General features: G+C 43.5%; 1 protein-coding gene across 1 annotated transcript; it reads left to right on the top strand.

The window, feature by feature from the left end:
* The first annotated feature begins 29,482 nt into the window (after nt 1-29,482).
* On the top strand, nt 29,483-97,656 carry LOC119456072 (glutamate-gated chloride channel-like). Its single transcript, XM_037717672.2, has 9 exons — nt 29,483-29,771; nt 70,313-70,401; nt 70,691-70,758; nt 80,740-80,963; nt 88,380-88,462; nt 88,563-88,697; nt 93,190-93,533; nt 96,214-96,261; nt 97,479-97,656. Exons 1-9 carry the CDS (start codon nt 29,686-29,688, stop codon nt 97,653-97,655), a joined length of 1,254 nt encoding a protein of 417 aa, XP_037573600.1. The 5' UTR covers nt 29,483-29,685; the 3' UTR covers nt 97,656.
* The last annotated feature ends 46,523 nt before the right edge of the window (nt 97,657-144,179 follow it).

Below are 144,179 nucleotides of genomic sequence, written 5' to 3'. Positions count from 1 at the left end.
GGAATGATAAGCATGCTGTTGCCTTAAAAAAAAACGCTACAACAGAAAAAAAGTATTCTAAGCTAGATGAAAACACCGAAAAGACAAAAACACAAAGAAGGAGACGCTGGATTGAACCACAAAAAAGATAACGCAAAACCAGCCGCCATTTCATACCTTCACACGCGCCCGCTACTCGCGAGGCCCAGTGTTCAAGCAGGCGAGGAAACAGAACGACATGCCAGTGTTTCCTTAGATTCACAGATTATTCCAACAAATACGTAATCATTGTAAATAAAATGTGGTTTTCTTGTTATCTTTATCTACGTCAAGTATAACTAGATGTTAATTATTTTGTATATTCCTCCTACTGTTTCCTTGCTAACACTGCAAAGTTATACGTTTGGTGCAGTGCTGTTAGGCAGTGCAAATCAAAGACGCGGTCCAGTCACCCAGCCTTCATACTTATGTCGCTGGCCACTGTCATTGCACCGAAAATGTGCGACACACTCAAGAGTCATGTGAATCAGCCTTGGTTCTGCCTTCGTAAATGACGTCATGTAAGACGACCAGTACCCTTCCCATGCTGCTCAACCATAATGTAAACAACAGGTTTCTAAACAGCATATGTGCGGTACATTCATGTTTTTTTATATTTACATTATACTGCTAGCCGTCTTTCGGCAGCGAAAGCTTGGAGGGGTCACGAAACATTGATACACCAAAAAAGAAAGAACAAGCAACTGGCCATGCACGTGAATAAGAAAACAAAAACGAATACATATTTTGGTTCATTATTCACAAGTCAATAAAACGCCTAAACATATATAGGATGGGTCACAAAACGCTAATACAAAACAAGAGAAGTCGGAACGACGCAACTGTCAATGCTAGTAAAAAAAATGAGTGCATAATGTGGTTCATTATAAACATCTAAAATGTATATATGTATGCATAAGGTATATGTACTATCGACCGAAAAAGTTTACAGACCAAGGGATCTGACAAAAAGCTGAATATCTCCGCAGCCTCCAAACGCAGCCTGGTATTACCATTTCCAGCCTCTACTGGTACATATATATATATATATATATATATATATATATATATATATATGTACCATATGCGAACAAGATTGTGATGTAGGGTTCTACTGGCTAATTTTAAAGGCTGCTCGGATATTGAGCGTTTTCTGAGATCCCGTGGTCCGTAAACATTTTTGGTCGATAGTACATATGTATATGCAAAAGCTTAACCGTCCTGTAAATTCCCCATAATCAGGAAATTAAGTTATTTATCCACAATTTTTTTTTCTGTTTATGATTTTGTTTTACGAAATGGAACTTGCAACATCACAGAGAGAGCAACCAACTGGCAAGGAGGATAGTTGAGATAAAGGTTCGAAGAGTAGTATTGGTTGGAAATTAAACCTCGGACCTTGCAGAAGAAGACGTCAGAGATGGGGCAGCATAATTGCCGGCAGATGACAGACTAGTTCATTGGGAAAATCTGGAGGGGGGGGGGGAATTAAAATGCTATCACGTAAATTTACCTTACAAGATCAGCTAGATGTGTAACATATTTTAGCACATGGAATTGAGGAATTCCCTTAGCGTCTACACGCACTTGGCGTCTCACAAAAACCTGCGACCTTCACTAGCACCTGTGACATAGTGTTCAGCAGGATGACGTAAGCATTATGGTATGTAGTGTGTCTGATACGACAATGAGTTCATAATTTCTCAATGGCAGAGGCATAAGTTGATGCGGTGATATACGAGGCTAGGCCTGGATTATATATACTCTTGTTATATATACTTCAAACTGCGACTTTGGCACAATAATAGAAGGTACACAACATCGGAGCGAGGATGAATTCTATGCAATAACTCACCAGCAGGTGAGAAAGGTCTGGTTATGCCAAGTGAAATTGTGCCCCATAGCACACGACTGACCAGCACTGAGGCACATTTTCACATGGCATGTGTTTCACACGTCACGTGAAAGCTTCCGAGGTCCACACTGCCACCATTGCCAGTGCAACTTTGCGATACCTTCAGGGCGGCTAATTGTACGCGTTCGAAAAGCCGGCGTTCGGTTTCGCCTCACGCGATTGGCCTAGGTTGACCTCGGCCGCTATATCGGCACGGCCTGGGCAATGGCGTGAGACGAAACTGCATGTCGGCTTTTCGAACGTGTACATGATAGCGGACCACGTTTATAGTTTTTTTTAATGAGCCTAAGTGTATGTCGACTGATTCATATAGTAGTCATTTAGCGTTAATTTTTTTATGACGGGTTATATATACGAATAGTATAAATAAAGCACAAGTACACAGGGACGAAGGAAAAGCAATGTAACGTTGAATATATTAACCGTTTATCGCTTTCCCTTTGTTCCTGTGTACTCGTTATTTATTCATACCTTTGGAAATACTAACATACGATAATACTCTTAGCCTTAGGCTAGATAAAAAATAAAAGAAACTTCAAATCTCTCTCTCTACTATTTCCACCTGTTTTCGCTACAAATACCTATTGTCGACTATGATGAAGTACTTAAGGTGGAAAGTGGCAGCAATGCTCACCAATACATATCATGTATCTACGCCTCCTAGCTAAAGTATTACGTACGTCCCTTCATACCCGAGTGTGATAACTTGCTCCTTGTTGAATGCCTGTCTGGATTTAGTATTTCACGACTCCTAGGAATGCAGATAGAATAACATGAGGAAAGTAGAACAGTACGACTGCAGCGAAGGGCGTCTGATGATTAGCAAGAAAATACCGAATGGGCAACAGCGTTGCTGGAAACTTCTTGCGTTCAATTTGCGAGAAGCTCAGGTGGCGCAAGGCACAACGGAAACTTCCAGCCGACACAGCTATGCATAAAATAGAATAAACATCAGCGAAAAGAGGCTTGTTTACGTCGTACATTATTACACTATAAGAAACAGCGCTTTCGTAAAGGCAGGCATTTCTAATCCATCTCTATCACCGAGGATTACGGCCTGCTCGCTCTGCTCCTGTACTACTCAATCAACAACGGGTAGCCTGCGGATACAACAGGACGCGCAGCCCACGAGGATGGATTAGCACCCGACGCAACAGAGCATGGCACTTGCATCTTCCGTTCTCACCTGTCGCTTTTACTTTGCGGGTTGATGAAGTTGGCGATGGCATAAGATAGTGCGGAGAGTGTTGTGTTGATTTGTAAATTGTTGCTGCTTAGAATAATATTTCCCGGTATGCTGCAGCGAAGACATCACGGAACCCGTTACCCGGCCTAAACTCGTAATAAGCTCTCCTAAATGGTTTTTGCGCAAAAGCTTCAGCTGGATGATCATTTTGCCCGTGATGCTCATTCTGCACAACTCGAGGTTAAGGGTTTCTAGCCACGTGTGTTATGTTGAGCACCAGCAGTTGCAGAGTAAACGCATTAGACGTGGCTATAGTCTAATGATGTCAGTATTGTGTATCACGGTGTGAGGCAAAGCATACGTTAGGGTAGTACGGCTTTGTTCATACTGCAGCGAAAGGACTTGATTATACTTTTAACTGTTTCCGTTGCTACGGACTAGTGCCACCAATATTTTTTCCCGGCACACACAATCACCCTTCTCATATTTAGAATCGTTTTATGCAGTTCTTGCTGTTTTCTTCTTACTAATGAGTCTGGCTTCCTAGTTCTCCATATCAAACTATCAACCATGCTACAATAACTCGCTTCCTCGTTAAAAACATTGTTTGCTTTCTGATAAAAAAGGACAGCTTACAAGATTTACTTGTGCAAGCTAAACATCAATTTTACCTATTTCTTCCTCCTGTTGGAAATATGAAGGTTATACGCACGATCTTTCTATCAAAAGGTGATTTGAACGCTGCTCCTCACTATTAATCAGTGCCTAACGCAATAGAACCGTTCAATAGAAATACGTCTCCTCTTCAGACAATGGAAAAAGTAAGGCTCATTGTCCTGCGCCCTCGGGCCTCTGTCAAAACTCTTCTCTCCGAACTCTCGGCCTCGTCGTCTCAACGACCATATAGAACCTGAGCTCGTAATCAGATGCCGCTTTCGGCCTCAATGCCTGCCTTTGCAGAACATCCCTGTTTCTTTAGCCAAAATTTATAGAAGAAACGATATCCCGCTGCTTTTCTCAGAGTAACAATGCAATGCCTGCGCTGAAAGAAGCGTCTAAATCTGAGCGCACTTCCTTTCCTTCGTCAAGCTTCATTGTCACAGGTAGTTTGACGTCACACATCGGCAATTTATAAAGACAGCTCGAAAACGAGCGAATTTGATATGAGAGCAGTGATCACTCAGGAATCTGATACTCTAAAACATATCTTTTTTTGTTAATTTTTGTATTATGACGCGCGTTTACGCTTGTGCCATTTCTGAGACGCGAAAGGTGAATGCACTAGTCTCTGTACTAGAATTTGCTATCATTCTCAGGAATAGTTGTCAGACGGAAAAACCAAGCGTTTGGTGCAGCTCATGAGCCCCTTGCTTTTTATTGAGAATAACACTTCAGTACTCCTTGCGTTCCTTGACAATATTTGCTCGCATACATGTGATCATTTTCGCTGATCATTTTCGAAATGTTCAAGATAACATAGAATACTCACCGGTAAATGCAACGACAAAAGCAAGGCACTCATACATTGATACAGAAAGTCATCGCTTGCAACATCCCTCCGCACTAAGTAAATAAAACGGCACAGATTGCGCTTCCGTTAAAAAATAAAGAAAAAGAAAACAGAAACTAATTTTTCACGACTCTCTAGTCATCATTGAAACATCACTGAAACATAAATATAATAATACTTTACAGGAGCTACACGTTGTCATTGCTGTAAAAAATGTCTCGTTTTACATGAATAGTGCCACTCTTCCTTGAGAAATGAAAGATTGGAGTACGAAATTCATGTGACTCTTGTAACCGGCTGTGCATTGTAAGTGGGAGCATAGCTATCTTTTAAAAATTGCCTCTGTACAGATAATTTGACTACTACTTATGATCTAATCAATTAGAATCAGTTCAGATACTCTTCATTCTTGTGTTTGTCCTTTCGTGCAACAGCTTCGACCTTTCGTTCTGCGATTTTTTCGCACACTTCCGCTGTGAACATAATAAGAGCGCTTTCAAGTGTGGGAAAGAAAATGCCAAAACAACCTAATTCTGTCGGTGCTCTTTCTGCTTATTTCTCTCAGAATATTAGTTTTCTTCGTGTTTACTTTGGCATCAGCGCGGCGACAGGGCGACGTAATACAACGCAGTGGCAGCAGGTATTACCCCCCCCCCCCATTGCAGATACATCTATGCGCAGAGCAGCAGCGTTATTTACTCGCTTAAAAATGAGTAAAGGAAGCAGCGTCGCTCGCACCATTTCTTCATTTCTTTATTACTTTTTTATTGCGATGTTGACAGCGTACAATTCACTCATTCATAATTAATGACGCGCACCAGCGACATAAAGGACAGCAAATATCAAGCGATATAGGATCATTTTTGCATCATTTCAAGAGCGCCTGTGACAGCAAGTGATCTTTTCCTCCGCCCCAGCTCTGCGTCCAAGATAAGCAAACGGACCGCCGGTGTTTACGGAATTCTAAGCCCCGGAACATGTTTGAGTAACAGTGTGTTTACAGGTTTCACCACCGATTTCCCTTTCGGTCACGGTGGCATGCCCTGAGTCGGCCCCATGTTCCTAATATTACGACGCTCCCCCGAGAAAGCCGAAATAATGCGCACCATATAAAGGCTTGGAAGATAGAACTTAGAAAGCAGTGACTTGACGTCATCAGGTTTCTGCGTAGCTTTCGTTCCTAGGCGCGGCTCCATTATTTTCCTTTGAGCTTAGAGGTAATTTTTTTTAGTTTCTTGGGGTGGTGCTGACCATTATCACGGGCTCTGCGTGTTGACTGATTAAATTTCTAAGGTACTATCATACACACCCACACATTTTTGTAGCTCTCTGGCCTTAGAGACGTATAAAAAGCGTCGACGCTGACGCTGGAGGGACAGTTCACATCGCTCTCGTCAAAATCGAGGCCAAGACACTTGCCGCGAAGACTTTGTTGTACGTTGTGCCGAAATTGGAGCTACTCTTGTGCCGCTCAACCAGCTTACGCTGTGACTGTGCTGCGTGTGCAGCGCAGGCCTGTGACCTTTTGTCAGCACAGTCACAGTCATGTGTACACTCAGTTGAGTTTTTTCTTACTATAGAATGCAGGTGCGAAAATATATGCGACGCAACATCAATGTATCCATTCCATTCCACTTGTTCCTTACTAATTGCAGTGTAACCGCTTTGTACCAAGAGTATATGCTTCACGTAACGATTCAAGCGAAACGAAACAACGACTTTTCTTTTTTCGTAGCGGCAGGTGTAAGTTTGCTTTCAAACGACCACCTTCAAACCTTCATACACTGGGCAATCCGCGAATAAAGTTTATTCTCTCTCTTTTTTTGGCACAAATAGACCAATTTCCCGTCGAGTTACACTACGCCACCACCGCCGCAGGTAGTGTGGTAGCCCATAGCGGGCTGATGGGCAACTAAATGAGCTAAGAAGCATGCTATAATTGTACCGGGACAAACCCGCCTGCACCTTACGGTTGAAAGGTCGAGAGGTTAGGATAAACTTAATTTTATAACACCAGTGGTTTCAGCAGACGCACCCCTCAACTTCCCTCTAAGTTTCACTGGCCTGAATGAACGCCTTTGACTTAGTGGAGCCCATCGCGTACGTGCGCGAACTCACCACGTCATTCCTTCCTCTATCTCTGATCTTTGTATTCTCCTTTCCCATTCTCCAGCTTTGGATAGCCCGCCCGACGAATTTATGGTTAACATCCCTGCCTTCCCCCTTTCTTTCGTCATCCTCCTCCTCACTGGGAAATTCACTAACGGCACTGTCCTCGGCCTTTCCCTCCATGTTCGCTAGTACGGGGGGAAATCGTCGAGGATTACTGTTATCATGGCCCCAACAGGGCTACTGCGCATTCGCTGTGAACGTAGTGAAGTCGGTCTAATATTGAAAGATAACCGACAATCATCACATGATGCTCGTTCTAAGCTGGCCGAACAGCTAACTCGCGTGCATCTACCAGGCGTTTCTCTTTTGTTTTTTACTTGGTATACAACATTTTAAAAATTGCCTGTGGTAAATAGAACAATTTTAACCCTTAAACTGGATTGCTCAAAGCGACGAGCAATATACTTGCACAAGAAATGGAAGTTAATAATAATTGATTTAACAAAAATTACTTATTTCAGTTTTTAAATATTTACTTCATGGCAAATATTTGAATTGACGGATTGTAGCCGGTTAGCTTGCGAGGCATGTCCTCTAAAAACCAATTCCGAGGATCCCAACAGTTTTAAGATATGTGCCTTCAAACTTGCAGTAAGAACGCACTGTTATTCCACGTAGCTTTTTTTTTTCTTGAACAAAACGCCATTTTATGAAGTGAAGAACAAAGTTAAGCGGGAGACGAATGTATTTTGTCTCCCACTTTTGTAATCAATATGTTAAAATTGGTGTCATATCCACAATTCGTTCCAAGTGCATATGCCTTGAGAACTCACCGGCTACAATTAGTAAATTGCAATATGTGCCAAAAGTTTTTTTTTGGAAATTCGCTAATTAGTCGAATACGTTTTTATTTCTCGCCCAAGTGATATCCGTTGCTTTGGTTAATCTAGGCCAATGGCTAAAATTGGGCTATCTGACATAAGCCATTTTTTTTAATTCTGTATGGTCAAAAGGAAAAGAAAAGCACGCAGTATAGACGGGTTTGCAAATGTCTCAGCATCAGGATAATGAATGCTTTTTCCTATGGCTCTTTTTCTCGCAAGCGATAAGCTAGTGCTCGAAGATAATGATTCAATATTTTCGTATTTCTCAAGTGTCCAATTGTGTGCTATGTTCCCAACCACTTGCGTGGGCTGGCTATCAATAAATATGAACGCCTGAGGCGCATTTTATATGAACCACAACCCCAAAGAACTTTTAATTTAGTCTTTCATTTTTGTATGCATATTTCTTACGTTCTCGCGTATTTGATAATTTATTTTATTTCTTTACAGATACTGCAGGCCCTTTCCGGGCCCAAGCAGGAGTGGGTACATAAGTGAGTATGAAAATAGTAGAAAGCATAAAAACTAATAAAGACAAAGACAATCGTAATGTTTTACTAGTCTAAAGCTGACTCTAATATTAATATTATCACCCGGAATACACTATGCAGACTTTTCGGAATGGCATTACGAGGTTGAACAAACGGTCTCGTTGCAAAAATTGACATTCTCTATTTGTAATCTCCAGCCAGTCCCTGAATCTGCTCTTTATTTCAGTTTTGCCTTTCATAAAAACGCCTTATCTGTTGGTATCAGGCGGGGACCAGCCAAATTGGTGTCGTAATCATTCGGTGCGGGCTACTCTTGCCCTGCGCTTAGCAATAAGTGTATTTGCTTTAAATGGTTATTAACTGTAAAACTAGTCATAAAATGATATAATGGGTGTGCCGCCACAAACCATAAGTTCGCAGGTTGCACTAAGACCTGATTATCTGATAAGAAGTGGCGCGAGTTTAGAAATTATCGGCAAGAAGGCGTAACGGCATGGTCGTTCCAGAACGTCTGGTGTGTCTTTCCAACGTGTTGTTGGACACGTATCTAAAAGTAGTCTCTACTATATGCCTCTGTGGAGATGTCCGAACGTGTGACACCTTTTAACAGCTTCCTTGCACATATCCGACCTGCCTTCCTTTGTTTCTTATCATCGTGTAACCATACCATTTAGCTAAGTGCAGAATACTGGTTACTAAATCCAATCTGCCTGGAAACACATGTCCTATCACACGCTCAGCATTTCACCAGGTCACCTCATTGCGAAACATCTGCTTGCTCAGCTCCTGTCCATTATTGCCTCATCTTGCGTCATACTCACGTTTTCTCTACTTGTGCTTAAATTACACGTTGCATAACACTAACCATGTCTACTTCGAATGCAGCTACCGCCACCGAATTCTTTGTTCGTTTATGCGTGAATGCAGCGCTCAACTAAGTGCACTTCCCTTCCTTCTACATCTAAAAAAAAGGACTACTTCAATTTCGCATTCATCCAACCTTAGCGTAATATTAGAAGCATTTCGGAGCCTGTCTCTCACTCAGAAAGCTTTCATACTATTCTTTCATAACCCGGGCTGTTTAGAGAATAACACCTATTTCATGCGCAAGTCCACTCGTTCTTTCTTTCTTCCGCAATAAAACTGAATGTGTAAAAGTAAAAATATGTATGATGAAAAGTACGAAGCACCTAGGTGGACTACTGACACTTGGTATATACACCTGTTTTCTTAAGCATCATGCCTTCATCATTGGTTTCAGGTTATGCTAACGAAGTCGTAAGAGGTTCTAGAATTTTGTATAGTTGCGCTTTATTACCTGCAAGACACTCGAAATTCTTTCACTTTAAAAAACACGTTTTCTCGAGTCTGAACTCGGGCACTCTGTGTATTCGCAAACATTCGGAATAAGCCTCGTTGTCGACATGATCTCAAAAATATCAAGCGCGCCGAGGTCAATGCGAGGCCAGGAATGCTTGCGTTGGGTTGAAATTATAATTACACTGCTGGATATTTTTTATTTTCATCGGTAATATTTCTTGCAATGTTTCCTTTCTTCTTATCGTCTTTAACCGAAAGTGTGGCCAAAGAAGTCAACTACATTTCGGAAGTCGTAAAAGAAAAGCATTCCAGAAAGTCTTTAAAATTTTGACATGACTGTACTGTATAGGTGTTGCAGGCATCGTATACTACTCACACTTGCATGGTTGTGAACTCAGTCGCATGAAGAAAGGTAAATAGTTCGTGTTGCTTCCTGTGTAGTCTACAGAAAGACGGCAATGGGCATATGAATAAATATACAACGTCAGAACTAAGACTCTCCTAGCGTAGGAGCCGCTTACATTTAGAAAAGAAAAACATGAGTCTCAAACAAATTCCGCGTGCTTTCACTCTGAATGAAAGTTCGTAAGTTACGACAGCTCACGAGTGTTCGCAGGATCGTAGGAAGGTATTATGATTTTATTTGAGAAAACAACAAGACAGCATTTCTGTGGCTAGGCATACTGCATAACATTTGCATGCCGCATATTTTGAACTTGCATTTTAGGTGACCTTGTAGAGGCGCCAAAGATAATTACTTTTTTGTTATATTTATTGCAGCCTTAATAAGCACCTGGTGCAAGCTGGACGCTACAGGTTACCTAGGTTTCTCCGATTAGTTTCATGGAAGATCATCTTCCTTGTTGTTCAGCCAATGATGTATGATTCAATTATGTGTTAGCCATTGATGCTTGCTCGAATATGTCTGTCATGAAAAGAGGGGCGCCTAGCTGTTCTAGTTGCAGCTGAAATGTCCGTGTACACTAATACCCTGTAAGCCATCTTTTATTGCATAGTCAAAGAAACACTATGCATAAACGTACTAATAAGCAAGTTCACTCTTCAAGAGCTCAATAATGAGTTCAAAAAGTCTGGACGTTGGACGATAGCTACACTCCAAGCAATACCATTCGTGTGTGCCGCTGATGAAAGTTGTGGTATTGCCAACGCTCCCATTCCAGCGAACGCCCTAGTTCTTCTCATAGTGGTGCCCTTCCCTACGCAGCTCAGCCGCTTGTCTTCTCCCTGTCGGCAGCTGGCACGGTGTCTTTTGTTTTCCCTGCCTTAGCACCGAGCGTCCCTTAATTATGACGCTGTGACAGCTGCCGCAATATTCCGATTTCATATGACACGCACTGACTTAGACATGCTTACACACGCGACCAGTCTTCGCGTGCTGCTAAGGAACCGTAAAGTGAATGTTATCAGGGACATATTGGTGGGCAGACCGACAGATTTCTTACTCTATAGCCCGCACTGCCCATGCAATAATTTTCCAATCATTAACGCTAGGTCTGTAGGTGCGTATTTCCTTCCCCTTAAAGATACGAACGCATAGATCGTTATCTCGTTATCACTAGGTGACTTTGGGGAACACTGCAAAGTTCTGGCGAAAGCCTGGCTTGTAATAAAGGGACAAAATTTCATACAACTTTCAGCTGTTTTATTCAAAATACAAAGGCGCGCATGCGACGGCTGGAATTGTATTGTGCTCACGGTGTTTCGCAAGAGTTTACGTTTGCTCATGAATAGTAAATACTCCGAGTGGTGCATTAAAAAAACCTACGTATCCGACTGGATGTATCGTTAATCTATCATCATGCATCATGATACTTTCAAAAGCTTCCTCTCGCTTCAGTTTTTCATATAGGGTTGAGACTGTACATAATACCTGCTTGTCAGAAAGAGGAGATTTAATGTTTGTGCTTTTTTATTTTTCTTAGTTTCTATTTCAATTTGGGCTTCTAGCTTCGTTTGTCATCTTTGTTCTCGGAGCTAAAGCGCGCAGCGTCACTTCTGTAAATTCGAGCCAAAGTTTGGCCTGAAGGTACAGAAGCTGAAGGTCTTTTTTTAAATAAGCCTTTCTCTTCTCTCCCTCCCCGATGCTCTCTTAGTGCGTGTCATGTAGAGAAGCGGTTGCTTATTGATGTATTTCTGGCCTAATCAACTACCTTAACCAAACTACTGTGTTTAGTTGGCTGGCGTGTAAACTTTGAGCGCAATAGAACGCTGGTTTAAAACTGCATGGTGTGCTTCTCTTTACAATTATTCATACTCATGTTGCTTCAATACAATGCCGTTTCAATTAATTTCAGCGGTGATATAATTGGGAGATTATCAAAGCGCTGCTGAGGCCCTCGAAGACGCAACGGGGAGATTGAAAATTGATAATTCCTATAAGAGGAATCAGTACAACATAAAATAAATATCTTGGTGGTACTAGAATCAAGCTGCTCGTATACACAGGCCATTACTTCGTGTAAAGCCGTTAATTAACATAACCCGAAAGTAACAATATGATGGTAAAAGCGCATTATGGGAGCCAAACGCAGCGGTGCATCTTGTCGGGTGATGATATTGGCATAGGAGCGACGCCAAAGTGGCGGCGCTGATTGCTCGCGCTTTCTATCTTCTTTTTCTGAAACATTCTAGGACCAGTGCATTATTGGGCAGAACAGATAAAAAATGTAGCATGGGGGGCAAGTATAAACAGGTTTGCCGTGTTATACTACCATTGGTGATGCTGAATGAAGGTACGGATTGGTCAGTTTATAAGTGGGTAAGCTGGAGCATGGCTGCATAGACGTGTGCCGTCAGAGAATGATGAAGGGTATGCGTAGCATGACAAGCGAAACTGGTTATTTCCTTCGAGGGCCACAGATTTCCGAAAGTCATCTAAGTGACCACTCGTGGTTCATTAAAGACGTGCAGGTATGCAGCATACATCATCATGGAGACACTCCATCACTCGCCAGTGACGCCGCGGCCAGAAATGATGCACAAAGACGACTACCACCACCAGGGGCGCGATAACGTAAAATGATAAAGTCGGAAAGACGACTGGAAAACAGCGAATTAGGTTTTGATTTATCCTACATGCGTAATGGACAAATGGTGCAACAGAAGGTCCCTGGACTGATGTACGCAGACGACATTGTGCTACTAGCGGACAATAAAAAAGATTTACAGATACTTGCGAATATCTGTGGGAACGCAGCGACAAATCTAGGCCTTAAGTTTAGCACAGAGAAATCAGGGATTATGATCTTTAATGAACACACGAGTAACTTCGTGGTGTCAATTCAACAGCAAGTAATACCCATAGTGAAGCAAATAAGTACCTCGGCGTACACATAAACGAAGGAAAGAATTACTCAAGCAACCACCAAGATAATCTGAAAATAAAGGGGAAGCGGAATGCAGCAATAATGAAACACAGAGCACTGTGGGGCCACAATAAGTATGAGGTGGTGCGTGGAATCTGGAAAGGAGTAATGGTGTCCAGCGCTAACATTCGCAAATGCCATTATATGCTTAAAATCGGATATATTGGCGGGTTTGGAAGTTAACCAAAGATCAGTAGGCCGGTTGGCTTTGGGAGCACAGGGTAATACGACAAATGAGGCAGTGCATGGTGACATGGGTTGGGCCTCTTTTGAAGTCAGAGAAGCACAAAGCAAAATTAGTTTTGAAGAAAGGCTCAGGAACATGGATGAAAATAAATGGGCGGCTAAAGTGCACAAGTATCTCTACATTGAAAAGCCTGGACACAGAATGGAGGAAGAGGTCAAGGAAGTTGGCAACCAAGTACAGGATAATCGAAACTGTAAATAGACAACCAGGGGTCATCAGAAAGAAAGTGAGAGAAATAGAGACCGTGAATTGGATGCAAAGAATGGAAATGAAAAGGACAATCGATATTTACAATAATGAGAAGAAATAAATTAGAAGGGAAAATCTGTACGATAACACAAAGGGCAGTGCCTTGCTATTTGAGGCTCGAGCCGGTTGCCTAAGGACGAAAACATATCGGAACAAATATTCGGAACTAGATGAGACATGTGTATGCTGCAGTAAAGATCCAGATACCACTCAGCACATCCTAATGGAATGCGACGGGATCCACCCAGCGAGAACCGTAGGTAACGTGCAACTCCCAGAAGCGCTTGGGTTTAAAGTGGAAGGAAACATAAACAGATCAGCCGTAGAGATCAGCAAGAGACGATTAGAGTACTGGTGGAAAAAAAGCAGGGAAAAGATGGATACGACCTGATCTCTTAAAATCATAGGCAGCGGTACAAGGTAAATTTTTGAAAAAGAAAAATAATGAGAGGTATACAAAAATGCTAGATAAAGAACATGTATAGTATACCTGATTAAATCAAGCAGGCTAGGTGACTATTTGTCGCCGCCCCGTTTCAAAGGGGATGCCAATAAATCATCATCATCATCATCATCATTTCAAACTGCTTTGATTCCAATTTCTGGAATCAGCCTCCACGATTGGTCAAAACATTTTCGGGCCACTCCCAGCTTCGCCTGTCTGTCACCCGACGTCACGAAAACCGCGATAGCTCCCCATCTGATATAACGGGTACACACTAATTATGCATGATTAAACCGCAAAAAAGAAAAATGATCATTCCTGATTCGATGCCTTTTCACCATTAGCCCTCTGCTATTGGTCCATGTCCAATGTTTTCTGGCTACGCCCACTTCGCCTGTCTGTCACACGACGTCACAAAACCGCGAAAACTCACCACGTCAAAGTGACGTGTACGCGAAAAAAATGCATTAATATGCCGAACAAAAGTGAAAATTTTTCTGAATAGCCCCAGACTGCCCCGTTCTGAAAGGAATAGAAGACGGCTGCCCGCCGATCGCTCAGGCCCTCGCTACTCGCACCTGCCGGTGAGCATGTATTTATTTGCGCATGATAAACGTTTTTGCGTGGCAGTAAAACGTTATCGAGCCCTTTCGGCATGCATACGACATCTCTCTGCCAACTCTTCCTTGCTGAAGATCTGTTTTAGCGGCATTATTATCCTTCCGTTGCACGCCGCCGCGATTTTCGAACAGCCACCGCAAGCTAAGTAAGGCGAAGCGGACCAATCGGAGAAGGCGGCACCACCCTCTTCATGCGGTTATCTATTTTCACCGTGCTGGCTCAGCCCCATCGAAGCCCTCTCCACTAGAGCGTTCTCCTCGCCTCGTGTCAGTCAATTAGATAAGAAAAATCGCTGACTGTAGACAATGTTATTGGTTTTCAAAGCGAACAGAGTTGACCTATAAACGAGGAGAGTGTTTGATTGGGTTCTTCAGACAACGCTGCGTGTCACCGCCCGATGCTTGCGTCGGTGGTTACGTAAATTTGACGTGGGGAATTTGGAATCAAAACAGTTTGGAATCATTTTACGTTATAGCGCCCCAGGATTCGAGCAGCGGAAAAGTGCATTAGAATGTTATTTTTCTAGTGGTAAAGAAAACTGAAATTCAAGGGCAAATATAGATTCTATTCTCCCAGCCTCGCGTCACATATGCATCCGTATTGCTTTTTTGGGCGCATTTTCGTTGGAAAGTTTGTAAACTTTAACCAGTAAAGCGAAGAAATAATTGATTTATGCAAAAACTACTAGGTGTACTTTCAAATGCCTATAGGCTTTGCCATATTTCAGAAAGCTCCCAGAGAGTCTTGCAGATGTGTAGATATGAACTTATTGCAACTGTCTCGGGGAACGAGCCAGCACAATGGAAGTCCCGCCGAACCCTGTGAGCACAATGTTTTCGCCTGCCACAGTTCCAGTGTTACCATGCAGAGACCTCCGCTTTTCCCGCGTCGCTGGGTACGCATTGCTCGCGCACAGTTATTTACGCCTGTGCTCGTCACATCACCGAAATTTTCCAAGTTTGAGCAAAGATAATGGAGTGAAGTCCGATCAAGCTGAAACAACTTCGCAGAATTTCGTTGGTAGGTGAAGTTGACAGAGTTTCCGACACGTACAATTCAAGCGTAACATAGCTGGCAGTTGGCAATCTTACAACTTTCCCACGCTTAGAAGAACACATATAGTATCCCACTTAAAGGTCACACGGAAAGTGTAGGTTTCAAGAACACGCGCAATTTTATCTCACTACTTTTGTTTTTTTTTTCACGGGCTAGAACTACGCCTTTCTTGAGATGAGGAAATGTCTGAAGTTTGCCGCAAGTCAATAAAAAAGGAGTGTCGAAGTCCATGCGTACTCAAGCATGACTTGCGAGCAATAAACGACTGCCAGCATTAAAGTGCCAGCCTGATTTTTGGAACTTATCAGTGTAAACTTCGCAGAGCATGCTTCTCCAGCGATGCATATAATAGTTGTGTGCTTGAGATGTCAATCTTATGGCGTTTCAATGGAATCGAATTTCTCTTTCGCACACCTCGAGAGCCCCAGCAACCCAAACGAGCCTCCACGTTTGGATGCGGCGTTAACGATTACGAAAACATTTCTCATAAAGCTCCGGAATATACCTCTGGGCAGAAAACATTATAATAAATGAATGCCGAAGTGCAGTTGTTGACAATAAAAGTAATAACATACATGGGCCGACCGCATACTATAACCAGGAAACATTCTTTCGTGTAATTGAACGTGTGCCAGAAATATAAAGTACTATGGCTTCCAAGACAGCCATACCTACATTTATGCATAGGTGGGGCCCCTTTTTTGTTGCGAGGAGGATTGTTAGCCTGCAAATCAGTGACCGCGACTTATCTGAAACAGTAAACCGCCTAAAACAGGAAACGCGTTATCACTCGTAAATAAGTTGCGTAAAAAATGCAAGAAGATGCGACAGATCCTGTGAAGTATAAGGTGCTCTATTTTTTTAGCGCTAAATTTTTAAACATTGCAGGTGGCAAATATCAATTCTAACCCTTGAGCTAAATTGCTCAATGAGACGGCTATTATGTCTACGAGAAATCAAAATGCTTAAATGTATATTGAACATAATGACACTAATTATATATTTAACTCATTAGGTTACGGTACATATTTAAATCTACGAATAGTACCTATAGAGTTTGCTGCGCATATCGATTTCGAACGAATTCTGACGATGGCACTTCTTTCGAGATATGCACCGTCAAACTTGCGCTAAAAATGCGCGGTTGTACCACTTACTATTTAACGAAAACTCTGCGTTATGCATTGAATCACAAATGTAACTGGAACGTCATTGCATTTTGTCGACACTGTGAAAATAATATCTCTCCAAACTGGTGTAATCCTGAGAATTTGTTCCAAGTGAATATGCCTTACAAATTAACTGACTCGAATTCGTAGATTTAAATATGTGCCGTAAAGTAATTAATTTCAAAAGGTAATTAGTGTAGTAATCGTAATTAATGCACTAAGCATTTTGGTTTCTCGTAGAAGTAATGGCTGCCTCATCGAGTAATTAGCTCAAGGTTTAGAATTGTGCTATTTACCAGAGGCAATTTTTAAATATTTGGTGCAGGTAAAAACGAACACCTGGTATGGTACATGGGTTGTCCTTACGGTAAAGCAAGATGTTGCAAACAGACATGAAAAAAATACTGTTCTGTCCAATCCCACAAATAATTTATCCGTCTCTGAACAGAAGCCCAAGCACCACCTCATGTAATGCTCCACTTAGCCCAGTTCATTGCAGTCTGCACAGAAAGGACATTAGCACAGACAGAATACCGGTCCCGCCCATATCCCATGAATAGCGGCTATACGGCCATGTACACATCATACGTTCAGTTGAACTCATGATTATACGGTGAAAAACAACGATAATAATATTACTTTTTTCTTTACGTAAACTTTATATTATTGATGAAGGCCAAATTACTTCCGATCAACTTCTTAGTTTGTTTTGAGTGCAGAGGGTACGCTTCTTTTCTTTCTTTTTTTTTTTTGCTCTCAATAACGCACAGTTAGTTGCCTGTGCTTGCTGCTAAATATAGTATTCGTCTTCCATACTTTCTCGCCACAATTAAATTTCAATGGTGGCCGGTGTCCCATGCAGGTTTCTGTCTCACAATTCTTCCTTATTCGCGCTTTTTGCACAGAGCATCGACGTCCAACCTGCCCGAAGCAAGGACGCTGGACAAATTTAATCTTCTTCCGCGTGACTGGTGGGCCACTAAATTTAATCAACAGGACCTGTACCGGCAGCACGCGCCTTCACCGGGTCCGGCACTCCTGCTAATTGCACGTCAGAAACAGTTGTCGTTTCCAAGCTCTTTTTTTTTCTTGTCGACAAAGTACAGTCAACGTCTGCATGTGATGCCCTTTTATACGATCAGAAAGTAGACCGCTTATGCCAAGGCCAACGCCTTAGGCGTTAAGACCCAAAGTGGCAGTAAGCATTAATCCCTATAACGCCAACTGCCGGGCGTCTCACATTTGTGTAGCAACTAGATTACGCGTGCTAGAAGGCAGCAGGTGAGAACTTCGGCATAGTATTCTGCACAGTGTGGTGTGAAAAGCAAACTTGGCACTTTGCGCGCTTCCACAACTTCGCAATTTAACGTGAGACGCTCTAGCTTGCTCCTAATGATTATCACACACACACACACACACACACACACACACACACACACACACACACACACACACACACACATATATATATATATATATATATACATGAGAAAGGTGACGGGGCCAGTTTAAGCGACAACAGCCAATTTCGTGTGCACTGAGTCATTATGGCTGCCAGTATACGGCTCAAAAAAACCAACTTTTCTTTGGCATCTGAGTGTTGACTTTCAATCACTGTTCATGACATTTTGAGATTGAGTCATCGACAACAGGCCAGCACTTCACCTTCACCTCACCGACACCGGGAATGAAACTGCTCTGCGGCAATGTACACATGAAGGCCGGGGGTGCTATAGACACTGAGCTGCGCAGCAGATATGACGTTTGATAATATCTCCGGGTGTTTGTGCTGTGCGCAGACTCTCACAGTTATTGTGCATTTATTTCTGAACCCACAGCTGGCAATATTGCAGTGCAAGAAAACTGTAGCAATACCTGTAACAGACGACATCGCGTTCAAGAAGTTATTAAGAAGCTGGCAGTGTCCACTCCGAGCGTGTGCTGCTACAGCAAGACTTGCCGTCAGAGCTGGAGGCATCGCTGGGGCATGACGATTGTTTGCTTTTGATTGGAGAAAATTTCTTGAAGAATCGTCTTGTAACTTGCAACGCATGCTCAACACTTCAGGTGTTTCACTTAAGGAATATGACAATGCTTGCGTTGCAAGTAATAATGAGGAATTTGCACATTAAAACAGCTCCTACGAATCTGAATAATAAACTTACAGTTGTGGATTTAGAGCCTGGTTGTGTTTCAGCCGTAACATTCTAACAAAATCCTCAGATTAGAACTAGATTTTACATGTCTACCACCCCGTTTTCGAAAATCACTGACTGTGGACATACTTTCCTAAACACTCTGCCGCGCCTACTGAGTGCAAATTTAATGTATTTAAAATACTAATTACGGGACAGCAAAGCGTGCTAAGCCTGAATACCCCCCCATATAGGAATCGGTATAGACATACTTTCCAGAAGTAGTGTATGTTTAACATTGATATATAACTATTGGTGTTTTGTCTGCCGCGCCTACTGGCACGTCTCCTCCATCACGTACCAACGTAACCATGAGCAACCGTTAATGGAAGTGCATACGCTGCACACGCTAGCACAACGCGAAAGACGAAGCACGTAACTGACACACTAATACAACGGCAAGACAAAGCACGTAACTGAATCGTCACCGTCAAATCAGCGCGTACAGCGCTATTGCAGCCTCCGCGCCTGCCGGAGGCCACGCTCCCCCCCCACCCAACCCCCCGTTGGTGTGCAGCAGCGTCCCTTGAATGTGGCATCGAGGCCTTGAGACCACCGAAGCGTCACTGTCTGCGCGTTAGTGTCATAATGCAGTACTTCTATTTTCTGCTCGTAGGCGGCGGCACCGCCCCGGCAAAGCGCGGGTACACGGAGGAGTGTTAGATATATAAGGCGCGTCTGTGAGCTTCCCCCCCCCCCCCCCCCCCGTGGCAGCATGGTTCCTTCGGTGTCTCGACAAGAACACGGAAGGGACATTAGAGAGCTTTAGATTAGGGTACAGAAGCAGCTTGTGCTCACCCAAGAATAAAAAAAAATGGCTTGTGTTTGATTGAGACCCAAGCGGCTGCAGTATGCACGCGTAACCCGAGCTTCTTGTGAACCCTGCTAGAAAACTTGCTATTCATATGCTGCCTTCTCCCATTCGGGATGGGGGCCCGTGCACCTCCCTTTCTGTCATGACCCCCGCCCCCGCGACCCCCCATCCTTTCTGTTGTCTGCTCTTTTCGTGGTTCACGAAGCATCACCAAGACGGTTTCGCACACCGTGCGTTTCACAGAAATCGCTGACTTGTTCGCGGAGCTTGTGGCTATTTGTGCACCCAGGTGGCAATTCTTGTGACGCAGACGCGCCGCAGGTCTGACATCACTTCGTGGGCGGGTTCAAGATTGATTGAAACCACGCTTTATTGCCACTTATATGCATGTTTGCTGCAGCAGGCTGGGGAGCTTCATTCATAAAAAAAGGGGGAATCAAGCGCGCCGTCCTTATTTTGAGTTGCTTCCTCGGTTTACTCGAGTTTAAGACGTTGCAAGCACGATTGTCATGACGTGGTCTATGCGCCGCGCTAGTTCGGTGAGAATACGTAACCAAAATGGGGAGCCCATTAAAAGTAACTAAAAACTTGGTGAGCCCAACTGAAAGATAAAATATTAATTGCAACTTAACATTTACGCGTACAGCGTGCGAGTTTGACGAAAATTTAAAATTAAATAAATTATGGGGTTTTACGTGCAAAACCACGATCTGATTATGAGGCACCGCCGTAGTGGGGAACTCCGGAATAATTTAGACTACCTGGAGTTCCAGTCATACTCGCTTTGACGCAGTCAATGACAAAAATACGTAAACTCCGCGAATGGTAGTTAGCACAAGCAAGGACATTCATAACAGCTGTACACTCTAGCAAAACTAAATCGCAGTTATTTGTGCTACTTCTTTATTCTCTGCATTCTTTTAAGTTCGCACGTTACATGTTCTATGAACAGGCTTGACTTGCGATGGAGTCATGCTACAGGCCATGTTTCGTCTTCGGTGTAGCGCGATTTTATGTTGCAACAAACTCGGGCCACAATGTCTACTACTTTAGAGCAGAAGGATGGCTTGCAGCAGGCGCATGTAGCCTGCGGAGTCAAAGTGCTACTGGACTTCAGCCAAGACTAGCAAAGCATTATTCTTAACCTCTAACGCTCCTTAGCCGCCGAACGCTTTAAATCAGTGGCGATCGACAAGGAGCAGGTTGCTTTAGCATCATCTTCTGGGTAACTGCTACATTACAAGCTTTCGCAGTGATAAATAACAAATCTTCATAGCATCGCCTGGCCATAGTTATGTAAGCCTAACGTGCCGCTAACACACAATATAATCGAGGTAAGTGATGTAGGAGAGAAGCGAAGGGAAGAATGTGTTGCATGCCGGGGAGTGTTTGCTGTACCATTTAATATTTTTTTGCAGACTTTGCCGATCCCTAGCTCTGACGCCGTATTTGCAAATAATAGATATGCGCGTGTCGACGAGTGCTTGATATGTCGGTGCTTCAACAAGAATAACATGCTTGGAGACACATATCTGACGTAAAACAACACCCCACTCCTTACGCTAAGCATCAGATTTTCGTACTGTATCGCACTCCGGCTTACCTCCATGCTGGTACGTCACTTGTCAAGCATACTTTTTTTTTTCATCCCAGAGTGGAGGATAAGCAGTTCTGCTCACAGACAATCCACGAGTTAAAGGTTAAAAGAAACGCTTAGTTGTGGGCATCATCAAGATTCTTCGAAGGAAAAATGCATGTACCCCCGCGGTAGTATAACGCGAACGCGAAGCAGAAAGACGACGTATTGCAAATCTCATGAAGCGCCATGATAGTTTAGTTGCTACGGCGTTGTGCTGCTAGTCTCGGAGTCGTGGGTTCGATACAGGCCGTGGTGGCCTCATTTCGGTTGGGGTTGCATTTCATTTCGAAATGCAAGAACGCCCTTGTATTTAGATTTAGGTACCCGGCAAAGAACCCCAAATAGTCAACATTATTCCGGTTACAGTGCCCCCCTCCTCCCCACCCTTCAACGTGCCTCGTCATCATATCGTAGTTGTGGCGCTGAAAACCCAAGAAATAAAATTAATAACTGTAATCTTCCTTTACGCGCGAAGCACTTTAGGGGCCCCGGCTCTCGGCGTGTAATGTGATCTCAAGTCGTCGTGATCCCGCGCAAAAACACGCTCAAAACAAGTGCAGAATTGATCTAAACCGGTTCGAAATAAACTAACATGGTTCAGAATAATATCAAAGACAGGAATATTCAAGCATTAAGCGCATTATTTAGTAGATAGTCGTAAAAATCTTGTAATGTGAACTCATGTCGTCGTGGTCACGCGCAGAAAAGCTTTGGCTCAATGTGCGTGTTGGTTTGGCTCCGTGTGCATGGCGGTATCCCACCGGCTGAGCCTAAGCACAGGTGTGAAAATGGATGATGGATTGCTAGACACAAGATAAACGCAAGGAACACACAAGGAAAACACCGGCGAATCACCCCTTCGCACTTCCCAAGATTTCAAGTTGAGTGGAACTATACATTACCGCCGAGTTCACCAAGGCCACTGTCCTGGACCGGTACCCCATTTCGTTAACTTGGTAGGTACCAAAATTGGTATAGTATGACAAGAGTGTATGACGAACATGAATGATAGGTCATGACATGAATGTCATGACATGCCTGTCATGTAGGTCATGAAACAGCTGCGTACGTCTTGGTGCTCTCATGGTCGTTTCGTTAACTTGGGAGGCACGAAAATTGGCATAGTATGGCAAGAGTATATGACGAACATAAATGATAGGTCATTACATGAATGTCATGACATGCGTGTCATATAGGTCATAAAACAGCCGCCTAAAATGATAATGACGCAACGAAAGAAGGTTAACACTCAAAACCATTGAAATGGGTTCTGACGTGGGTACGAAGTGAAGGAAACACTAAAGGATGGTGGTAGAAGTCATATCATGACCGTGACTCAGCAAAATGACAATGACTCAGCGAAAAATATTAACACTCAAAAACACCTGAAATGGGTTCGGACGTGGGCACTAAGTGAAGGAAACGCTAAAGGATGATAGTAGAAGTCATAGTCATGAGCATGACTCAACGAAAATGACAATAACTGTCATAGTCATGAGCATGACTCAACGAAAATGACAATAACTCAGCGAAAAAAAAATATTACCACTGAAAAACCACTGAAATGGGTTCTGACATGGGTACTAAGTGAAGGAAACACTAAAGGATGGTGGTAGAAGTCATAGTCATCAGCATGACTCAGCAAAAATGACAATGGCTCAGCAAAAAAATTAGGGAGGCACAATTCTAAAGAGACCGTGGAGCTGATGGTTCTGATGGACCTAGCTAGTCCTGGCTTTTGGGCTAGGCTAAGCACTACTAAGTCATCCCCAGTATTTTCCAGAATTTATTGATTATTGATCGATTATTGATGAGCTATTGACTGGCTATCGATTCGCTACCCTTAGGTATCGGCCCCGTATTTTGGCTAGGCTGAGCACTGCCAAGTCATCCCCAGCATTTTTGGAATTCATTGATTATTGATCGATTATTGATTAGCTATTGATTGGCTATCGATTGGCTATCGATGACTGACTAAGCTGAAGTAGTGCCAATCACGCTTAGCTAGACTTCGCCAGGTTCAGCTTTGCTAGTTCACAGGGGTATGTGCCATTGCGCTAGGCACCCTTTCTGCACTGCCGCCAAGATCGGCCCATATTTTTTCTGACGACGGACGGACTAAGGGCTGGCTTAAACAGCTCGGCTGTTTACAATATCATCACTCAAAAACAACTGAAATGGGTTCGGACCTGGGTACTAAGTGAAGGAAACACTAAAGGATGGTGGTAGAAATCATAGTCATGACAATGACTCAACAAAAATGACCATGACTCAGCGAAAAAAACGATTAACACTCAAAAAACAATGGAATGGGTTCGGATGTACTACTACGTGAAGGAAAAGGCTAAAGGTTGATGGCCGAAGTCACAGCCATGAGCATGACGAAGGATTTCGCCTTAAGGTATCTTAGGCGTAGCTAAAGGTACTCCTGAGGACTGTCATGATCGTCATATCATGCGTGTCATGAAACAGCCGCCTACTTTTTTCACTTAGTTCACAGTCTGCACTCCGTTCGGACGATGGCGGTTGTCGACATTTGTTTTTATAAGGCGGTCTAACTCGACTTCATAGAATTCAGTTTCAGAATTTTCTTCCCCCCCCCCCCTTTTTTTTCGGAGATGATGGCGTTAAGGTTAGCTTTACAGCCGAGATTCGAAATATGGGAAGCTAGTTTCTTTTAAAGCGAGCAATATATGCCCTATAACGCGAAAGTCCGTCGGCGTGACCAAAAGATGGTACCAGAAATGGCCGACGTGACAAAGAGTAAAAACACACCAAGAAATGCTCGGATTGACGTTACATTTCTCAGGTGTGTTCCTGTAAGCAAAATATACCATGGATTTGAAAAGAAAATTCGGAACAATTCGATACGGATGGGAATCGAACCTGGACTTCCAGGGTGCAAGAAGAACACGCTTCCCCAACGACACGGCAGTTACAGGATTCTGGCTTACTAAAGGTGTGCCTATTGCGTGCGTGAGTGCACACGTCCCGTCGCAGCCATGTGGCTGATTAAAGGTGTGGCCTAGCGCGTGCGTATTGGAGCATGTGACGGCGCAGGGAATGGGGAAGAGGTGGCGCCACGTGATGAACGTATAAAATGAGTGCGTCCATGACGTTCCGAGATCTACAAACTCGATAATGCTTGCGCAATCCCGCACGTAAGCAGTCTTAAGTGCGATTGCCGAATTTCTTTCTTTATTTCTTTCTTTCTTTCTTTCTCTCTTTCCTTCTTTCTTTCTTTTTTATTTTGCGCTTAAGTCCATGCTTATGCTCCATTTCTGTGCGTCACTGTACGAAAGTTAATGCTATAAAGCTCTTCTTTCGTTTGGGCTGCCACCTGAAAGCGTTTTACACCTAGGAACTAATCTTATCCCTCCATCTTAGCTTTTGCCACATTAAAATGACTTCTTTTTTTTCATACGCTACCCATTGTTTCACTCTCATAAAAACAGCTTCATACTCATTGCATCACGCATTACATCACTGGATAGGCATGCCTTCTTCCTGCATACTTCGGCCTTATTAAGAGGAAGCTTTAGCTCGCGAACTCCTATCTAAATACATTACAAAGAAGAAATCGTTTTGCTCGGCAACCACTGCACCAAATTTGATGAAGATTGTTGCATTTAAAAGAATAAGTTAGAATCTAGTGACTGCTGATAGCGAAATTTTGGTTTAAGCTGTTAACTCATCTTGTTGAAGGTCGCAAATCTTCAGAAAACGAAGCTTACAACTCTAACTAAGCAATGAAATTGATATCACAATTCTGTAAATGGCAACTAATAGTACAACTACAGCGGACAAGATTGCTATAATGTATATGGCTCTCAAATAGACCACACTTATGGCAGTAGGACGTTTGCAAAACAGTTGTAAACAATGTAAGAAATTCATAAATAATATAATTGATGAATCAAAAGACGGAAGCGGACCAACTGTTGCATTTATTAGAACTGTGATGTTTGTTCTTGGTGCACGTCCACAGTTTTTGAACTTCGTGCTTCTATTTCTTTCAACCTTACCAATTTTCGAATTTTTGTTCTAATATTCATGCCAAAAATCAAAATCCCATTTCCGACGGTCACTATAACTCAAAAATTTCTCTCAGATGCAACACATTTTATTAAAGTCAGCCCAGTGGTTTTCTCAGAAAAGCGTTTCTGCTTTTTACATGTATTTGAGTAGGTGTTGGGCACGAGCTTAAGCTTCCACTTAACGCTTATCGTTATGTCCACTATTTTAATTTCAACGTTCTTTGGGAGGCCTTGGCCCGATTTCTTTTTTTTTCTATATCTGACTACGTGCTCGCTGGTGGCGTACTCTCCACGTGGATATAAAGAGTTGGGGCCCATACGTGTCTTCTCTGAAAGGAACCCTTGCAATTACTCGTAGGAAATCAAACTTGACGAAAGGACATCGATGACATTGCCTCGAGAAATTAAAAGCCGATGCACCAAAATTTGTATTGGGCTGCAGAAAATGAATAGTAAATTGGTTCTCTCAAGGCAGTAATTTATTCTCATTTCTTCTGTCATACCGGGCGAAACTGAGTAGCCCTAAAATGATCACGAACGGTGCTAACCTTCAAGCCTGTATGTCTTCGTCCTATTACCTACACTCCGCATAACTAGGCATGATTACTAACGTAACACGACAGGGACTAAAAAAAGAACACGGGACCACGCTAGAAGCCGTCCCGCGTTCTTTCTTTATTCCCTGTTTTGTTACGCTAGTAAACATGTCTTATTATGCTCGTTACCAACTAGCCCAGCTTTCTGCCTTAACTACGGTACTCAGCTTCCGAGTTCTTTTTTTATGTCAGCCCTTAGCACAGAAAACACACAAAGCACAAATAATACTGCTTGTTTTTTTTTGCGATAGCAATTTTATGGACAATCCAGGTGAATTTTCACGATCGTTGTGCAGTCAAAATGCGATAAGAATGAGCGGCCCGCCCGCCGTATAGTGCGGGGTGGAGGGCAAGCCTGACGTCTTCCAGGGTCACGTGATTAAGAGCGCGCTAGAGGAGGGCAGCGCACGACTCCTCTTATAGCCCAGCAGTGGCTGTCCGCACGCCGTATGTTGGTCATATGCGACAAGTGCCAGGAATTAAGGCGAGCCTAGATGTTATATGGGAATCACATGCGTGATTGTCATATACTTCTTTCCTTCAAATTGGTGAAGTTAACCTCGGAGATAGGCCAAGGTACAACGAGTGCCTAAACGAGTATAAGCGCTCACTGTCTAAACGGAGCTACTTTAAGTTCGCCGCACCACTGCTAACCATAGACGTGTATGAATGTTACAGAGAAGCTGTTTATGGCTAGGCTTGAGTGCATTTTTCGTGTGCGTGTACGAAAATGTTGGCCGATCATAGCGATAGTACAGAAAGGGGTCCAGCGCAATGGCACATACGCCTGTGTACTCCGGGTGGAAGGGTCCGGGACCTGTAATGCGCCCTTGAACTCCCCTTGTCACACCTGGGACCCAAAGAGGTCCCAGAAAAGTCCCACGAAAAAGAATGATAACAGCCCAAAAGGCCGACCCGCATCGGCCATGTCTACGTTCGCACTGCCCTCTCTTTCTCGACGTTCCAACCGCTTGCGTGCGTAGTTTCCTGTCGCTCTCTCGGGGTGGCAGCATCGTCGCGCGTGTGTATTAGACATGGTGCCGTTCTCCATTTTGAATTTCACTTCTCTCGTCATAATGGGGAGGCCACGTGTAGTGCGCACTCAAGGCGACGATTGCATTCTGGTCTCTGTTCCTACCGTCGCTCTTCGTAGGCGCCTTGCTCCTCAGGAGCCCGGGCTGTAGGCGGCCTCCCCACTCTGTGTCACCTCTGTGTCGTATGCGAAACAGCTTCGCTGGTCACTCACCTTCACAGAGTGGCATGTCTTATGATTTGTTCCAGTGCTTACACCGACAGTGAACGCTTCGGTGGTCTCACCACTACGACGTCTCGATGCCAGCATTCGAAGGGACGCTGGCATCAAGAAGCACTACCAACGCCACCTAGGTGGCGTTGGTAGTGGCGTTCACCGTACTCAGCACAGCGGAGCGTGGCCTTTGCAATTAGCTCTGAAAATGTTTCTGAAGTTGATCGCGGAGGCTGCAATTACGACGCGCTGTACGCGCTGATTTGACTCGGTGACGATTCAGTTACGTGCTTTGTCTTGCGCGTTGTATTAGTGTGTCAGTTACGTGCTTCGTCTTTCGCGTTGTGCTAGCGTGTGCAGCGTAGTGCAGCTTCCATATGCACGACGGTTGCTCATGGTCATCGACGTTGGTAGTCGTGATGGAGGAGACGTGCCACCAGGCGTCAGCGTGGGTGCATCAACGTCTAAGGGCGCTTTAGCCACAAAACACCAATAGACATTATATATCAATGTGCAATAAACATTACACTACTTCTGTGAAGACACGTTTCACTTTCGTGTTCTATACCGATTCCTATATAAGAGGGATCAACCACATTTTTTTTCTTTCAAGAAGCTAATGCGATATTCACTCGGTCGCTTCCGAGCCTTTTGGTAGCATATCAATGGTCATGTGAATGAGCCAGAAATATCCTTTTTTCCAGACAGCCGTATTCACTTGACGGCGCAGAAATGAGGTGAGCGTGCTTTGTACAGACGTGGTGCGTACATTCGTCTATTGCATCATTGCGCATGTATGCATCAACGTAGCCTTACACGGGGAACAATAGGTGATACACTATTTAGGCGGCTTCTTAAAGCAACAGCGTACATAGCCTAGAGCATACGATTAAGGGGACGTTGCATCCGTAGCAAATAAAAATATGGGTATTGGAAAAAATATATATTTTGCAGAGTTTGCTGTTCCACCGTACACACTAAACATTGTTTATATATATATATATATATATATATATATAATTTTATACATATATACTTTATACAATTCTAGTCCTATAGTCGTATCGTTCACCCATAATTCTTATCATTGTATCCTCTATTGATATAAGCCATATATATATATATATATATATATATATATATATATATATTTAGAGAGAGAAGTTATAAGGGAAAATCAGCAAGGTTAACCAGGCTAAGCCCTATAGGTTACTCTACACTGGGGAAGGGGAAAAGGAGACTTAAAGATGGGAAGTTCAAACTTTGCACTCACACACACACTATCAAGCATTCTTTGTTGAGTCAGTCACAAGTGGTCATGAAGGCTGGTGCAGTTCAAGAAACGCAGAAGCGCATCTGCGGCTTTGTAAATCGCGGACGCATGAGGCCAGGGTGAGTCTGCGATATTTAGGGCTGTTGCACTAAAGCTGTCCGTAAGGCAATGCTTCCTCACATCTTCGTGAAAAGGGAAAATTGTCATCCACCCGAACGTAGCCCGAAGCTACCAATGAAATCCCTACGGGTTTCTCATCAAGAAAACGTCGCAGTTGAGCGAAAAAATTCGTCCTGGTCCGGCATTTCGTCTCAACTTGGTATGTTGGGCAGTCACATTGGACAAGCTTTATCGTTTCTTCTAGACCACATGTATACAGTATTCTTCTAGTGGGCAGTCCAGGCGCTCTTTATAGCAGTGACGGCCGAATTGGCCCCACCATCAATCTTCGTTTCCTATCAGCTGCTTCACCGCGCTCATCGTAGTGAAAACAACGAAGAAATCGCCATTTAGCGGAAGAAAACACATATCGAAGTCGACCAGGGAATGAGACCATGCGTTTGCTTTTTCTTCTGGCAACTTCCCGGTGAAGCACCGCTTACTGAAAAACAAGTAAAGAAGATTCATGACTAGGAGGCTGCTAAAATGATTGCTTCCCATTAAAAGCGACAGCCTAAAAGCTTCGATGTAGCACAGAAACATTCATAAAAGCATTTGAATTGTGGGGAAAAAATACACGAGGGAACACCGTATATAAAACAGGGAAAGAAGCCAAAAGGACTAAGAGCGAGCAGGATTCATAACCATGGCATAACGAATGCAAGGCGAAAGGAAAGGGAAAAAAAATGTTTCAGGCGAAAGGGGGTCAGAAAGTACCACCGGGAAAAGGGATGGCTTCATAGGAAATGGAAGTGCGCGGTGGCAGAATGGTCAAGAGGAAGGGCGGGGAAGAGCACTCAAACTTGGATAGGAGAGGGTTTTGAACCCCCGCGACGGCCACCCAATGGGGTGGGAACCTCGTGCCCCTCGCCACAGCAGCAGCAACATTGGCCGTCAGCGTTGCGAGGCGAACGCCGGCGGCGTGGTGGTGGCGGTGGCGCGCTAGCGGCGGCGGCGGCGTGGCGGGGCCCCGCGGCCGCGCTCGTAGTAGAGCCACGCCGCTCAATCGCGGGCTCCGGACTCGTCGTTCGCGGAGGGTCTGAACCACAGCTCGAGCGTCAGCGCGGCTGGCCGCTTCGCCTAGGTGTCTGCACGGCGCAACGAACGTCGCCACGCGATGAGCGGGTTGTGCCCCCGCGCCTGCCGCCTCGTCGTGCTGATAGCTGCATTCTGCTGGCCTCCCGCTCTGCCGCTCGTACCCGGGTGAGTTGGTGCGATTAGATTGTGACGGGAGATGGCTGAGGGGATGATGGGGGCCACGTTGCCACTTTCAAATGAGTTGACGAAAGTCCACCTGGTGCGAGGCGAAAGTTTCGGACACGCCGTGGAAGTAATTACGAGATGGGAACCGCGGTTGAAGTCATTTTTTTTTCTCGCGTGAAGTGTGCGCCCTCGCGTGACACCGCATTTCAGGCGGCAGTGAAATATAGCTGTAGAAGTATGCGCTCCATGACAGAAAATTGAAAATATGACGCTGACTGTTGCGATTGGAAGCAGTGAAAAATATTGTTTTATAAGTTCGCGTATCTTGCCAGTATATTTAGCGCCTGGTATATTTTTTCGGCGGCTTCCCTTGACAACACTGAATTTAGTGAGAAATTTTAAAACGTCTCTTTTTCTTGTTAGGTGGTAGTTCTATGGAACCAGTTAGCTTCTGTTATGCGCCACTGGCTCGTATTCTTCCCCCCTCAAAGTGTGTTCAGTCTCATACTTTGCCTTTTATTATTTTACAATTAATACTATCTGATTTTTATTCTTTGATGAACAACAGCATAGAAAGCATCTTTAATTATGCAAGTTAGGATGTAAGCCATATTTGAATGATTATTTTCCGCTTTAAAGCGCACTACCTATTTGACCTACTTGATAAAGGCTCTGATATTTAGGAGTAGACACCCGAGATGCTGTTTGAGAATTTGTGCAGATGTGGTACCGAACCTGGATATACGTACTGGTCAGTCGTACGGTCATTGCAATTGTAACAGTTGCCTTTTTTTCTTCTGCACTATTCTCTACAGACTGCAGCATAAAGAAGCACTTGAATTTCTCAATCATCATCCATGTCACAGAGACTGCAGCAATTATTTTTATCAATCTTTAGGTAAATGGTATTACGATGTGCTGGACACGGGAGAGACGCCTATCACCGCTAACCAACCGCATTATGTTTTTTTTTTCTTAGCTGGAAATTTATGGGTAAATGTAAGGAAACTGAGTTGCATGGATAGTAGCCGGGACTTTATTATGTTTGAGGAAGCACGGAACATAGAGCACCTCTCGTTCTTGTCCTTCAATACAATATGATACAAGAAATCACTTTTCAAAATGTGACCAAACATGAACGCTTTTATTTCGCCGTTATCTTAGAATGACACACACGTACTGGGCGTAATTTCTTTTTTATTTCGTCATTAAAGCCATAACACGTCAAGTTCCTTTTCAAGACTTGAACACTACACGATGGTATACTGGATTCTGTGCCTTCATGGTTTGTCTTTACTATTATTTTTGTAATCGCGTTAGTCACACAAAAGATTTCTCAAATTTGAGTGTATGTAACTATGGAGGTTTTCTAATTCCTGCCTTCTCTGCTCCCCAGCAAAAAGAAAAAAAAAGCCGGCATGCCGACGCTTTTGAGCGTGTTATCTTGAAATATTTCCCGGCGTGTTTATAAACTCCTGCTTTCCTCCCGACTTACGAATTTCCGGAGAAACACCGTACCGTGACTTGCTTAGAGTATCGCTAGTTCCACTGCCTTTTGAAGACTTGACTTTTGAACGCTCATTTCTTTACTATTAGTATACGTAAGCGAAGGTGTTCAACTTTCTCCGTCAGATTTGATGCGCCTGCTTAATCTTCGCATTTGTACGTCAGGCCCCTTTGAATCATACAATATCTTATCTTAAATACTAGTTGAGCAGTTGCATATATGATAAAAATATTATATGTTATCCTGATCGCCCGTGTTCGCCTCTTGTTTTCTATATGTAAAGAAAACTCTTCATAAAAACGACCAGTGTTCAAGCGAAGAATGCTCATGATGCCTGGCTGGAATGCCGAATGCAAACAACCATATCCCCCATCTGTTTGCAGCATTTTGGTCTTGCAATGTTTGACTACATATATTTTTTTGAGGGACGCGGGGGAGTGAGGGACGCGGGGGAGTGGTGAGGGTTGCATTAGCCAGCCGGTGCTAATTTTATTTCCATTCTTAACTAACTTTAGTGTTTGTTCGACAGCAACGCGTACTGTCTTCTGAACAGGGTTTGCAAATCTCTGCAAACTTGCTCAATTTATCCCCAATTTATACTAAGCTGGTATGGAATGTTGACACAATATCTAAGATGCTTTTCTACCGAATACCTTCCGACAGGTGCCCTTTAGCAACAAATATAAAAAATGCTTACTGCATTTTTCTCTTCTCAAGAAGCAAAGGAAACATACGGACAAAGCATGTACACACTTATAAGCAAACTAACTTCCGTATGCCATATTAGGTGAACCCAAAGCATATTGCAGTAGCCTAAAAAACATCTTACCAATTTTACCGATGTAGCGCAACTCTAAGGGGTAATTTTTTTCTTGTCATACTATCAGATTGCTCTCTCGCTTATAAATTTCTTTTTTCAATACTTCCACGCAAAAAAACTTGAAAGCGCCACTGAGTGTTTATGTTGTAATCGTTTCTCTTATTTTTTCCACGGGTGCTAGATTGAAGCGCCAAACTTTGTCACACAATCCATTTCTGCAATTGACATAAAGAATTGTCTGTAGTAACTTTAACAAAAATGAAGGAGAAGCAGCCTAAATTTTTAACTTATACATCAAGACAGCGGTTGCTAAGCATTACCAAATTACAGTGAAACAAGACGAAGAAAGGCGACAAATCAAGACAAGCTTTAAACAACAGGAAACCTTAATACAGCTATACCGCCTTTTGCCATTTGCTGATCCTTGCATATGCACTTCTGCTGAGTTTGGAAGAGTTACTTTAGTACAATAAAAAAGAAGATGCTTGAGGCCCTAGTAGCTTGTGTACGTACCTTATTTACGCTGCCAAAAATCTAAGCTGCGCTACATACTTCAGCAATGAGCTTGGCCGGTATAATGCATACACATGCCTGTGGCGCAATCTTGTTACTTATCTATGAAGAACCCTTCTCGGCCGTCAGATCTCTGTGATAGCGTGGCGGAGCCCCACGTGGACCACCGGCGAAGCGCGAAATGCAATGGAGTTAGAGGGCCAAGATAGCGTAACGAGTATATTCTAATTTCAAGTAGAAAGCGGTTTCTACCCTTCAGCATCCTAAATTGCTTAACCCAGGAAACTAATAACAGACGAGGAATGTTGTGCAAATACCACATGACAAAACATGGATTCACTCCTACGTGCTGTTAAAGCCGCCTATGATTTAAAAAATGGAACTTGAACATCGCGTATCTTCAAGTAAGGCGTTCCGGAAGCATCTTACGACGTGTGGGGAAATCGCTCGCGGCTATGAAATAATTCGTCACAATGAAGTGTGGCGAGAAGTTTTACTCTCACTTTGTTACCTTGTGCTGCACAGAAACTGACCTGCTTCCCATTGGTTGACTTCGTAAAGGTAAACTGCACAGCGTTGGCTGTCATTTGGTTTAGGCGAAATAATTCAACGTCACTTTGACACAGTTCGACTCTTTTCCACTTGAAAACTTGTTTCATTTAGCAAATACTGTAGACTTCTGTCATTCTGATGCACACTTGGAGCTTGTATGCACGGCTCTCTTTATACACAATCCCAGTATATGCCACCAATCTGTCTTTGTCGATGATGCGGAAGTACCGGTTGCGCCTTCAAAATACAAACACAGTCGGCGATGACATTGAAGATGGCCGCCGAAACGGCGTCACAGGGCGAAGTGATGTGATGCGTAGAAGAAACGAACGTGACCTGTTTCCCGATTCTGAAAGCTTTCACCACAAAAAATAAACAAATACTAAGAGGGAGTGGTACAGGCGGCGCCGTCCTCTGCCAAAACATGTCACGTTCAGTGGCCTCGCCGACCAAAATCGCCTCGGCCTTCTAAAGTTTGGCGCCTGTAGGCCCGTTCTTTTTCAAAACTCGCGCGGCGAACGCCATTTCCACGGAGCATAATTTTATAAAATGCCATGGGTGGACACCCCACCCATTTATCCGCCTCGGCGTGCCACACCCGTTATTTTTTTCTTTACCTCTATTAGGGTTCTCAAGCTAGTATTTCATTACGGCTTTGCGAGCTCTTGAGCGCCTGGAAGTTAATGAAATAATTTCTAGATCACGAAGAAAGTAATTTGGCGGGCCGGGTTTGGATAACTAGGAAGCTTTTAAGGTAGTGTGGTTTATTTATTTTTCATGCCTTGTCATAATAATCAATCAATAAATAATTATTTCATTTATTGTAGCCGTAAAGGCTCGAAGGCATTACATAAGGCGCCGATCACGAGTATCATATTGTTGGGCACTTTTTTTGAGCAACATGGGTTGTTAGACTTATCTTTCAAGCTCTAGTTAGGTAGCCCATACCTCTATATCTCATCGGCATCATGATACTTCGAAGATGACGTGAATATCCTTAGTGGTGAACAGAGCCAAACATATTGTGGTATAAGGTTATTATGAGTTTGAAGAAACTGCTTAATCAAGTAAGAAATTAATGGTTATAAGAGCTGGAAGTTACGGTTATGACTAGTACGGCAATGGTTTTCGCAGCCTGTGCTGGAGAAATATCAGTTCCTTCTTTAAACTGGTTTTTCTTATGTTATTATTATCGCTATGCACTCTTTGCTTCGTTATTATTCATATTCCAGACAAATTTATATTTTAGTTTATTGGCAATATGTCCTGCTTGCCCTCTTTTGTGTCGCATTATCTTCAAGGCAATAAAATAATAAAAAGAAAATAAATAATGTAAACAACGAAATGACAGTTCTGTAGCAGAAATATCGGGAAATGTTTTGGGTATGAAATATTTCAGTGGGTGTAACCAATTTCTCCATGCGACACAGTTCCCATTGTACAGGTCTCGGGCCTTCCGCACAAAAACTGATATATACTGGCCACTCTTGTTTCGGAGGAACGTGCGACAAGGTTTCAAGCATTAAGTTCATGACGACTCGTTCAACAGCCCCAGCTTTTACAGAGAAAATGGTGTTATATAACTGCTGGTAACCTTGAGGGATACCCCCGTTCCAGAAGGCCATCACGAACATTGACATTGTTCATGGCAGACAGATTTTACAACCCGAATGAATAATAAATTCTACAGAGAAGTTATAATGCTAGGAAGATTCTCACGACTCCATGGACCCCTAAGTTGAGTAATACTGTTTCAGCGCAGATATGTAACCACACACACACACACACACACACACACACACACACACACACACACACACACACACACCACACACACACACACACACACACACACACACACACACACACACACACACACACACACACACACACACACACACACACACACACACACACACACACACACACACACACACACACACACACACACACACACACACACACACACAGAGAGAGAGAGAGAGAGAGAGAGAGATAAACCTTTATTTACAGAAAGGCAGAGAGGTTGGCATAAGCTATAGCATGCCCGGAGTCTGCGACTCCACACACTGGAGAAAAGGAGGAGGAAAAAAGGACTGATGAATGATGTTGATATGAAGCAGAGGAGCGTATGTACAAGTTCGCAACGTTGTAGCATCTCTAAAGCCATGCGTCTTGCTCAGTGGCTTGTAGAAAGGCTATAGCGGCACTAGCAACCAAGGCTGCGCTGTTCGCATTAGGCCAAGGACCCAAAAAAATGTGGTTGATCCCTCTCATATAGGAATCGGTATAGAACACGAAAGTGAAACGTGTCTTCACAGAAGTAGTGTAATGTTTATTGCACATTGATATATAATGTCTATTGGTGTTTTGTGGCTAAAGCGCCCTTAGGCGTTGATGCACCCACGCTGACGCCTGGTGGCACGTCTCCTCCATCACGACTACCAACGTCGATGACCATGAGCAACCGTCGTGCATATGGAAGCTGCACTACGCTGCACACGCTAGCACAACGCGAAAGACGAAGCACGTAACTGACACACTAATACAACGCGCAAGACAAAGCACGTAACTGAATCGTCACCGAGTCAAATCAGCGCGTACAGCGCGTCGTAATTGCAGCCTCCGCGATCAACTTCAGAAACATTTTCAGAGCTAATTGCGGAGGCCACGCTCCGCTGTGCTGAGTACGGTGAACGCCACCTAGGTGGCGTTGGTAGTGCTTCTTGATGCCAGCGTCCCTTCGAATGCTGGCATCGAGGCGTCGTAGTGCTGAGACCACCGAAGCGTTCACTGTCGGTGCGCGTTAGTGTAATAATGCAGTACTTCTCTTTTCTGCTCGTAGGCGGCGGCACCGCCCCGAGCAAGAGCGCGGGTACACGGAGGAGTGTTAGATATATAAGGCGCGTCTGTGTAGCTCTCTGCAAATGCGTTTGTGGCGCAATGGGTTAAACGCTCGGCGATCTATCGTCGCGGACCGAGAGGTCGTGGGTTCGATTTCCAAATTTTGCATGTTTGTGGAACTTTTTCTTCTGTTTCTTTCTTTGTATTATGTTCGTGTACATTGTAAGCTGACGTATTTCCGTGACGGAAATACGTCAGTGAAGTCTTGGTGGACCCCGGCATAAAACACTTTCGTGTTAAAAACTCGTCTGATAGCGGCCTCTAACCAACGTTTGCGATGGAAGACACCAGTTTCTGTTGTTCTTGCACGTACGTACGCGGAACGAATGCAAAATATGTAGTAAGTAAACAGATGCTGCTAAAACATTGCAGCAAAGTTCTGCGGTAAGCCAAACATTTGTAGCAACATAACGCATACGCCATAACCTACACAAATCAGCCATGGGGTGCTCATTAACGATGTAACTATGAATGCTCGCCTAATGACGATGCTTTGCTAAACTCGTTCAATGTCTCGCTACCTAGCGACGTCGCACGTTCCTTGCAGGAAAAAAAAAGAAGATTGACGAGAATAAATGTGGTTACTGCAATAAATTCTTGCCTGGAATTTCAGCCAGCTTTTCCGTATAGTGCGGTTATAAAGCGCAGATTGACAAAATCCACCGGAGATGCGGATACTAGAGGCTTCTTTTTTTCATTAAATGTGAAAGAGAGAGTAAGAGCCGCTCTTCGTCTCTACAATCACTCTCTCACTCTCTTTCTCTCATTTATCGCGCGTGTAGGAGAGGTTTGCATCATGAGTGATGCCCGCTACTCCTTCTCTATTAGCCAAACAATACATAGCAAAGATGGGCCGGCTCAAACAAACAAACGATCAAACAAGACAAACCGTGCATAGCAAAGACAGGCTGCGTAATACAAGCAGGCTTCCTTCTTGAGGTATCTTCCTTTGAGCTCCTTAACGAGGATTCATCTCAGTGGTAGAAAAACATTCTTGCACTTTACGGTCAGATAATGGTTCACCTGGTAACCTGCCATACGTTGCACAAAAAAAAAAAAAACATATGCTTGAAAGACTTGAAAAGCTCATTTGTGTAAAGCTCTGTTAATGATGAAAGGAAATGTATAGTAGTTTCTCGAGTATTTTACGATCGTGATAGTATCGTCAACCAAAAAGTAAGGTACTGTAGCGTACGTGCTCGTTAACGCTATTTAGGCGTCACGTTGAGGTCTGATGTAGAATGCGAAAATGAATATTACAGTTAGAGAAAGCCAGAGGGCTAAAGAAGATTTATGTACACCGAATTTACTGTATGGTGCCAAGCATTGTAACAGGCAATATTGAATCTATTCTACTTTGTATTTTATGGCCGATTGCCAGAACAGGTAGTCATCATAGACGTGCCTCTCATCCAGACCATGGTACATAACGCCCGTGAAACCTAAAATACGGTTCCCCCTTAATGAAGAAACAAAAGTTCAGGAACGAAAAATTGCGCTACTCTGAAGAGTGCATTACTCGGGGGACGTCTGCCATTTTCCTTAATAAACCTAGAGAAAATAAATGAAGCGACAAAGATTTAAGGCCTCTGTTTTTATTTGTACGTCCGCATCTTGAAAAAAAAACGCAAACGTTCGACGTTTAACAGTATTGGTTTCTTACCAAACGTAGGTTGCTCCATTTATGCGTGCACCCAGAAAGTCTAAGGAAAAAGAACATTCATGCACAACACAATAATTTTTCGGGCCCTAGTTCTGATTTATAGCACTTGAAACTTTGACTACCATCGAGTTAAAGACAGCACGATAACAGCTACCTGTAAACACCCCATTTATTCACAAAGCATTACGAAAATCGCGGCGCTGTAGGAGATGGCAAGAGCGGAACTAATGCATATCACGCCCCAGAAGCTGGAGCGACAACACGGCACTGGTTGTCGTAGAACTGCTTACGTAACAGTGTGTTCCAGCCCCATGCGTAAGGAAAATGTATATCGCTGCTGCTACAAAACAAATGAAGAATGTATACTGTGACGTCATTTCGTCCGGACTGGCTCTGGTAAAACGGTACTACCACATTAGAGCCGGAATCAGAATAAGGCTCCATAAAGCCATTTGCAACAACCTACCTCTGGTAGCGTCTGCTTCTCGCTGATACCCTGACAATTTTCTTACAACGTATTCAGTCTGTTCACGAGAAAGCACTGCGCTGAACTTGTTGCGTCTTGCAGCAGTTTTAATGCTGAGCTGCTTCAATTAGGCAGGAGACAACACTTACGAGCCGCATGTGTTGTCCGCGGTGAGGCACTTAGAAACGGTGGAGGAAGCAGCACTGGCATTAGAGCGCATGGCATTAGAGCCATGCGCTCTAATGGTTATTGCGTAATAACCCAGGTCGGCACTTTTTCACCAACCCTGAATGCCCGAGAGTGGAGTGGTGCCTCGTCTCACTTTCGCAATTGAAGCATAACATTCTGTATGCAATAGACCTAAACACCGAGTACACCATGCAGTTTTTGCCGCTAATTTCTACACACAGCGGCATTATGATTACCCGTATCAAACTCAATTTGCCATGTAACAATGCGGTTATCGAGCATACAGTTTAGTCCCCTGGTAAAGAGAACATGTAACTATTAAACACGTCGAATTTTCTCCTCTGGCAAATGTACATTGACGTGGCTTCTCAGCAGATGACTTGACAGTGGAGGTGGCACATTACTTCACCCCGGTGCAGTGCATTGAGATAACTGCAGCCGCCACTGATTACTAGAGCTCCGGCAAAAGGGAGATATTTATTCAGCTTTCCAAAGATGACTTAAAGTAGAATTATACTTTTATGCGACAGGAAGTTAGGTTCTTGATATGCGTTGAACGAACAGCTCGTGTGCAGGATTTTCAAAGGCTTATTTTGTAACTTGTGGGGCTTTCGCATTTCGGATGGCCGTAAAACTCAGTCAGAATTAAAAGTGGAGTCGAATTTGCCAGATTTTATAGAGACAGTTTCCATTTTTTTACGGTCATTTTTGGTTCGAAGCCTCCAATGAATGAGTGATTGGCTTACAGCAGTGCGTGATGAGCAGGCAGTGACAGACATCCGGTCTTCGATGATTAAAATTGCTCATATAAAATAAAAATCTGACGCAACTTCGCTAAACGGATTCGTCTAGCCGAATCAAATTATCTGCATGGAAAAGGAAATTATGGCGGTAATTGCTGCATTGAGGAATAAAGCGCTTCTCACGTTTTGTTGTGTTTAGAACGATGCGGCTTTAAAGTTACATCGTTCACACATAAAGGCGTTATCCCGCAGTGAAACAGTAGATTTACATGTGTAACGCAAAACAAATCAGTTATTCGAGAGTGCTAAAAAAATCTGTTCTGTATAATCTCAGCGTATACTGTTAGAGCACAGCAAATTTAAATATTATAGCAGAAAGCGCAGTGAAATTTATTGTAGAAAGCATGAACGTGCGATCTTTAAAATACATAAACTGAAAAAAAGAAAGATTAGAGATATTACAATCAAAGATGGTTCCGCTTTGTCCGCTTGGATATGAGATGTGTGAAAATGGAGTTAGAGATATGGCGGGAATAAACGGGGAGGTAGAAGATTTGAAATCATTTTTATTGCCTATACAACATTTATAGCGTCTATCTAACTTTTAGGTAGTTTGCTAGTTATATAGTGCCTCACCAATTTCTAGTGCCTCCCCCCAATCCGTTTATGAACGTTAACGCCTCTAACTTCCAGCTTCAATTGTAGTTTGAATAGTTTGATGCTCCCATTTTGCGAAACACTGCTTCAATAAACACGGCTGTACTCTAACGCATTAGACAAGCGCGACTAATCACAGTACGTGGCGACACGCTGAAATATGTCATCTTAGATCAGCTCGGAAAGCGATCTCGTACAGGACAGCAGTGCTGACGTCGGTGCTTTGGCCACATCATTAATCATTCACGCGACAGAAAACTGCGTAATGCAAGTCCACTAGCGATAACTACGTCGACCACCAAGATGGATGCTTACGCACAGCAAGACTCCCTTCTTCACCCTATCCCTTATTCTAAGCGCTGTTTCCAAACGGCGCTTAAAGTCTTAAAGTCTTTAATCATATAAAGTCTTTAATCTCTAAACAGTTATTTCGGGCAACGATAAGGATCGTATCGAATCAGATTCATTACTCATTCCATATCCACAAAAGGCCCATGAGCACACTTTCTTTCTTCCCCCCATATTCGCCCGAGTAGTCTATGGGACTTCATCCCGTTTTAAGCCACAAAATTGATTCCCGCCTTTTGAATCATATTTTGTACATATATAATATTTACTCTTCAATGTGCATACTAAGCAGAGAATGGGTGACGATGTCACCTTGAACAAACTATATCAGTGTTTTCATTCACTTTGTTGCTTCGCGACGCAATGGCAGCGCTTGGTATGGTCAAGGATGTCATATGGTCAAGGATGTCAACCCGCTGCTTCATGTACGGGGCGGGGCGTCTGCGGTGGTGAAGTGGAAAGACATAGTTGTTTTCGTTATTTACTACCGTGCATTTCGCTTTTTACCACTGGTATCGTTTAAAATATTTACGCGTGGTGTAGTTCTGTAGATCAGTTGCCAATAGTGAGCAAATCATATAGCGCTTCAGCCAATCATAGTCCTTCGGGCGCATCTTCTTTCTGGTGTCGCCATCAGGGTCGGCGCAATATTATGCGCAGTAAGTTATGCGTTGTTTCATGCAGCGTCGGTTAGAATTAACATTCACAGATGCATGTGAAGCAATCTGCTACCACCAAGAATACAACATTTATTTATTGTGGAGGTACGTTCGCCCCGGTACCTAAGTGAAAATACATGTTCTCTACGTCCTCCTCTCTCCTTCCTGCCTTTCACATCTAACTGCTAGCTTCGCCTAAATTGTTTTACCTGGATGCGGATTTATAGATAAATTGAAAGGGGTGGCATCAGCCTCTCCGAGCAGCTATAGATATACTGGTTTTATAAGGTGTTGTATTATTTCTTGCAGTCATTTCGGCGGCGCAACATTTCCGACTCAGCAATCTGTAGGTCCGCAGTTCGAGTCCAGGCTGCACGGATTTTCAATTTCCTTACCTATTTTTTTATAAACGTCTCGGAAAAAAATTTGGGATTATTTCCGCGGACGTCCGAAAAACTAGGAAAGCGATAGAACAAAAAAATTGGAAAGGGTGCAATTTTACAAATAATCCCCCTTTCTAGTGACTGTATTAGTTCCTAAGCACTATTACTTACGGGTGTAAGAGGGTGAGTTATAGACACGAGAAAACACCCTTAAGGGTGCAATTTTACTTATTGTTTGGCGTTTCCTTTAAAATATCAGCAGTTTCCGCGGCGTGCAGCACCGTAATAATTTGCAGGCGCGATTGTCAGCGCGTTATGTACTCGCTAGGCTTGTCTACTAAAAATACCCATTAAAGTCAGCTGTCTGGACGGTCTTCTCAGCCAATATATATATATATATATATATATATATATATAATAAGGAACCGCTTTATGCCCACCGAGCTTGAATCATGACGGCACAGAAGAGACGCGCACTGATGATGTATATGCGTACAGATGAGATGAGAGAGCGCTTGTCGCAAAGCTTACGATTTGAAAATAAATATTCAATTCGAATTTGTTCTTGGGTTATTCGGTGATCTTCTAAAGCTCTGACATGTCTAGTTTCGAAGCAGCTAGACGGCGAACGCCCATTAAAATTAATGAATCTCGTTGATAAGTGCTCGATGACAAATTATTTATTATATATTGTCCTAGCATTGTTTCTCGACATGAGTCTATGGCGCTAGCTGCTTGTTTGAAATTATCAAGAAATAACAAAAAATAAACTAGCACTGCTTTCGTACACTTTCATTGCAATAAAAAAGTGGTGTTTTTATACCCTACATTGGGTGCCACTCAGTATCGTATTTTTATTTTGATTGTTTGCTATATTACTGCGTATTCGTCATCTATAAAGCAAAATTCATTTCTTTATCTATATTAGCCAAACAATTTAGGAAAAGAGTTTACCACTTTGTTTTAAATGAGACTGGAGAACACCGCCCTTCCACCAAGCAGACCAAAGAATAACAATTGATTGAAAGGTTGTCTATCAAAACCAAGCATGTGTAGATTCAAAAACCCGAGAAGTCGGGAAAATTAGTACATTCGTGCTTCTTATCATGCTTCTCAACAAACATGACAGCTAATTATACTGTGAGAGAATGCTGCAGTCGCAGTGAGTTTAAGGCTGAAGGAATTGCTGAAGTCTGCGAGCTGCGTTTTTTTTTTCAATTTATAGTGCCTCTGTTGGCCATCATGAAGATCAGTAGCTCCATGCGGGTAGCAGCTACACGCATGCACGTAAAAGAAACGAGAAATTAAGGGCAGTGGTAGCTTCGCCAGTACATCATCCTAACCGTGAAAATAATTGCTTCTAAGCGTACTTAACTCACCTGCCAATTTATATCTGGTGCGCAGAGTTTTTGTTCTTGTTGTTGTTATTATTATTATTGCGATAGCAATTATGTGGACACTCCAGGCGAATTGCCGCCGTGATGTTCCGTATGAGGTCCAAGCGCGATACGATCGTGGCTGTAGCTGTGAGGGAAAGTGTACGAGAGTGAGGCGAGGAGGATGGTGGCTTGGTGAAGTGACGTCTTCTCGGGCGTGCAAGGGTGGAAGGCACGAAGGGTGCACGCCGACTCGTGTGCCTAGTTGCGTTGAAGTGAGAGGCTGCACGAAGGGGAATTTGCTCACCGCTGATGGCGCTCTTCATCACGCCAGTGTTCTGACAGCGAGTGTCCGCGGCAATCGAGTGAGATGTGTTCAAGCTTGCCTGTGCGCACGTGACACCGTGCTTGGTAGTTTAGTTAGTAAGCAAATATCGCACAGCTGATAAAATTACTAACTTTACTGCGTGTAGCTCTCTAATCGCAATCGATGATTCACCTTTGGGGCGTGACTGCGACATTTTTGTCAGTCTCACAATACCGAATGTAGCAGGAACACTAGCAAACATCAGGTAGGACATTCCGGCGGATTAATCTGGATACCGTCCTCATCTCATAGAAATGTGTGCGGGGGGGGGGGGGGGGGCAAGCATTTATCATTAGCATTATTATAGGAATCAAGAATAACTTTATTGGCATGTTCCGCTTCTTATTTGTATTTATTATTATTATTATTATTATTATTATTATTATTATTATTATTATTATTATTATTATTATTATTATTATTATTATTATGCATTTCTGTTTGTAGAGACCTATGATTTACATTATGCAGCTGACGACTTAGAGCGGAACTGCAGTTGCTTGAAGTTACCTGCATGATCCACAAAACTCCGAAACTTCATCTATTTTCATATATTCATATTTCAGATATTTCACTTATCTTCAATAACAAACTCGATGACGACGATGACATGAACAAGGCTTATAAAAGCGCTGCTTGCATGTAAGCTATGTAAACGAACCCCTCGGTGACAAGGCGTGGTGTCGATTGAAAGAGGGCTCACAGAACAAACTTCCTATTTAAACACATGGCATCAGCGTATCTGATGAGAGCAAAAGCAATAGAAACGTCATAAACTTGCTGACAAAGGTACAATTCAAATATTTCCTGATATCAACAGTCTGCATCAACAGTATATCAACAGAGATCAAAAGTTCTGGGCACGGAGGTGCGAGGGGATTGAGGCTGTGTGGCATCTGACCTCAATAAAGAGCAAAAAAAAAGAGCTTTATTCCCGGCGCCGTGTTGAATAAAGTAAAATTAAATCAGCGCAAAAAAGAACATGGACAAAAATAAAGGCCCCAAGCGCTTTTAAGCGCTTTTATCGTATTGCTTAGTCTTGCCAGTGTCCTTTTTTTGCGCTCTTTTAATTTTGCTTTATACCATGAACCAACTAGCCCAGCAGCCAAGCGTGTTGGATAAAGTTTCTCACTCTCTCTATTTCGTATAGCAGAGACATCCAACCTCAAATCTCCTAGACCCTAATTGCCCAGAACGTTTATGCTCCAGGGGCTTCAGATAGTTTCTCCATACCAGGAAACATATGAATTCCCACGTCAAGAATTTTATGAACTTTCTTTTGCTATTGCTTGCATAGTATGCGCTCATGCCGAGTGCTGGAAACTTGCGCATGTGGTAAACCGCTCTTTGCTGTTCGCATTCCAATTGTTTGTTCCCTTTGAGCCAATCGTTCTTCCAATGCACGCGACATCTTTAGGTAACTGCACACCTCTAACTACTAATATTTTCGAACTGTGTGTATGTAACACAGAACGAGCGGAATTCGTAGTTTTTGTGTATTGAACTCTTTATCATGGCGCCCAGCTGTGATTACTATATTATGTCCTAAGACGAATTTCGCCCTTGCACAATGATTCATCATTATGTTTACCAATTATTTTTTGCAATAGCACACAGTTCTCGCAGATCTGACGCGCAGGATTTGAAGAGCACTGGAAAACCATAGCGTAGAAATTTGATGAAAAGTAATCGGTACAGCTGTAGCTCGGAGCATGTTGCCCTCCAAGGCAATGTTGATTATATTAACCGACTACTGACTAATCGGAAGGCAATATTCTGCGACTCAAATGCGGCCCCATACAATACCTTTCGTCAGGTGTTCGTCGTGGGTCATGTGTACAAGTTGCGTTGGTCCTGCGTACAACTTGCATCTAAGCAAGCCAGGGCATAAAAAAGTGGCTCACACCTGACTTCACTCACCATTGGTTGCATTCTCTCGAGCCTTCTATGCAACTGCGTCTGTTACCAGGTCTTCCATGGGTTTGGAAATGGTGCTGCGTCGCTTATACCTTGCCGTTGCATTCACCAACGCGTGCACTCATTCTTGACTGAAATAGCCGATAGCGCCAAGTGGGGTCTAGCCTGTGGAGTAGCGAAGACCATGGAACACCTTCTCTGCTGCTGCCATTCCTTATAAAATAAAAGGCTTGACCTCCACACAGCTCTGAACCAGTTAGACACAAGACCTTTCTCATTGCACAAGATCTTGGGACTATGGTCTCGCATATCAAAGCGACAGAAAGCCACAAAAGCGCGGCTGCAATTTTTGAAGGCTACCGGACTGAGCGACTGTCTCTGATACGGAGCAGGGAAATTTTACTACTTAGGCGAGATATCTGGAGGTTCTCCTTTTCTCCGCATCTTTTCCTCCCTGTTCTCCTTCCACTAGGGCAGGGTAGCTAACCGGGCTCAGTCTTGTTTAACCTGCCTTGTATATCAATTATCTTTCTCTGTCGCATTGCGGCATCAATTAACACGGGCATCTAGGTGCATTTCCGCCATCACCACCGCCGTCATGCTCTCCTGCTATAGATGGCGCATGCGTGACTTGTGCGCGGAGGGTCAGGGAGTCTTCACAGACGCCACGTGTATTTGGCTGCAGAAACAACACTACACTCAATTGGCGCGGTCGCGAAGCCAGAACAACGTTGTACCTTCCTCTGCTGGCATGAGCATTGCACACACGCACACTATAAGCACAATAGCGTTCCTGCTGAGGTAATGTGTGTATGTACGTGTCTGTGCAGAACGGAGAGTAAACATCAAGCTAACGTTAATATCTAATATCTAACTGGGCGCGGACTAACTCGGATGGATTTCTGTCAGTCTGATATCGTGAATAATCGAGCTGCGACCCCTGCAGCACTACTGGGGGCCCTCTTCATTACGCCAGCGTTTGGAGACGCCTGGTAGCTTTCAGGGTGCTGTTCCTTTTGGCCATCAGAAGTTGCCATGCGTTCAGCGTCACGCCAGCATGTCGCATCCGTTTATACACTTGGAAAACCGTCCAATGAGGTTAAGCGCAACCTTAAGGCCCCTATCACTGCACTGAGCCAAGTGTTCAAACAGTTTCAAATGCTCAGGGTTAAAACTAGGTACGGGTCTTTAAGAGGACTACTGCACCACTCCAAGCCCATATTCACAATTTTTTTCGTACGTAAATCATTTCATAGTGACACAGGAAAGCAAACATTGAGAGAACCGGCCAACCATTAAATTAAATTAGGGGGTTTACGTGCCAAAACAACGGTATGATTATGAGGCACGCCGTAGTGGGGGACTCCGGAATAGTTGAAAGGTTATACCATCCTAGAAATTTCGCGCATCTGGCACCTGGTTGTGAAAGACTGATATTGCCAGAAAAGTGAACAGAAGCGTAACACATCCAATGGTGCACTGACAGGTTTCTTGTAAAGAAAACATTAACTAATCGTAACGCCCTTAGAAATACCATAGCTTGTTATAGTAATGAGAAAGGATGGATTAGAAAATGAGGGTGTGCACGCAGCTAATGAAACTTTTGCTTTCGTGGGCAGATCCTTCACCACCACCCTCGCTATTGACGTATGTAGCAGCAGCTGCACGTACGACGTAAGAAAACGTGAAATTACCATTTTTTTCGCGAATACACAAATTAGGATCACTTTTCTTGTTTCCTCGTGAAATTAATTTATTAATAAAGTTCGGAAATAAAGCGTGTCGTGCCCCTAGTGGTGACTTCACAAGAATATTTATACCTAAGTTTGGTAAATCGCTGAAAATAAGAAATTTCATGAGAACGAAAAGGCTATGTAGAAAGCAAATAAAAATCCATCAGAATATTCATCGTGCTCGATAGCGTTGTCATTGTAGATTTTCAGGCTTCCCTCCATTACAGGCGAACGTCAGTTCTGCCCACGAAGGTTCCAATCAATAATGACCTTATGGGAGATGCTCGAAATGCATAAGGTTCACCGGAGCACGAAGGCCTAAGACCCACTGCGAGAAATATTTTTTTTCTGCAGTTGATTCCTTAGCACTCCAAGCGGTTAATAAAGGTGCTGATGCGCGTCAACTTTTTTTATCGACTGAACTCTTTCGAACTGTTGAGTGTTTCACAGGGCTGCTTTAAAATTATTTTTCGTTGGACATAAAAACGTCCGAACTTGCGTTATATAAGTAGTTGACCTCCTAGGTTGACCAACCAAAGCGCAAGATAAATGCCTCGTCAGCATCTCTCGAGCAAAGTAATGTCCGGGCCAAGAAGCTGTAATTCGAAACCGTTTGTTCACTTCAAGGAACTTGAATGTTCAATTTAGCGTTAGCGCTGACAAAAGCTCAAGCTTAAATGTGAGGCAACAGTCACGATGTCTCCTGTAAAAATTAGAGATTTGCATAGACGAATAGAAGTAAAAGAGTGTCATAATCTTTATTTACATTGGGGGGGGGGGGGGGGGGTGGAGGAATCAAGTGGAGCATCACAGTACGGCTGCAACAGCTATGGCTGTAATTTTGGCGTTAGAGGGACCTTTTCGAGGGACATTTCCAGCAGCCTACAGATTGATTTGGTTCGCACACTCAGCTAAGCAAGAGTTCATGAACAGCGCCGCCAACTCGGGCTTTTATTTTTCTATTATTCATTCTATCACTCTTAGCAAATACCGGCTTAAAACAACGCATATAGGGCGGAAAGTAGATAAAAATTTCGACGCTTATAAATGGCTCACTGTAAGCGGCCTAAGCGGCCTAAGCGTCGGCTCGGGGCCGCATATAGCGGGCCTAGCCTGCCGCCGCAGCCATTGTCACGTATAATATTGCTTGAAAGTCCGTTTATATGCAGTACTTTACGCTGGAACGAAAATATACCGCATATGTGCCGGACATTATACGGTACTTGACTACGAGTGTAGTCATCACTGTTTTATTTCTCTTCGCAGTTTATATTATGGTAGGTCTAAAGAGGGCACATAAAGCTCCAAACCGCACTTATGATTACAGTGTTACAGGATGGATGGCAGGTATTTGTAGAGAGAGATTCAAGACGACATAAACGTGCATTTACGTGAACGCGGACATCGATCTCGTGATCAGTGCGGATCTTGTTGCATGGAGGTATTCTTAGTTATTTCGTCACATTGTGCTGATATGTCGTAAGTGTCAAAGCGAACAATTAAGAACACTGCGTACTCACATTATGATAAAAGGTTATTGAGTGCCCAGTAGTTTTATTGTTAACCCATACTATCCACGGGAATGTCCTGAATAGTTTCATTCAATACACTTCATTCCATGAAAAATGCACAATAAGCATACAAATTGATAGTCTGGTTCCAAAAAGCTTTGCAGCAGTTAACACTGTCTAACCGTAAAAACTATGGCCGAACTGCAAGCAGGAAAGAAATTAGTACTTCTGTTCGCGCATTTGGCAATACCTTATCACGTTTCGATTGCATTGCGTCCACGATATACAGAATGAAATGTTATGATCTTGCGGTTCCGTTCGGTCCTCTCTGTGCCTGCAAATTTCGTCATAAACTCGAACGCAGGAACGTGGCACCTAGCAACCTCAATGACAGATAAGGTGCCTTCAGCGCACATTACCGAGGCGTGTGCGCGAATGAGCACCGAAGGCGTGAGTTCCGGTTGAATGGTGCCGTAATCTCTCGGGGACGAAGACAGACCAAGCGTGATCGCGTTCGTATCCCCTTCTAGAGTCTTTGTGCAGCGCTTCTATTACTGCATCCATCCCCGAGAATAATAGCACCCACAGATGGGGAAGACAGCCAGCTCCTGAAGTCTGGCCTGAGGCGGCAGGCGTTGTCCACGTTTCTTCCAGATGACCGGCTGCCCAGTATCTTGGTTCAGTCATTACCGAGTGCCGACCTCGTTTCACTGGCTGTAACCAGTGATCCGACTGGGGCTTGTTCGTGTAATCGTACGTGTGTGTGTGTGTGTGTGTGTGTGTGTGTGCGTGCGCGTTAGTTGGGGACATTGATTTGCTGACGTGGAAAGCAGATAATGTTCGCACAGAATAATATGAGTACGTGGCCCCGTGCTCACACAAAAGAAAACGTTAGGCATAGAATTAATTCCAAGAACTTCAGAAGTTAGGCCATATTTAGAGGACGATTTGAAGAGAAATGACATTTCTGTCTGTTTTAAATTAGCTGAGATGCCGCGTTTGCCATGCGTTTCAAAAGCCGATGGTATATTTTAATTTCTGAGCAACACACAAAAAACCTCGAAGCGTGCTATTGAACTTCCATAGGTAGGAAAGATGACAGGGAACCTCCATGATTAGTTTAGAGATTTACACCTAATATACAGCATTTGTTGGGGCGAAGAATATCTGCGAGAGAATTTGAAGAGAGCTGTGAGACCTTGTTTTGCAAGATGCCTGCGAGAATGAAATACTAATATAGATAGTAACTTCTTTATCACTACAGAAATAAATATTGTCAAGACATATACAAATCACAACAAATACGAGGAATTCAAAGCGGTATCATACTTACATTCCCACATTCATTCTGAGCTTTACAGGACGTGCACAGTAGCTTGAGGCGGCTCATTTTCACTTTCTAAAACACCAACCACGAAATCAAACCTCAACGTCCGGGCTTCCGAGGCAGGCAAATGCCGATGCGGCACATTTCAGGCATCTGCTGTAATTGAAATGGCGACGCAGGTGTGAACTGCACTGTCACCACACTATTACAACTGCACTCTCTCGTCCTGCCGTTCACGGTATATAGGAGAGAAGACATCATGTGCGTGAATTACGGTATTCAAGGGGGCCTTGCGTTCTAATTTTGGAATATTTTGTGGCACGTCACTTGTGGATCCGCTGGAGTAAACGTGACGCCCTGCTGTTACCACTGCCTCCTGACTCTGACATCTTGTAAATTAGTGATGTTTATATGGATAAAATGTTGTCAAGGAGTGGTGTGACAATACTGCTTCATTTCACCTGTCTAAGTCTGTCTGGCGGAGCAATTGCTGCTGATGCATGTGCGCCGCTAATTAAGTCTATCACCATGTAGCGATCGAGCTCACTCTTTCGGATACTAAAGGAAGAACAAGTCGAAAGCTATACGCTGAGCACCAAATACATTATAATGAAAATATTGTCAGCAAAAGAGGGAGACAGTGTTGGAGGTGGCGCCCACGAAGACAAGATCTAACCTGATAGAGAAAGCATGCTGATACGTGAGCCACAGCTGTAATTACGTTGCATTGCGAAAATTGCTTTTTCCTTACTGCCGGCCTAATTACGTCCTCATGGCAATTAAAGTCCCTCGCCTGTAGGAGGATCCCGACGGAAGCAGCACACCAGTGGTATCGGATGCAGGGGATGATACGTGCCGAGGGCACCGTCGCCATCCCTTCGCTCTCTTCTTCTCGGTCACTCCGCCATGCTCTCGGTCACTGCGCATTCAAACATTCAGGACGAATGTTGCAAGGTGGTGAAGTTATCACTGTCCATTGCTGTTGTGGAAAAGGTGGCGATGTACTTAATGTATATGTTGCCAGCATTTTCAATACAGCATGGGGTACTCCAACGTAACATCAAAACATACACATCTTCTCTTCCCTTTAATTCCTCTTTTATGACCTTGGGCCCGCTTTTTCATTTATTATTTGGTGACTATACGTAACTAAAAGCTGCTGTGCCTTCTATGTTTGTATACGTAACACCACTATGTATATCTCGCGTTACAGAGGTCAGTGATCGCCAGCGTGTATGTGTTTCCTACAAAAAAAATTATAAGTATAGCTCCCCACAGCCTAAATTTCTCTGTATGTTTATTTCCCTTGAATTAAATATACGAACTCCTGTCATAAAGATGATGAAGGCTTGGCAATTTTAGCACCAGTGGTGAAGGTCGTTTTGCTGGAGGCGCGCTCCCATTCACTGTCATTGTGATAGCTTGACACCTGAGGAAACTTCAAGAAGCAGATAGTGATACTACGTACTCGAGAAGATAGTGTACAATATTAAAAAAAACACAGAAATGTAGTCAAGGAAGTGGTGTATAGTACGCTCACTATTCTTCGGCACGTGGAAGTATGTGCCAAGCCCGGATCGATTTGTACATCTGCAGCAGATGTGCTAGTGTAGAACTATTTCTTGCTGTGGCTGCCTTTCGCGCATGCTACTTTATATTGACCTCTGTGCGCCAAAACAAAAGCTAAAACGGAATCCAGCTTAATTAGGACTATTTCAGTAGGTCTCGAAGACCCAGATTCAGAGAGTCTTATCCCTGTTAAACCTTAGCACTCGCCGTCGTGTTGGTGGTACGGCAGTCGCCTTGGCTAGCAGAAGGGATTACAATTACACCTGCTATTAAGGGTCCACATTTTACTTTCACAATTATGGTTCTCTTTGTTCACAATAAATGCTTACAGGGAGCTGAAACTCTCGATTCCATGAGGAGACCTACGGTCCCTATTTGGACTTTGGAGCTATTGTTTTACGGGAGCCTCGAAATTAATATGCCCGGCTTACACAAGCACATCAACATGTCTAAGTGCCAAATGGGCGTGTCAATCAGACTACAAAATTATGACGTCATGGTTTTCTCACCTGGACATGTATGGAAGTAGCCGTTCCTAACATTATATTTTGTAAAAATTTAGAAAATTGCGGCAATGTGTAGTCTACCTATTGCCACATTGATTTTACTTGGATTGCTCGCAGGTTACGGTGATACCCGCCATGCTGTGGGAATTTCAAACAGGGAAACAAGGACAGCCCGGAAGGCGTTCTTTCTTTCTTTTACAGCGTAAGCTGTTATGGGCTCATTCCAATAGCCGTTTCGGGTGGCGATGATGCCACCGCCGGCGGCCGCGTAACCGCTATCGCCGGAAACGCGAAAAAAGTACGCGATTCTCGCCGGATCGAACCCGCGCGCTGCGTGGGAGCCGGATACTTTACCACTGAGCCACGCAAACACTTGCTATCGGGCCCCGGAAAATACCCTAAGGCAAACGCTGAGTGAGAGGTCTCGAGCCTCCACCAATATGGTGGTGCCATTTAGGTAAGATGCGTGCAAACGCAGCGTCCGCAGGCGCAGACGACGATATGCGATTCAGACGAGGTGCGCAATCAACGCGCTCCCGAGCTGCCGAGCCTCCGCCAGTATGGTGGCGCCATCTAGTTAAGGTGCCTGCAAACGCGGAGTGCCTGACATGTAAGTTGTAGTTGTAAGGCTTGATCGGGCTCAGCAGACTGCTGCGGCGAGAGCATTACAAGCCGCAGCTCGCTGTCGACGCCGGGCGGACCGTTCAGATCGTTCTCGTCAAAACGAGGCGAGCAGACGGCCGCGAAGACCCTGTTGTGCATGGTGCCTAAATTGGAGCTACTCTTGAGCCGCTCCTCCAGCTTATGCTGTGACTGTGCTGCGTGTGCCGCGCAGGCCTGTGACTTTTTTATTATGATAGTAATTATATGGACACTCCAAGCACCTTCCCGTCGCCGTGGTCGTTGTCGTGGACATCGCTGTGAGGTTCCCTATAAAGTAAAAACACGGTAACATCGTCGCTGCGCGCTATACGCTATCTGTGTGAGTGAAAGCTTGCGAGGGTCAGCCGGGGATTGCGGCTCAATCTCGCGCGGCCGAGGGAGAAAGGCATGGCTGAAGCACACTTCTGTCGCGCACAAGGCACAGGTGGGGGTTACTCCGGCGGCGGCTGCGCGAGCGCCATATCACGAAAGCGATCTGCGACGTGAAAAAAGTGCACGCCCGCGCGGGCCTCCTCTCTAAAGCGATCTGCGATGTGAACAAAGTGATGCTAGTGCCGGTAGCTTAGTATGCGCGGTGCTTTCGACGTTTCATTCGCGTTGAAGCGAGACGGCACGAAGCTCAATTCGCTCACTGCTGCTACCACGTCTCCTCACTCCAGCATTTTGACAGCGTGTTTCCGCGGTCATCGAGCGAGATGTTGTCGTGCTTACCTGTGCACGTGATGCACCGTGCTTTTTAATTTAGTTACTAAGGGAGTGTTTACAAGCTTGTATGGCTGACAAAACTACTATCCTTAGTTCGTATATAGTTGTCTACTAATTTGGTATCACAATCGATATTTCGCCTTTCGGGCGAAACTGTGACATTTTTTTGCATAACTTTCAAAGTGAAAAAAAAACGAGGTTGTCAACTTTGATGCTGCTACAAAGTCGTTTTCCTTCCAGGGTGCTTCTGTAAGTCGCCGTCTTAGAAAAAGAAAAAACGAATGCGACTTGTATTTTGCTCTGAATGTTTGCAAGACTGCATCTTCGATGATCTAGTAACTACAAGCCCGGACGCTTATCTAAGCATGAAATTATAAAACGTTTAACGAATATCTCACGACCTAGATTGTTTGTGCCACGAGTGAGCTTCTTTTCATTACGAGAGCACTAGCCGAGCAGACATTGCTGTGCACGAATTTGTTTCGATTGCAACGATTGGACTACGAAGGATAAATGGGAAAGTGTTCTCCAACCTCTGAAAGAACATTGCTTTGACGACTCGCTTGCACACGTGCACAAAAGTGCCTTGCAAAGGACGTCACGACTAATTCGCATAAAGCATGTCATGGCTCCACATATGTCAGCCAGGCGGCGACTTCGGTAGAGCTTTGGGCAAAAATAGTGCTACTACACAAAGCGACGTCCTGTTCCTTGTTTCTTTACACTGCCACTTTTTTCATGCAATGTTGGGAAGCTCAAAGGCGCTTTGATATAATACAAGCATCTTAACCGAAATCTTGTTGTACCAAAGAGCGCGCTTGATGCGACGTTGCACAAGACACTTATTCACAGCCTCTCTATGCCGGTCGAGCTAATCAATTAGTGCCAGCTGCTCAGTCGACGTTGTTGACACAACGTAAACAAAAGGCTCCTGCAGGGTGAGAACAAAGGAATAGATGAACTGCAGCGCTGTCTGGAACTTTGGCAAGGATCAGGTCATTTACTCGGAGCCGTTGTTACTTAGTGGTGGCGTAAAAGCAACCATAGGGTCAGAAGTAAGGTCATTTATTCGCTAGCATCGTGTAATGAACAATTATTTCTGGCTCGCGCTCCTAACGCATCATGAGACTGTTCAAGACAAACGGTTTGCCGTTAGCAATCCGACAAAGTGAATCTTCGATTTGCCCCTTCAAGTGATCATTACGCACCCACAGTTGCTGGGTAGGCTACAACAGCAGCAATTGATTGCACTGAGCCTCACTTCTATTTGTTTACGCTTTCCATGGTCATTAACACTGCAGGTTTAGGTTTAATTATATAAGAAACTTTCTAGCCTCAGTACACCTTCTTTTATTACTCATTGCCTGGCGAGGGTATAAAACCTGACATTCTTGAAGCCATTAGTTAGTATACGAGAGTTTAGTGGTCATCTGACGCATGCGCTTAAAAAGGTGTTCCACATACGCCGCCACGGTTGTGAGTGGTACTGGATAACGCTGGAACAGCTATATCACGAACACTTACATAGATACCCACAAAGTGTACGAGGGGACGGCTGCTTGCTTGGGTGTTTAGCTTAATAGCAGAGCATCGCACGCATAATGCCCAAGATGTGGGTTCGGCTCCCACCTGCGGCAAGTGGTCATTTTGTCTAAAAGTATTAATTCTTTGGCTATTTAGTCATGCATAGCCGAAGGGGGAAATTAGCCAAAGAGAACCCGCACTTGAAGGGCAGGCGAAGAACAGCACCGCCTCTCGTTGCTCTGATTTCTCTCATCAGCAACGCAATTTTGTCCACTTACATTTTGAACAAAAGAACCGTTAATTTTTTCTGCGCATTCATTGGCTTCGTTGACTGTTGCCTTCAAATGGTTGCAACTGACAAAAACTCGAGGTCTTCAGTACTTTTTTTTTTCGCTTTTTACTTCCTCGCACCCACAGGAGCCGACGTCGCGCTGTTGGTCATTCAAATACGGTAGGAGCAATTGTTCGTAAACGCCACTTCAAGCCTTAGGTGGTGCAGCAACGTTGATAGAACACTATTGAGCACCTGTTATGTATCCGGCCTTACTGAGATTTGCAACACCTCTCTCTCCGAACAACATCAAAACCGATGAACTAGGGACCATTTTTTAAGTTAAAAAAGCTACGGTTGATCCCTCTTTCAGAGGAATCGGTAGAACACAAGAGTCAAACGTGTCCTCACAGAAGCTGTTTCATTTTTGCTTCGTGAACTCATGGTCTACTGCAGCGAAAGACGCAAGATTTGCAGGTCGGTGACCATGTGGCAGGTTTGCTTGGTGCGCGGCGTCCTTTTGGCGAGAGGAGTCCTGCTGCCGAGTCACTCCGGCGAAGGCACGAGCATTTTGGTCCGGCTCCGTAGTGTCTTGGGCCGCCAGTTGAGTTGCGACACGCTCAGCTTCGGGAATGCGAGTGGCAGAGTTCGCAGCGTGCACCGCGAACGCGCGAAGGCGTTCTGCTTCATGCTGGCGTGTCTCTCGGTGGACGAAAGAGAGATGCGCCAGTCGACGTCGTCGCCTTTCTGCTCCGCTTAGCGCAACAGTTTTCTTAGTTATTTCCATTGAAATCGAAGCAGCAGACGGCGTGTAAGCACTGCCGATACATGAAGTTCCACCCCGCAGCTAATCCTTCGCAAAAGACAAGCTATGTGCGGAAACTACATCGTCACCTCAGCAGAAGGCGTACACCTCCTACACCAGGCTACACCGCGTTTGAGCCTCCGCTGCGATGAGACTACCGAAGCGCTCACATGTCGGCGCTCATTAATTGTCCTGATGCAGTAATTCGCGTCACCGCTCCCAGATAGCGGTGTCATCCTTATCAAAAGAGAGCATACTTCACGTGTTCACGGCGACGTCACATCCGTCACATCCGTTATGGTGGGCCCCGGCATAAAACATTTTTGTGTTAAATTTCTAGGACCATGACCTCATTCATCACTGGTGCAAAAGGCTATCTGTACACTAGCGCAGTTTTTGAAGTGCACCGGCCGGAGTGACTGTCTGTAGTCCTGTGCATCCTACCGCGTGCATGGATTGTTCACTCCCTCCTTTTTTCTTCGTTCTATTCCCCTTTTTCCTTACTCTCAGTGTGGGGTAGCAAACGGAAGCTCGTCTGGTTGACCTCCCTGCATTTCCTCTTCTTCCTCTCTCTCACTTTTTACCTACAAGTACTGATCACAATTTATATAAAATCCAATATGGCCTAATTTAAATATACGTTTTTTGTACCACACACAAGAACTAATGAATTGTGTTTATTGAACCGTTGGCCAGAAGCAGTAATCTACGTCTATCTAGTAATAGAAGCCACTCTCTAGTAGGTAGTAGAACGTACCACAGAGGCGTAGCTCGGCAGTAGGTTTCTCGATCCTAGCGTGAAATTATCGCGTATGAGAGAGCTCAATTTGTCATAACAAGTGCAATCCATTCGATTGAAACCAGTACTCATGAATACATAAGGCCTACAAATGCATAACCTAATTCTTGCATAAATTTGATGGTTGCTCCGCCATGGCACCACAATGTTCAACACGCAGGGTTAAGAAATGAAGACACTCGGTTAGCAATAAAGAAGGATGTCAATGATCGCCCACCTCCTTTGACTACGACGCAACCTGTCCATCTCCCTAGGGAGCGCAAGCGCAGGAGATGGAGGCAAGCGCAGGAGCCCCAACTATCTGCAAGTACGGCAGCACAAAGTGGTGCAGGGCTGCCTGAGGCATCCCCAGAGCCTGGCGCCGGAAATTATAGTAGACGACGAGACCACTTAATAAGCATCCTCCAGCAGCATCAACGGCGCACCTAACAGCCTCAGTACTGGACGACGAGTTGGCCTAGCGCGGTTCAAATTCTTCATCGACAACTAGTTCGTTCACAAGCGCAATGCGTGTAAAGAGCGAACACGACTGCTAGATTAGACCGTAATACCTCCACTAGCTCTATCACGTTAAGTGCACGTAAGCTTTACATGGCATGAACATATGCCACTTGTTTATGGTCATGTCATTTCTGTACGCTATAGTGCCCATACAGGACGCATAATATATTTCACGTACAGCGCTGTGGCTGCGCCCTCGATAGAGCCTAGCTGATTGTTTAGGGAAAAAAATATATCTGTGAGCTGCAATGAACGACCTAGCCACTTGGAAATGTTTTCCCTCTGGATTTGTATTAAAGTGCAGGTTGTCTGAAGGTTGGGCTCTCGGAAAGTTACATGAGGGCCATAAGCAGCATGCTGCGTTTTCAGCCTCCATTCCCCGACCTCTGAAACAATAGCTGCATGATCGTTGGGTTTCAGCGGCGAAAATATTTGGAAACCTGTCAGTTCCATGCGCTCGATACGCTTAGCTCACGCAATGGATTGCTTGCATTCAATTTCCGTCAGCTTCATTCTCAGGCCAGTGCGACATCAGAGTCATTCTTGAAGGCAGCGTTTAGACACACAACGGGCCAGGTATTGAAAGGTATATATATAAGTTGTGATAGCAGAATAGAATGAATGGGAACTGTGCCTATAGGAGCTATGGAGATACAAACATTTGATGGCTGTGAGATCGCACCCAGATAAATAGCAGGGGCACAATGGGCACTCTTTACTTCACGAGTGGATAATCGAGCACGTTTTCGCATTTAGTTTTCCTTGTTTCGTACAGTGGAAAGAGTCATCGATAAATGGTTTTGAAGAAGTGCTCACTGACAGTTGTCGCAGAGAAGATCGCAGTCTAGCAAGCGCACAATGGTAACACCATAACTTCGCAGATGAGTGAGTGAGTGAGTGAGTGAGTGAGTGAGTGAGTGAGTGAGTGAGTGAGTGAGTGAGTGAGTGAGTGAGTGAGTGAGTGAGTGAGTGAGTGAGTGAGTGAGTGAGTGAGTGAGTGAGTGAACTTTATTGGGTCCACAATAGACGTGAGTAAACTCGACGTCACCTGGCTAGGCCCACTCGGGGACCATCAGGTCAAACCTGATGGCCCTCTCGCGGGCCCTCTGGACTGCCAGGATTTGAGAGGTTCACTAATAAAGCAAAAGATATTCATCATCATCATCATCATCATCAGCCTATATTTTATGTCCACTGCAGGACAAAGGCCTCTCCCTGCGATCTCCAATTACCCCTGTCTTGCGCTAGCGTATTCCAACTTGCGCCTGCAAATTTCCTAACTTCATCATCCCATCTGGTTTTCTGCCGACCTCGACTGCGCTTCCCTTCTCTTGGTATCCATTCTGTAACCCTAATGGTCCACCGGTTATCCATCCTACGCATTACATGGCCTGCCAAGGTCCATTTCTTCCGCTTAATGTCAACTAGAATATCGGCTATCCCCGTTTGTTCTCTGATCCACACCGCTCTCTTCCTGTCTCTTAACGTTAGTCCTAAGATTTTTCGTTCCATCGCTCTTTGTGCGGTCCTTAACTTGTTCTCAAGCTTCTTTGTTAACCTCCAAGTTTCTGCCCCATATGTTAGCACCGGTAGAATGCAATGATTGTATACTTTTCTTTTGAACGACAGTGGTAAGCTCCCAGTCAGGATTTGGTAATGCCTGCTGTATGCACTCCAACCCAATTTTATTCTTCTGTAAAGTTCTTTCTCGTGATCAAACGATCCCCTGATCAAAAGATATTATTCATCCGTAATTCTTTAAGTTCAGCAGAATTGTTTGTATCTCGATAGTTCCTATAGGCGCAGTTCCCATTCATTCCATTCTGCTAGCACAACCTATATATATATATATATATATATATATATATATATACCTTTCAATTTTTTTTCATGGTGTCGCTTCAATCTGCTGACGTAAAGAATTACGGATGAATAATATCTTTGGCTTTATTCGTGAACTGTGGACTCTAATAATTGTATCAGGCCACAAGTCCTCTAATGTGGAGTAAATCAATAATCATACAATCTTTTTAATGTGTCTAACTGAGAACGCACGTGATGTGCAGCTCGGCATCACGTTTGGTCTTCTCTGTGACAACTGTCAGTGATTCGTATGTCGGAAATTCGTTCATTCTTATGAACAATGGTTATGAGGCGCGCACAGCAAACAAAATGTAATATGATGATTACCTGCCGAATGTTCTACTGTAGGGGAAATATATCCATCCTTGATGCTTTTTCACTATAGAGCATGCCGAAGGAGTAGTATGCCCCGACGCGCGCCTTGTTGGAAGGCGCGCTATATGTATAATTACATGAGACGGGCAAAAACAATGAATAAGTCATCTTGAGTAGGCACCGTTACTCTTTCAGGTTTATCATACATCACGCTATTATTTTACACCGTATGCTGTTATGGGCTCATTCTAATAGCCGTTTCGGTTGGAGATGTTGTCAGCCGCAGCCGCCAGTGTCCAACGCAGCTATCGGCATGAATAAGAAAAAAAAAAAACTACGTAATATCTTCTGTTAGCGTCCTTTTTTTATTTCTATTGTTCTTTACTTGACCTTAAGGCACGCTGTTCGAACAAACCGCGGGGGAAAAGGTATACGTTCCTGTACTTCAGAGAAAAGTGGTGAAATGCAATTATTTTATACGCAAATGTGATACCTTACGCAACTTTCCTAATCAGCCGTATTACTGGGAGCCCTTTAAAAAACTTTCCACATAGCTTGATCACTAGCGGTTCCAGGCTCAAATGGATTACGATGACGAAGTAAGGCAGCACCTCAAAGTTACAATAAAGAGAAACACCTAATCAGCTACGAAAGACAAAGCATTCTTCCAACATTTTGATATTTCTTTCGATTAGCATGGAGATTTTGGTTATACTAGGCGAGAAAATGAAGGTCAAGCTTTCATTTTTGTACTTAAGCCGTTCTGGCCCTTTAAAATTTCTTGAAACTCACCAAGTCTTTCGCTTTTTTAGAATACACTGTAGTCCACCTTTACCGAGAAAAAGTTGATTGGTCCAAAGCACATGCCGTCAGGATCCATGGCGTCATGGCGAGCTTGTACGAAAATGTCAAGGTGGTGCCATCACACGTCATTCGATTTTGCTTGTTTTCTCGCTTACCAAGCCTCTTCCTAAGGTAAGAGTGGCTTTTGATATTACAGAAGGGTAATTTAACTATAAACTGACCTTTTTGTTCTTTTTAGTGTTCTATTATTGAACTTTGTCGGTGTGTTGATTATGATGATGATTTACACACAATGGCACACGCCCAAAATGGGGGATCGGCCAAGAAACGTGTCCACACTTTGGTTATGATGACGATGATTTCCATGCAATGGCACATATACTCACAACAGTTTCTTTCTTTAAGCCGAATACGCATGAATGAAATGCGCAAGTTTACAGCTTAACGAAAGCTTCGCTTCGCATAGATACGAACATGTGCGCTGGATCTCTATATTTTATTGTTTTTTTTTTTGCGAGGCAAGCTACAGACATAAACAAAACTATACTAAAGAAGCAGTATGCAAGGTCCCTGATATTTTTTGTGTGCATAGCACTTTCTCTAACTGAATTGCGAGAAGTTCGCAGATTTGACGTGTTCATTACCGCGGCGACTTTCATGTGCTAACCCACGTGCAAACATCTTATAGTTCGGTGTAAACTGTTGCAAGTGGGGAATTCGCCACCTGTTCTCAGAAGGAATACCACTATAAGCTTTAGTAGAAAGCATAATCCTCTTCGGCTAATCCTCTTAGTTTTCTCTGGGATACCACCGAGAAACGTTGCGAGCCCGTAAACACATCATGGCGACAATGCGCTTAGGTTCCTTCAATGTAAACATGTGCCCTTAATCAAAAAAGGCTCCATTTTGGGCATCATATACTGCAACCATTACCTCTTTCGACAAATCTTTCGGAATTTCACAAGCTTGTGCTTTATGGTTACGAACATCCAGCAGTAAAACGCCGAATGAAAGCGATTTAAGTTTGGCACCTTCATAAAAGCTTACCGCTGCATGATTTCTATTTGTTTTCACTTTCTGTTTACTTCTGCTGAGCATCTGAGGAGGATGGCTGTAAGGCACCACCTGGTAGCCACCCCTCACTAAGCAAATTAACAAAATAAAGTTGTTTCCTCCTCCTCCTGCTGAGCATCTTTGCTGCCCAGTGCGAAATGAGAGAACTAATATGGAACATGTAATTACCACTAATGTAATATTGTAATAAGTTAGAAAGTGTCCTCATGGGTTGAGGTCCGACAGCCCTCGCCGCCCCCCCCCCCCCTCTTCTTCCCACTTTACACAAAGAAAGACACACATAGATTATAGCGAACGAAAGGGTGAAACCATTGCCGGAGCGGTCTGCAATCGCAAATGCAACTTACGCGACAAATTTTTTTGCGCAGCTTCCCAAATATTGATGAAAAGCGTGTGCAGATCAAATTATAAGCATCTGTGATCACTCGGGGGGTCAGATGGAATTGTTAATTAACCTCGTTAATGGCAAATACATATTCACAGGGGCGTTTGAAATTATTACCGTAATTGAAGTAAAAAACTAAACCGGAATGAAAATTTTAAGGTATACAGTAGCATATTCGGAAGCCTAGCGATGATAGAGAGAGACCGAAATAAGGCAGGGAATGAAGAGCTACCTTGTGCTGGGGGAAGAGAGAAGCGGAATAGAAAGAATAAATATAGAGGGGGTAGGGGGGGGGGGGGGATACGTGCACGGACATCACTACGGAGTCAAAGGCGCTCGCACAAGCCAGACGATGAATGTACGGTCATCTGGGCTTCTGGAGGGAATTGGAAGAAATAAAGAAAGTTCTCGGTGCTTGCGTAGATTACGGAAAAGATAAAACAACAGCCGTATAAAAGAAAAACGCCGCACTCAATTTAAATGTTTGTAAAATTCCGGAAGCATTACACAGCATATGGGGGAACATTTCAAGTTTGTTGGCACATTCGTAGAGGCATAGGAAATAAACAAGCTATTTTGATACCCCTTGGCATTTTTTTACAGTGGGGTGTAATTTAAGGAGTGTCGCATGAGAAGGCTTCATGTGTTTTTAACTATAAGCGGAGACTATTCCTATAAGCTTGGGCTCCACAGAGCTGAATGCATCTACTAGGCGATCAGGGTATCAATAATTAGTTTACGAATTAAAAATGTCATTAGTTGCGCTATTAAAAGCGGGGTGCGCAAATATATGGGCTTCGCAAGAAGGCTTCACATTCGAAACTGAGACTGTCCCTCTGATGACGATCTTTTATGAGAATATCAGCGAACACTAATTCACTATATATGTGATTAAAACTATGGAATTTGTAGTAACGCTCAAAATATTCAAACCTTCCCCGGTACCCATGTCTCCACGTTTTGCACTTCCATAAACTGGGAAACCTAGTCGGAAAAATACTCGCGTGCAGGGAGTTCCCTTGCACGTGAACACCTCCATCGGTCGCAGTCATCCGAGTTTACCCTGTGCTATATAATGCCGGTAGGGTAAGAGGACATAACCCACGCCATCCGCGCTTTCAATGTAGGTTTACCAATGTTTGCGCAGATTTAACGATAATTTCATTAGAAGAGTATTCTGTAAATTATATATCTAAAATATCTCATCTTAACATTATAAACACATGCGTTGAATTACCTCACGTTCTTTGCGTTGTGAACACCGCACACAAACGGACATATTCCTCTTTTTTTCCATGTTTTCACCTGGAATCGCTGGTGTGTTGTTTAAAGGAGAGAAAAAGTTTTGGCTCCTGGCGTTACAAGCTTTACCTTTAACCCGTTTTCAAATATTTTGTCCAGGACCTGCATGGTACATTTCTCGATACCATATATATTGTGTATTTCGCAGGTAGGGGAAACAAAGTGTCAATGAGCTCCTCGTACAACGTTTTACATGACACTGTATATTAAGTACTGTAACGAAAAATTTGCTGAGAGAAACAGAAAAGATACAACCACATTTTACATTTAGCCGCGTATTGATCTTAGCACGCACGTTGACGACACTACATATCAGGGCTGTACCCTACCCAGCCTGAGTTAAATTATATTTTAAACTAGTTGTGTCATTCCTATCCCGAAATAAAAATGACTAATGACCTGTTTGGAAACCAAATGCGCCAAACGTTGCATGTTATCTTAAACTTCGCTGCAATAATTTGTACAGCTTTTATTTGTTGTTCTTGTTTTTAATTTTTAACTAACACAGCTTCATGCAGTGACCATGAACGCTCAAATGCTGTTTTTCAGTTTTAACCTACCGCTGTGCAACACTCTCTCTGCGTCCAACTGAAGTGGCTCCCCTTTACAATAGATGTAGCTGTTCTAATCTCAAAGACTGATTAAGCACATTGACGAGAAAAACGTCATGGAATGATTGCTTGTCAAGAGCAATAGTTCGAAGTATGAAAGCGGAACAAGATAACCTAGATGCTATATGAACCATAAAAGGGCAGAAAAAGCGCTTTTGCCCTTGTTTTGCACAGTAATGCGTCCCACTGCAGTGGCTCCCCTTCACAATAAAAAAAGAAAACAAAAGAAAAGCTGTTCTAACCTCAAAGACAGATTAGGGACACTCGCAGAAAAAAGTAACGGAAAGATTTCTTGTCGATAGCAATAGTTCGTAGCATGAACGCGCAGTAAGCTAACCTAGATGCCATATGAACCATAAGAGGACAGAAAAAGTGCTTTTGCCCTTGTCAGTATATATGCGCTCATTTTGCGCTTCACAAATGCACTTTTGCACTTTTTCTTACGCACTTTTTACATTATTGCGATCAATGTGCAATCATTTCCCTAGCTTTCTGTGTTTGGGATAGTTTATGATTTCTCCTTATATATTAAATCATCACCCCCACTTCATCAACGCATCGTATTCATTTGCTTTTTGGGATAGAAATAATGAAAAAGAAGAGGGTGAAAATGTCCGTTTTCTATGTGAATTTTTTTCATTAATTGTCACTAACTGTTCTACCTATGTAAAACTTATATTTAATACACTATATATCTAATAATTTTCGTGGCTTGTTATGTTGACTTTCTATTTTGAATGGCTATCACAGAGAAAAACTAGAGTAAGCGATCGAACCCACACTTTGTGCTTAAAAAACATAAATCTATGCAGCCTCATTTCGTACTCATAATAAAGGACAGGCGGAAAATGTTATGTCACTCATTAGCAATCACTCATAGCTGCCAAGTTGATCAATGGGCAACCTACCATCTTCGAGTTCCTTTTTCACAGATAGAATTCAACTCGAAGAGTTGGTGTATCAGCAAAGATTCTACCACTCTACAGTCGTCTCTATCACGTTTGGCCTCAAGTCACCGATGTGACCTAGGATATTGCCCCCGTAAATCCTACAGTGCCACTTGCGCGTCCGTATTGCTAATGTTCACATCGTTCGGCTAAACCAGTATAATCCGGCACCTGATGTTTCACTCTGACTTCGTTCGCAGTGTCAATGTGTCTGCCCGGGAGTAGTGTCATGAGACGGGTAAAGACAGGAGTATTATTTAAATACGAACGAAGACCAAGTGAAGGTTGTTTCACGCAATCTTGGCAGCTGCTGTGTCCATGTCGCTTATCGTGTAAATATATGTAAATGTATACATCTATGTGCAAGAATATGGTCTTCTAGGTGCACTCCAGCTCTAAGTCAGGGCCACTATATGGGAACCGCTGGGTATATACGAATCTGGAGACACTTCGTCCACACAAGAAAGACTGCATCAAAGAAAGCCGGCGCACGGGGTAGATTAAGGCACGTGTGCACATGTGCCGCCGAATGGGAAAGCTTGGGGCAAAGAGGACCGGTTGAAGGATGAGAAAGAAGGGCAAAGGTAGAGTACAATTGCAAGTGAAGGGAACGGGTGGGCCATTTCGGCCAGAGAGAAAATCGCAGACGTCCTGAAGATGTCCCTGCTAATGCCTACTTACTTTTCCCCCGCTGTTTATCCATACAGAGTGCAGCCTAGATCACTCTCACACAAGCTGACCTATATGTCCTCGAACAGTAAATGATCCATCTGTTTACTCATTTTTTCAATGATTTCCGCTATGACTAAAGCGGATCGAGTATTTGAATGATACTGCATGCATTGCGGAATGACGGAAGGTTTCGTCAAAAAGTTATGTTCACAAATCAGTAGAAATAATTATTAACCTTGAGATAATTGCATAAAGAGTCATACCGCATAATGTGTGCATGCATGATGAAAAAAATCATGCTATTTTACATTATCGGTCCAGAGAGAGGAGTGAAAGCATAGAACCGCAACTTCAGTATGCCTGTGTTCAGATATGTGTCTCGTGCAATTAGAAGTAGTCATCTAAAATCAGAAACATTAGCGAGGTACGTTCTGGCGGGCCACGGAGCTGATGCACCGATTGAAGACTATTGTTTGACGTGTACAGTGACACTATGCAAAATACATCTTACCATATGATACAGGCCACAAATTTACTTTGGATGTGCTGACATGCGGTAGGTAAATAAAAATAAGCCGTAACACACCTAATTTTTAGAGACTTGTGAAGTGCCGCGGGCGTTATCATGTAATGGTGCGGATGCATTTAACTGCAATGAGTGTAAAAATAAACGCGGGAGAAAGCAAACAAAAAATATAATCGTTGGCGTGAATTGAGGTCAACATTTATTTCTGTTTTCAGATGGCTGTTTCTTTGAGTCTCTGAGGAGCTCCGAACGTAACTTTAAGAGAAAAAATATTGGTTTATTGCTGAAGAGACCAAGAATTGCGGCATGAAGAGAAAGTGAAAGAAAAAATACATACGCTAGCGCTGATCAAAATAAAAGGGGATCATTTCTACGAGCAACAACACGATACTTTTAAATCAAGTGAAGGTGATAATATTTAGGTCGTGTGTAAATTTTAGCGCTACAGCCACCATTAACATCGTGTCACTTCAATATTCATTGGCTTCAAAGTACAAAGTACAAAAGCACAGAGGAAACACTGAAAATGGGCCACTATCACGTCGGAAGCGCCCATATCAGGAAAAAACGTTTTTTTTTTCTCTCTCTCTTTCTTCTGGCACCCTTGTCATCAGTTTAAAATCTCGGTAATTCTCGCAATTCAACATTTCTGTAAGCTCACGTTTTCTTATACGGCCTTTCTGAGGTTTCTTGGAAAATAAATGGCTTCTGGTCATGTTTTTTTTTTGGAACAGTGGGCTGGGCCAAGATGCCTTAAGTTCTGCGAAGCTCGCGGTTTTTTCTACCCTTCTTTAAGGCAACCCGTCACAGCGTAAGGGTTACTCGAAAAGACGAGTTCTCGTTTCATAACCGCCCACTTTCCTATTCTCCAGGACACTAAAAACAGCGGCGAATTGAAGATCCCTTACGAAAAATGCCCATCTGCTAAAACAACGTACTTCTATAACGGTTTCTTCTGGCTTTTGGGCATGATGCATTACTTTCGCTTCCGCCTCAATTGGTGAAATTTTTCCTGCAGTAAGAATAATAGCTTAAAACTACTTGCATTTCGTTTTTACTTGAAGCAAAGCGCTGAATGATGTTGCATGACTTTGCAGCTATTTGGTTCTCTGTCCTCTGAACGATGATTTTAGGTTTGACTTCGCACGTCCATTGCTCACTACCAGGAAAACAGCACTCGTTTGGTTTACTTTGACTCGCACCACACACCAAAGCCACCCCCCTCCTGCCACAAAGAACGCAAAGATTGAAAGAAGCTACGAGAAGTCATTTTACGCGCAAGAACATGCTGGCCCATCCAGCATTTTACATACCTGTTTTCCCGCTAGTTCTGGTTGACTTTCCGCGCCAGCCACTCCGAGATGGTCAAACGGAAAGCGGTGATGCAACTACAAGGAGCTGTTACTTGAGAGTTTTCAATGCGAGTAATTGTAGTTCAGTGTTTACGAAGGCTAAGCTGTTTTGAGAGTATTCACGTGTTTGGTAGAAAAACAAAACAAAGTTGGAATAATGAGACGGTTTTTGTTTGACTGATCACGCATGACTGAATCTTTCCTCGTATATATGATAAGTAGGCGATGTAATAGTACGCAGCTGAATTGCAAAGTAACTGAATTCCTGTAGTAGCAATTTTAGACTTTTCTTCCAAAATAGATGCCGGGATGAAAAGTGCTCGAGATTTTGTCCTCTCCCAAAGCAAAGGCTCCATACAGCTTATTTTTTTACTTTCAAATGGACAGCCCCCGCATATTCTGCTATATAATGTGATATTCGTGCACACTATTACACCTCCACGCAGTGCGTTCCTCTAATGCGATTTTGTCAATTGTCGACATGCTCCTCACGTCCAGTCACCGATTGTATAATGACGTCAGGTAGCCGAACACGTCGGGGAAAAAATGAGTCCTTCACTTCAACGCTTACTATCTCTCGCAACGATTTCATCCTTCTCTTCTTATCAGCTATTCATCGGGCTGAACACTTTAGCTAACCATGAAGAAAATTTGCATTCATAATCATGGAATAATCTGTACGCATGCTGTGTTCTTCAACTTGGCAAAAAAATAGGTTACTCACAATCCTTGCGCCAATCACAAATAAATTCCCCACATTAACTCGTCTTCACCAACGAGCGAGTCATTATCTCTTGTCATGAACTATCCGTGGAGCTTTTGATAGCGTACTTGTGGGCAGACTTCTTATAACCTCGCAACGTCACCTCCAGTACTTTCAAAAGATATTTCCTGCCCGTGCAGTGTTATCACGATTCTAGAGTAGAACATTCACGCCTGCGCTCCCGAGAGTTACACCATCGCACACAGTCCAAGTACGAAGCAGTGCTAGTTCCAGCAGTGAAACAGCATTCGAGGCATGCGCACATCTTCGTGAGCACCAGGACCGTAGCCAATAAAATGATGTTCAAAGCAAAATGGACGTGCTCATATTGTGACCTATAATTTTCAAGAAAGCAGAGATATAGACCTCATTCTTGCAGCTAAGAGCACCTTACGCAGTGATGATTACAAGGTAGACTACCAAATGCTTTTATTAGCGGGAAATTACGGCCAAACAAATAAAAAAATTGTGCTGCAGCCTTTGTCGGAAATCTCTACCTCCTCTGCATACAGAACAAATGTCGTTTCACAGAAAATGAACTAGCAGCAAAAAATCTATAAGGATTAACAAGGCTTTGTTCATCTAATCAATTAGTCCAGTTTGAAGACCAAGTAATTCAATTACTGGTGCGGTCATTTTCCAAAAATGGTTTCTCCCATTCGTGATTATTCTTACCTCAACCCCATCAAGATTGCAAAAAAATTATTGCCACTGTTATCTCTTATGCTCTGAAACTCCTAAACAATGAAAAAAAAAGCACTAAGTAATCGCACGCCAGCTTGCGGCCTACGTAATATCAATTTACTGGCAAAATCCCATTAGGCAGATAGGATTACCATGTAGAATTTTGCGCCTTTGAATACACGAAGGCAATCAGATAAACTCTTGTGCGTATAATTCCTCAGTGAATGCGATCACTTGCTGAACAAATGCAATGACCTAAACAATCGTATATTTTGACGTGCGTTAATGGCAAGGAAGATACCTCACAAAAAATCGAATAAGTCCTTTCATTCGAAATTTGGTGTGAGTGAATTAGTGTGCCATTCTGATGAAGCTCCGAACGTTAATGAATAGAACCTGCAAATCTATTTCGAAAGCCAGTCATTTTGCTTTAGATATGCGTTTCAGCGTCTAAAGTTGCTATTTCTTCATAATTTACCAAGCAAGGAGAGGGACATAATGAAAACTAGAGACAGCATGAGCGCTGACTTTCAACTAAAGCTTTATTTTTAAAACTTGCCGAATATGTGGTTTTCAGCAAACCAGCTGAACAACGGCGCTAGTGTCATCCTTGCTACTCCTTGACTCAGTCTTGTTGTGCTGTAAATCACGAATATGAATAAGATGGCACTATGGGGCCATCTTATCTCTAAATGATAATCGTCATCTGCCTTGCTTCGCTTTCTTTCTTGAAACATGTGCACTCCCTACTTTCCGGGTAAATAATGCTGTGTCACACTGGTAAAATGCATGCCGTTCGTGACATGGAAGCGCCGAGCGTGCAGCGTTACAAAAGAGAAAGGCACGCACGATAGATGAGGATTAGTGTCTGGGGACGAGGTAAGCCAGAAAGAACGCAAAGTTTTTTTAGAGTGTATTTTTATGCTCCCAACGCCTCGGCTGCTTAGCAAGACGCTAATAACATAATACAATAAAAACAGATGAGAAATACAAGGACTCGGAACGTTTCAGGGAGAAAGTTACTCATCAATGCGATGCGCAAGCAGCCATTTCGCAAGGTATTCACGTGACTATCTGCAGCGCCCGCAATTGCGGCATTTATTTCCGAACACAGCGACTGAAGAAAGTCGCTGTGTACAAGATTATCGTCTAGACACTTAATTATGATTTTCTGAGAAAACAACTGTACGATGGACTCATGCCGTTAATTATAGAGTAAGTTGGACAGCTTGCGGTTTCTCCCACTAACATTCATGTTTTTCTGATATAACTGAATCACTTTGCATGCAAATTTTAATCATTTTCTTTCTTTTTTTTCACACTTTCGCAAAGTATATGAAGTCGGGGTTCTGCTTTCCGCTTGCTTGAGCTGAGAGTTAAGGATTTCGCGATTAAGTTGTTATTCGTCGTATCTATCTGAAAAGGCTGAAGAACTATGAACGAATGTCCAATTTCTTTGGGATCATAGCGACTAACAATGAAAAATATTTATGAATACCGATATATTCGAGTAACATTTCAATACAATTTTCTAGCAAGGCAAGGAATATCTCTACGGATTCGACGTGCATCCCGCTTTTATTTCCTTAAGGAAACTGAATATAGGGCTAAGCAAATTAGAAAATTCCAGCTCCGTAACAATATAACGTCCAGTTATGTTTCATGTCCAGGAATGAATCGTACAGTAGGTTTGCTTATGTATTTGCTTATGCATTTGTAGTACCATAAAGACAAATTTCATTCAATTGGAGCGTGCTTCACTAATGTAGCTGTACGAAATATTGTTGTAGTACTCATTGTAAGCCACCAAGAAACAATAAAATTGTACACATTAAATTGTGGGGCACTCTTGGTGGCAAGCTATGTAAAGAAAAAAATTATTGTGTGTTATGTGTAAGGAAAAACACAATGAACAGAGTCCAGGAGAGTTATTTAACACCTTACCTACCGGGCGGCAGCGTAAAGCTGCGAATTAAAGTGGATCGTACTTACAGTGTTTACAACAAAACGCTATTCAAAATGCGTAATTTCCAAAACTTCTCGATTCCTTTAGAGGTACCGTAACGTAGAACAGACAAAAAAGTTCTGGCAGAGAGGTAAAATAGAACGACAAAAACCGTTTCTTTAATTCGTTTCCCGGCTTGGCAACCTCTCCGGTTCGGTGGCACAGAATTGATGCGGCAAACATCCCACAACACCATCAGACTGAAGATAACATGGAATGAGACAGGGTACTGATTTAGTGCTTTTTTTAACTCTTTTCAGGGGAGTTTCTTCTCGAGCGGACGATCTTGATATTCTGGACGAGCTCCTCAAAAACTACGATAGAAGAGCCCTGCCAAGTAGTCATCTCGGTGAGTGTCCATATTCCTTTTATATATATACTGACGAAGACTGCTATTAAAGCATATTATTTGCTCCGTAATATATGTGTACTATAAGACCTGTGATGTGTAAGAATTAGTGTTTTTGTAGCATCTGTTGTCATCTGTTGGCGTTTCCTAGAGTATATAGCTGGTCCTGGTAATGTAGCGGAGGGCCAGCGTGTATCCTTGAACTGGAAGAGAACGCTCTGTATATAATATACGTCTACGATTAAAAGTTTTTTTTTTTTTAGTTATTTACCCAGTTCCATCTTCGCAGGTATTCCAACTATAGTGTCATGTGAAATTTACATAAGAAGTTTCGGATCCATAAACCCATCAAACATGGTAAGTTCTTCCAGATATTTTCTGGCTGCATACGTATGGAACGTTGTATCAAAAGGGCTATATTTCAAAGAATACCCTGATAGCGCCCACCCCCTCAATTTCGCGTGGCACAATGAACCTGAACCACGTAAGCTGATAAGTTAGAACGGATGCTGTCGCTCCTCTTTTTTGGGCAAAAGATATCGATTATCGAGCGTCAACGAAGGCGGCCAAATTTGCAATAAAACTTAAAAAATACGTGTATAAGGTAGTGTGTGGGGCAAAAAAATCAAACGGTTGTTAGCGCATTGTCCTGTAGCTCTCTCTCTGTTACGTGAGGCTTATAGCGCATGAAAAGACAAGGACGAATGAAGAGGTGACACACACAGGCGCTATTCATGACACACTGTCACCTCTTCATTCGTCCTTGTCTTTTCATGCGCAATAAGCCTCACGACCTCATACCAACAAGCCCAAATCACTGCATTAAAGCTGTGTTACGTGTTTGTGCTGTACACAAATTTAAAAGCCTCTTTGCAAAAAGCAGCTTTCCCAACCCTTGCGTCTAATAACGTCGGCTATCAGCTTGCTTTATTCACGACGTAATAATTTCAGACTGTTAAAGCAAGGATTACACAACAGACTTAAGGAATCCGAGCTAAGTAGATAAGATCTACTTTGGCAGCTGCAGCTTCTGTTCGGTAGATTGTTGCCTCATTGCAGAATGCAATTTCCTGGCATACTCAGGGAAGAACACAAAACAATATTCATTTTAGCAACCATTCATGTCATTAAGGACCATACTTTTGCACAACAAAATGCTAAACCCACTGTGCCCAACTCAAACAGAAAACAATGTTCGTGAAGGCCATGGAATTGTCCTAACTGCCACAAAAAGGGCCTACCCCCCCCCCCCCCCCCGGCCCCAGACAGGTCGTTAGATATCTCAAGACTAAAATCCCCTCAGAAAAGCATCTTTTCTTCGTCAATAGAAGTCCAATAACTTAGGCTCCCTTTTACTGACTCGCTTATACTTTCCAGAGCATGCAATAAAACTTTGCTACCACAATTTTTTCCTTCGATTCTGAGAGTCTATTAGTTTAGAAAGGCAGGTAACTAAGCTAAGCAACACACCTAATATATATATTTCATATCTAATGCGTTTGGAATACATACGAACACATTGTCTTCTCTGGCTGGCCAAAATTCATAGTGAAATATTAGAACACCTTCGATTAGTGTTTCTAGACAACGTACCTTCGGCGTTGCAACAAGGGTGGCAAAATGTGCACATGATCTGCTGGTTTCAAGAACCCAGTGCGTTTTATGCTCGGTGGGGTACGGCGATGGTGTCGCAATAGAAAGCAGATTTCGACGTGTCATGGCGCATATATTCAGCAGTTATTATTTATTTTGAAAGTGATGGATGTCCCTATTTGGATTGCCGAAGGGCTCGCTCTTTGATGGAGCGTCGACCACTGCGTTCTCGTAACCTATCGATCCTACTGCAGTACTCAGTATTTACCCTGTTCCCGTCTAAGTGAGATCGAACACGCCTCATGGAGGATCTGAGAATATCTCAGACTAAGGAAATCTTTATTGTGTTTGGACGCAGCATTCTGTCCCTTTGGCATAAGTTTCTTCTCTCTTTTCTTCTTTTACCTCACCAGGCGAATCATTAGAAGCAGTCTCATTATATGTGGGGCGGCGAATCAATACTTTCTTAGGCACCCTGAAAGATTTCGGTACTTCTTTTCGCCTTCTCTGTTCTTGAAGTGAAGGAAGTTCAAAAATACAAAAAATGTGCACGCTTTCATGAATAAATTTGTATGCATGTCATTGCATGGTTTCCTGCTCAAAATCTTGCATGCGCTGAGCGAACGCACTGATTGCTTTGAATGCACTTCGTGCGTGTGCATGCCGGAATGTGCTTGTGGTTCTTGTTATTTTTTCATGATTTTTAACAAAAAAGCGTTCTTTGTCGAGCTCCACCCAAAATATGTCGCATGTACGCACGTCATTCAGTCATCATCACCCTATTACCTCGCATTCCCGATGGCGATAGTCTGGCCCTTTTGATGGCCCTTTTGAGCCTACCTGATGCTTAGGAAAGAAGCATAGAAAGGTTAGCTTGATTTGCTTCATTAAAAAAATGTGTTCTTGATGACGTATGTTTGTTGCAATAAGGACGTGTAGGCATGATTAGTTCTATCACTCAGTAAGTTCATAGAAAACAACGCCAGCAGCCTGGATACTTATAAGGGCTGTAGTAAAGGGCAGTACTTGCAAGTGTCTTTTGGGGTCTACTCACTCAGTTGGTGCCTACGCGTGACGGCGTTCTTGGCACGTTATTTTTAGGGAGCCTACATGCAAGCGCAGCGCTTGCACGTAGGCTCCCTAGTTATTTTAGCTCGTTCAAAGCTGATTTCAAACAAATGTCCCCACTCGGTGGCACCGCGTCGGCTGGCGAAGTTTTTGCGTCTGCTCACCTTTAAGCATGCGTATGGGCGCGCACGCGCGATACCGCTGGAACTTTACCGACGCAGTTTCGCCACATGCGCCCCGCCCCCACCGTCTCGTCGGGTATACTTATGAGGTCTGATAGCCTCCGGAGTGCTGTTCGCGCTCCGCAGTAGTACGGGCTTCGCGTGCTAGCTATGGCTGCCATTGCTTCTTCCTTCAGGCGAAACTGTAATTAATACAATATTGAGCACATTTATGGACTTTTATTTATGAATGTGCAACAAAGCTGTCATTGCTTCTTAGAATACACGTTTCACTTTCGTGTTGCGACCATTCCTCTGTAAGAGGGATTGACTAATTCTTTCTCTCGCTCAATATCTCTCATTCCTCTTCATCTCAGCTGGACTAGCATACGAAGCCTGTCTCCAGAGTAACCTTTTCAGATACCATTCAACCTCCTTTCTCCCTCACTGCTTCGTTAAAGTTGATGCTAGCTGGCATAAACAGCATACCTGAAATTGCCATTATTGATCAATGTTATGATGAGGACAATGTGCGAGTCACGGTAATTGTCTCAAAATAGTATTTAAAAGGATACTATCATGCGAGAGGCTATGCATATCGCGGGCTCATAAGGTGGCACTCTGAATGCAACATTAAGGACATAATTTTTACGAAATAACGAATAGTAAGAGCTTTTATGACGCAGATTTTTCGTCGCTCGGTGTACAAGTCACTAGCAAAATGTGCGTCATGAGCTCTTACCCCTTACCCGCCACTGTTGTCTCATTAATGTTTTGACGGTCGTTACCAAGTTCCTTAACCCCCCACACGTGTGCAGTTCTCACGGCTTGTTCTCTTGCGGAAGAGCCAAATTACTACTGTAATTGCCTCGTGGTAGACTTTCATAGTAACTGAATATTTTTTAAGGAGTGACCAAGTATGTCGTGCTGTAGCTCATCGCAAATTGTCATCAGTGTTCCTTCAGAAGTGAAAGAAATATGAGTGCTGCGATTTCTCCATATCCAGTAAGCGTACTCGTCCAAGCAATATGCAAGTAGCAACACTAAGTACTCGTCCAGGGACAGAGCCCATTTTTTCCAGACGTGATGGTTTATGAGCACTGTTCGCTAAGACTGGTATAAACTGGGAGTCATGCTGCTCGCCTCCACTGCTGACTTCGCTTACGTATATTTTTCAGCAGTGACCATTATCACAGCTCTTGACTAGGGCTCTTGGCACAAGGAGCTTCATGCCAGAACCATAATTGTTCGGTCCAGCGTCTTCCAAAATTTCCCATAGGCGTCTTTGCTGATGTTCGGATCAAGTGCAATCGCGGGCTTCTGCGCTTGCTAATGATTACAAGGCAAATCTGGCACACACATACAAAATACAAAAAAGAAAAAAAAAACGGACGAGAGGATGGCCGCAGTGGTAGCTTAATTGGCAAAACACAGTATGCGTAATGTAGAAGATTTCGGTTCGGCTCCCAACGGCGGTAAATTGAATTTCTTTTACAGCGAAGCGGTTAAAAGCTCACTCTTCGATGGTCGCGTCCGGATGTAGAAAAAAAAAAAACACTCATTGGCCGTATGCTGTATGTGCGTGTGAAAGCTCGCGATTTCACGGGGAGTGAACGCACCGCGGAGAGCAAACGCGACTTCCCAGTGGAAGTGGAGCGGTGGGCGAGGAGGGCATCAAGGCACCCTAGACCACGGTGTGAGAAGAACAGGTGATCCGACGGAAGCGCGCGGCGTGTCTCACTAATGTTGGGATGCCGCTAGGTGGCGCACGCGACTAGGAGGCTGGGCGTCGGGGGCATTTGGGCCGGGGGCAAACATACCCTGAGCGCGCGCGTTTCGGTGGTTTCATCCTGCGTTTTTCAGAGCGCCTGCTAGTGTTAACGCTCTCGTATGGAGGTTATCATCTTAATTTCCCGAAAGCTTAAACAGTTATTTGAGAGTGTCGCTAGGCTTGCTGCATCTTTAAATCAAAAACATATATTTCGTTCAAAGCGGCGCTAACAGTCCACATTGTTGTTGGAGCAGCTGACAATTCATTTTGCAAGTTACGTTTCGATGACGAGTTGCTATCTGTCGTCACTATACGCTGCGTCCCTGTTTTCATTTCTCATGCGAAAACAGTGCGTAGGGGAGTACCGCGTACAATGTCCTCTTGAGTGTAAATATCAGCGCTTTCGCGTAATGCGGTGAACTGTGCTACCATTGTTCTGTAGACTCAAACGAAAATTTAGTTTGCGCGTTTGCCATACAGGCTCCGTGCATAGTATTGGGTCCATAAAGCACCAATTTAAAGGCTGTTTGTTTCTTATAAGCATGCGGCACCTTGCATGCGTATATCCTTATACGCATGCTCCTTAATAAAATACTAATGATAGAAGACGCCGATCGTTTTTCTAGCTTTTTTTATTCAAAATTACGAGGCAGCAGAAAAACAAATGAAAGCAACTTGCAAACCAACAGAAAGGAAGTCCATTGATGTAGAATATACATACTCAGCTGTGACAATATTCCTGGCGAGACGGATTTTCAAAGAGCGTGTTGAAGTTGATGCTGTCGGTGTTGCCGACATGTGATGCTGCACTGAAGTCCTGAATTTTGTAAGGTCTTGTAGACTGCTGAGCTGCTATGGCTAACGTTTCCTATTCCACACGAGAAGTCTCTTGAGCTCTTGTTTCTTGTGTCACATGTACTTTTTTTTGCCTGCGGTTCTTGTAGTTCACTGCCTTCAGGTTTTGATTTGCGCTTGCCGTCAGCTGGAGCCTGTTCTGTGTTGGCTTCGCTATTCTGGTCGTCTTCTATTGGCACGTCAGTTGCTAGCTCCAGTAACTCGTGATTCACTACATTTGGCTTTCTGTTTCTTCTTTTTCGCTTGTGCTTTCTGCCTATTGCTCTTTCTTTCGGGAGCGCTTCGTAGGCGTCAGTTGTCACGGAACACAGTTCTTTGAAAGTGTAGTATGAAGTAGCCGGAAAATGAGTCAGCACCGCATCTCTAGCTAGATAAGCTATTCGGGTCGTGCCGGCTAAAACAACTCCGTTGTGCATTTCCGTCCATGTTTTTGACACGTACATTGGGTCGAAGTGCTTTTCGCACACGTAGTCCCCTGGTCGCAGGACTCGGTCTTTACGTTGTATGGCATCCCGGCATGCTTGCAGTCGACTCGTCTCTTTAGGGACGCTGAACATACATACTTTGTCTTTGCACGAGTCATATCCACTCTTGTAGTATGGAACGAAACACTTCTTGCCCATAATCAGGCTAGATTCGTCTCCGCCAGCCAACGTCGCGGCTCAAACGGCAAATCTCTCTAATTCCCTTTCTTGCGATTAAACAGATTCGTCCTTTTCCATTAAGTATACCACGGGAACACTTTATTAAGCGCTTACCGATAGCAAGGGTGACTGATTGCTCAATGGTTAAGCAAATGTTGCAAAATATCAAGAAAAGATAACTTATCGTCTGCCCGCACTACTTTTCTGCGACTGCTTCCAGGCATTGTCACATGCCGTCTGCTAGATCCAGCGACGCGACCACAATGCCGGAGACATTATCGTCTGTTTCGGCGCCTGAGCGATTTCAGTTAGTATAGTGGCACATAGAAACAGTAAAAAAATTTAGTTTTAATTTTTTAAAACGCGCTTTACGTACAGTTACCATTATTTACACATTCGAATTTCCCGCTTTTTCAGCCTCCTAACGTGTGCTGCCGTGCAGCGGTGCAGACGTGAAACTCCACCATTAGTGAGACGCGTTGCGCAGCAGCGGTCGCCGTGTCGTCGGATCACCTGTTCTTCTTACACCGTGCCCTAGACTGAGCGTGTGCGTGCCCGCTCTCCTACTGTGGTGCCTGCGCGCAGCCTTCCGGCCTCTGCCGTCTGTGCCACCGACTCTCTCTGGGCTCTCGCCCACCTCTACCCTAACAGTGTGGACAACGGCGTTTCGTCGTTCCGTCACGTAGACATCGCGCTAGCTCCCTTATCAGTTGCCCTTACGACTCGCCTTGGCCCGGCCGCGTGCCGTTCGTTCGGAGAAACAACGCAACGAGCGACGGGGAACTGGCGACTTAATCTCCCACGCGAAAGGAGGACAGCGGGAAGGCAGCGCGGGAGGGAGAGGTTGCGGCTTCTGCTCTGCGAACAACTTGTACTTTGCACGGCGCCGGGTGGTCGCGCGCACCGTATCTTGAAAGCGATCTGTTAACACCGCTCCTACCTTTGTATGCGCTGTGCTTTCGCCGCTCAGTTTCCGTTGAAGCGATAGACGGCATGAACCTTCGCCCGCTGCTGATGGCGAACTTGCTCACGCCAGTATTTTGACAGCGGTTGTGTGCGGTCACACAAATAACGCGCAGAACTGTTGTGGACGGCGGCGGTGTTTTGCCCGCGTTGGCACCGAACACGCACGGCGTTGGTGGCGTGTCTGTGAAGAACGTGCCAACCTTTGCCGTACACCCTATGGCGGTGTACCGTAGCGACCATAAGGCCATGGTCTCTGCGCTCACTAAATAAATGAAAACCACCGGATTATATATATTTCAAATTGTTTAATAATTCAAATCATTAAAGTACACCATCACATCTTACTAGTAATAATTTGAAATACATAATTCCCACCATATTACAACTTCGCTGGTCTTCCATCTCCACCCCAGTGACGGCTGACCGTTTTTTTTATTTTTATTTCCCTATTTCCATTAGTGTTTAAAAGTTTTGGTTAAATGCAAGAAATATTTTTTTCTGCGCTTTCTCTTGTTTTGTTTAATGTTTTCATCATGTGTTTGTTACTATCAAAAATTTAGCTTCTCGCACGCCCTTGTTATTTTCGTTGATTAATACTTATCGAGTTCGATAACACAAAATCAAATATGACTATGCTTAGTTGTAAAACTGCTTTTCCTCTACAGATATAAGGACTATGCCACAGGGGCTTTCCTAGGAATATTTTTAAAAAGAAATACTACAGCAAACATAAGAAGCAACACTGAGTAAAGAACGTTTCCCCACATTGTCTCTTATTATCTTTTCTAAACGCTCCACGAGTTTATGACACGGTGCATACGCGAAAAATATTGTGCCGCGCGTAGGGGATTGATGGGTCGGGTTACCATCAATGATAGCCTAGGAATATGCTGTTTGGACTTTGAAACGTTACTCTAAGAGGCAGCTTTACCTCGCGGAAAATTCCGCTTTTCCTATTCAAATGCATTTCAGACAAGCGCTGTACAGATTTGAAATAATTGTGCTGCATTCAAAAACAATCTAAATTTTAGGGATTCTAGGAAGCAGTATTTCCGAAAAAGAATTGCCGAAAACCGGTAAGTTTAAAAATTATAGTACCATGAATAATATGAACCCGTAAACTTGCACCAAAAACAGATATCGGACTTTTTTTAAACGGCATCTGTGAAAACTTCTAAAGTGGACAAATTTATTAAATAAATTTAAAGCCCATGTAAGATTGTTACAAAGTTTACGAGGGTTTTGCAAAAGTCCTACTCAGGAGTTCGTGGTATATTCCAGAGTGGTGCAGAATACAAAAACTGTTTCTGCTCCAGATGAAACATTAAATTCAGATGATAGAATTGTCATATCGCTTTTTTTATTCCCAAGTTACCAAGTTTAAACTTTATAATTGAGATTTCTCAAGTCTGGCAATTTACAAGATTATTTCTAAAAAAATGTTTATGACATAAATTGAGTCCTCTTTTTCCAGACACTAGATTTCAACTTCATTTAAATAAACAAACGTGATAATTTGTTGGAGTTTATGGGGAGAAAGACGATTGCTCTGTTCCAGCGTACTTAGATAGACGCCCCCAAGCTAAATGTTCCTTAAGTGGTATGATTAGTCATAACTCGGGTCCCAGGCACCAGTGACTCAACACATGTGTCTCACTTCAGGCTGCGGCCAGCGGGTTCCAGTCTGAAATATACAGGAGTTCGTCTTCCTTAAATGCCAAGCCAGCTTTTATTGAACTTCACCATGTTGTCTTGCCCTATTATATTAAATCAGAGCTTAACAGATACTTTTCATTGGCGTGGCGTCGTTGTTCCAAGCACAGCTGCTACAGAATTTGTTCATGCTGTAGGTGGAAGATAATTACAAAACAAACTATTGTCTCTCACGAAAATAAGTTAGGGACCGTTGTCCACAAAGCTCCATATTTAGGACAGTAAGAGCAATGCCCGTTTTGTCTTCTCTGTCAGTTTTTGTTCCACAGCTCTCACTTAAAAGGAAAAAAAAAATAACCAGACGAGATATTCCACCGTCTTGAGAAGAAATGTATACAAAAATAATCTTTTAAGAAAATAAATTGTTCGATATATTTAAAATTTTAATGAAGCTATAAAAAAACACTAAAGTAGGTGTTACATTCGCACGCCATTGCGCAGTTTTGGTTCATTCCATGTAGATTTCATGCTCATGGTCGTATTCTTCTCATACCGATCAATACAAGAGTCAATGAGAGCTCCTGTCAATGAGAAAACGATTGGTAGGAGGTAAACTGCTAGATAAAGGCATGCACATGTTCTCCATATGCATAGTTTGGCGTTAGGCATTTTTTTCCGTGGCGTTAGGCATATGTTTCCGTGGACCTGATTTAGTCTCAGTTTTACAACTAAAATTATTTGTTGCTCTCTAACAGAATAAGAAAATGGAAGGCATAAGAGTCACAAATATATTATGTTTACAGTAACAAAAACAAATTCCAGGTGTAGGACTTTACTGAAAGACAGGTCATCTGCTAGTCAATCGCTAAATACTGTGTTTCCATAAGGCTTACTGCGCGTAGATGTGCTCTACGCGATACACTGACACGCCTCAATGAATTCGTTAGTAGGCCTACCTTATTTGGAACTTACTTAGCACAAAAACTATATTTGTGAGCTGAGAAGAACCTAAAAGCACGTTTATCATTGAAAATCAAAGTGAGCACATGGCTCAGAGTGGAACGCGTTGGTGCTTCTTTACTGCCGTGAAATAAACATTAGAGCATATTGACCTGGGAAGGATTAAGCGAGTTCTACAAATATCGCCTCACCCAATTTTTTAAGGGAATTAGAATTTCATTCCCAAAGAGACTTAACGCACTATACTAGTAGCTCAATGATCCGTAGTTTTTCGGAATAAACATAAGCAGCAATTTTTTAAGCTCCCTTGGTTAAAATACAATTATTGTCTCCGAACGAAGCAAAAGGCTTAGCTTTAGAACATTTTTGCCCGTAATTTCGTCGATGCAAGTGGCATCGTGTTGTCTTTCGCGTTGCCCCGTGAGAATGCAAACGGAATCGATAATTACATTTGAATTTATTCATTAATTATCATTATGTTGGAGTCATCGGTAACTAGTGCCGAGACCTCTGCAGATGCTGTAGTTTCGTTTCCCTCGTTTCACTTTTGTTTTGTTTTTTTCAGAACTTATCGCTCATTTTATTGGACGTTGCTCTTGTCATACTTACTGGTACTAACTGCTGACAGCAATTAAACATTGCTTTTTCGTCCTGTTTCTTTTTTTAGGACTACGAAGTCGACCTCTACTTCCGGCAGTCGTGGTTCGACGAGCGGTTACGAAAGTCCACGCTATCTCGTCCGCTTGACCTTAATGACCCAAAGCTGGTACAAATGATATGGAAACCAGAAGTGTTCTTCGCGAACGCGAAACACGCCGAGTTCCAATACGTGACTGTACCTAACGTCTTAGTTCGGATCAACCCGACGGGAGAAATCTTGTACATGCTGCGGTAAGTGAACCTGACCAATAAAACGCCATGCCATCTCACGTTACATGGTTATTTTTTTCTTTTTTTCTGTTGCCTTTTTTGAAATTTTTGCAAATTGGCGTAGCCATGGTATGTTAAAAGCGAAAGAATAAATGGTTCTGGTGCCAACCACTCTTTTGTGCATTGGTGATGTCCGCTACCTGCGTGCTTGATATTTATAAAAATTGTGACGATGTATTACGCACAAGTAACGACCTCTATTTCAAGAGGAAGCTTTTCTCGGGCCAACTCTGATGCCACCTATAGAAGAAATTCATATAAATCACAGAAATGTGTTTATGAGACAACCCCTGTACGATCTGAATGAAATTTGCTGCACTCGAGAGAGAAAATTACATTTAGTGACTGAACCTAGCTGACGTTTAATTAAGGGCAATTAGGTTTTTAGCAGAATCGCAAAATAGTGGTGTGTTTCAAAAGATAGAAGCACGACGTTTAAATATACACAACTCTATGCCAAAAACAGAAATTTAAGTTCTGAAAATTTTATCTGTTATAGCGTTTGAAGCGCACAAATGGGATATATTAATTTACTACTTACGCAAATTCTTACAATGATAACAGTCTCGGAAAACTCCTGCACACGTAAAAACGGTGTTATGCAGAGTGGTGTAAAATGCATCAAATTTGTCTGCTTTCGACGTATTATTACACGTAGTTTGCAGGATTGTGATAATTTTTCCTTGATAGGTTACAAAGTTATGAATGCGATAGTTTCGTCATTTGGCATATTTGTGACGTCAATTTTTTTTCAAAACGACGTTTTAAATAATGAATGTGCTTCATGGTGAATTTTTTTTTCGCTCAAATGGAGCAAACCTCGTCGCATTTGGTGCAGTGGTTGCCAATAAAAGGGATTTATCTTTTTCCATGCATTTAGCTTAGAGCCCCCAATCTCAGGCTTCCTTTCAAAAGCTGAACGAAACAAGGAGAATTCACGTGATCAGGGGTGCTACTCTTGCAATTGTCCAATTCCGCCATATGGTCATATTCGCCATCTAGTCAGTACTGATTGGCTCAGAGAACTGCTGCGGCTGCTCTGATTGGTTCAGAATGCCAAGATGACAGAATTTGACAGCATTCAGAATATTTCAGAATAATAGCATTCAGAATAATAGCATTCATGACAGCATTCAGAATAGCACCGCAGCTTTTGGGTCAGTTATCTGTTACACCGCATATTGAAGCCACCAATTTTATCATTTGAGTTTTGTGTCGTTAATACATCATGTTTCGCAAAACATATAAATGAGACAAAATGTGTACGGATCATGGGTTCCGATAAAAAGTTGCCATATTTTATCACAGCTTAATTACAGCAAGTAAAATTTACTCCTCCATTCAAAACTTTAGTACTCGAGCATGTCAGTACGCTTGTAAATTTTCGGTTGTGTGTCGAATGATCGACACTGCGAGGAACCTGTGACCCATATGTACTTTTGGCCAAGGATGCATCTAAATATCTCGCAGTTCTTGGTGAATTAGACTGAGACCCGTACTGGTTTCTCCATTGTAGTATACTAGTATACTGCTCATGTATTAGGCATATCACTAGCTGTATATATATATATATATATATATATATATATATAGTAGTAACTGGATTTTTCAATGGGCCAAGCGTATTTAGGAAAATCAGAAGCACAACTTCGCGGTTATCTTAGGTTTATTATTTTCCCAACAGTTTCGGTCGGTGGACCGACCTTTATCAAGGGATACAGGAAAATCTTGCAACAGTCTTTTTATATCTTCAGGTAGAGAAAGAAGGCGCCAAAAAAAGGTGAGAAAGGAGAGATAGAGAGATATATGACAAAGGTGAACATGCAAAAAAAAAAAAAAGGATGCAGAGTTAAAGGGAAGACCCCAAGACCTGGTCGTGCCAGACAAAGCAGAGGGCAAGGTCGCTGTTAAGCGTGTTTCACATGCACAATTGACGGACACGCCTGTTATGTTAAGTTGAACATGCAAAAAAAAAAAAAAAAAGGGGGGGGGGGGAGGGAGGGAGAGTTAAAGGAAAGACACCAAGACCTGGTCGTGCCAGACAAAGCAAAGGTCAAGGTCGCTGTTAAGCGTGTTTCACATGCACAATTGACGGACACGCCTGTCATGTTTAAAAAAAGAGAGAGAGAGCGAGAGAGAGAGTTAAAGGAAAGACACCAAGACCTGGTCGTGCCAGACGAAGCTTAGGGCAAGGTAGCTGTTCAGCTGTTAAGCGTCTTACACATGCACAATTGGCGGACACGCCTGTCATGTTAAGTTGAGCATGCAAAAAAAAAAAAAAGAGGGGGAGTTAAAGGAAAGAGAGTTAAGGAAAGACACCAAGACCTGGTCGTGCCAGACAAAGTAAAGGTCGAAAGACGAGAAACACGAAAGCAGAAGAAATAACCTGCAAATGTAGTAACAGCGTGGCGAAATCAGCATGAAATTGAAAAGCAAGGGCAAAGCACGAGAAACAGGAAATAAGAAGAAGCAGCCTGCAAATATGACAGTAACAGCGTGGCGAAATCAGCATGAAGTTGAAATTGAAAAGCAAGGGCAAAACACGAGAAACACGAAACAAGAAGAAATAACCTGCAAATATAATAGTAACAGCGTGGCAAAATAAGCATGAAATTAAAAAGCAAGGTACAATAATGTGGGTGGTTCGGTCCGCTCCCCCACTGTGGTAGTGGGCATTCTTTCGACATCACACACGTGTTCGGCTTGCCTATGCGGGGATTAAGTTCTGATTTTAGCTAATTTAACTTATGGACAAAGAAACGAGAGGTTTCCCATGTGTTCATTTATGCCGTGCGTGATTGTTCTAAATTTGTGGATAAAATATGACTCTCTTTGTTCCCGTTCACGAGAAGAGCGGAAGCCTGACTGGAGAAGAGTGACACGTATTTTATCAAATGAATGCTCAGGCAGACTGATATGTTTTGAGAATGGGAGATGTGGTAGTGCGCGGGTGTGAGCTCTGTGGTTGTTTAGACGGAGTCTGAACGCGGTTCCAGTCTGGCCTATATACTGTTGGTCGCAGACTTCACAATGGAGCATGTAGATCACATTGCTGCTGTCACAATTTAGAGGTTCCTTAATTTTGAATGCGAAATCAGAGGAAGTAGCCTTAGCAAGACAGGTTGAAGTCATGTGCTTACAGACCTTGCAGCGGGGTTTACCACAAGGTCTGCAGCCTGATTCTATGTTTTGAACCGTGGTTGTCCTAGCTCTGACGAGGATATCTCTTAGATCGCCGGGGAAGAAATCTAAGAGATATCCTCGTCAGAGCTAGGACAACCACGGTTCAAAACATAGAATCAGGCTGCAGACCTTGTGGTAAACCCCGCTGCAAGGTCTGTAAGCACATGACTTCAACCTGTCTTGCTAAGGCTACTTCCTCTGATTTCGCATTCAAAATTAAGGAACCTCTAAATTGTGACAGCAGCAATGTGATCTACATGCTCCATTGTGAAGTCTGCGACCAACAGTATATAGGCCAGACTGGAACCGCGTTCAGACTCCGTCTAAACAACCACAGAGCTCACACCCGCGCACTACCACATCTCCCATTCTCAAAACATATCAGTCTGCCTGAGCATTCATTTGATAAAATACGTGTCACTCTTCTCCAGTCAGGCTTCCGCTCTTCTCGTGAACGGGAACAAAGAGAGTCATATTTTATCCACAAATTTAGAACAATCACGCACGGCATAAATGAACACATGGGAAACCTCTCGTTTCTTTGTCCATAAGTTAAATTAGCTAAAATCAGAACTTAATCCCCGCATAGGCAAGCCGAACACGTGTGTGATGTCGAAAGAATGCCCACTACCACAGTGGGGGAGCGGACCGAACCACCCACATTATTGTACCTTGCTTTTTAATTTCATGCTTATTTTGCCACGCTGTTACTATTATATTTGCAGGTTATTTCTTCTTGTTTCGTGTTTCTCGTGTTTTGCCCTTGCTTTTCAATTTCAACTTCATGCTGATTTCGCCACGCTGTTACTGTCATATTTGCAGGCTGCTTCTTCTTATTTCCTGTTTCTCGTGCTTTGCCCTTGCTTTTCAATTTCATGCTGATTTCGCCACGCTGTTACTACATTTGCAGGTTATTTCTTCTGCTTTCGTGTTTCTCGTCTTTCGACCTTTACTTTGTCTGGCACGACCAGGTCTTGGTGTCTTTCCTTAACTCTCTTTCCTTTAACTCCCCCTCTTTTTTTTTTTTATTTTTGCATGCTCAACTTAACATGACAGGCGTGTCCGCCAATTGTGCATGTGTAAGACGCTTAACAGCTGAACAGCTACCTTGCCCTAAGCTTCGTCTGGCACGACCAGGTCTTGGTGTCTTTCCTTTAACTCTCTCTCTCTCGCTCTCTCTCTTTTTTTTAAACATGACAGGCGTGTCCGTCAATTGTGCATGTGAAACACGCTTAACAGCGACCTTGACCTTTGCTTTGTCTGGCACGACCAGGTCTTGGTGTCTTTCCTTTAACTCTCCCTCCCTCCCCCCCCCCCTTTTTTTTTTTTTTTTTGCATGTTCAACTTAACATAACAGGCGTGTCCGTCAATTGTGCATGTGAAACACGCTTAACAGCGACCTTGCCCTCTGCTTTGTCTGGCACAACCAGGTCTTGGGGTCTTCCCTTTAACTCTGCATCCTTTTTTTTTTTTGCATGTTCACCTTTGTCATATATCTCTCTATCTCTCCTTTCTCACCTTTTTTTGGCGCCTTCTTCTCTACCTGAAGATATAAAAAGACTGTTGCAAGATTTTCCTGTATCCCTTGATAAAGGTCGGTCCACCGACCGAAACTGTTGGGAAAATAATAAACCTAAGATAACCGCGAAGTTGTGCTTCTGATTTTCTTATATATATATATATATATATATATATATGTGTGTGTGTGTGTGTGTGTTTATTGCCTGCAATAAGTAAATTCTAAGAAGTAAATAATTCCTTAGAAAACGTCATGACAATTAACAAAATTGAACAGGTAGTTCACAATTTCTTTACTCTGGGAAGCCTACAGGAATAATTAAATACTGAAGTTTTACATGTCAAGACCGCAATATGATTTTGAGGCACATGATAAAGGGGTACTCCAGATTTTATTTGCCCAGCTGGAGCTGTTTAACGTGCACCCAACGCACGTTACACGAGTATTTTTGTGCATTCCGGCCACGTTAGCATGCGGCCGCTAAGGCCGAGATTGAACCCACGAGCTCGACAGCGCCACATCTTATCAAATGCCCTAACGTGGTGGGTCTAGTACCGCAGGCAGATATTGGTGACTCTCTGGCAGCTCTCTGCAAAAGCTGAAAGTCCACTTCTGGGGAATAATTACACTGTTCGACAGTTTTTTCGACACGTCTCCCTGAGATTTCAGACCAGCGAGCTCTATCCAAGCCCGCAGAGCATTTATACTTGTTGAAAAGTAACGCTTAACAACATGTTCGCAGTTATTATCTACAAAGAATAGCGAGCGAAAAGGATCCCGAAAAAATAAAATTATTAACAAACATTTTGAACGTTGCCAAATACGTCGTACCTTTTTGTGTGTTTCACTGGTTTTCATCATCATATCAGGTTTATGTGGCATATCTCTCCGGCTGCTGGGAGAATGAATTTTCGTGGCAAGTAGCATCGTCTGTGCTCTCGTGACCGCGCTCGAAACATCCAAGTGTCCGAGTTTGCCTGGCTTCGCGTAAAGATGATTAAACTTTAGACGTTGTGGTCTCGGTGTTATTCCTGAGGGCCACGGCTGAGTCCGAAAACCCACGTTCTCACGGGTTGTATTAAATGTCTCTTTGCTGCTCAAGTTTTTAAATTTTGGGCAGGAGGTAATTAACGTCAATAGGTCAAGGGACATTATTTGTGCCTTTTTTTGTCTTTCATAAAAGTAACCACATACACCGCGTTCTCGCTTTATATCACCAAAAAGAAATGGATGATAAAGCGATGTAAGATCCCGCGCACTAGAACGTGGTACAGCGCGCCGCGGTTTATGCTTTCATTTTAATTAGAGTGTCCTGAGGGGCTAGTTGGTTCCTTTTAATGACTGATTGTTAAATCCGCATAATTGGGAAACAGGACACCACACAAGAAGAGGCACACAGATAGATCGAACTTTCTGTGTCTCTCTTCGTGTGTCGTGTCCTGTTTCCCAATTTTGCGGATTTAGTAATCAAGCTTTCATTTGCCTTGCGCTACGCACTGCAAGACGCTAACAGGGAGGAAAGGAACACTGGTTGTAAAGAAGACGTAGCGCAAACGAAATCAATGAACGCCAACTAGCCCAATTCATCGCCCTTCTATACGGCTAATGCATTATCCGGCAACGAATCAACTATTCACAAGGTGACACGTGGGGCTTGGAAAAACGAAAGTGATTTTTAGGACTATTCGGCCGTGCACACTAAGGTAAGGTATACATTTCTCTAGAAATCTTTTTATGGAGTAGGTGCATCGCAAAAGTGCAAAAAAACCTAAAATACCTAATATTGACTCATTTTTATTTATTTATTCCAGAGGCTAATATAATATTTTCTGTAAGGAGACTGCTTGATGTGTTATTAATGGTATGGCCCGGGCTTCATGTTGTTAGCCTAGCTTCACGGGTATAATTAAGCTAGTTGTCGCATGAAAAAGTTTCTGAATTTCAACAACAAAGAAGGAACAGAAGACTACACTTACATCGCCGATGTGTGTTTCAGAACAATAAAATCTCACTGGGAGGCGCATAGCACGTGTTTGCGTAAACCAGAAAAAGAGCTTTTTCACCTAAACAAAGCCTTTTGTGTCAGGAACGCATTGTGTAGACTTGCGCAAATGCTGTGTCACTAAGATATCCATGCATTCTCAGAAAATATTTAGACCATCGATGCTTACTTTACCTTCAAGCATTGTGCTTCAACTATTATGCCGGCCTTTGCTTTCCGTAACGGTGCGTGCCCACTACTTTCAGGGCACAAACCTGGAGCTACATAAAGAATAGGGTCAGCGTGTTTCTCTTTGATGCAATATGCGGCACTGTAATTGATTGAAAGGGTCTTTTAACAATAACTCTGTCTCTTTACAGTGTCGGTTGATATGTTATTTCATTTTTAACGCCTCTGAATTTATTTACCACATCGGTATTCGAGCTATAGTGCGCATTGTGAAAGTCCCCGTGAATTTTAATTTGCTCAGAATCAAGTTGTTGAAAATGTGCACATAAAAAAACAACAAAATATGAAACAAAGAAAAGCGACGTTTCGACGGGATGGCGGTGGTGGTAAGCGTGGGTTCAACCGGACGTCATGGTTACCGCCACGGTAGATTTCAGCTATTGCGAACATACATTGTGACTTCTTCTAGTTTTATGTTATGGCTTTTGCTTCATCTCTTCAACAGGTTAAAACTGAGGTTTTCCTGCATGATGGATCTGTACCGGTACCCCATGGATTCCCAAATCTGCAGCATCGAAATCGCCTCTTGTAAGAAGTTTATATAATACTCCATCAAAAGCGCTTTCACTGCAAAGAGAAACGTTTATGTTTATCTCTCACACAACTCTTCGCGTTGCCATTTACGCAGTTTCCAAAACCACCGAGGAGCTCCTGCTGAAATGGTCCGATAGCCAGCCTGTTGTTCTCTTCGATAACCTCAAGTTGCCCCAGTTCGAGATAGAGAAAGTGAACACGTCATTGTGCAAAGAAAAGTTTCATATAGGTAAGAACAAACTTTTAAAGCGAAGCGTTGTATGTCTAGGTGAAATCTTATATGGCAAGGCGAAATCGCTATGTAAAAAAAAAAAACTGTCATCATCAGCATTGGCTCGAGCGTCGCCGTCTTCTTTCGCAGCTGGCTCGTCGGCGCCACTCGCTTTACGCTCGTGCTCGTGCTCGACACGCGCTAGTTCCACTGCTCCCGCGTTCGTCGCCGTCGTCTGCTTCCCCAGCTGGCTCCGTTGGCGCTCATCATTCCAACTTGGAATTTCACTTCTCTTCTGTCATAGTAATGGGGAGGTCACGTTTATGGGGGCGTGAGCCATCTCTTAAGGGGCTATGAGCGATTCATTGTCTTACGTAACAGACAGATTTATTTTCAAGCAATTTTATTTCAAAGAATCGCAAGCGACAAGGGCGGGAGAATGCTGCTAACCACGCCGTCGAGCAAACTCAAGACATCGAACGCAAGCGACAAGAACTGCGGGCATATCGTTAGTGACGTCGTTCTCTCCGTCGCAGCCGAACGTGTGTGTAACCTCATGATTGAGAAATACTTGAATGAACCCTCGGGATTCACCCAGTGATAAACACCGGGGACGCACGTTTCAGCTTCGCTGGTTAACCATCTTCACGGAGCGGAGGGTCTACGAATTTTTTTTTCTTCTTAGTTCTCCACCAGGAGCAGCGCCTTTTAAGGGTAGTTCATAGTGCAACCGATCACCTAGGAAAACAGAAGAACAAGCTGAGCCACATGCATGACTTGCTGCAATCCTGGCTCGTTATATGTCATTATCATCATCATCCTATGTGATGGGGATGTTGGAACCTGTATGTGGCGCTGGATGCTCGACTGATTTTATAGATGTGCACAGCCCCATGCAAATGGTACAAGCAACTAGACATAGATAAATGCACTGGAATCAGTTCTAAACTTCAAAGACATACACAAAAACAAACTTATCTGGGCAGTTCACAGAATTATTCTTTTAAGGCAGTATGTGCTGGGTACACAAACAGGTGAGCGTTAGGTGCTTGTTTTACTGATAACCTAGTAATCGTGCACATTCTACAAAGTAGCCCAACAAGAAGTGCATGTTAGTGCACATGTGCTGTAATAGTTTCACTAACATTTTTGTTTTTTTGTTTTTCGATGATTAAGACAAAAAAAAACATGTTCCCAAGTATAAGAAACACAGGAATCGAAGTATTCTTGATATTAAGGACACAAATTTCTCGATCATTTTGTGTTGGCGGAGGAATTGGGAATTGCGCTGCTGATAAATATGCAACCTGCCTGTCAGTGAAAAAACTTTGATTCGTTCGTGTCCCATTCCATAATACCTGACTAATATCTGGATACACAACCTCGCCAGAGACGCTCTATGCGGTGAATAAAAAAGGAAAACTTGGTTATGGCTTTGTTATTATATTTTCCTAGCATATCAGTTCTACAACAAAACTGTCAAGGCTGTCAAAAACAGGCATGAAAGGTAGAAATGAACCATTGGATAGGTATGAAAGCAAGTATCTGTACAAATATATTACTCTGCTATCAGCTTTCAAATAACTAATGACCTTCTGGAAGGCTGAAGCGAAGCGTGTCCGTTGCCGGTCGGCTGCCCATTCTGATAACCCCATCAATTCGCTGAGTTATAGCCGGCTCATATATTCGGCATAACTTGCTCTTTCATGATATGTAGTAATTATTTTTTTCCTTAATTCTTCTTGCTGCTCCCACTTAGCATTGTTTTACATCAGGATTATCTTTAGCGATACAAGAATATTTATTTGGAAGAGGTCGGCTGCTTTTGTTTCTCCTGCGCTGGACAGTAAAATGAGTGACGCATCGAATAATGAATGCCGTCAAGGTGCATAGCTTTTCGCCTTTTCCCGAACCAGGCTACGAATGCTACACCAGCTCTATTTCACCAGTATCTATTCAAGATATCTGCATTCGACTAATTTTCCAACACCTATAATGAAATGTAGTATGGTTACTAAAGCTTCCCAAATAAACAATATATTTGTGATGCAGGGTGATCATTTTTAGGTTTTATGGATTTTTTTTATTTCCTGTCGCAGGTATCTTATTTCTAGTCCTTGAGCTGGATTATTCAAAGAGGTGAACATTACTAGCACGACAAATTGAAACATTATATATATAATACATCTAGCATCAGAATTGGCCGAAATTTTCTCTTATGAAACATTCTAGCGCAAGACGGGTTTCTGAAACGGGCCCAGAATTTTATGAAGAAATAAAAAATCACCGCCCCTTCCATTCTATGAAGATGGTCAAACAGCGAAGCTGTGAATGGCGCTACTTGCGGGGGATGGGACGCGTCGGCGTCCACGGGCGCCAGCGTTCCCAGCGCGTTGCGGAGGATGGAGCGCGTCGGTGGCCCTAGCGCGTTCCTCACGCTTTTCTACGACGTTCCGAGGCAGGAGTCGCTCACTAAAACTCCGTACATACAAACAACGCAAACGTGAACTCCTCTCACACCCACTCCTCCGTTGACATATTTTTTGTCGTACACCGCCATTGGTTGGCGTGCCTCACGCTCTCCCCCTCCAACGCGTGTATTGCACGGCGCGACTTACGTCAACCCCCCTCTCCGTTCTCCTTTTCATCTGCACCCTCTCACAGCATTCTCACAGGTTTAGCTCTTCCTTTCCTCTCCTCTCACGTTAGGTCACGTGGTTTTTAGCGAACGGACGACGGCACAGGGTCCACAGAAACAGCTTCCCTGAAAAAAGTGCAGTTTCGCCCGTAATGCGAGGTGGTTACATTATATCGAGCCAAATACAATCTGCAGTAAGTCTTGCACTATTTCGCGCGGTGCTTGCTGGAGCAAACGTTCCTATATAGGTGCTGGAGCAATCTGTGATCCCGCGTCCGTAATCGTATTCGTATAGGGTTCATATTCACAAAACGTTCTTACGCTAGAGTTATTCCTAAGAGCAAATCCACATATTATTAGCGAAGGCTGCCAGCTAATGGCGAAGAGCACTACGATCAAAAAGCTTTGTGAATTTGGCTATGACGTAAATGAATAGTCGCAGTGCCCCGCTGCGACCTAAACTGTCACTTGAATATTTTATCTTCCATCCACCCCAGTGGAGCAGCTACGAACAATAAAGGGAAAAGACAATACTAGCTGTGGCTGACCTCTTGAGTGCTCACTAAAATGATTCCCTGACACCTCGTTTTATAGCCTATGAATATTTAAACCAGCGCTGTGGCGAAAAACAATAAACAAAACAAGTGGCATGAAGTGAGAGGTAGGTACGAAAGCTGAGGAAGAAAAGGCCGTGTTCCTTGTGCTCTCTAAAACGATTTGCAGCTCGCTGGTTTAGAAAGCATCGAAAGCATTGGGTGGCCATTTGATGGAACGACGCAGCTATCAGAGTGTTTTCTATTTATAGGCACAGCGTTTAACATTCTAGTTTGAGGACGCGCTAGAGTATTCGTTTGTTATTATTGCGATAGCAATTATATGCACACTCCAAGCGCACTCTTGCCGTCGCCGTCGTCGTCGCCGTGAGGTTTCGTATAAAGTCCAATGGCGACAGACTCGTCGCCGCCTGCTGTATGTTGTATGTCCGAGTGAAAGCGCGCGAGGGACGTGCGCTTTCACGGAGAGCTAACGCACGGCGGAGAGCAAACACAACGTCTCCAGTCGTGCAAAATGCCGTGGGGGGATGGGAGGGAGGGGAGGCAACGTTTAGCTAAGGCACTAAATGCGTGTCTTGCGACCGGGCGCAAGGGGAACTGGCGACTAAATCTCCCACGCGAAAGGAGGAAAGCGGGAAAGCAGTGTGGGAGGGAGGGTGCGCGGCGTCTACTCTGCCAGGAACTGCGTACTTGTACTTTGCGCATCTGATGGTTGTTGCGCGCACCGTGTCTTGAAAGCGATCTCAACATTGCTCTGACCTTTGTGACCTCTGACCTTCAACAGAAACTGTGCTTTCGCAGCTCAATTTCCGTTGAAGCGATAGATCACACGAACCTTCGGTCACTGGTCCTGCCACGATTGCTCATGCCAGCGTTTTGACACTGCTTGTCTGCGGTCATCGAGTGTGATCTATATATGTTTGCTTGAGTGCGCTTACACCATGCTTGTTAATTCAGTTAGTAAGCGAATGTGTCCAAGTTTATGCAGCCCATAAAACTACAATGCTTACTCCGCATGCTCTACCAGTAAATTTGCTATCGCAATTGATGCTTCGCCTTTCGGGCGACACTGCGACTTTTTTGTACACTCTTACAAGACAGGTCCGTCTTCCTATATATATTAGGCACTCGAAGTGCATTAACATTCCGAGAGTGAGAGCTCACCACGAGCGATGGCATAACGGTGATAACGAATATCATACTTATATTTGACAAAACGTGTGGGGAAATATGTTACCTGATGCAATATATGAAGCCATTTGAGTGCTTTAGCCCATACTAGAGTTATGTTCGCGTCTTTCTTTTTATTTCGTTTCAGGAGAATATAGTTGCCTGAAAGCCGACTTTTATCTCCAGCGTTCCCTGGGCTATCACATGGTGCAGACCTACCTTCCGACCACGCTTATCGTGGTGATATCGTGGGTGTCCTTCTGGCTCGACGTGGACGCCATACCTGCCCGTGTCACCTTGGGTGTCACCACGCTGCTCACCATTTCGTCCAAGGGTGCCGGCATCCAGGGCAACCTGCCACCAGTCTCGTACATCAAAGCTATGGACGTCTGGATAGGATCGTGCACGTCCTTCGTATTTGCTGCCCTTCTCGAGTTCACATTCGTCAACTACCTCTGGCGGCGGCTGCCGAATAAGAGCCCCTCCTCTGACGTAAGACTCAAATCAGTTATGACACGCAAGCTTTTGCCCTTCCCTTTCCTTCGACCCACTTTCCAATTTTGTAGACCGAAAATCACTTCTCCGAAAGGGCGCATGTACTCTATTCCCCCCATGTGTATGCTATCTTCTTGCTATCAGCTATGAAGGAAGCCTCTCTCCAGAGAGAAGCCTCTCTCCGATGGCCCTTACACGTCCCGTAACATAAGCCTTGAGCCCAGTTCCTGAATACCCCCTGAAAATCCCAAATTGCCCAGCCCCGCTTCAGCAGCGTACGCTCACCGTCAGCTGTGGCGGCGTCCAGGGACAAAGGCCACAAGAAGAAAACGATTTGGAGGGGCTAGGATACGGAAACGCCAGCCCATGGAATATGAACGGTTATTTATGAACAAAATGTTCATCGGGCTACTTATGATGCAGCTTCTTTAGGAAGAAGGCCTGCAAGCATTCACATAACAATACTATGTCCTACGGAAGCCCGTGCGGTACCAAACAAAAAACTATAATTATTAAAGAAACATTTAGATTGTGTGGCCTTTGGCGTGGCCATTGGAAAACACATAACTATATAGGTCCTATTCCATTGATTTTTGCACTATGAAAGCAGATGCCGCTAGCGCCATGGGGCAGTCCACGCGTGAGACATTATGCTTTTCCTCTGAGTCCGCAGCACTGACGCAATGCAGTCAGTCTAGCTGTTACACTCACGATCGTATGAACTTTTCAGCGCCATCAGTTCGACCTTGTTCTACATGGTATTACGAATGCCCAATATGCACCGCACCGAGCACGACAACACATTACTACAGTTAGTTATCTTTACTTTCTATCGTGAGTTCGCCTTTGCTCTGACTAGACATAGTGGAATATCTGTTCACAAATGCGCATCGCTGAGCAGGGCAATTGCGGAGGACACATGGAATCGATATTTACGACAATTGCTGCACTGAATGACCCTCGCGGCGAAACCGCCTGAATTGCTTTGTCAGTGAGTTCTGGTTCGGCATCCACGAAGCATGCCTTCGATGAACGTATAGAAGAAAAAATATCAAAAAAGTATTGGAACTGCATGTAGGACACGAGGTCCCACGATTGTGTTTTTCAACAATTTTTCACCAGCTTTCCTACTGAAAAGCGAAACCAATGCCAAGCTTTCTAGGTTTATTTTCGTTTTTTTTAGGTCTATGCGCCAAACTAAGCTCGGTTCTTTTGTTTCTCGTGATACTATGTAAGTAAAAGCTACCGCTCTTGCTGCAAGAATTCTTCTCTCTTTCGAGTGACGGCGGTTCTTTAACTTCACTCGTGTATTGTTGCCATGCTCTTTGTTAAATTTATTTTTTGGCAATTAAGGCAACTGCCACTACCGTTTCCTGGTGACCGCAAGTATATTGATGTCATCATCCATCAACCCACAAAGTGATTTCCTCGAATATACCGTAATTTCATGCAGTGTGTTTTTCTAATTTTTAAACTTTGATTTCCAGATCATTATTCTGAATCCACGCAAAACCATTCCCAGTACGAGTGTTGGCTCCTTGGTTAAAATTTTAACATTTCTGGGTTAATAACTGTTCCTCAACTCCTTACCACGGCGCAATATTCAAGCATAATCTTACCAGAACCTGGTTTCATGTGGAAAAAGAACTGCGAAAGATGAGGCGCTGAAACGAAGTAAATAGGATTACTTTCTGTAATCAGTCCTACTGCTCTCTTGTTGAGTCTTTTTTACTTTGCTTTCGGGTGGTATTCATGAAGTTGCCTTAAACCGACGTTTAAGTATCGTGCTCAGGTCATCCCAACACCAAGGGTTCGAACTTTCTCGCATCAACCCGGTAATCGCCAACGCACAGGGTTCGTTCGTATGTATCTTCCGGGGGAATATTTTGTGCAATCTCGGAAAATTTGTGTATTTCATTCTCTTTAAGGATGTAATTCTTGAATGGTAAATATGGGGTGAAAAATAGTTGGGAGAGTATCTTATATCGCTTGTATCACGAATTGCTTTTCAGAAAACAAAACGTGCTCATTGCCTGCTCGATAAAACTTACATTGCTGTCTTTACAGCTTCGCATCCAAGCTCTCATTCCTCCTTTACCCGCTATTTTTTTCATAACCGTCTTATTAGGTTCATGCCCTGATCTCTAAGCACACTAATAAGCCAGAGAACTTTCTTGAAGCCGACCTGTCTCCGCTTCCTCAAATAAATTTTGCTCACATTCTTAGCACCACGGAAACTTACTTACTTCCTCTGCCACTTTGGCACGGGATAACTTATAAATAGAATACGAAGCAGGCAAACAAAAATGGAGCTTAATCGCAAGCAGTTGCGGTTACCTAATGTGTCAGGCAAAATGGGACAGAGCAGTTGAAAGTATGGCGGAAAAGAATGTCGCTTTGGCTTCGCATTTGCTCAGGTTGTTTTTTCTGCTCTACAGGTATGCACCTTATATATATATATATATATATATATATATATATATTGCTACGGCACTGCACTCTAAACACCAGTATGCATTAAACCAGGCTTGTTTTTTGTTCTGAAGCGTTTCCAGTTCAAGCATTACATCTGCCTTGCATGTGAATGTTGAAGCTTGATCTCTCCGAGAGCACCCCTGAAATGCACGAGAAACATCCGCACGCGCGGTTCAAGATATCATTAATTTCCTGATTACAGGTTCCGGTGGTGGAAATGCCCAGCGATGGCTCAAAACACGAAATTTCGGTGAGCATTGGGGCCATATCAGTTTCTTTTTTGTTCTAGGATGACATTGTTGCCTTTAGGAAATGGGAGCTATTCCTTCAATCAACATAAGTCTTATTTCGCACAGCCATTTGCAGAAGAGAAAAATGGCAATTTGAAGGCTTCATTTCACAATGAGAGCATACTTAAGAACATCAGCCCGAAGAGCATATTTTTCTTTTTTTTTCCATAAATACAACAGCGCGCAGGGAACATAACATGTCTTATGTTTGTTTTTCACTGTATTTTGTTGGTTGCGCTCCTATCTTACGTTTCCTGCGGCTTTTCTTTTTTTCTCTTTTATGAAAACAATGTGCCTTTTTCGTAGTGTAACGCACATAATTTTCTTACATAAAGTTTTGATACGAGACACTTTGTTAGCATTGTCTTGCGCTGCCAGTGATTTATTAATTGCTAATCAATAACATCACTTAACAGTGCCATAAACACTGCATGCAAGTAAAAACAAAAACGACCAACCTGCATTAACTCCGCAGATGAACTTCTGCGCAAAAGATTTATTACCACCTGCCTTTAGTAACTCTACCAAGAGCCAGCTGTCTCTGCTGACACCAGTGCACTAATTACTTTTACGCGTAGAAAAGTAATGTCGAAAAGCGTTAGCAAACTCAGCATTTCTCTCAGCCAGAGCGCAGCGAAGCTCCGCTGATCCAACAGAAAGGAAATGTAAAAAAAAAATCACCACTAGGCCATCGCTTTGAGCACATAAAAAGCACCAGAAACGTCTGTAGATATACAAAAGCGTCAATATTTATCCACGTACGTTCCTCTGAGTGACTGAGTTCATGAAGAAGAGAATAATATACGCAGAGCTCGATAATCTTCACTTCCTGTGAGCCAGCGTTCGCCTTGCCTGCTGCTAACTTATTCAGGTCGCCTCTTGTTTTGTCAGTAAGCACGGCTTAAGAAATGCTACAATATACGAGAGGAAAGACTGTCCCAGCTTGCGCAAAGAAAAATGCTTCAACGAGGACTCGAATGGAAGCGAACAAACATTCCAGAGTAGTGTCACAAATTGTTCGACAAAAGGTAAATCTGATTCCTTAGATTCGTTCAGGAAGCATTAACGGTTCCATCTGTACGTACGATTAAGAGGTTAGGGGGAAGGAAGGAGCTAGCAGTAGGTCAATCAAAGTGGGGTTGAGCCTTCTAGATTGTCCATGCTTCTGTCGTTCCAGGCACAGCTCGTTCTCGACAAGAATGGACACACCGAAGTTCGCACCTTGGTGCAGACAGTGCCACGGAGCGTCGGAAAAGTCAAGGCCAAGCAGATCGATCAACTCAGCCGAGTCGCCTTCCCTGCCCTTTTTCTCCTGTTCAACCTCGTGTACTGGCCATACTACATTAAGTCATAAAGATATAGTTTTCTTCTTTGTCGTGTTTTCTGTACTTCCATCAGATAAAACGGAAAGTCTGACTCCGTGCGGATTGTCTGCAGCGAGACGCATCTGATTCGTTGTCTCGGTTAGAGTTGTGAGCGATTGCCGGCAGCTGGAAGGTGGGTAAGTACTAATGACGTTGTGCTCGCTGGTGTTTCATGTAGACATAAAATTAAAACATTACTAACTGTCAGCGGATGGTTCCCTAGCCGGAACGGGGGGAACCCCCCGTTCCAAGTCATTACACTCCACGTCAGACCATTGTCATTGGGGCACATTGACTTGAAATGATTGTAGGCTTGAATGATTTGGGCGGAAATTCCACGCAGTGTGTTTGAAAGGCGCGCAAGGTGGTGCGGATTTATGGCTATGACTTGGCAGCGGGACACAGCACGAAGTGAAGAACAGAACGCAGAAAAACAGAGCCTCTGTTTTCTTCGTATTTCATCGTTTGCCCGTGTTTATTCATCCTGGCCAGTCAACTCGATGGAAATCTAAGAAAACAACGTCTGCTTCATGCGTTGGCCCTAGTATTTTCTGCAAGAGCAACAGCTCCAAGACGAAGCATACAACGTTTATTCATCCTGGATAATTGCGAAAGAAACCACAAACTCCGGCTTCACGCAATGCTCAAAATTCTCTTAACTTTTTTGTTCCTGCTAAAAGCTTATTTACAATGTTAAAATTAATGAAAAAAATGTTTCGAAGAAAGCGGCTCTTGCTCGTGAACAAAGCAAATATACTATGTCATCGCTGGAAGACGGATGTTGAAATTTCTTTTTTGAGGACACAAAGCCTTAGTCGTGAGTGCATTTCAATAGTAACTATTAATATGAATTTAACTTGTCGTTAATGGTAACCTCTGGTCATTACACTTACTAAGTGGGCATTATCTATATTACACGAGCTATGTCATACACTGCTCTTGGGTAAGGTTATAAAATATTTTACTTGAACAACCATGAACTGCAGTCAAACAAGGAGGTCTTGTTATTCCAACCCAGCAAACCTTGTTAGCTTTGGGAATAAAACGCTCGGAACTCGGTCGAGTCTGCCAGAACTTTCAAAGGCAGGCATTCCTCTTGCTCATGCAAGAGAGGCGACAGAGAATAAGAATTCAAACCAACGTAGACAGTAAAATGAACCTCAAGAAAGCAACGTTGCGTGCCTCCATAACAGATTTGTACGTAACGAATTACATGTAATAAATAATTGTAAAGAATAACATTCTTGGTAATCCTCTAATTTTACGATTACTTTGTTGACGCGGTAACTTTCACTGCAATTCAATTACTATTTTCAGTAACTAATTACGTGTAAACAGTTACATTATTGTCGAAAGAAGCAATAGGAGGTGATACAGCTTTGAGCACTAAAATTTCACAGGAACTACAGTGACCAAATGAATGAAAACATGTACATGGTCTAGCTCCTTCACAATATCAGCGTACTGCTGCTACGCATCAATCACACGAACATGGAAGGTTTGCATATTTGCACACATCTCTTGGAAGTCCTACCTCTGAGCTTTTCTCACTTAATAAATATCTGCCGTTCCTGGAAGAGCTTTTAAACGACCTTCATACGCGCTAAGAGCTGCTGCCTAATGCATTCTGTGACTTCTTAGGTAGACAGACATTTCAGAACGTTAACCGGCGTATGTTTATAATCTGTTTCTTTCACACGTGACTCCTTTAGACAATTTTTGCGATTGCAACACACGAACATTGTTATTAGAGCTAAATAGTACGCAGCTTTATATTAAATTACATTACAGATTTGGCAACCTTTTCAAGGAACGTGAACATTGTAATTAGTCGTCTAAGTCTAAGTGTCAAATGAGGGAAGGACGCCGGATGGAGGACCACCAGATGTTAGCCGACAAATTGAAACAGCTCATCTATGGCTCAGTAGCGTTGACCAGTTGGGACGTTGATGCCATGGAATCCTCTATAGACAATTTTTTTTGTTTTGTTTTTCACTGGTCACATCGCGAGCGCTTTCCCCTAAATCCCACAACTCATAGAGGATATCTCGTCTATAAAGCACTGAACTTCATAGAAGAGAAAGACCCCAGCACTGTGGCATTCAGTAACTATGCATTTTCTTGTGAGCAAGGTGTATGTACGTTAAAACAAAGCCCTTCTCTTCAGCGCGCACATCAAACAAGTTTTCGGTGTAGCTGCAGGTGTCTTCATTGCAGGAAGAAAACTTTAAAAAACAATTCTTAGTGAAGAGATTAACGTTTCAAGGATTGCAGAGGAACCACTAAAACAGTCAGGCCTACTCGTTGTATTTACTGTATTTATGCAATGTTAATAAACTTAGGGAGGAAGGCAATGTTAACGTAATCAATAACTTATTACTAACTGCTCAATTGTTACTTTCGTGGGAAAGTATTTGATGACTGTAATCAATTATATTTTTTTTTCAGAGAAGTAATTGTAACTGTAATCGGTTTTTTTTTCTGTGACGTGTACAAGTCTGCTCCCGAATGATGATGACATGAAGCACTTTCGCACTGCTGTGAAATATAACATATTAGTACATGGCAGGGTAACTTCTCAGTGAATGAACATTTGGACGGGGGCGTTATGGTGCAACGTCGTGTTGCAATATAACCGGCACAAAGGAAATGTTTTTAAAGCCGGCACCCCATTTGCGCATGTATCCGCCCTTTTAAGACTGACAGAAATATAGTTCCTCAGACAGGTCACCGCTGGAAACCGGTGGTAATTCAGACGAGGTGCAAAAGAAGCAAGCCCTTGTTTTCTTGTTTCTCGTCAGATTGTGGGGCTTTTTTCTCAAGATATTCATATACAAGCTCCCAAATCTCGGCGTTTTCAATACAGGTCATTCTTGCGCGCATTGGGTATGCCGTACGCCACAAATGCTAGAGTTCATCCATCTTCTTGCTATCGCTTTTATCATTGTCTAAATTGGAAGATTACGACGCTCTACCGTACTCACCAAATCTCATAACTGCATGCTTATTGTGCCATACTGAATAGCATGTAGGTGACTCTGAACAAAAAGCCGGTACCTGCTCTCCTGAGGAGTCATAAAAGCGAAGCAACGACAGGGAGATTAACCATAGGATAGCTCCGGTTGGCTACCATGTACCTAGGAAAAGGAAGGGGGTTGCGAACCTGTGAAAAAATAAGTACATATAATGATAAAGCTACATGACTGTAAGGACCCGCAAAGCAATTCAGAAATTTTTGAAGCTCATACGAATCGTGGTAAACATAGCGGCAACGAATAGGTATGCCTAGGGTCAATTATATACTGGCTATATGTGGCATCTTAAATTCTCGGAACTAAAAGTCCGCAATCGTTGACGCTTTTATTAGCTGTAGCTGGTGAGATGAGCGAACAGGCGGTAAAGGTTTGAATGAAGCACGCTCAAGTGAGGAAATAGGCAATTTGAGCCAAAAATGTTTCTAGCAAATTTGCAAATTAACTGTTTTTATAAGTATAATGTTATCGCCCACAAAAACGTAGTGACGTCTCTGCGAGGAAGTTAAACACCCAAGTTTTCTTGTAGTTCCTTCATATTCATTTTCAAGTGAGGTCTATTATATGAACGCTCCATTAGCCAAGAAGTAACAATCTTCAACTGAGCCACGCGCAGAACCAGGCGATAACGATGACGCCACATTCTTCGGCACTTTGGCACGACAGCCATTATGCACCCACAATTAAGCCTCATGGCTATTGTCCCAGAGTCATTAGTCAAGGAACGCCATTTATCAAGTATTCCGAGAGTAATCGCTTTAGTTGATGCCGGGGCACGCTCACGCCACTACTGACGCCCGTTTAACGGGGAGTAAACACCCACCCGGATGGAGCAAATGCTTCTACGCCTTTCCAAAACTAGGTCCTACAACCGTGCATCTAACAGCATCATCCTCCACCCTAAACACCCACGGGGTGCCTAAAGGCACGTGCGATCCGCACTTTCCTCTTTTACTTTGTAACACCACATCAGCAGTCACACAACTGGCATAAGTAGTAAAATTTGTAGCTTTACTTTGAGCATTGGAAAAATGGTAGTTATGAATACGTTTTATTGTTGGCCATACCTTTAGGAAAAATTATCCGTTAGGAAACGACCTGGCATGGGCGCTGAAAAGGCATTTAGCGTTCTACTGCAGAATGAATGTGAGGCCACTGGTTCGATTGAATATTTGTCAATGAAGAGTTTTGTATACGTTAAAAAACTGATTTCAGTGGTGTTCTATGCCGGAGTGCACAGACTTGAGAAAATAAGGAATGGGGCAGAAAGTGAAACAACGCTGTCAACCGCAACCAACTCGAACAAGCTTCCACACTTGCATGCCCTGCATGCTAAATGACCAAGAGCAGTTATTTAGGCGCCCTTCACTAGAGAAGCATTTAGAGCCCCTATGTTTGTTTGCCACTTGACTTTCCTCTCTCCTATTTCTCTCTCCCTCCCTCCATCCCTTCATCCTGACATCAAAAGAAGTACACCCCATGTACCCGGGTTGACAAATACGCGCACTGGCCACCCAATCTACTGACTAGCGGTAAACGTTTAGCAGTGAAATGAAATGCTTTAGAACAAGGCACGCATAGTGGCACATTGTAAAAAGGTAGGCAATAAATTTCCGAGAAAAAATCTGCATCGTATGTTCTTTTTTTTGCTATTTACAGCTAAGTCAAGAAGACAAGGAGCCATAGGTAATTACGAAACAGCATTGAATGAAAAGGGCCTGCTAGCACCTAATGTCTACCGTAGTCATGCCCTGTTGTCTGATATCCGATATTGCTAATGTATATTTATTTGAATTTGTAGGGCTTTTGAAACTTCCTACAGTGCCGTCATGGAATATAAGCTGGCCCCTATCATTAAAGCATTTCGCAATTTCGCGATGTCTCTGCTACGAAGTAACGATTTCTTTCACAGCACCTTACAGCGTAAATAGGAATGAGTCATGAAGTCTTACCCATTTATGCACTACCATCAATGCGAAAAAAAGAAATTTGCTTGCACACCTTCAAAACTAGTTCTGCTCTCCTTTAAGGCAGGTGATGACGTAATTGTGTGTGACAAGAAGTATCGCAGTCGGTGCTGATTTACTTTCTCCAACTCAGGATATTTTCATTCAGGATTGCTTACCAACTCATACATGAAGGCTTTAAAAACCTTCAGAACGGCATGTTGCGACGTATGTTTCTGCAGATATGCGTTCAGGCAGCAGCTGCGAAACTCATAAGCTGCACCACACCAGCAGTGCACCGTAACATGCATTTGCGCCCTTGGAGGAAGCGGCAGCACCCTGTCGGAGCAATTGAGACGTCACATTGAATACCGGTTTACAGCAGTCAAAGAGAAATGAGATTGTTCAGCATAATTGACTTTTCGAGACCAAGAGTTCCGTACGTACCTATCTTTTGGTTTTTATACACGCGAGTGATTACGAAAAAAAATGCAACAAGCAAGAGAAAAGGAGACAGAGAACGTATAAGGATATCTGGGGAGATTAGCCTAGTTACAGGCTGGCATTCTACTCAAGGTAGAAAGTAAAGCACAACAAAACATACTATTATTATTATTATTATTATTATTATTATTATTATTATTATTATTATTATTATTATTATTATTATTATTATTATTATTTGAAAACATATACACAGGAAAGGGAAAGCGAGGAGCAAGGCTGGCAACTGCCACCGGAAGGGGCACAACGCCTGCCTAACAAAGCATACACCCTCAATATTAACGGTACACACATACATACACTAACACATATGCAAAACAGCAATGCATACACACAAAAGTTACTTGCCGTATCCTCTCCCTCCCCACTGTTAATTAAGGCCTGTATACAAACAAAGCATTAGGGCAGCTATACATGTTATGAATATTCTATGAAGTTTGTCAGAAGAATATCATTTGAAGCATTATGGTTTCCAAGAAATTCCACCTGTCTCACGCTCCTTCCTATCGTTTCCGTAGCTGCACATCAAGACTGACATGCTTCTCATATGCCACTGCAGAAAAGATCCGGAAATTTGCTGGTATCCTGCCAACGAAAATAAAAGCAATATACTGATACGAAGCTTGAAATATACCTACAAGTTGTGTCGCTAGTGTCTATTCTATTTTCATTGGTGAACCTTATGAGGTTTGGGTGCCAGTTTCCTCTGCTTGCGAGCTGAAGAAGTTATTTCCGAGAAATTGTTCATTGATGCGAAAGCATCAAATGACTCATTGAGATAAAAAGCCGGCGTCCGGCGTCTGTAAGCAGCAAAACTGTTCAGTACGTTATCTCTATGTAAAATTATTACACGGAAAGCAGCTATCCTGCTTGTGCATCGATGTACACAGTGGCACGAATGCAGCCTAAGTTTATCCGTCAGTGCATTATCTTGATGGTGGGCACTGCTTTCTGTGATACATATTAGGAGCAACACAATTGACATAACCTAGGCAAACCGTCGAAAGACCTACATAGATTGCATTTGTTGCTTTTATTTTCAATAATGATTGTTTTATCTCTCCAAAGTGGCTGTGAGGTGTTCAAGTTATCGGTAGAAGATACTTTCATGCACAAATTGTAATTTTTTCTTGCTCTACAATAGTTACCGCTGTTCTAAGGATACCCACACCTACAGCAAAACTATCGGCTCAAACCTCGCCAATACCACCGCTGATAACGTTAATGACGTTGAAGAAACTTTAAAGTTGTTTTTTCTTCAACAACACTTACGAGAACGGTAACTTTATTTACACGGAGTGAAAAATATACTTAAAGTGTGCATCAGTCGCATGCCTGCAGCACGATTCTTGATGGTCTACACTGCAGACAAATGAAAGTAAAGGGACTTATGAAAGATGATTAATAGGTCATTGCGTTTCTCCCTGCGCGTACCCATCAAGCCATTGTTGGTGGAAGAAGTCGTTATAAGAAACGGGTTAAGCGATACCGCTAATTGTGCGGAAAACTGGTCACCCTGATCTTCATGACCTGAACAAATTATCCTCACATTCACCTGAACTATAGAGAGATAATGAACAAAGTACACGAAAAAGAAACAACCTAGGCGTTGTCTGGCGAGTTTCTCACGCCTAAAAATGGTCTGCCGACAAAGTTTGCGAGGTCAGCAGACTGGAACGACGAGAAGCGCGCCGCAACCCGTACGCCGCATTTCGGTGCAATAAAATAGGTAAAAAAATGTAATAGTACTTGAGTTGAAGATTGCCTCATGGATCGTGTGAAGTCGCCAAGTCCAGGCATCGTATATTCCCAGTAGGGTGTGGAGTAGGAGGTTTCAATGAAGGGAAAGGAGGAGACATCGGTCGGAAAAGTGCATGCGTCTCCAGCCTGCTACTCCTGGTTGAAGTAAGGGTAAAGGGGAGAGATAAGGAAAGAGAGGTAGATCCCAGTTGATGATGCTGTAGTACAATTAGCTTTACATACGGTATGTTGTGCGTGCACTACTCACGTACTAAGCACAGTAGTAACACTCCCGTAGAAAATGTTCTCGCTCAAACACAACAAGGACATTCACATGCAGCCCACATATGCTCTAACGACATATGTGTGTTGACGTTCATGTCTAACCGGGAAACGTTCATTGTCATAATATTTCCGCCATAGTAATGCAGTGTCAGAATCAGAGTGACAAAGGCTGGTCGACCAGCGTTTGTCAAACTGCCAAATGCTTGTCCGCCAGCCGAACCATCAGAAATATATTGTGGCAAAATAAAGAATGTCGACCTCTTCTCGCTAAATATGTATACTTATATATAGGCATATTTAGGTTGAGCACACAGGTACGCAAAAACGAAAGAAACGATCCTTTATTTCCTACCTCTCGGCCGGGGTCGGGCCTTCATCAGAGATCAGGGATTCCTTGACGAAAGCCAAACCCTGGCCGATACGTAGGAAATAAAACAGCGTTTTTTTTCGTACGTGCGTCATCAACCTACAAGTGCCGATTCAACTAGCGGATCCCGGCATGCAGACTCTCACTGTATATATATATATATATATATATATATATATATATATATATATATATGTGTGGTGTGTGTGTGTGTGTGTGTGTGTGTGTGTGTGTGTGTGTGTGTGTGTGTGTGTGTGTGTGTGTGTGTGTGTGTGTGTGTGTGTGTGTGTGTGTGTGTGTGTGTGTGTGTGTGTGTGTGTGTGTGTGTGTGTGTGTGTGTGTGTGTGTGTGTGTGTGTGTGTGTGTGTGTGTGTGTGTGTGTGTGTGTGTGTGTGTGTGTGTGTGTGTGTGTGTGTGTGTGTGTGTGTGTGTGTGTGTGTGTGTGTATAATTCTTGCTTCTATTAACATTACCTAACTTGTAAACATGGCAGACGTTACGTTTCTGACTCAGAATTATAAATATGCATTAATGAAACTGGCATCAGGCAAAGCATTTCTTAGTACGTCCTTGCTCTCTTTTTTGTCCGTGAGGTGTATCCTGTTATTCAGGCCTATCAGACGCACTGGTAGGTTAACACGCCCGGGATCCTATGCTTGACGACCAAGAATATCAGGCCAGCCATGTCTATAACCAAGCAACACCCTTTCATATAGAGCAGCGGAGCTTTGAAGAATATTTCAGCCGATTCGTGCTCCTGACCATCGTTTGTGTACGGAAAATTGAAGACCGCCGTCTTCGCATCCAAGCAGGCCTGGGATGAAAAAATAACTTATGACTAAATAAATTGGCAGGCGGAAGACTCAGAACCACATCCTATACATTGTATACTCACGACATAGGCGGTCGCAACGTGCTTCCAGCACTGAGCAAACTGAGGATTGGGAGCGCTTATACGTCCTCCCTTATTAAGCTAGGTGCATGCCTAGAAAAAAATATTAGTAATAAGTTGTAACGGGTTCAGATGACCACTGTATCAGCCATTACTGTCTTTCTACAATCTGTTTTCTGCCTTCCAAAACTCAGACTTAGTAAATCCACCAGCTACTTCTGTACGCTGCGCCCTTGCACGGCAGCTTTTCGCATAGTTTTCTACGGTTTTCAACAACTTCATAGAACGCAGGGACTCAGCCTACGTTTTTCCTGCTATGTTACACCTACACTTCTATTGTTGATTCACCTGTCTCAAACCTGCATGCAAGTTTCTCGTCAGCCTACACTTCCACCGAAATGACTGGTGCGATTCCTCCTCCTCCCTCCCTGCAAGCTCCTGGTCCACCACCTTTCCGAGGCTGAAGTAGCACTGAAATGGGCTTCCCAAAAGGTGGCAAAAATAGCACCTCTTCCTCTCCACAATCGATCTCTCCCGCGTTTTCCAAGCATATGTTGGCGTGACCGCTGGAGACGCCTCTCCAGAATTCAACAGGAGCATGCTGTTAGTAGGCTTGACGGTCGAAGGCCTCGATGTATACTTGACGCTAAAAGACGCCTATAAAGGCGCATCCGGGGAGCTGCGGGGCAGCATCGCAAGCACAAACAACGAACGCTTAGAACACGCTGTTAAAGCTACTTGAAGAACACTTCAAAATGCTGAACGACAACGCTCTGGAACACCATCACTTCAAGTTGAGGAAACACATGCCTGGTGAGTCATATAACGAAATTATTGCCATGCCGCGTGCCTTGGACAGATGCTGTGAATTAGGCACATCGGTGAGTCATCATCCGCAACGTAAGCTCACCGCATGTACGCGGACGTTTTCTGCTACTCGGGCCTACTCTCACGCTGCAGCAAGTGGTCAAGTTACAAAGAAGGAAGGGCGAATCGAGCAGTAAATGCAGAAGTTCTCCAAGGCACAAGTCCACAAAGGTGTCTATCGGCGCGACACAGAAGATGGTGGGCAACATCGCAACTATCCGCCCCGTCCGATCTCGGCTGCCTGCTATCCAAGTAGGTCCCGCGAGCACATGGTGGATTTATGTTATTGCACAGCATGCAACCGTATGTGTTCTACTTGTCGAAAACGAGGCCATTTCAGAATTGTTCGCTGCTTTGCGATTAGCACAGCAGTTAAGTTTCAAGATGATGTTGACCAAGTGCAAGGCAACGTAGTGTCTACCTTTAACGTCGACAAATGCCTCGGCCAGCCTTCACTGCTGAAAATTTTTCTGCAATTTGGTAAGATCAAGTTAAATTTATCTGGAGACACCAGCTCGACTGTGTCGTTGCTGAGCGTACAAGACTTCACGAGCAGTGTTTTCTGCAACACAGCTGCTACACTCAGACATTGTTCATCAGAATTATTCCGAGCAGTCGATTCCGAACATCGGATAGTTTACGGCCAACGCCCAGTAAAACAATATTGTTGAGCCCGCTACATTCTGCTTGACGGAAGAAGATTCATTGCTTCTCGACCTGCACGTCATCCGAAGTCTGTCCGTAATCATATGTTGTTCTACCTTGCCCTTTACACAAGTCACGAAAAGCTCAGTGCTTGCAGCCGATGCTGCTCCTCAGGGGCTCCGAAGCCGGGGGGGGGGGGGGGGGGGGGGGGGGGGGGCAGTGGGAGCCGTCTACCCCACAGGTGCAAAACCAGTCGGGACATGCCCCCACACTCACAAGCAGTTGCAAGCAGTTGCGACCCCCACAAGCAGTTGCGACCGCACAACGCCTTACCGTTGCATGCATTCCTTGAAGAAGGCCGGACCCCAGCCGAAACGCAGGAAATAAAGTATGTTTTTTGTTCGTACGTGCGACCTCAACTTAGAAGTGCCTATCTCTCTCTCTCTCTCTCTCTCTCTCTCTATATATATATATATATATATATATATATATATATTTTTTTTTTTTCTTTCATCATTCATCATTAGTACAGAAGGAGGTCCCGGAGTTACAAGAACTGTCAGGGGGACCTCCTATAAGTAATTTAACAATGCTATAATTAATACATTATGGCAACATAACAGCAACAGACATAAGAATACACAAAGTTAGTGAAGCAAATAATCAAATACAAGAAAGGTGCTTACAATAATTGAAGTTCAAAATATAGGCAAATTAAATACATACAGCGTATGAATAGATAAATAAATTGACACGTTATGGAAACATAGGAATGACACATATCAAAGAACACGAGGTTAATTTAACAGATAATTAGAAACAAACATATGCTCACAATACGCAAAGTACAAGTGTTATATAGACTATGTGACAAAAAAATATAAAACAATATATATATATATATATATATATATATATATATATATATAGAGAGAGAGAGAGAGAGAGAGAGAGAGAGGTGAACTACGCGATGTGACATGAGCCCCAATACCACGCCCCCACACATCACATATACTTCCGGAGCCCCTGCTGCTCCTGCGCTTTCTCATCTCTTCAACCCAGAACTCGGGTTAGTGAAAATGTATGTGCATGAGATGAAGTGTGCTTCTGGTGTGGAGCCTGTGGCTACATGCTTAACCGACTGCCACTACTACCTAGTAACATGGTTAATCGTGCTTTCTGTAGAGATGTTGCACCTGCTTATGCTATGCGAACAAATTTAACAGCGAAGCTGTTTAAGCCAGCCGTAATTTGTGGTTCGTATCAAGAAACTATCATCATCACCAATCAAGAAAGCAATAAAAGAAAAACTTTCGTGCAGAGGCGGGATTTGAGTCCGGCGTACCCACTGTTCCAAGGGGAACGTCGTAACCATTAGGCTATTCAGCCAAGCTTGCAGAACATGCCCTCATGCGAACCATATGACTTTGTTCGAGCGTCGTCGTCTTCGTCCACAGCTGGCGCGTTCACGCACGCTCGTGCCAATGCTCTGCGAGGTGAAGAAGACGTTTTGCGCGCTATGCTCGGGAGAGAGATAAAGAAAATGAGAGAGAGTTTCTTAGGACCAATAAATGTTCTTGTCACCGTCAGGGAGAGAGACGCATTCACGGTGTGGATCTGCTGGAACGCGTTGTCTGCATTGCAACGTGGTGGAGCGTGGTGTCGGCATTAGAACGCAGTGTCGGTGTTACAAGCTGCACTATGCAACGCGCGGTGACAACCGTAAGTCAGAGAGAGAGAGAGAGAGAGATGCATTCACGGATCGGGTCTGCTGGAACGCGTTGTCTGCATTGCAACGCAGTGGAACGCTGTGTCGGTGTTGCAAGCTGCGCTATGCAACGCGCAGTGAACCTACTGCATGCATGAAGAGGATGCCGGTGCGCGGATTCTACAGAGCTTGACGAAGTACGACTGTGGAGAACTTGCCGTGAGTCCGTCTTGCGAGGCCAGGAAAGGTCTCATGACGGTGGTGTTGCGCATGCGCCAACATGCTATGTAAGCCATCAATATGTAAGCCATCAAGACGCAATCAATCGGCCATCTTCACTGTGTCTTGAGCTTTGCGCGGCCTAGTGCAAGCTTTCGCCTTTTTTTTATAGCCGATCAGCATGGCTAATAATTAGCAGCAAGGTGCATATGTTCATCCAGCCAGTTCTTATATGCATGATGATAGCTCTGTTCAGCAAGAAATATGCAACTCCTTCAATACGACTTAGAGCTCCACCTTCTGAAGCACTTCCTCTTGAGGGGGAAAAGGTCAGGTAGAGCCTCAACATGCGCCTATCCTACCTGGCTAATGTGTTATGCTCTGGGATTTGCCTGATGAGCACTTAGCCGAGCCTAATGACTCTCTGTCGCGTAGGGAATGCGTGCCACTGCCAGCTGTAATTTAGGGGATGTTTAATTGAGTAAACCGACTAAAATTCTGTTTTGGAAAAATGCTCTCCGCTCCCTTCATCATCTAGAGAGCGCTTAGATCAGCTTCAGGGCTGAAACTCGTCGCGTATCGCTACGGCTTCAGTGGTGGACTTAGGTCCCCGACGCCTTGTGTTCATGCCCCACTCTCACGTCGTAAACGTCGTCGAAGGCACCATCTTGCTCTAAAGGTTGTGTAACCTAACTTTCTTTGCAACCAGTGTTCCCTATTACTCTGTTCTAAGTCTTCTGTATTCTCATTTGTATTGTGCGATGTTGTGGGCTGTTTGAATGTAGCGTAGTTAGACTGTATAAATTGCAGTAGCATGTTACACTTAGAGTACAGTGTTTTCAATAGATAAAAAGGGTAGTGCAGTACTGAACTCTTTCTACTGTTCCCCAGGGACAACAATGTTGTGTTCTTAATGCAGACAAATACTCTACTTTTCTTTGCACGAGACACAAATGTGACTTGGGTGCTGACTAAGGCCAATACTTCTAGGTACTAGGTAAATGAACACCGTAATATCTTGCTATATATGATGTACATCTTTACTGGGCAGGGCGTAATGCACATTACAATATCGTTCTTTAGTCAGGGATAAACAATGCAGCGCGCCGTCGAAGCTGTGATAAATACGGCACATTGTCTCCATAGTTATTTATGTAGTAACTAATGCATATTGTGTCAAACAATCTATGTTCTTATATGTCCAACGTTAGATGGTCAATTCCATGTAAACATTAGGCGTGTTCGCATGTTTAACCTCTAATGCATTGACATTTTGATGTTATGAGGAATAGCGACTTAAACTATATATTATATAGCCACGTGTATATATATATATATATATATATATATATATATATATATATATATAGATATAGCGCTTAGCTCGCAGGATGACATCATCGAGATAATAATTACCGACTTTGCGGAGAAATGCATTGGCGTTCCAGTTAATTTTGGCATGCGACGTTCGGAAATTAACTGGACGAATGCATTTCTCTGCAAAGTTCGAATTAATATCTCGAAACTGGTGTCATTCTCAGAATTAATTCCAAGTGGACGCGGATCCACGGCTACAATTTGATTGCAATATGGGCTCTCAGGTAATTAGTTAAAAACTTAATTAGTGAATTTCTGTTGATAAGTCGATTATGCATTTCAATTTTTTGTGGTAATTTCCGCCTCTTCGGGACCAGCTCATTAACTAGATGGGCTATCTGCCACAGGTAACCTTTAAGGATTTTTGAAAGTGTTCGGGCTGAAACACCCTGTATATATATCGCTTGGACGGGAACACATCTTTGAATTTTCTTCTAAGGAGGACATGATGCGGTGTTGCACGGGCGGATGGACGGGCGGATGGACGGATGGACGGGCGGATGGACGGGCGGATGGACGGGCGGATGGACGGGCGGACGGACAAACGGACGGATGCTACGAGTGTTCCCCTGAGAACGGGGTGGTGGGTTGCGCCACCAAGCTCATTGTTATATTGCCTAAAGTTATACCTGTCATTAAAAAACGAAATCACAAATAATTTTTGTCCCCAAACTTTCTGAACCCCTTTTGGCAACTTTGTTTTTGTACGTTGTTCATCGTTTCCCTACTTTTCATCCACAAATCTTCCAATCGCCTCTTACTAATCTCTAATGTGGACATGCGTACTTTCCCCCTGCTCTCGCTGAACCCAAGGGCTTCAAGGAGGCCAGAGGTACCTAAATCTACCACTGGGCAGATATTTTCACATTCCAATAGAACATGCTCCATCGTTTCCCTAGCTTTACCGCAGAAAGCACATGCTTCTTTTTTATTGTAAATTGCCTTATAAGTGCGCGTTCTAAGGCATCCTGGTCCCCCTTCTAAAAGTGAAGAGCTTGCCTTTGAGTTTAAATTGTTTCTTACCTCATTTCATTTTTTCCTCTTGAGTAGTTACTCATAGACGGTTTTATTTCAATTGCCGCCACCCATGAGATTGTCTCAGCCCCTCTGAATTTGTGCTTGACATTCTTTGTTGCCATGTTACTTACAATACCAAACGCGTACTTTCTGGTAAGCTTCCTAGTTTGTTTCCTCCACTGTGGATCGATGTTCTTCCTGTACGAATATCTGAACACTACCCCAGCGGATTCTCTTCCTTCCATAATGCTCAGTCGTTGTTCATAATAAATTTTGCTCTGTGCTTCCTTCAAATCAACTCTTGTCCAGCCCATATCACCCTGCACAGCTTCATTTGTAGTCTTGTCGTGAGCGCCCAATGCGACGCGTCCCACTAACCTTTGGTTGCCATCGAGTCCTTATATAGACTCGAGTCCTTGCCATCGAGACCTTTGCACATACCCCGGAGCACCTCGCACCTATTTTATGCCCACAGCGCTCAGTGTTTCATTATGGCCGCATTTCTCTTACCCCGTGCTGTTATTGTTTTTGCTGTGTTTCCATGTATCAATCGGCTTCGTTTATCCATATACTTAGATATTCTATTCTTTTACCCGAGGTATTTCCTGGCCCATGTATTGACACTGTCTGCTGACTGTTTTAATTGAATACCATACCACCTGATTGTTCAATGCTAAATTTCAGACCTCAATTCTCGCCTTCCTGTCCACAGATATTAGCCAAACGTTGCATATCACTTTGGTTGTTAGCTACCAATACGATGTCGTCCGCATAAAACAAACCTGGAAGCTGCTGCTCTTCTATTGTACCCGCCTACGTGTATGAGAGATTAAACCCGATAATTGCTTCCCTTTAGCGCCCTTTCCATCCTTGCCATATTTACATCATAAACAGCAGCGGGGATAGAGGCTAACCCCGTCTCAGTCCCTTGTTGATATCAACTTGCTCCTCGCTCCTCATCACGTATGCCCGACATATGCGCCACTTCCGGCCATTCTGTCAGATGTCCAGCACATCACAAACTTATTCCATTTACATGAGCTTGCGGCCATTCATATTTGTTCTTCGGCTGTGCTCCTTCTCGGTCTTTGTGTCGTCACGCACCCACTTCGAGTGCGCGCCTTTGTCCTCCGGCGGCGTCTCCTTTAGCCGCGTCGACGACACGACCGAAGCCAGCTGGACATTGGTCCGTTAAACTTCCCATACATTTTACCTCTCTTTTTCTGTCAGTGGCAATGTCGTGGCGATCTTGTGTCCTTGTTCGTTGCAACCGGTCCCACGTATCCTTTATGGAACATTACGGTGGTAAATTGTCGCTAATCGGCAGCACGAAATGTCAACACGTGCCTTTATAGTCAACCAAACTCATCAAGCGAGAGATACGGCAGCTCCCTAATGAGTGACACCACGCGACAAACCGCCTTTGTTGGTGGAGAAGAACGCCGCGTGAGCCCATTTGAGGCCATATTACGTTCGCTACTATGAAGAGTGTGCCGTACGGTTGGCTGTTCTTGGTTGTAAGCGAGACATCAAAATATATGGTCATTTGGCACCCGCGGGTGCGCGATCAATAGAAGCACGAAAAGCAGGTCGTCGTGCTACAAAGTAATTTACAAGAGGTCTCTTTGAGGTGTCACAGCACTTGCACCCGTCAAAACATAGCTCCTAATTTTTACCACTCCGTAATGGGTTCCCAGTCATAGAAGTTGCTCTTCAAAGTAGAATTTAAACAGGTGGAGTGAATATGTAGCCCTCCCCCATTTTGAAGAACGCAATTAAGATGAAAGTCTAGTTACGGGCTAAGCTTTTCTTAGTCTTTCCTTGTGATGCAATGCGATTGGAAATCAAATTTATCCTTGGATATACCACTAAATAAACAGCCAAGGTGTGTTTTTTTTACATTTTCTTACGTCTCTCCAGGTAGCATATGACACGGATCTAAGGCATTCGTACGACGAGCTCTCTTGCAGCTGCTGCGATGAAACTGTAGTTTTTTACATATTAGATCAAGCAGATTGTAACAGTGAAAATTTATATTTCAGTCTATCAGTAGCAGGCTAACACTTTCTTAACTACTTATAGCACACACAGGAGATTCGAATACAGAGCGCGTGCAGCTTACCGCCACTTCTTGAGGATTGTTTACTACAATGCTGCACGAAACATATAATTAACATTAGCAACAAAACAAAACGGCTCAAAACACGGCGAAAACGGCAAGCATTGTCAAAGTGGGGATTTAACCGTCATTTTGCGAGAAAACTTAAGCAATGCCTTGAGACAACTTAAGCTACCATATTGAGGAGTACAGACCATCGATCTCGCGCCGTTTGGCTGTATAGTGTCGACTGAACTCCTAAAGCACACAACAACTAAGTGGTGACTAGGTTGCGTTATTATTCGTGAAATTTTGACGAAATCGTTTCCCTCAGCAAAAGCAGTACACTTCTTTGATTTTACAGTAGCATTCAAAATATGATATAGAGACCGGTGTTAGCCTGGCTCCTAAATCAAGGCTGCTGACGTTTAATTTATTTTGCTGACACTGCAAACACTGCTACATTTAGCTCGGAGCAGTGGCCATCACCTACCTACATACTATTAAGAGCGCAATAAATCAGCCCCATGTTTGTAAAATGCTCGAACACAGACAACTTTTACAACCAACGAAGAATGCAAGCAGTGTTTTTAGGCCTAATGCCTGAAGAAGCCTTTTATACTGGCACCCCATGGGTGCCAGTATAAAAAATTCAACAAGAGCAAGCAAGAAAGAATGAAAGGAGAAGGCGACGCAGCTGATCAATATACGTGGACCTGACTTTGCCAACGCCGTGCTGACAAGGGGCAATACTTCGTGTTCCGGTTTGTCCACTCTTGTAGTGCAGCAGCTGAGCTTGAAACAAAACGCGCAAGAGAATTCTTGTCAGGCGCCTTGCAGCTGCTGCGCGTTCCTGCTTTCCATTCCAACGCCTCTTCCACATTTGCTCTATGCCAACACCCTGAGGAAGTACCTTCCGGGATTTTGAAAGTGTTTTATGTTTTCTTGCTTTTTCGTTTTTGTTTTACTGGTTTCGTTCATGGCTGCATTCTGCACTGCGCTGGGCTCGTGTGGCTTGTCGTTGATTATTTCGCTTTCACTATTCGTGGCTTGTCGCCTAGACGAGAAGTGATGAGAACTGAAGCAACAGCCATGACCAGCGCAAGCGGGAGGAAGGTCGAGCAAGCGAATTTTCTAGCTCTTTCTTGCTGTCTTTTGTTTTTGTTTATGTTTCAGTCCGAAAAACAAAGCATAGTCCTCGAGTCTAAACGAATTTTGCGCCCTTATACTCGGGCTCGTCCAGCTGGCTCCATGTTTTCGGCGCTTTCCTCTCCAGAGTCCTTTCTTTAACATATGTTGTTAAGTCTCAACATGAAGTCGTTGAGTTGATAGCGTTGAACATTTCACTTTTGTTAGCGCACTCGTAGACTGCACTTTGTAATGTGTGAGTAGTCAGTTACTCCCCCCCCCCCCCCCTTCTTTATTTCCATTGTAATCTGCGCAGTAAACTATCATCCCTTTTTATCAAGGTATTGTGCGTCTAGGTCATATATTTTTTCCCCTGTGTTTGAACTCGGCCACATCGATATCTTTAGTGTAGAAAAATGCACCTGTATCATACTCGCTTGCTAAAGGAATATGGTTACAGACCTTGTTGGCGGCAATCAACAAAATTAATTGTTAAAATACTTCCGCAATAACTCTAGTTGAATGTGTGGTGAAGGTACATTACAAAAGCACATCGACGAGCTCTCTATTGAACTACACTAATAAAGAAACTGGTCTTGTGGAAGTTAATTATAAAGGGGGGTGTGCAATGAAAAACGCAGAATATAAAGATAACTAACAAGAGAAGCTGCAAATATATGTTACGCTGGCATTCTCATTCCAGCCTGTCATTTCCGTCGTGATCTTATGGAGTAAACAAGACATTTGAGTTTGAAATTTATTGAAATTATTTAAACGACAGCAGTTCCTACAACCAGACTCGTCGGCTTTTGTGGTTGTTGTTGTTGTTGTTCTTGCCGTTGTTTAATTTATTTGAGGCACTCTACACACATTGTCTTGGGGGACATGGCTAATGGCAAAAGTCTTTGCCATGCCAGACATTGTCTTCGTCCTTTAAAGCGAATCTTTCTATGTCTGACTGATTCGTCCATGAGCGCCGAAAACGCCCTGCAGGAAAGCCAACTTACACAATGGGACTATTTGCGCATCTGCACACACAACAGAACAACGGCTGCGCATCTGCACTAACAATAGAACAACGGTGCACGACATACGTATCGTAGAACACTGCAGTTTACATTCGCAGTTGTACCGATAAGAACAATCGGACCTGCAACGCCACGCTACTCAGACGAACTGCATATATCTGCATTGCATTACGCGCGTCACGCAATGCATTCCCAGCCGTCACCATGGGTAGGCCGCGGGTGCAGCGCACGGCAAAAGAGGCTGCCTTACGTGAACGTAAGTGCGAGCGCGATCGTGCCCGTAAGGCAGATTCCGTGTATCGACAACGGCAGAACCTATCACCGTCTACCACAGCGATCACAAGGCAATACTGTGCAAGTGTAGAGTCGTCCGTGAAAGTGTGAGTGTGTGCGTGTAATCAATGGCTACAAGATCTAAAATAAAGGCGATGCAACTTAACGAAATATGCCTTCATTGAACTACAGCGTTAAAAAAATACGATCCTCAACAAGCAATCAAATCACATATGCATCCCATCGGGTCGCTCAGCATTTCTTGAGTTTATTGTCGTTGGCTTTGGACTTTGACTTTCATTCAGTTTGCATGGGAGAAAGCTTCGCGTTTAACCATCTTTCTTTGAGAAAGGGGCTTTGATTTTTCTGTTTCATTCTCTATGGAGACATGTTGGCAAGATGTGTATCCATATGAAAACTCTCAGCACCTCACCGTCTGTAATATTGCGATAGCTATCGATGATTGTATCCGGCTATACATCTCGGGAAAAACGCTGCCCTTGCTTTTTGTAGCGGAGTGTATTGTGTTTATTTCAGTGCCACCGCTTTCGCATATTATATTTTCCTGCGTCCAGATATTAATCGTCCTTCTTGGAAGCTCGTGAGGCCTTTTGTGACGCTGAATATCCCAGGAATCGAATATAAATTCGCATTGCACTACCTGTGAACAAATCACCTTACGCTTTAGCAAATGCACCAGTTCCAGGAGAGTTACACATTCGTCTTCAGTGACAGGTCTTCAACAAATGACAGCTTGACATCGGTCTTCGATACTCCGGCAATCAAATCAACAAAACATATCGGCTATCTCCCAAGACGTCGTCCACAGTAGCATTGTTGTTTCTAATTTTACAAGGCTCAAGAGTAATAACCGATAGGGATTGCAGTTGGCATTGGATGACACATTCTGAATCTAAATGTATGTTCTTAATTTAAGCCATGGTGCACGTAGCCATGGCCTTGCAGCAGTTAGCGCTCGCATCTAATTTGCTCTAATTGAATATTTACAAACCTTTCTAGATGCTTAGCCCTGCCATCTTCAACTTTTCGACTTGTACCGAGTGCATTTTTTTATTCTCTCCTTTCACTCCTTTTGTTTAGCTGTATACGCACTTCTTAACATGGAAACCCTGTATCAGTGGATCCCCCATCAAATTGCGTTAAGAATAACACAATATAAAGTCTTGGGAGAATTCGTTACGCCATACCCCTGTAGCATGGTACAAGTGAGACATATACAGTAATTTTAGCGAAAATTCTTATCAAGCAGGCAGCTAGAGCCTCAAAGCCTCACCGCCTCGTGGACCCTGATTCTATTGCGCACATTTGTTGTATTCATTAGAATTAGGTTTTTGAACCACACTGGTAGAATAATTATATTTAAGGACTGCCCAATGAATCAGGTATCAGAGCTAAATGTAGCGGTCTTTCGTGGATATAAATGCAGTATCCTATCCTCGTAACAAAACCACATTGTTCGTGTTTCCTAAGATACCATCTCCAGCGCGTGCCCTTTCGACCAGATTATTCAAATTAGGGTGGCGCCGGACTGCGCTTACGAAAAAATGTGAAGCGGCAAGTGCCCGTGGGACCGCTCGCTATTGCAAAGACGGTGAGCCTCTCGTGTTCTTCGTATCCCTCTTGAGTGTGCATGGGCGCAAAGGGCACATGGTTCTTGTGAAGTGCTACCTGCAGCACGAGACGTCAAGATGATAATGACGGGCATGGGAAGGACAAGGAGCTATCACATAGCATGTCGCTTACTAACGGGCCTGCGCAGAATATAATCTTAGTCTGATCAGGCGGGAGAGCACTTTTCCACGAAGTGAATATCTTTCTCGGACACTCCTAATTGTCATGCTGCACCCACTGCTAATATCGCCCACTGATAAAGCCCTGCTTATAGTGTCACCTACTATTTGCACTGTGCACCGGGTGCAGCTCCCTGTACACGCATATAAAGGTAGGTAGCAGCAAAAGCCCCTGTTTTTTTTTTTCTTTTTCTGATTTTGACGGCCACGCGGCCCAGTCGTGGCGCCTCCGAAGTCAGCAGAAAAGTGGTTGGGATAGAAGGGTGCGTCAAGCTATGGTGAACAGAAAGGTTAACAGAACTATGAAACCATAGGATGCGTACAGAACTTTCTAAAGGGGACCCCTGACCCCTGGAATAAGTGCTCACCAAACGCGACACACATCATTCATCCCACGACAATGAGATGCTGTCACATCAAAACCATAAAGCTCGGTTTTATTTCTATATGCATTTTACCAGTTCCCAAGGTTACGAGCCTCCGAGCAGTTGCAGCATACTTCCAGCATTCATATAGATGTTTCAGAGCGGTTCCTTTTTTAACGAAATGCAATGTATAACTAACCTTATAGCCTTACCCGACTACTTCGTAAACGTTTCGTCGTTTCAGGCCTCGTGTGAACATTAAGCAAGCAATTACACAAATTTGCAGATCCAAGGCCCGTTATCTACATGATCCATCCCAGCTGAATAAATTGGGAAAACCATACCAATGTGGGCGCTTACCATTGCCTCAACGGCGGTCCTATATGGAACCCTTAGTTCGGCACTCGAAGCATTGTATGCCACGAAACGCATAATGGTCCATGGCACTGCCTGGCGTTCCTGGATTACGCGAGAGAATAAGAATTTAGGTCCATGCACCTCAATTGTTAAAGAAAAAAACTTGCACACTTAGAAAACAATAACACTAGCGTGAGCCGCGGGGCAGCAGATTCTATGGTCTGCTGTTGTAGTGTGCACGTGTTTAAGGCTTTGTGTCAGCGAAATTCCCGTGGGGAAAGATCGCATCGATTGGGAACGAGCACATCGTTTCAAGCTCTTTCAAGGCGTATGGATCGTCGGCCGTACACGTCGGTTTCTATGCAAGTGATTAGACTTGCACAAGCTAATATATTCCTTTGCAGAGCAATGCTGTAGCGTTGAAAATGGGCACCACGAACATCACAAGAACTATTGGAGGTGCGTATTAGCGCCTTCAAACACGCTTGTGAGATTCTCGGCGTACTTGTTAATATCGCTTTTGGTTTCTTTTGCTGGGAAATATATTCACCTGTGTAACAACCTCCTAACAAAAGGCTTTAAGCTCATCGCCTAATTTGCATATATCACGTCATTTGTACCTGCAAGAAAATCAATCGCATGTTCCCGGAAACCTTTTTCGCTGATTGCGTACATCGGGCACGTTCGGTATTCAGTATAATCCGAGGCTAATCAGGTTATCGTGTGGTAATCAGATTAGTAAAAAAAAATGAAATTTTCACAAACCTGTTTGCCTTGCGACTGAAAGCATTCCAAATTGCGAACCGCCAATATAGCGGGATCAAGTTCATTGCCAATTTGAGAGAGGACCACTTTATGTGATTTGGATGATGCCCACAAAGTACGTAACGGCCAATAGATATTATATAGGGTGAAGAAATAAAAAAAATACTAATAGAAGTAAAGATTCGCATGTATGTGTGAAAAACGGATGCTGACTTGAAAAAAAAACACAACCGGAATTACAAGATGATGATATAAACTTTAATTTTCGAGACGGTGTTCCCGAGCGTTTGAGCTGTGGAATTACAAGCATACTAAATTAGTAAAGTGTCCTTAGCTTAAATCAATACCCTCAGTACTGAGATACATTTCTTGGAGGATGGGTGGTGAGGAGGGGAGGGGAAGGCGTGGTGTAAATGTATAAGATAAAAATTGTGCTAAAAAAGATATTTACATTTGATACATACCTCATATCTATGACAGTTTAACAGAAATTATTTGTAAATGCATAGCTAGTAAATGAATAGCTGGTATAAAAACAGGCCTATGCAAATGTACCTGATTAGGCTTAGGCCTGTTTGGTCTCCAAGCGACGGTAAACAACATTACCTTGGTTATGTCCACCTACATGGCATTCGCATATTTTTAAATCTTGGTGCAAGTTAGGACACTCTACATAGACCTAACATTTCTGACCGTGGCTGAGGTTGTCTTGCGAATATATGAAACATCTACAGACAGGGCCCATAATATTACCCGTGTATATGTAGCCTCGTCTGTACTTCCCCTGAAGATGTGGCCTGCTGCCGGCTCAGGTGTTAAAAGATTTAAGCAATGAAACAATACATGCTACCTAAATATCCTCGCTGCAACCCACATATTCCTTCAAGCGCATAATTAATTCCCTTAATAAAGCGGAGCTTTCCATCTCTTTCCTGGGGATTGGCGCGTCTGCTCGATCAGCTAATTGGCGAGTAAGGTGGGCCAATCCTGGAGAGTCAGCAGTAGTAAACTGACCTGATCTAGGAGACAGCGCGATGAAAACAGGGCCAATCCCGGAGGAAGTGTAATCCGCGTTCGCTTAGATCACGGGGGTCACGTGTTGGGGGGAGGGGGGGAGGTGCCTTGCCACGTAGGTACGTAATCGACATGCACGTTTTCAGGCTGAGACGCACAGTTCATGGCATTTAATTGACGGCTTCACGAGAGCTTCGCTTCCCATAGATTCTAAAATATGCGTTGAATCTGCATAAATTGCAAATTCCGTGCTTCGCTCACTGCGAAAAAATTGGAAGGAGCGAGACTATCAGAGGCGTTCGTTGGATCAAAAAACGCGGAAACTCTTGCGTGTCTCTCAATTCGTGAGCCTCGAGGATACTTAAAAAAAAAGCTACAGAAGCACTGTAGCTTTTTTAGATCTTTTCGTCTCTTCAACAGAGACGAAACGGTAACTTCTAACAACGACGCTGGCCTAGCTATAACTCCTCCATGACATCTGCCTTGTTATGCAGGAGTTAGAGCTATAGTTATAGTTATCACTATAAGAGTTATAGTTATCACTCAGACGACGTTCGGGCTCAGCCGGAGAGAGAGAGGGAAAATATTGAGCAGCGTGAGAGGGTCGATATCATATTATTGGGAACTCACGGCTCCTCAATCACATGGTGAGCCCACTAGGGCTCCAATTAGTGGTGACCTCTCGCGTCGCATACAGAACAAAAGGCCGGGTGGTCGAAGTGCACTAGTAATCGTTCGTTGTTTTCGCCCTATAGCGGCGCGCGATCGAACGAAAAGAGGCCTGGCCTCGCTTCCGAAAACAGGAAAACAAACCGCGTTCGAGAAAAACCTGGTGCCAACATGGTTATTGCAGGTTCTGTGAATACCTGAAAAATCTGGAGAACTAAGAGCAATCGTTGCGACCTCGTTTCAAAACACGATATCGCGCTTGAAGCTACATCGAGTTTTCGGAGGTCTCGGGATTTCAATAACGGATCGCATGTTTCGCTCACCGAATGCGGCAGAGAGTGGCAGCGGTGCTTTCGCAAGAGGAGAACGGCTGCACAAAGTGCTGCGTTCCAAGCTATTACGTACACGAAAGCTGTTTTCAGTCATATGTTGTAAATGTAAACATGCACTCGCGTGTTGGCTGAGCAACACGTCTCCGCCAGATTTTCCGTAGAAATGCGTTAAAAACATTTTTCTACTTTTACCATATAGACTTATTTCAGTTGCTCACGTAGGCAGTATGCGGCGGCTCTGTGCACAGTAGCGATGGTTGACTGGGGTTGCAGGGTTTTGCCCGGCCCAATTGAAATACATGGGACCAACAAGTTGCTGATCTAATTTCTCAGTACACAACGCAGTTATCAAGTGCCCATTTCGTGAGAAAGTTTGGCTTATATCTTAGAAGCACGCCCAAAACAAAGCAGCGGGCATTTCAAATCAGATATATTTTTTGGATGCTGGTATAGCGGCATTTGATTGAGTAGAGATAGCAGCAGTCATAGAGGCATTGCGTAATCAAGGAGTACTGGAGGCATACGTGAATATCTTGGAAAATTTCTACAAAGGGTCCACAGCTACCTTGGTTCTCCAAAAGAAAAGCAGAAAGATACCTGTCAAGAAAGGGGTGAGGCAAGGAGACTCAATCTCTCCAATGCTATTCACTGCATGCTTAGAAGAAGCACTTAAGCTCTTAGACGGGGAAGGAATTAGGAGTGAGGATCAACGGCGAATATCTCAGGAACCTTTGGTTTGCAGATGACACTGTCCTATTCAGCATCAATGTGGACGAATTACAACAAATAATTGAGGACCTTAACCGAGAAAGTGTAAGAGTGGGGTTGAAGACTAAGATAATGTTCAATAGCCTGGCAAGGGAACAAGAATTCAGAATCGCCTGTCAGCCTCTAGAGTCTGTGAAGGACTACGACTATCTAGGTCAATTACTCACAGGGTACCCTAATCATGAGAAGGAAATTTAAAGTAGAATAAAATTGGATTGGAGTGCATATCGCAGGCATTGTCAAATCCTCACTGGGAGCTTACCACTGTCGTTGAAAAGTAAAGTGTACAATAATTGCATTCTACCGGTGCTAACATAAGGGGCAGAAACTTGGAGGTTAACAAAGAAACTCGAGAACAAGTTAAGTACCGCAAAAAGAGCGATGGAACGAGGAATGTTAGGCCTAACGTTAAGAGACGGGAAGAGAGCGGTGTGGATCAGAGAGCAAACGGAGATAGCCGATATTCAATAGACATTAAGAGAAAAAAAACGGAGCTGGGCAGGCCATGTAATGCGCAGGAGGGATAACCGGTGGACCATTAGAGTTACATAATGGATACCAAGAGAAGGCAAGCGCAGTCTAGGACTGCAGAAAACTATGTGGGATGATTCAGTTAGGAAATTTGCAGGCGCAAGTTTGAATCAGCTAGCGCAATGCAGGAGTAATAGGAGATCGCAGGGAGAGGCCTTCGTCCTGCAGTGGACATAAATATAGGCTGTTGATGATGATGATGACACCAGGTGGAACACCTTGTAGCTGATTCACAGGCAGTGGTACAAGGTAAAATGTTTGAGGAAGAAAAGAAGTTTAGGGTGATGTATACAAAATGCTAGAAAATATATATTGGGTAGCTGATTAAGTCAAGCTGGCTAGGTGATTGTTCCCGCCGGGTTTCAAAGGGGATGCCAATAAATGCTCTTTGTCATCATTAGTATTTTCATTAGCATCGTATCGTGCCACTTGTCATACGATGTGAGATGCGTGCCATGTAGTGTCCTTACGTGCACACTTTATATTGAAGTTGCATATTTTTATTCCAGGCGACACGCCATGTAGCAATTGCATAGGTGGTTTTACAAGGCAGAAGGGGAACGTTTGAGGAAGAAAATGAAGATTAAGGAGATTTATACAAAAATGCAAGAATGAAAAACATGCATAGCAGCCCCGATTAAATCAAGCAAGCTATGTGACTATCGCCGTCCCGTGTTGAAGGGAATGTCATTAAATCAATCATCATAATCATTATCATCGTATCGTGTCATTTGTCACGCGATGTGACATGCGCGCCGCGTAGTGTCGATAAGTGCGAACATTGCATTGCAGTTGCACTATATTCCCCCAGGTGTTCCGACATGTAGCTGTTGCATACAGCAGCTGCATGCTGCATGTAGCACCTGGTTAACTCATGTAGGCTAGGTGACTATTCATCACCACTTCGTTTCGAAGGGGATGCCAATAAACCATCATCGCTAGCATCATCAACAGCATTGCATCATGTCATGGGTCAAGGGATGTGACATGTGCGCCACGTAGTCTCGATGCCTGTCTTTACTCCTGGGTACTCATGGTGCCTCCTTGCAAGGTACGAACCTCTGTTGAAGAAGCGAATTGTAGAGGTACGCGCGCGGCTGCAACCAGGAAACGTCGGGCTCAGCAGACCACTGTGCAGTGCCCGACGTGTTGCGGCGCAAGCCACAGTTCGCCGTTGACGCCGGGCGGACAGTTCAAATCGTTCTCGTGAAAACGACGCGAAGAGACTTCGCCTCGAAGACGCTGTAGTGCTTGGTGCAGAAAATTAAGCTCCCATGGAGCCGCTTCCCCAGCTTACGCTGTGACTGGGCTGCATGTACTGCTCAGACCTCTGACTTTTTATTGAATACTATAAGACTTCATTTTTAACGCTAAATTTAAATTTTAAGTTGTAACCTTCCTGTACCCAGAAGTTGCCAATCACTTTGCTTGTTAGTAAGCAATACAACGTCGTCTGCATAAAATAAACCTGGAAGCTGCTGCTCTAGTATTGTGACCGCCTATTTGTATGAGAGAATAAACCAGGTATTCATTCCTTCTAGCGCCGTTTCCACGCTTACCATTTACATCATAAGCAACAGCGGGTATAATGGGCACCCTTGTCTTTGTCCTTTGGAGATATCAGCTTTCTTCTGACTCCTCATCCCTTCCCATGCAACGCAAACGGTATTTTCTAGGTAAAGCTTCCTCAAAAGCTGTATACAGGCGACACCCCTTCCAGAATATCCCACAAAATGTTGCAGTCTAGGTTATACGCTCCGATAATGTCTAAAAAAGCCGCATGTAATGGTCTCCTTTTTTCGCTGGATATTTCTATACACTTATTGAGAACAAATAAGTTGTCATCCATACGCCTAACTATTTTGAAGCCATTCTGAAGTTCTCCCGTTATGTCATTTTCTTTTGGCCATGCTTGTAGCTTTAATTTAATCGCCCGTGTTGCTAATCTGTATATTGCTGATGTAATGGTCAACGGTCTATATGAGTGAATTCGATCCTTTTTCCCCCTTGCCTGTATAAATAAAATTCATTCTACTTCGTCGCCTACTGTCTGGTAATCGCCTACATTGTAAGCTTTTTTCTACTGTTTTCTACAGAGTTTCAGGACTATTTGGTCCTAGTTCATTACTCGGCCTAACGGAAACTTCGTCTAACTGCCGCTCAGCAGATTCATCTGCGACTTTTTTTTTCATTTGAAATTTCTCAATTGTCGGCTTTCAAAAAGCACCACCACATTACCACTTTAGCGCTTGTTTGGGCATGATCTCCGAGACTAGGGGGCGCAAGATCTCGAGCTTAGGTTGGAAGAATAAGATCGGGATTTGCCTCACCGGCGACAATTAGGAAATCACCGCGGGAGTTCGGCGCAGTGTTTGTTATCGCAACAAACAGCGTGCCTGTGATGATAACGACAAGATGTCTCAGACCGCGGGACTTGGACGTGTTCTTTCGCGGCGCTAACCTGAAGAACGGAAAACTCATGCTTACGGCAGGCCACGTCTCCCAAGTCGAGCAGGTTGAAGTTGAAGGTTCTTTCAAAATTACCGAGCACGCGTTCCACAAACCTAAATCAACACAACGACAAGTCAGGAATTTATTATAAGACTTACCTACAGCAGCAACCCCATCAGATTATTGTTTTCGAGTTAACAACCACTGAATAATTCAAGTAGGTCCCTGGGACTGCCATGCCAGTGTCGCGAGAAAGTTCACAAGATGAAGTCGAACTCGTGCACAAGTCAGCGACGTGCCTGAAGTGTTATTTCGTCATGGAAAACACATCCCCAGACTTTGGAGAAATCACGAGCTGAACGCAGAAATACGTAAAGCTAGACTGGCTTGCTGGCTACCTCGCACGCTTTTCAAGCTAACTATAGTATAGTGTTGTTCACTGTGGTGCGCGGCCAAGCACTTTAGGTTTGGGTGAAACCAACGACCTTTCAAGGTAACTCACATCACTTTTGCCGGTCGACGATAAGAAATTACTGGTTTTCAAATGAGAAAAAGACAAAACACAGTTCCAAAATCTTAACGTCTTAAAAGCAGGGCCTATGGCGATGCGAAGTTTCTCGTCCGCAGCGAAGCAGCTGTTATGGTTGGTTTGACTTTCTGTTCTGGTTTCATTTTGATACCCGTCAATAAAGAGTTTTAGGATACCGTTCGCAACCAAACGTAAACGCATTGCACTACGTAAAAAAAAAAATAGCGTTGACCTCACTGCGCATGCTCCGTATGGTGTTGGGTTCCAGCGTTTTACGTGAGCTATGCTAACGCATGTTATTTGGAGAGTTTATCGTACATGACGTCTACGCACGCTAAGAAATAGCGGTATCGAACACGGCGGCCATCCAAGGCTCCCGCTCCAGTGTGAATTCGCGTGTTGGCTACGCTCTCGCTATCGCTGATCGCCAGTAAGTCTTGAAATGAGCTTTCGCTTCCTCTATAGTCACCTGAAACGTTGGTTATGAGTAGCAGAATGCGTCCAATTTATGCAATCGTTCGACTTTTTTGGCGTCCGTAGGACGAACGAGTCACATCGACATAAAAACGACAGGGTCGTTCCGATAGATGTTCTTGGCTTGAATATGTTTGGCACGAGGCAGCAGACGGCGCCCTGCTTTCTGACGTCTTTTTTTTATTTGCATTTCCGTACGTTGAACTAAAAGTATTGAAACGACGCGCACCGTAAAGTACGGCAAGGGTACTTGCGGTAAATGTATGTAAGGCGAGAAACGTTATTCTAAAACTGTATATTCGCTGGAACCCTAACTGCCAAGTTCGCCTTTGTCCAATGATCGTGCTTCACCTTAATACACTGTTGTATCGAGATTTGATATCTTGGACACTAAAGTAGATTTGACATCTTGGAACACGCCGCTTCAGCTGCCATAAAACATCGATGTTGCTTCGCAAAGCGTAGTAGTACGTCATGTGTGCAAGCAACCTCCTGGCAGAGTGACAAAGGGTAGTTATTTCGGAATGTGAACTGTGCTTGAGGCGTAAACCATTTTTAAAGAGGATTGTGTGCTAACAGACGGTAGCCAGAGGGGCGTCGTGTAATTATTGCTGTCAACAGAACGCCGCATCCACGTGTTTACTTGTTACCAAATGTCGCAACACAATTAACGTCTGCAATTGAAAGTTCTGGCAATATAGGGGAAACACATCTGCTGACCTAAATCACGGTTTTAACGAGCAAACGTCACTCAGCAGCCGTTAACATTCGAATTTACTTTCAACTTTGTGCGCATTACGCCCGGTCTCCTGAACAAAACAAGTGCGACCGACTAGAAAAGAAACGTACTTAACTCCGTGATGCGCGCGTTTGTCATCAACCATTTCTACGAAAACATCAAACATGTCACCGACTTTCTTTGTCAAACTTGCTGGGTCCAGAGTTCACGACCATTGAGCCTCCGATATCCGTGCCGGCAAAATGCTCCGTTCCTGTAGCATGGCGTAAACGCTGTTGTACACCACACCACAGCAGGTTTCGCGGTTTGGACGCGGACCCATTGCAGTGAGCGTTGAAAATCTCCGCTTTGAGTTGAACTGTAAGTGATCTAGAACAAAATCAAGCAAGGAGCACGTCCGGACTCTGTATAATGACGCTGCCGCTGCTCTGTCCTCACTATATGCTGGCGCCGTCGCTATAGAGGTGGCCTCGTCGGGGCTGCAGTTGTTCTGCAGGGGGCCTATAGAAAAGCCTTATTTCCACCTAATAATGTTGCTAATGTCGCACGTTGCAGAAAAAGAAAAAAAAAAAGACTTGGCCCGTATTCACAAAAAGCTGTTACACTAAGATTGTTCGTAAGAGCCAACACCAGTCAATCGTGGTGTTGGACATGCCATTTTTAGTTACGCTGAGAAACAGCTAAAGACACAGGCTCAAATTGCTACCTAATGCGCGTAGTTTTCTTTTGAATAAATCGGTTCATTGCATGCCCTTTACTCCCCCTTGAGACAAAAAAATCGCATATAATGAACACGCAACTAAAGTTTGTTTAGGTTCGTTATGAGAGAGTATGAGTACATCGAATTATTAATATATAAAACTATATTTAACGCATAAGCCTGTTCGTTAAAACTGGGTTCCACCACGCTACCGGGTTCCACCCCGTAAGTTTTAAAGAAAAAAAAACCTTACGATATTTGCACCGGAAGGCGAATGTCGTATCCAGGCGCGCCACTTTTAGCGACGGCTCGCCAACTACAACTTTTACGTTCTAACAAAGAGCAACATTCAGTTCGGAATTAATTGGTTTGGCCCTTTCAGCTGCACAGCAACAGTCACCTGAGTCATCACTAAACTCTATTTGGAGTCACGCATGACTCGACAGATAGGCACACGTAGAGGAGAGCCCACCCTTGATTTCGCGCCGGAGAGCTGCTGCCGGTGGCAGATTATGTTTCCTCCCTAGGTTACTGAGTTTGCTAAATATTCCCTCAAATATATCAAACCAGCCAAAAGTTACTACCTTTCTGACAAATTTTACCAACCATAGCCTATTCCGGCCCCTATTCATCAACAAAATATTTCATGTAATTCAACGCCTTCAAACTATAAAAGTTTTTTTAGCGCTCTCGGCCTATTACTATTTGTATTGCCTATTACTATTGTATTGCTATTTGTATTACTATAAATTGTAGAACTCTTTCTACAATTTATAGCGTCATGGCAGCAAATTCAAAGGAGTGCCAATATTTCAGACTAAGCTGCTGAGACATAGCCTTCCTAGTATAGTCTTGAGCGTTGACGAAAGCCGACACCGGAAAATGGAAAAGAAGTGGCGGAACGAATCAGAGATCAAACTCTTGGAAGACTTCCGACGCTCGCGTGGTAATCTATTGGTTTCCACATTTTGTTTTATTTAACGGATGCCGCCTGGATGCAATATGAAAAAATAAATATCGCGCTTCTTGCTGACACAGAAAAATCGACTCGGTATAGGAAAGATACAGAAGTCATAGTTAAGAAGTGAATGATAATATATCTTCTATATCCGCAATATAGCTGTTTTCGCCGTTTCAGTAAGAAAACATGCAGCGCTAGGAGTTTTGCGCTATGGTTTTCACAGCAGGAAGAAGTAAGCGATCCGTAAAATGTGTGCTTAAACGAAAGTGATGCATCAGGCCACGCTAACCCAAAAGGACTCGCTGTGCAATGTTCTCATTTGGACAGTTTGTTATTTTTTAAATGCTGCGCCCTCTTCTGGTGCTCATAAATATTCGCGGAAAGAAGTATCGGAAGGAGACCACCGTAAAACTCGCCAATTGCATTTTAGTGCTGCTCTGACACATTGCCATAAACCACGCTGTAGTTTTATTAAAGAAAAAAAGAAAAGTGAAACTCGTAGCATCTAAAGCATTTTCGTTCAGCTATGACAGCAATAATGTAGAAGAGAAATTTAAAAATCTATTAGCTTAAGAAAGTGAGAGAGGGGTGTTCATTTCCATGTAGAAGAAGAGGGTAGACTTTTTAGCAGTGTTGAGTTGTAAGTAAGCAAGACGTCAGATTACTCTAATCAGATCACGTACATGAAATATCTTCCATTTTAGAAGGTGGCCATATTGTTAAAAGTGTTCCGGAAGAGATTGAAGGTGCGAGGCTGCTATATGGAATAGCACAAAATATGTGCAGCCACTGTTTAGGGCATCTGTTGTTGTTATTTTTAGTTTTTAGTGAGTCGGTTTTCTACCATTTATAAAACATTTTTCTTCTGTCTCTCATTCCAGACAAGTGTTAGGTATCGTGAAATTGCCGTCGTGCGCGTTGCACATTGGTACATTAGGTGTGATGGCTGACAACGCAGACGGCTTGTTGACTTACGACGTGACAGCTATGGTGCATGCGTCTTCAACAATAAGGAGAAATGTTTCGAAAACTAGAAGAAATCTTTTAGCGGCTCCTACTACATTTCAAGGAAGTCAACGAGCAAAACGGGAAACAAGAAAGATATACGCAGAATTTTTATTTATTGGTTCTCAGTACATCATAGATCATATATTGTCGTCCTTTTTTTACTTCAGTTAATATTATCGTTCACTTCAACCAGTGGTAACGTTTCCTAAGAAGTTTATTCTGACTGTTTATTATTTATTAATTTATTATTTTAGTATTTATTTATTTATTTGTTTATTTTATTATTTTATTTTTTTTCTGTCATGACTGCATGGACACTGAACAGTTCCGCGTTGTGGGGAGATTTTTGAGATATCATTTAATTCTAAGAAGCGCGCCTCCTTTTCTTAGGTCATTTAATGAGTAAATATTGTGTGGCAAATATCATTACCGCAAGCTTGCCAAGAACTTCAGGGGAATAAGCTAATGAGAGGGGGGGAGGGGGGGGGGGGGCGTCTTTTGGTAAGGCTGCTAAAATTGCCGACTCCATAAACGCAGCTCCTGCAGATCGCCAAACGCGCTCGCATTTTTATTAGTTTATATGTTTACCAGGGCATTTCTTTTTTACATGTGAGGACAGTTTGTGACAAATAGTGATAGATCTGCAATGTTTAGCGCAGCTGAACTTTTCAAGCACTCCAGCAGGGCTGTCTGTTTACTTCAATTAAACTTTGTCTCACCACGTGAGCCTGTAGACAGATGTCTTACACACTTTTGGGGATCAATCAATCAATCAATCAAATTTTATTTTCGCTGTAGACAATACATTGTTACTGTGAAAATAGGGGGCCGGAGAAAAAAGCTGCATCAACGCAGCTTGACTAAGCCCTAGCCACCCGTACAGCAGTAGTGATACGATGATTGCTTATATGTATCACAATGTCAGCAAATAAAGAAACAATCATACAATACCCTCACAAATGGGCATTTAGAATAACAATTACACCGCATGCATATTTCAACGAACGATTATACACGTAAACAGTTCCAATACAGTCTCACAAACACGTCAAATAACCTTTGTTACTAAGGGCTAGAACGTCAACATAAGGAGAGTTGAATCATTTAATGAGTGTTGAATGCGACCTATAACTTCAACATTTATTATGTTCGATGAAATGAAATTGAGTGACATCCAAGCATATACCGTAAATATGTCGGTAAAACAACATTGGTTCGACTGTCACCGAACTCATTTACTGCGACAGCAGGAGCCGTCCTAGTTGACGCCATGGTATTTTAGAGAACGATGAAGATCATGATCATGATGATGACGACTATGATGATATCGAACCATGGCGCATACCCAATAAAGCGGAGTGGCGAAGAACCCAGCAGCGCAGAAAAAAAATGTAATAACTGAATAGGCTTTGAAAGCTCTAGAAATGAAATGATGAGCCGAAAATAGAATGTGATTAAACAGTGAGACTCGCATGACCTAACTTATGTGTCATAAATAAAAGGAATATTAAATAAATGTCTTTATTTACATAATACATGCACCGAGGTCGCCAGTCTCAGAGTCTGTGTACAGCGCAGCACACTGCATAATTCATGAAGCGCGAATGTTGCACGACAGTGCATCCAAACCAAAAGTGCACATTGCCATGATCGTGAGTTCAAATCCCAGTGACAGTGGATGCGCGGCTTGAACACTTTACACCCCATAATTACTTTGTTTGGCGCAAAACAACGGATGTCTTGTCCTACCGACTTTACACCCCCCCCCCCCCCCCGCACACACACACACACACAGCTTTTGCACTGAAACCTCAATAGCAACGCACACATATATCGTGATATACGTTTATCCGGTCTGCGTGCCTAACAGACGCCCAATAGGCAACTTTATCGACGCAGATGCTTTGTCATGAATCATTATTTGATTACGCAGAGGACAGATGCCGTCAGAGGCACTACATTATGGTTGAAAAGGCCGTTCTATAGCAAAGGCGGTTTCGTAAAGTTTAGATAATCTGCAACGCGATGAGCAGTGGCGATAGTGCGCGAAGTTTCTTCTTCTTATACCAATATGTTGAGGGTAAAACTGAGATTGACCCAGTAGCCGGATAACGTGATAAACGAAGACGGCTATTATTGTTGTCATCGTCCCGGAAAGACGGACACCAAAAAATACAGCTTTGAGTTTTCAACTACTTTCGCAGTAAGATTATTCCAGGCTTTTATTCCTCATTCAAATAGCGATGAGCTCCTTAATGCACAGATTGTGTTTCCGCGCCTGCGCGGTAAGGATTAAGCATATTTGCCCCATCGTGTTGCCTGGCAACTTGTACTATCTTTGGCAACCGACCACAAAAACCCTTCTTGATGCGAAAGCATTACATGCCCCATTTCACGAAAATCCGGCGGCGGCGTGACCATAACATGGTACAAAAAATGGCCGATGGCGTAAACAATAAAAACACGTCAGGAAATGCTCGAATTGGTGTCAAATTTCTGAGTGTCTTACACAACCCGGCATCGTGTCTTCCCTATAAGCAAAAGCTCACGCAACACGTTTGGTGGTGTGCGGGTCACCGTCATCACGCCCTCTCTCTCTCGGGAGCAGAGAGAGAGAAAGAAGGGATGAAGGAAAGGGATGGAGGTTAACCAGACTTATACCAGTTTGCTACCCTAGAAGTGAAGAGTGGTAACTTGGACTCTAAAGAAATTGTCACGAGTAAACGGGTGTTCTGGTACCTAACACTAGAGCCCTTACACCCTTTGAAATGAATGTTCTGTAGAAATACGCTTATCGAAGGTGGAATTCCCTACTCGCATTACACCTTTGGCAATGTACTTTTAGAGCGAAAGCTCTACTACGCCATGTCTTGCAAGGTCATTCATCGCGTCGCAATGACCTGGAGCCGCGGAGCGATAGCCGCCAGAGCGCAAGTATGGCAGGTGTGACGTCACGCCACGTGATCCGCTGCCCAGAGGCGCCGCAGCTACGCTGGCTCGGAGCCTCACCGCTGCGGTACCACGTGACTAGGCGAGGGTTTAACAGCTGCTTCACCGGCGCTTGAACATTGTCTTGCCATGGGTGGCACGCCGGCTGGGCTATCTGTGCGAGCGCTTCAGTGCAAGCTACAGGCTGAATCCAATCATCGAGTAAATATAACTAGACGGCAGGCTGCAAACTCTGAAGCAAAGGCAAAGTTGGCTGCTGAAACACCGGAGAAAAGTAAGGCTAGATTAGCACGTTATGGATAAGCTTCCGAAGCGCGGAAGCGTGCATTACGGAAACACTTTGTGCATAGCCTTTGCGAACCCAAGCCAAACAGACTTTTCCCTCGTGATAACTAGGCTTACAAGAGTTAAACATCAGCCAATTTTATGTGCGTAACTACAAAATTATACTATTTAAGCTGAATAAACTGCAATTTAGCAAAAAGGCATAACCAGTCGATTGCTAAGTATAACCTCAAGGGTGCAAAGCCATTCAAAGGGCATTCATTCAATTCATTTATTACATACCTAAAAAGGAATATAAATTGGTGTTTCTAATAAACTAAGGGAGTGCATGAAGAAAACCTTATGGAGAAATAAAATGTAGCAAAATAACATGTGTAACCTAATGGCTTGGAGCGAACTGTTGAAAAAAGACTTCGTACGACTTTGAGCTTGCTTGAAAAGTTGAACTGCCTGAGCATTGTGAAACTCATTATGAGGTACAGTTCACACATAACCCCTTTAAACCACTTAGATGTAATGCGAAACTGCAGTTAGGGTACACTAAGAGGATTGTGCTAGCGAATACACCTATTGGCAGAAACTATAAAAACGCACGTGTGTAGGAAGTGTGTTCCGATAGCCAACACACCTACAAAGGTTCTATATTTTAGTGTATGCGGTCGAATAGGGGTTTTACATTCATGTTTTTTTTTTTTTTTTTACAGTAGAGGCTTATGATAACAAGAAATTGTTTTTATTAATAGCGATTACTGCGGGAATTAAATGCGCTAATAGCCCAGTAAACGTGCGCATCTCTTTGAACTATTTGTTCAACATGCAGGCTTCTAGAATGAAATAGTTTTTGGCAGTTCGTTCCCCAAATAACTGTTACGACCATCAACAACATTTAAGAAACACCTTGCAAACTCCGGCGTTTTAGGCTTCCCCCAATACTCACTGTAACGCTGCAAAGCCAGAATCATCAGCGAATTCGCTCCGCAGGAGTGCACAAAACGTTGGTTTCAATTGATGATATGAGCCGCCGCAGTATCCAAAACACTTCCACCGACAGGAGAAGAAATAGTGTCGTTCCGGTTGATTCTTTGTCAATGCCCCTTGGATTGGTGTGGGTCGTCTGTTTCTCGGCAGATATACGTGTCAATATATACATATATATATATGAGGAGGCATATCAATAGAAATACAGTACAGAGAGAAAAATGCCGCAGTTTCGCCCGAAAGGCGAAGCATCATTTGCGATAGCAAATTAGTAGAGAGCTATACGCAGTAAGGATTGTACTTTTATCAGCTGTATAAACTTGGGCATGTAGCAGAACCACCAACACGAACAACTGTTGTCGACGTCGTCAGCGCTTTTCCCGCGTTCGCACCGAACGCGCGCGGCCTTGGGGACTGTTGCCGGTGCCTCTGGGGGCTGCTCGGAGGTTTTCGACGAGATCAGAACGGGACACTCGTCGATCAGCGTCAGAAGTCTTTACCACTTTCTCGCCTCGCAAGGTTTTTATATAAATACGCATTTGGTACCGCAGCTAAACGTCACCTCCCCTCCCTCCCGTCACCCCATGGCCTTTCGCGCGATGGATGAAGTCGCGTTTGCTCTCCGCCGTGCGTTCGCTCTCCCTGAAAGCGCGCGTCCCTCGCGAGCTTTAACTCGCACATACAGCATACGGCGCGCGGCGACAATTTCATCTCCGTTGGACTTTATACGGAACCTCACGACGACGACGACGCCGACGGCAGAAATCCGCTTGGAGTGTCCATATAATTGCTATCGCAAAAATCAATCAGAGTAACGGTAAAACAGACACGGTACAAGGCAAATACGCTGAAGGAATACAAAGTAGATTCAAAGGGAGTGTAAAAATAACAAAGAGATTAAGGAAAACAAAACAAACGCGAAATTGCTAATAAGTGGTAACCAAGTACAACTCAAATAGTAGTACAAAATAAAACACCATTTAGAGCAACTGGACAACAAGTACAACAGAAAACAGCAATTGGGGCAAAACTAAGGACATAAATGCTGGCAGAGGTGCTTTTTTGAACTCTCGAGTGTGACAAAAAGATTGTCAGGAAGATCGCTCGAGAGCTGAATTGCTTTAGAATATATGTATGTATGTATGTATGTATGTATGTATGTATGTATGTATGTATGTATGTATGTATGTATGTATGTATGTATGTATGTATGTATGTATGTGTGTATGTGTGTATGTGTGTATGTGTGTGTGTGTGTGTGCGTGTGCGTGTGCGTGTGCGTGTGCGTGTGCGTGTGCGTGTGTGTGTGTGTGTGTGTGTGATTATGATGCACGCCGTATACTGAGGACCTTCGGAGTAATTTCGACCATCTGGGATTTTTTAACATGCATACATATCGCCTGAACACATAATGTTGGCTCTTAGCCACCAATGTACGCACTCACGCCTTAATAGAAGGGCGCATTATAGTCAATGCCCCTTTTAATTTATTTGTCTTCCATTTGCCCGTCCCACAAACTCGCAGGGCCTTTAAATAAAGTTATTTGACTGACTGACTGACTGACTGACTGACTGTCTTCGCGTGATTTAGCCATTGGATATGTACTAGTGTGTGTGTGCCCATTCTTTACTAATCATCCAGATTTGGCAGGCGCCCCTCCAGAACGCTTATGTTCTACAATCAAACAGCATACGGTACCTAAATATTCTGGGTGCGACAAATATACGCCTTCAAGCGCACAATTTCTTTATTAATGCGAAACTTCCTACACCTGCTTTCTCGGGAATTGGCGCGTCTGCTAGGTCGGCTTCTTGCCGAGTAAGTTGGGCAGGCCCTGGAGATAGTGTACTAGTAATTAGCTCGGATATCGGAAAATGTGTGATAACAGGCCTGCCAATCCAGGAAGCAGGGTAATCTACACTCGAATGAATCACATGGGTCTCTTGGGAAGGGAGAGAGGGTGTGTTCCACGCCTGGCTGAATTACCTGGCAGGTACGAAATCAGTAAGCTACCAAATAAATTGCAGAAGGGTAACATGTCTTTTAGCATGTTTTAACCGCTTCACGAAAGCTTCACTTCACACATAGATTCCATAATGTGGGTTGGATTTGCCTCTTGTGTTTTAGATAGTTTTACGGTCTTCTACACCAAACAAAGCGTCAACCAACAAGTCAAGCAACAAGTAGTAGTACGCTCGTACATGCGCGAATATTCGTTTGTCATGCTGTATCAATACACTGCTTATTCTTAATTAAATCCTGAATTGAAAACCCCCATCCGCATGCAGCCACGCATGTGATGAATGCTTCCTATTACCGTTGCCTATTGTTCCATCTGAGTGTACGAAGTTGACCTTCCGAATCATGCGCAGTGACAGAAGAAAAGCATACTTCAGATTCAATAGCGATCGTGTTGCGTCCCATCCATAATCAGGTGAAATGAATGGCGCCGATAGAAAGTGAATGTGTATCTTTGTTCTTCAATGAGAAGCAACTGTATCATGCACTTGGAAAAGTTACGTTCGCAGTTTTTTTTTCTACAAGACATACAAAGCGACCAGCTGTTTCATTAACATCGGAGGGAAATTTTTAAAGGCAGGGCCTCAGGGAAGGCGCCCGTTTGCAATCTCGTTAGAACAGACCGCGGGTTTTATGCAAATAAAGAGCTTTAGCATAACACCTTAGAGAGAAACTGTTCCAGCAGATGTACCCGATTTTCAGGAAATAATTCAGAGAAGCGAGCCAAAATTGGAGACAGAACAGCTGATACACCGCTATTTTGGCCTACAAGACTATTGCGTCCACTTTTTAAAATGCAGTGCATTTCTTATTAGAAATGACATTAGAATGGTATTGATCGCTTCCAGATTGAGCTCTTCCTTCATTTACTTAAGACGTAGGTATATTATAACGACAACGCTCCTCACAGGGCGTATTTTAAAGAGACGTTAAGGAATAAACTTAGGCTTGACTTCATGTACACAAGGTAAATTTATCTCTACACTGTCAGTATACCGAACTTTTTGAGTAGAAAGAAGTAAAATATAACTGGAAAGAAGGAATTGACAACTTACCATAGCGCATTTCTGAGGACAGACGGACTACTTTAGGCGTTGTTTGGAACACTTGGAAAGTGAGCTGTATTTTAACTTCTAATTACATCAGGCAAAAAGAAAGGTTGTTCACCTAGTAAGTGACCGGCCTACGCTTAGCAGGCCGCATCTATCTAAAAAAGTGAGTAAAATATGTTATTTTCGAGATAATATATTGAACAGTTATCTCACTGCATCTTTGCTTACGTTCTCTAGCAGTCCTTTGTCACCGTGGGGTCAAGAGTGCCATTTGCGAGGTGACATCACTGTATGGCCGTGAAACATCGAAATTACAACGAATGCAAACGTTTTTCTCTTTTACACTCACACGAACCTATGAAGACGCAGAAAGCCCCTTTTGATTACTTACTGTCACATACATATTACGGCTGATACATCACAACACTTCACTTACAGTTTGAATCTGCGTTTTGCTACAGGAAATAAAGTTGTGACGCAGAACTACAATGAAAGGGCCTATTTAGGTTTTGGCCTGTTTCATGACAGCGTATCAAATATGTTAAGTTAGGGAATTTGACACTTAAATTTCAAACCGTGTTGTAAAAGCAAAATTTGTTTTGCGAGTAGACCTTAAAATATCGAATTTTATGCCGACTCTCTTTTTTTATAGCGGCAAAAAAAAAAAAAAAAAAACTCCATGCTGTGGTATGCAATCGCCCACACATTTTAAGATAATTTAGCGATCGTAACAATTGTTTGCTGTACCCTTATAAAAACAACACTAGGTTTATTACAGTACATTGAAAACGCGGCGCACTGTTCTTGCGCTTCCTGTCACAGAGGTACCACCGTTTCCTGAGTGTGCATCAGAGCCCTAGTTCGCAGGTGTATTGCCATGTCACACCTGTTAGAACGCTGTCACACACACACAGTAATCGAACCGGCGACCACAAATTATCAATACAGTTCCAATGGCGCTAATGCCCCTCAATCAATGAGGACTCAAATCAAGTTCGTGTATCTCAAAGTTGTGTGATAATGAAGTATCTCGAGCTCATATCGAGACCCTAGTACGAGCCACAAAGTGATGTTAGAGTGCAGCTCTTAGGCACCCGTTCCTGGGTTGAGCGCCGGCGTCCCTCGGCGTAGCGCCGCAAACGCGCTATTGCCACCGCTCGCGCGTTCGTCGTCGTCGTCTTCTCCAGCTGGCTCCGATGCCACTCATCAAGTCAGCGTTCCCATACTACGGTGCCTACATGCAACGCCGTTTTAAAACGGCGTTGCATGTAGGCTCCCTATCCCATACTGCCCCTCCCTCGGCCAAGACGCTGATGCCAAAGGCCCACTGCCAGTCGGTGCGGTGATTTCGGCCTCAAATTCATTGCCTCAGTATATCGCGAAATGAAAACACGTATACAGCTGCGCTCAAATTTCACATTAGGGAATATCGTAATCGTCGGAGATATGTTTTTTTTTTTTACTTTATATTGGGTGCGAGGAGTTACGCAGTCGCCATCTGTCGGAAGCGCCTCGCTTGCGTAGTATGAGCTAGGAATAGAGGAATAACGCGGCGCGCTCCTCATAGGTTTGGCTGTCGGCGCTCAATAAAAACAGCACGCGGGAGCCCTCCTGGCCATTTCTGCAAGTACTCACCAAACGAGGGAAGTTTCTTACTGTCAAAATAATAATCTTGGGCAAACAGAAAGCGCAGAATAGTTTACTTTTCCAGCTGGCTCCGATGCCACTCATCATGTCAGCGTTCCCATAGTGGCCCTCCCTCGGCGAAGACGCTGATGCCACCGGCCCACTGCCAGTCGGTGTGGTGATTTCGGTCTCAAATTCATTGCCTCAGTATATCGCGAAATTAAAACACGTATACAGCTGCGCTCAAATTTCACATTAGGAAATGTCGTAATTGTCGGAGATATATTTTTTTTACTTTATATTGGGGGCGAGGAGTTACGGAGTCGCCATCTGTCGGAAGCGCCTCGCTTGCGTAGTATCAGGAATAACGCGGCGCACTCCTCATAGGTTTGGCTGTCGGCGCTCAATAAAAACAGCACGCGGGAGCTCTCCTGGCCATTTCTCTAAGTACTCTCCAAACGAGGGAAGTTTCTTACTGTCAAAATAATAATCTTGGGAAAACAGAAAGCGCAGAATAGTTTACAGGCGCTATCTCTTTACCAAATACGCACAGTGAACGCCCATTGCGCGCGGTCGCCGTGAGGGAGTTCCCCGAACCAGCTTCTTGCGTGAAAGCCCACGAAACACAAAACCTCTTAAAAACATATTGAAGCCGCTACAAACGGCTATAGACGTCTTGGTCTATCACAAGAATGCAAATAGAATTTCTTCTAAACATAGCCTAAATGCCTGAAATATACTAGTATATGTTCTATCGGCGGTAACAACTCACTACTACTGTTACCAGAGTCTATTTTGTTAAACGCATTCAGAATGTCTAGCTCTAGAACTTTTTTTAGAAGTCTGTGTAAAAGTGCATAAAATGCCAAACGGAATGTTAGGTTTACGGTTACTGAACAAAAGACACCACAGATAACGAACTCATAAGAAGCAACATATAAAGCTGACTTCATTGTTGAATAATTTCACACCGGAACCTCAACACTCAAAGTTGTATTATTGTTTTCAACCCAGCGACCACACACGACGCTTGGAAATATATTCCACGCTCGCGCAGTATGCAGGGGCTGACAGCAGTAGCGAAACGCCGGTGCCAAAGTGATTGCATCACGGTGGCTGTAATCGCAGTGGTGTCACAAGCGGCCAGCGTGGTTCGATCACTTTGGTGGTAGTCAGGTAGACAGGCTCTAAATTTGTCAGCCATCCCACTCCGTGCTGGCAACACTGGGAGGCAGGAAGTTTGTGAAAACGGTCACTGACGTACGCATTGTCTCGTTCGTGGGTTCGTACATTGTGCTAGTTGTGTGCCGTTCTAAGCTGTTCTATACATTGATTTGATATCAGCTGGAGTCATTTAGCTGTGCCGACGCTGTTTGCCATGTGTTTTGCATCAGTGCTTTGTGACATCGGCTGTATTGTGTGTTTTCGCCGATGGCTTACAACCACAATGGCGGGATCTGCGTTCGACGCCTTCGTTCTCGATGCGCCTTTGTACGTCGCACGTTTGGATAGCACTTTTCCCGGTAAGTGAAATACTTTGCACTTTGTTTCTCATCAACAGTGTCCGAATTTCTTTAGCTGTTAAGCGCGAAAATTATTGATGGTTGGGCTCTTCTGTCTTGCTGGTTTTTGTCAGCTTTATTTTTATACGAGGGTTCTGCTTGTTTATAGTCTTTATGGTTAACGTACCATGAAACAACCGAAGGGAGTGCATTCAGAGAGGACACGCTGCTCATAATCATGAGCCAGACTGCACTTGCCCTATCTTGTGTCCTTTTGTTCTTGCATGGGTACGTTACAGCTTTGTGTGCGTGCGCATGCTTCTAGTGTTCCCACCGCAATGTTTACTTGTCTTAAACAATGCCAAATACAGTCGGCTGTTGATGTAAAAAGTGCACTGGTGCTTATTTTTTTTAATAAGTTTCAAAACTTGTAGCCTAGTACGTGCGTCATCTGGGAGTGCAATCACGACTGCTTGTCGTTTATTAATGAATAACTGTGGTTCACCTCATTTGTAAAACATATCTGTCTTTCAACTGACCTGATGCTCTCTTATTTTGTTTTTTGTTTTCACTGTATAGACGGCTGGACGTCTTGTCTTTTGGCGCTAGCGCAATGGCTGGACCTCTTCATTAAGATCAGTGTAAACCAACGTACTTTACCCTCTCTGATCTTCACAGTGCTTTGTATATGAAATAAGACCGAACACTTCACGGTAAAATATCTAGCATTTAGCAAACGGGCATTTTCTTATTGTTTACTCTGGCCCCTTAATCAGCTGCCACTATTTTTCTCAGCACCAGTGTACACAGTTTACTTCTACTACTACTTAGTTTCGCTAAGCCTTCCAAAACCTAACTGTAGGTAGTCAATACTATGTAAGTCAATACACTAACTCTATTGCGTCATCATTCACCATTATTTCATACATGATTGAAATTTTGCTACAGCAGTTTACGTTCCACATTTCTTTCCCAATACGCAATTGCGTTCAAGCCAGTACGTGATGAGTTCTGGATTCTAAAAAAGCTTTCTGTGTGATTTAGTTTCTTTACAAGAATTTACTGTACAGCATCAGCAAGGAGTCTAGTGTACTGCAGGATGTATGCTTTTCTGCTTGAATTGATAAAACGTGGGCCGAGGCTTCCGTAGAAGAACAAACTTCAATTTCGCTTTTCTCTGTCTCTGAAAGGCACTTCTCTGTCTTACTCTTCTCTGTATTTTAATAACTATGTGCCAGGGAATATACTTCTGCAAGGGAATTGTAATTTAAGGCATTATCACATACATACCTAAAGAGCCCAGTACTCTGAGACAAAGGAGAACTAAAATTTATTTTTAGTGTGAGTCAAACTTCTTGCTTGGCACATATTGCCGGTGTTCCAATTTGCACATTCGCATTTCCTCTCTCGCTTTTTTTTTCCTCGTCTGTGCAGGTTTTGCTTGCCTGAGTCTACAAGAACATTCACGCGTGTCCTGCGACCGAAATGATTTGTGAGCAGCCAGTGCTCTCCTGCAAAGACTGGCCTGCTCTGGCTGCGGCAGCAATCATCTTCAAGATCTATGCACGGCAACCTTTGCTGCCATTTGTCACTCTTGTTAATTACACGTTTTGCGTCTTTTCTCATCCATTTGGTGATAAAGTTTGACTGTGTCACATGGTGTGAAGTAGATGTCTTGCAGCATTTTAGCTTGCAGTCATGTTCTATGTACTGCACTGCATGAAAAGCTCATCGTACAATGCGCGTAAAAAATAACAGCGTATTCTAATTTATCTTTCAGTTCTGGTAACATACGATATGCAATGGAATTGACTAAGGGATGGTATACCGAAGAACTGGCCATTATTTCTGCGTGATGCTCTGCAAGCATATGGCGATACTTAACAAGGGGCACCCACAAAGTAAGTTACAATTTACTTTTAAATGCGGCACGGATATCATAAGAAAATATTTGTATTGCCGGATAGAGTGGTGCGCAGAGTGATTTTCCAGATGTGAACCATTCCTTATTTTTAGGAATTCATTGTAGCACATCATTCTGTTTCGTGTAGTTGTGTAATGCTATTCTGCCGGCGGTAACTGATAACACGATGTCACCTCTGCCTGAACCGCAGCATTACTGACAAAAAATATATCCCTGCTAGAAACTATTTCAGTTCACAGGAGACCCAGCAGGGCAAAGTTTTGTCCAGAGTGATGTGTTTGGTGCCAAAGTTAACATCCCTTTTTCAGTCAAAGGGGGCACACTGACATGACATCGGTATACAATACAGATCTTGTTTTGTGTACAAAATAATTGTGACCGGCACCATTCAATTGATTGGTCTAAACAAAATGCATTAGTCGACCAATCGGGCTGCGCTACTCTATTCCCACGGTTCACACCTGGAAAAATAACCTGTGCATTACTCTATCCGACAATATAAATGTTTTTTTCTGATGTCCATGCCTCATTTAAAATAAATTGTAACTGTGGACATACCTCGTGTTACTGTAGCCGCTGCTACAAAAATTGAGCGAATTTCTAATAAAAGTCTTCAGTTGTTCTTGTCAAGATATCCGTTAGTCAACTTTTAGCGTAACGTTAGCAGGGCTTACGGAAGTACTTTTAGACGTCCACAGCTACAAAATGCCTTGATCAAGACACCAACTAGACTTTTGAGTAAGCCGTTGAAGACATCTTTTAGACATGAAATAGCTGCTTCCGTGTTTTTTTGGGAGGTAGGCAATCTGAGAGCTATGTGAAATGTGTTTTTGTAGAGCGCTGTAAGTATAACCAATTGGAGCATTACATAACGAAGCCTCAATGCAGCTATCGCACGCCTTCACAGCGACCGACTGCGCGTCAGCATGCATGTCCGCGCACAATGTTTTGTTTTCGCTGCGAGCGCGTTTTCGCACCGTGCCGTGAACTTTAGGCCGCAGCATATGAACATTTAGATGCTATGAGAGCTGTTCGAAAAGTAATTTCGTTATAACTAGGGACTTCGACGCTCTACGGCGACTTGTGAAGTGCCATCGCAGCGATTCAATCGTTTTTTTAACAGCGAAGCTGCTTAATCCAACCGTAAAAAGTGCGCATTTCATGAAACTATCATCATCAGCATTGACTCGAGCGTCTTCGTCTTCTTCCGGAGCTGGCTCGTTGGCACCCCTTGGTTTGCTCTCGTGTCATTGGATGCCGTACCAAGCACGAGCGCTTGCTTAAAGATTATGAGGTAATCTTAAAGAGATTCACAACGATACCATCAAAAATAAGATTTCCCGAATTGATTATTAGATATGCAGACTATACTTAAAAATTACCTTGAGCAAAGATTCAGGCTTTTCAAGGTAGCTTTCAAGCCACTGCTCCCGCGTTCGTCGTCGTCGTCTTCTTCCACAGCTGGCTGTGTGGCGGCTAATGATTCCAGCGTGCAATTTAACTTCTCTTCTGTCGTCGTAATGGGGAGGCAAAGCGTGCACTTGTCCGCGCAAAGCTCGAGACATAATGAAGCTGGCCG

This window comes from Dermacentor silvarum, chromosome 6 (genome assembly GCF_013339745.2).
Source record: "Dermacentor silvarum isolate Dsil-2018 chromosome 6, BIME_Dsil_1.4, whole genome shotgun sequence".
NCBI lineage: Eukaryota > Metazoa > Arthropoda > Arachnida > Ixodida > Ixodidae > Dermacentor > Dermacentor silvarum.
This window is presented reverse-complemented; position numbering and strand designations above follow the sequence as displayed.

What these genes read in the sequence shown, in the direction of transcription:
- LOC119456072 (XM_037717672.2), top strand. Translation starts at nt 29,686, where the DNA reads ATGAGCGGGTTGTGCCCCCGCGCCTGCCGCCTCGTCGTGCTGATAGCT. An exon ending in GAAATCTTGTACATGCTGCG is followed by an intron (nt 80,964 to 88,379) that starts GTAAGTGAACCT and finishes TCTCTTCAACAG; the next exon opens with GTTAAAACTGAGGTTTTCCT. An exon ending in GCTCAAAACACGAAATTTCG is followed by an intron (nt 96,262 to 97,478) that starts GTGAGCATTGGG and finishes CTGTCGTTCCAG; the next exon opens with GCACAGCTCGTTCTCGACAA.